Source organism: Xiphophorus maculatus, chromosome 7 (assembly GCF_002775205.1).
Source record: "Xiphophorus maculatus strain JP 163 A chromosome 7, X_maculatus-5.0-male, whole genome shotgun sequence".
NCBI lineage: Eukaryota > Metazoa > Chordata > Actinopteri > Cyprinodontiformes > Poeciliidae > Xiphophorus > Xiphophorus maculatus.
This window is the reverse complement of record NC_036449.1, coordinates 20,019,851-20,164,029: the sequence shown is the minus strand read 5'-3', so window position 1 is coordinate 20,164,029 and position 144,179 is coordinate 20,019,851. Positions and strand designations below refer to the sequence as shown.

Here is a 144,179-nt window from a genome sequence, read left to right as displayed (position 1 = left end):
TTTTTATTTATCGTTAGATGTTATTCACTGTTTCAATATGCTTTACAATGTAAAAATAAATAGGATTTTGTATAATATTTTTTGTAATATTTTGTGTAGCTTAGAGAGATGCTACACAAAATTAGGTCAAACATTTAACTGGGACAGACCTTGCATTGGATGTTTTATGGCATGCATGATCTCTTTCTAAAAAGGCTGCAGGGCAGCACTGCTCTTCCCCTTCTGATTTTAGCACTTCTTTAGGAAGTGCTAAAAATTATGATTTATCAATACATTGCAAACACCAAAACACTTTAGAAATTATATATTTTTTGACGTGGAACTAATTAATCTCAACTAAATTTTAGATGCTCACCACAGTTGTGCATTAACTCTCATCAAGATTAAAAGAGAAAAGTTAATCTCACATGTAACTGAGAAAAAACATCAGCATGACCTTTTCCAATATGCATCACAGTTTTACATCCAAAGATAATGTCCAGTTGAATTTGCTTTGATGCACTGTCCATACTTAATGCATGAAAAGGACTGGGTTTATTGGTCTTTATGCAATGACTCATTGGTGGGAAATATACTATAAAACAGACATTAAACACAAAAGTAAAAATCAGATGTTAACTTCATGGCAGTACGTTATCAGAAACAAACGCTTATCACTTAACACTGAATTAATAACAAGCAAAAAAATGTGTTTATAAAACATAAGCTCTTTTGAAATACTGCTTAGACACAAGAAATTTACAGTTGGTAAATTTTGCAACAGATGTTTACTTCATGGCACTTGGTCACCAGAAAACTCACTCATGTCTTAGCAACAGATTATTGTTCAAAAAACATAAGATTTCTTCTGCTCTTTTGAGAAACTACTTACTACTTAAAAATTGTGCAGTTGGTGAATTTTGCAGAATAGTGAAAATGCTTTGTTTTTGTCATTGGTGGGAAATATATTATAAAACAGACATTAAACACAAAAGTAAAAATCAGCTTTGAATTGTAAACGGTGTTTACTTCGTGGCAATTCGTTACCAGAAAAAAACATTCATCTTAACACCAAATTGATAACAATTAACAATATTGTTTATAAAAAGCTCTTTTGAACTACTGCTTATCTGCTTAGACACAAGAAATTTGCAGTCGATAAATTTTGCAAAAGAAAAATCAAATGTTTACTTCGTGGCAGTTCATTCCAGAAAATATGCTCATCTCTTAGCAGCAGATTGTTATTGTTAAAATAGCATAAGATTTCTTCTGCTCTTTTGAAATACTACTTATCTTATACTACTTTTAACAAGATTTGTGCAGTTGGCGAATTTTGCAGAAAAGTGAAAATGTGTTCTTTGTCATTGGTGGAAAATATAGTATATCTCAAAAATGAATGACACTCCTAATAGCGGTTATTTCACTAGCCTTAGCTTTGATGCTCAATGGAAATGGAAACTCAGTGTGGAAAATGGATAACTTTCACTTAATATGCACAGATACAGTACATGTTAACATAAACATTAAGCACAACATTTAATGTCTTATGATGCAAATGTGTAGCAACATTCATTATTAAATCTAATTCCTTTCACAAAAATGAATTACTTATTTCCAACAAAAATATATTTTCACTGTGCCACTTGGTAAAATTAGAAATATCCTCTAAATTCAGCTTTTTATGACACCATATATGATTTTTTTTTTTGCACAGTATTTTTAACAGTACAAATAAAAAAAATGCAAGCATCTCTCACTACCATCATAGCCTTCTGACATTTTTCACACCTTTTCCACAGTAGCACTGCAAATAATATTTCTAGGCACAGCCGAGTGTTGGTGTTGAAAAATGAAAACAACAGATACCAGGACAATTTAAAAGAAAGCCACGATGATAAAATAAGATGAAATGAGGACAGCAAAACAGACTACTGTCGTTTATATTCACCTCTGTATCCCTATATGCCATTACCCAAACATACACAGAAAAATGTAGAGACATCTATTTATATTAGCTGTGAGAATGGGGTTTCACACCGCAGAGAACCAAATGTAAGTAAAAAAAAAGACAAAATAAAAGCAACATGTGTTTTTTAATATAGATTTTAAACGTTTGAAGGAAATAACATTTTCAATAAAATGTACAGATGCTATAAATTGTGAAAAAAGGGGAAGTTGATTGTTAGAAATTGTGATCAATCATGACACACAGGCCTATAATAACCTTCAAGTTTTACTCTGTTCACAAATGCTGTTTTCTTCATGGATGGAGTCATTCCATTTTCAAACGCTCTTTCTGTGTATAGGGTTCAGCATTTATCTAAATGACTGACTATGAAGTGACCTTTCCAATTGGCATATGTTTATTCATCTGCTTTCTTGTGTCAAGAGTGAGGAACCTCCTATGCCAACCTACGCAGTTTAAAACAAATGTGTTATGTTTCACACTTAATCAGACATATGGACGTAAAGCACTAGTTTTATTGCAGCACTTAAAGTGATAGGAAACACTAAAATGACATTGGCACTCTCATTTGCTTTGTATGTGCAAGCATCACAGCACAGGACAAAATTAGTTCCCTAGAAAGTGAAGCATGTCCGATAAAATTCATCACAATTTTCTAGCATTGCTTGATTAAACATTTTTTACAGGTAGAAATAAGTATGCAGAAACATGAGATGGCAATTAAGTTCAAGGGGGAAAACAATGTTTGAGAATAGTCAGTGGACTAGTAATTTTTATGAAATCAAATATTTTTATTCTATTAAGATAATGTAAATGCCATACTTTAAAAGTTAATTCATGGATCCAGTCAGCAGAGCATCTATTAAGACAGACTTATGAGTGACAAAGAATACCAGAGATGAGGACTTGAGGTTCAGACTCCAGCTTGAGTCAGACTTAGCTGCAAATTAGACTCGTCCAAGAAAACTCGACTTGGAGTCCTGATCGGAAACGTGGTTAATATTTTTTTATCTTGTGTAATGAAGGGTGAAAAGAAACCTGGACTACATACTGCTGCTACAGCACATGTTTTGCTGTGAAAGAATTGTCCTTGATTTTTAGTCAGGGTCATTCGTGGATTTTGGCCTGTATATGTCAGGCCAATCTCATCATGTAAGCTGTAGCTCCACAATGATGATCACATTAATGTCTCTCCATATGAATGCTGTATTAGATCACTGGATGATTTAGGAAACCAAATAAACGGCAAAATATTTTCTATGCTAGCTGCAACATTACAGGATTATAAATATTTAAATAAAAGTACTTCTGGTTTTGTGCTTTTACAAGTTTGACATGCTGTAAATTAATACAATTATAAGGTCATTTTACCTTAAATTTGAACATCTTTACTATTTAGAATTGAGAAAGGAGCTTTTAAAGCAGATTTAGCAGACATTTTCCTTAATAGTCAAAGTCTCCACCCTAAACTGAGGAGAAACCACCCAAACACTAATACGTCCAATTGTGAAAGAGTGGACAATATGAAGACAAGAATAAATATCCATTAACTTTTTTTCAATAAGAAAAAAGTAAAGCATTTTGTTTGATGAATTAAGAAAATCAATAGCATCAAATCCATCTATTATTTTTCTTAAAGCATAAATATATTTTTCCTAAGGGGTAGAAGTTATACTGCGTACATTTAAAAAAATTAAAAGTAGCCTTTGCAAGTATATCAAATGCCAAAAAGAAATGTTAGATGACTCAAAAATTATTGTTAATAAATGTTAAACAATATTTGTTTAATTAGTAAGTAATTACGGCCTAAGGACAAACAGTAAAGGTGTCTTAGTCTATAATCATGCAAGGAACTGAAAAATACTAATGCAAAATAGATGTGTGCTTCAGTAAACTAGTATTTCAATATTCCAGAATTTCAAATATTTTAAATTCATGCCCACAATCATTAATAGATTATGATAAATAATAACCAGTTATGCAGTTTATAGGACATTTACAACACCTTCATTTTGTTCTGAGAGATCACCTAAAACTTATTCTGGTGTAAAATAGAATGAAAAAAGTATAACAAGCAACATACAGTACAAGAGCAGGCCTACAAAATATGGTACTTTCAAAAACCAATTAAAAGGAGGATATCTTCTGTTCATCCCTCATGTGTGCAGCGCTCTTTGGGTGAGAAGCAGGTCATAGTTCCACTCTGGGGACATCACCAGCTGATCAGAGGAAATGCAATGATTTAGGTGTAAGTTCAACCATTATTACCCCATAAACTGTCTCCAAATCGTGAAGGTGTTTTCTTTGAGACCTTTCTAAGACTCTTTATATGCTTCACCATGACTATAAAAGATAAACAAATGTGGAGTTGTCATGCATGTTTAAATTAGACTGGTTTCACAGAGTGTTTGTTTATGCATTAAATGCTTGGTTGCATCAGATAAAATGTTTACTGAAACATGGTGAAAATACTAGTAATTTTGAATACACTTTTATAATACTTAAGATGTGCCTAAATATTTCCGCTAGTGCATGTATTTTTGTCCTCTTGATTTATTTTACTGAACTTGTGAGATGGTGTGTGTAACGGTGTGTGTATACAAATACAGCAGAGAAAGGATAAACCCAGCATGGTTCATATCAAATCAGTGTGAGGGATTGCTATGTTTGGTGTTTAAATTTGTATTTCAGCTTCGCCGAACAAACACTGCTCTCTGATATCTCAGTATCATGCTTTGACACATTCTGCTATTCCAAGCAGAACCAAAAAATTGAGGCGATAAGCTGACCTTGAAGTACAACATGTATCAGTGATACACACAGTGGAGCAAAACTACTATCAACACAACAGTCCACTTACTGTTGTATGGATATTATTATAGTAATACATTTTTTATTCTGAAAGATAAGAAAAGTGTATTTTTTATGTAAAAATACTGCACCTGCTGTTGTGACATGTACAGCACTTTACTAAAAGTTCAACCTGATTATTTCCATGTTACAACCACAAACCTTGTGTATTTTGTGAGATTTTATGTGATAAACCAAAATAAAGTAACACATCTTTCTGAATGAGTAGTAAAATTATGCAGGGCAGTCATATTTGTTGCAAATAAACCTCTGAAAAGGATGATTGAGTATGTATTCAGCCCATTTTGACATACATTGGAGCCAACATTGGCGCAGTTAGGTAGCCTTCAGAAGCTACCTAACTGCTAAGCAGAGACCATCTTTGAGCAGTTTAGATGTTCAGTGGTTCTGTAACGTCCTCTGAGGTCTGTGAAAGACCATCTTTAAAAAATTATTACAAAGTCCAATGTATAAACCAAATTGTGACAAGAAACTAAAATCACAGCACCACATAGTGGCAACTACAGTGAATTTTAAACAGAGACACAATGACGTCTAAATGTGGAACATTTTCCCAATCAACACCAATACCAGTTTTCAGATAGTGGTGTCATGTAAACTAAGCCTTAGGGGTTTAACCTATTTGAGGCAACTTCTCTCCCTCTTTATTCATCTCCCATGGACTTCCGCAATGATTTGACAACCACTCCTCCAGTCAAACAACCACCCAGACTCTTGAGAATTTGTTTCCAACTTTAAAATTGATGTTCACAAAACCTCTCCATCATATCTGAAGAACTCTACAATTTTACAAGAATGAATGGGCAAAATGTTAATTCTCCAAACTACAAGCTGTAATTGTGCTAAAAGGCTGTTCGTTGAAGCATTGACTCAGGGGTCGAATTTGAATACACACCACATTTTTCACATTCTGCATCTAAAAAAGTTCACTAGGCATGTATTCATTTTCTTCCACTTGACAATTGTGTCACAATTGTTAGTCTATAACACACACACATGTCGGGGTGTGTGTGTGTAGATGTAGATAAACTCTGTTCTAATGTTACAAATTGTGGTTAGTTCAAGGGGTATGGATGTTGTTAGAAAATATTGACCTAGTTTATTTTCTTATTGTTCAAATAATTTTTTAAAATTGTTGTATAATTATCATGCTACTGATGTGCTTTTCACATTTATTGCAACATTTTACCCACAGTTTTAACTTTAGTTAAGGACATGTTAAAAATAACTTTCCAAAAAAACAATGTTCTTTAATGGTCTTTCTATTGGTTTGTCAAAGGTCCTCTGCAAACTGTCTCTTTCAGCATGAGAGTTCCCCAGAGACAAGAAAGAAGATTATTTCACATACACTCCTGAACTGCAAGCTGACTCCAAACCAAATAGCATCAGTCGTTTCATCTCCTCTGCTGGCTCATGGTCATAAAGAAGGTAGCTCATCGTCCGTGAAACAATTTCAGCCTGAGGAGGAGATGGCCTGTTCCAATACTTGCTTCTCCCTGCTGCTAAATATAAAACATTCCTGACACACAGTATACAGTATTTTGATAAAGCAGGGGCACCGCAATTTGCATTGGAAATGGATTTTGCATCTTTTGGTATTTCTTGACAGAATGAGTATCAGGTTTTGATACTATTTTCTGACCACCATGCAGAATCACACAAGAGGATGAAGAATGTAAAATCAACCAGAGTTTATTTGAGATAGAATATGGATGGAGAATTGATACGGATTGTTGTCCAGAGGTGACACGTTTTGGGGAGAGGATTACCTAAAAAGCATGTGTAAGCTCAAGATTGCCATTTCCCTGAAGCTGTGTTATTAGAGAAAAAACAACCCAACATTACAAGAAAACTGTTTGTCTGCCATCAAACAGACAAACTAACTAGCCTGTACATTCACAGCAGGTTTTGCAGTGGGTGAAGCGCTACAGTACAGTATATCACAAAGTGGAGGATGTGAGCAGCACATACAGAGCATGATTGACAGTGCTAAGACATTCCTCCTGGCTCTGCTTATTTCCAACTGAGATTGGTGTATTTCTGCAGAGACAGAGTAGCTTGATTGTTCACAGACTATTTATCTCATGCTATAGTGGCACAACATAGTGACAGTATATACATATATATAAATTACATAAAAGTTTACTGCCGCTTTAAAATCTTACAGTTATTGAACTCCAATATCAAAATATAGCAGTATTTGAATGCACCATAGCCAATTATCCATTCCTTTCATAACACTGAGGAGCAGAAAATGGGTAAGAGAGAGACTCATTACATCTGTGAATTGTCAATGCTTAGTCAGTAAAACTCCTTGCTGGATTATTAGACAAATCCCTTTTAATCAGACAACAGTTCTACACAGATACCATGATGACAGAGGCCCAATTCTTTCTGTTCAACTGATAACATATTTGATAAACTGCGTCAGTGCAGCAGGAAAGGCATTTCCCTCAGCCATTATCTAGAAATTAAGCACCATACTGCTCCATCTTACATTTACTGCTAAGTTACACCAAGTGTTATCTGACCATAATACATAATACTGTCAGCCTTACTTGTTTAACATGTACAAGTAACATAAGTGTGGTAAACAATGAGACGGTAACATAAAGCTGCATACTCCATGTGACATAGGAACAGAGTGCAGAATTGCAATAGTGTGATAGGGGTGTAATTATTATTGGTCTAACACTGAAATATATTTAGTGGGTGTTAAATTAATGTCTTGTAAAAAAAAAAAGCATTTTTCTCCACATCAGACATGACCTTCATGTGTGATATTTTTGTAATAACACGACAGGCATTTTAAAGCTCCAGTCCTGCTAGGAAGCGAATGGTATAGTGATATACTGCAAAAACTCAAGATCTCAAACTGATTTAAATGTTTTAAAGGTTATCATTGTTTTATGAGGAAAGCATTTGCTTCTATGTTGGGTGTCTAAGTATTTAATCTTGTTTGAGGGTTTGGGGGGAGGTAGATGTCTATCCCATGAGCCAAGATGCAGGCTTCTCCATTATAGGACCAGCAGAGATACAAAGATATACAACAATGACAATCTTGCACATCCCAAGTCACATTGAGATATTTAGAGTAACACAGAAACCAAGCAGACATTTTGAAACATTACAACAAACCACAGTACCCAGAGAAAACAGAGAAGGTACAACACATAGGAAATATTATATTACGTAACTTTTTCTTCCCAGTCTTACAACAGGAGCCCTTCCAAAAGTACTTGCCTACCCAAGTAAGCAGATGGTGGATATTTCTAGTTTTGCTTTGTGAAGACTAAAAGAGTCAATCCTCTTGGAGTGGAGAAACTGCATGGCTCTCATCTCAAGCACTGAGGGTGAGATTCAGGCAATTCACACTTTTCACACACTCTCATACCATAATATCCATCTTCTCCCATAGAAAAAAAACAGCTTCCCAACGGATGACATTGTGGCATAAATAAAGGAGACCAACAACCTTCATTCAGACCATGCAGCAAAAATATTGTTTTTATATGCCAGGGAGAATTTGATTAAAAAAAACAACAAAAACAAAACAGAAACACTGGCTCCTTCGTTGTTGCGTAACAAAGGTATTATTGTCAAAACTTAAAAAATATATGTAAATCAGACAGATTTTTTACACATCTTTAAACATGCAAATTGTTGTTGAGGTCTCTAAAAATACTACAGCAGTTCAACTTCTACTGTTAAAACTACACTGAAAGAAAAAGGCAGACAGCATAACCAACAGTGAAATAGTTTTTTTCCTCTGGAAAAAACTTTATTTTATTACTTCATTAAACTGTGTTTTTAATGTAGACAGTATCTGTAAATGTAGTCTATCTGGACTGTACGGTCATCACTAACATTCATGTGTGGCCAGACCATCTGCCAGAACAACAAAAAATTAAAACAAGACACAGCATCTGTTTTTTGTAGGGTATATGCCAAAAAACAAACACTTTAAGTGTCTTGTGCCAATAAAATAGAGGGCAGCCACCAAATGTTTACTCCCACACAAATTCATTATCTTGTTGACAATATCATTGTCTGAAAATGCACTACACAGAAGTCATTGGGCCTCTGAAAGCCATTTGACTGTTCAATGAACTGTATAACAAAGCATGCAGAAACAGAAATACAAAGTAACCTCAGTTAACTTCAGTCTGAACCATATAACAATCATTCTTGTTAGGATTATGTTAACATTTTGATTGGGAAATTTTAGTGTTTATGACAGACTTTTTTTGTTTTTACATAAACCGCTGCCCTGATTTTGATGCTCTTGTTTATTTAATATTTCATTCATGTTTTATAGTAAAATTTCCAATTTAGTCAGTGGCTTGTTTTATGTTTTGGCAGATTGTATACATTTTTGTGCTTTGCTCTCAAATTTTTTATACCAAGCATATTTTTGGGGAAATTGCATGGTGTTGAAATCAGGTACTTGTAAAAATACTCACAAAAGAAATCTGTAATTCTTTTTTCTCACTGTGACATTCAATGTAAAACGTATCTTGTTTAAGTCCTTTAAGTCTGGAAAATATTCTACCAACTACCAGTTCTACTAAGGAAAAGTAAGCTAACACTACCCACTTACTATGAATAAGTAAATTGAATTCACTCATTATTCTTTTTTTAGGCAAACAAAAATAATTTTAGACTTTTGGTAAGGGACTAAAGGAGGAAAATCTTGATTTAGTATCAGACAGTAATACCAAAAAGTTGGGTATGTTTATATAGAGGGGATATTCTGTAAATACCAATTTTCAACTGTAATTTGAATACTCAAATACAACAGTCCTACATCTCACTCTAACAATTTAAAAGTAAGATATTTTAATCTTCCCAGTAGAAGAATACCATTTCAATGGGAACTCTCTTTCCCAACCATCAGAGGAAAGGACAATTTTTTCTTGTCAAATGTGACATTCTGTGCACTTCATACCTTGAAGATAGAAAAATGATCACAGACAGCACTGATTTAGTGCTGAAAAACTGTAAGCACTGCACATGGGGTACTAGGGGAGCCCACGGGGAATGACATCACATCAAGTTTTTTTTTCGATTGCAGCTGTCGGTGAGAATGAGCGATGTAAAATCCCAGTGTCAAAAAGCCCTGTGTTTAGCTTGTCCATTCTGACAGGTTAGGAAATGGAGCGTGCTACCTGCCCAGCATAAAATAATGGCTGCCCTCCAGTGCAGCTACAGTCACATCTGCAGCCTCACGATAAACAAGTTTTTACACTGTCAATCACCAACTGTCTTTTTTTTTTTTTCACCTACACTTCACTCTCTCCCTTAGGGCCTCAGGCAGTTAATTCTTAATTAAGCAATACAGTCTTGTTATTTATTCTTTACAGAATGTTCCAGTTTTGTACAGTACAGACAGCATTATGTTGCAAAAGTAGGGTATGCATCCAAATTTTTGTAATTGTATTATATAGCAACTTCACTTACCTTTGATGCAATCAGTAGTGGTGAGGTAATAAAAACCTAATTTTTATTGCCTTACCACTACATAACAATTTTTTTGCTGGTGTGGAACCAAGATGTTGAGTTCTTATTGGTCATTGAATCACCTGTTGCAAGGTTTTCTTTTCTTTTTTGATGCAAGGGAAATTGGCATAATCAAACTAATCCATGATCACTGGTATACAATAGGCTCAAAGTCATTGAATGTGAAACCCTGTTATTTGGGGTCATATGATACACTGCAGCCCCCTAGACCACCCACCAACAATCTTGGACTTGAACTGTGACAAATAAAAGCAGAAAATAACCCAAGCTGAACTTGCCATGGGATTGATAAGTGAGATTTTAAAAAATCTCCAAAACTCACTGTTGCAGAACTGTAGCAAAGAGAGGCATCTTGGATTTAAAAACTTTTCAAGCATCTTTACACACTAAATGGGATATATGCACCTTCCTAGGTGGGATAGGAGGCTGATTTATAGAAGGCCACTGACAATATTAGGAACTAATAAGGTAAAGATGCAAATAAAAACTTTTTAGACAGTTACATTTTAGTAGCTCATTAACAGCTAAAGCTATGATTAACATCATAGCTTTGGAATGCTATGATTATTGTCAAATGAATTCAAAGAATTAAAGTTACTCTACTGTGCCACAACTTGTAGGGAATAACATTTGGATGACATTGTTTCACAGTTTATAAAAATTGATAAAGTAGCCTTGTAAATTTCAGACCTCAGTGCTTGCAAAATGTCCACAAACAAATGAACCCACTGAACATTCATTGGCTATTGCAGAAAAGTGTCTCCAAACAGGCACAAGCAAACGATTGTATTAATATTAGAAGATATGAGTTCATTAAATTCACACGTGGCAATGCTTGAAGGTTTAAATAGGACCATAAGTTTATTATGGTCGAGGTCAAACTTTAAACAACAAAAATGTCCCAGTTTATTTAATGACAGTTGAACTTTATTCAAGTGTTTGCTTGACCAATGTCTATTTTGTGAGAGACTAACTGTCCTTTACATCTTTGCCATCTCTGGTGCACTTCCAGAAAAAAAAGTATTGCTCTTCTGGTAAAATATGATTGCAGTACTATATTCATTTATATCTCTTGACAGTACCTACTGTAATATCTCCCAAATCAAATAAATGTCACCATTCATCACACAGCCAAGTCTCTTCTGATTTGAGAGACACTGGACAATTCAATTCACTTTGACTTGACATCCATATGTCAGGCTCATATACTCTAATTGAACTCTAAGGCTTATTTTTTTTGGTTGCTGTATTATGTTTCTTGCTGCAGCCAATACACATCATGTCATTTTAAGACAGAGTCAATATTGTTCATACCTTCAAAAAGAAGACAAAGACTAATTTCTTCCAACAAACATTGAAGTAGAGGCAAGAAAAAAAAACAATTCTGGTGCCAGTTGAAAAAAAGGCTGCTTTGCATTTGCTCAAATAAAAAAACTGGACAACAGAATATGGATTTCATCTGCAAGTTATTTTTCTAAACATATCAAAGCAGAAGAACACATTTCAGAATAGAAGAACGAACAACTGTACAATGTAAAGCAAGGTAGGGCTGTTGTAAATGATTATTTTAATAATTGAGTAATCTGTTGATTATTCTAATGATTAATTGAGTGATGAAATAAAAAATAAGTAGCCTACATAAATTATTGGTAAATTCTGCCATAACAGCAGTATTAATATCAGATTTCAACAATGGCGCAAATTTTTATACTTGTGCATCCCTAACAATTACTTTTCTGTAATTTAGAAATTTAACTTGTAACAATAATATCTCACCTTTTAACTTAACCTGGACAAAAATTTTAATATTAATATCTGAAATTATTTTCATACTAATAATACAGCAGTAGGCTCACAAAAACACTTCTAAAATAGTCTATGCTCCAGTTTTTAGTTGATGTACTCATAAACTAAAAATGACTCGTATTAGTGAGTTTTGTGTCCACGTACTTGATGGCATTTGGCATGTTTGTCATACACAGAAAAACATGCTTTTGTTAAAATGAAAATGACTCCCGATCGAACTTGAAAATTGGACATTGTGGTGCTAGTAATTGGCATCAGTCAACATCTCAAAAGCGGAAGAAAAGGCATTGCACAAAACAAATAATCACCCGGCTGGAACACAGTGCGCTAAATAGTAAAGCATAGTTTAACAAAGCTTAGAGGCAGATAACTTGCCTCAAGAAATTTTAGTAATCGAGGTACTCAAATCATTAAAGGAATCGTTGCAGCCCTAATGTGAATTTTGACTGTACTACCCTGAGCTTTTTGCCTTTGGTGCACATTTTCTTCTGGAACTCTTTTATAATGCCCTTTCCATTGTTGTGTGCATTTCAATCAATCACTAAATCACTTTTGTCTATTAAGCACCCTTCATACTAAAATCAACTCAAAGTGCTGTACAGATCATTAAAAACAAACCCACAAAACAAAAATAAACAATTACCCACCCCCACATGGAAAAACATACAACTGTATGAAAAATTCATAAACTGAGCAGAAATTATCCAATTCAGAAAATGCAGTTAAAAGATTTCTATTCCCAGCTGGTACTAAGGAATTAAGGTGAATTGCATGTGGTGATGCTGAGGCCACTCTTCCTGAGTACTGTCTGAAGAATGGTTCATAGCGCTGACAGAGAAGTAGGCCTAATAAAACAAAGAGGAAGTGCACTACAGTTACTACAAGTTCTCCATAGATTATGGAAGGTGTAACTGTAATAAATTTTCCATGCTTTTTGGCTTCACAGACTTCCATATTCACTCATATCTGTGGGTGCAACCTGATGGGCGAAATTTCAGCAGGGTGTTCTACAGTCCCAAACATTATTCTATGATTTCTGTTAATTTTCAAGACATACAGTACATGTTGCTACTCATAACTGCAATGAAACATGTCACTCAGATGTTTGATTACAAAATCCAGGCAGGTGTTTCTGAATAGATAAGTGTACATAGAGCCTTAGAGTGCATGAGCTGCCTTGCTTCTTTCATTCATAAAACATGTTAAAACAAAAATCTAGGGTTTGTGATTGTTTATTTGTACTTTACAAAGGAAAATTACAGTATCAAAAACAACAGGATGTACCGTATTTGTCATAAAATCTCATTGTTTTCACAGCAAATTGAAGGCGAAAGTCAGCTATTAATTTAAATGAAGAAATATTTACATCAAGTTAGCATTTAATTTTGCCATTATCTTAAATTTGAATTGCTATTAATCAATGTGATATTCTGCACAAGTCATTGTACTTGATGTATTCCCACAAAATATTAGACACAATTATTTTACAAATTATAATAGTATGGGCAATAAAAATTAATAAAGGGAACATTAAACTAGAGAAAATGCTTAAAGTTTAATTAACTAAAGATTCAGGAGAGCTTAATAATTATTTATTTCCAACAGGGGCCATTTCTGGTGAAAAAACTTTTACCCTGGTAATCTGAGCCAGCCCTGGTTTATTTTGTGAAAATCAAGCAGTTATAGAGAGGCTGCATAAAAACTTTCCTTGTTCCTAAACGTTTCTAAGATAGAAAGAGACATAGCATATTGCTGAAAAAAAATCCTACTCAGAAAATTCCTGCTATTTTCTAAAATCTTTACAATATGTTGAATAAAATCAAAATGAAAAAACTGAACAAAAATGATTACATTTTGATAACACTATTTGTCTTATAACTCAGACACCAGGCTGAGTTGCTTTGTATGCTTTTTAAATCCTCACAACATTAAACATTTTACTATTGACAACTAAAGAAAATTTTGTATTTCAATTTATAAAAACAAAATTGGAGAAAGAGGACATAGAAAAGCTTAACTGACTTCATGACAATGTTGAAGGAGAGGCCAGAAAAATAACTATGTAAATAATAATAAATATTCCTGGATATTTTGCAAATATAATAAATGTTGGCTTAAGTCAGCCTGTTTTTTTCTGTACCAACGATGTGCCTTTTTTATTCAAATCCCTTATATTTGAATGTGATTTGAATAGTTTATAAGTAATGTTTGTTTCTTATCCTTCTAATGGTTCTGATCTTTCAAGCACATACTTTTGTTTTTCAGCTATGACATAACTGATCTTTCTTTTAGCAAAATAAATAACTACAGAGAACAAGATGAGTTGGTCTGTCACAGTCATGCAATAGTGTTAGTTGTTCTCTGGTTCAGTGGGTTTACATAAATTCCATAGTATGTATCCAAGTGAAGGGGTTCATTTTGGGCTGTTCATCTGCTGTGTACAAATCAATGAAGCAGAAAGAGCAGCATAAATAGCTTCTCTCAAAATAAAAAGAGACAGCTTCAACTACTGCAAGTCATATCTAAAGCCTGCAAACAAACAAAACAAACTGTGCTTTTTTTTTTTTTTAATGTGAGAATGTGATAATCAGATAGTCTGAATGAGACGACCAAAAACAATCACTTCTGTTTATTGGTTTATATTTCATATTGTCACAAAATCAGATATTGTCTATTGCTTTAGTTTGATGGTATAGATTTTCTTAAAAAGTGCAGCCAACAATATCTCTATTTTCTGATGATGCTGCAATCAGCGCACTGCAGTTCCCCTCTGTTGTCATAGGCACAGACAGAAGAGCCAATGGTGCAGAAAGGTTCTGGGCTGATGAACAAGCACACAGCCATCTGATTACAGTAGTGCTTTCTCTATTCAAGCCTTTGTGTCACTCAGAGACACAATTAGTCTTGACGAGGAAAGAGCCCCCTTGAGTCTGCCTTTTACCTGCTCCCGTTCCTGTCCCTTAATTCAATTTACAAGTAGCAAATATGATTGCTATGTGGATTCCAGACAAAAGCGATCATATGGGTCCTTTGTTGTCTTCTTGTAATTGAGTCACAGCTGAGTGACTGCCCCCCCACATGTAATTTACAGTAGATACACTTGAGATACTTTGATACTGATGGCCTGATACAACACAGTCATGCATCTAAGAGGTAACCACCACCCCCAAAAAACATGACTTTATTTTCTGTTTATTTAAATGATAGTACATATTGAATTGCTTTAGCATCAGGAGTATATACAGCATTGTTTTAAGATGCTTAAGACCAATGGATCCTTGTTATAATTTGTTTGGTCTTAATGAGGATACGAAAGCAACGAGAAGCAAACAACCAGTGACAAGAAGGCTGAGTACAGCCTTAAATGAGTTTAATAAAGTAACAAAGAACAAAACTTACACAGAGGGAAGAAAATCCAAAAACCAACACGAGTTCACACACAGAGAATTTCCTTATAGCTTTCATCGGTGAAACAAAAACAAAAACAATAGCAAAAACAAAAAGTGTTACAGCCATAGTTACTAAATCAGAATATGCATTTTGGTGAGGCTCATTTGTCAGATTAAAAGTACTTTGTCAGAATGTTCATTTTTAAGTGCATATTAAACGTACTTTTTACTAAGCCTACATTTTTGTATGAAAAATGTCCTGTTTTATTCTAATCTTATTTCTTGCATTTCCATTAGTTGTGAGCAGAAAATCATAATTAATGGAAGAAAAGGTTTTGTTTCACCTAGTAAACTCAGTTACTGAAATGTTTTCTTTTTCTCTGAATGGATCAGAATGTTTCAAGCTGCACACTAAGACAAACACTATAAATGTTAGAGTTTAACGGACCTCAACATCTACATCTAAACCAATACCTACCTTTAGTAATGCTATTTAGAACAAGAAATGTATCTAGATTGTCCAATGCAGAAATAGTTTGTGATTTATTCAGTATGCTTCGATGTCTAAACATAAATGAGACAAGCCGATATTGATATTTCCCTCTTTACTCTTTGTAATCCAAAGATCCTGATTCATAATAGTATTTTGGGGTAATCCTTTTCCAAATAACTCTATAATCTAAAAGAAAACTCTATTTTTGTGAGACAGCATTGTTAAATTTTTTTTGTTAAAATAGATAAGTACTAAAGTCTTAAAAATGTCCTTTAGTTTGAAACCTATCCTGGAACAGTTGAAAGATTTGTTGGGTCAAAGTCAGTCTTCAAAGGCTAATGTCCTGCCACTTTTTCCTGTGTCAACACAGCTGATTTAAATGGTCCAATCATCAATATAATCTTATGATGACATCAGTTTTTTAGTGTATTGCATTTTTGCAGGACACATAAAATAAGCATGAGCACTGTGGCAAAATGCCAAAGTGTTCGTGGCAATGTGCTTCTCATGCAAAAAGATCTTTGCATCTTTGTTTCCTTCGACCAGTTATGTAGAGTTGATAAACCATTACACAAAAGTCTTTGGAAAGAAATCAGTGTTTCAGAATAATTATTCTGCTTTTCAGGAATCAGGTTGCCAGTTCAATGGCTATTTTCCCTTTAAATTAAATATTCCTCTTTACAGATATAGTGTGTTTAATTCTACCATGCATTTTGCAAGCATATTTTTCCAAGAAATGTAGAAGAATCAATTGCCATTTGTATTACCTTCATAATGTGGGGAGACCAACTCAAAAACTCTGACAGATGGTCAAGGTCACTGCTAAAAGAGCAACAGACATTCCTGGATTTGCTGGTATATCGAGCAAGACAGAAGATTGCTAGAGGCAATTACCACAGGGTCAGAGAACTCTGTTCACACCGTAAGCCGACACAACATGATCAGGATTATGATGGCCTCATTTCCATAAATCTAACATCGAGACAACAGGAGGCAGAGGTGACTGATTGTAATCTCAAAGAATCTGGAACTATTAACAAAAATGCCAGGTCAAAATGCCAGCCGAAAACACCAACTGTGGTCTCTCATTTCTTCAAATCACTGTTTTCACCTGCTTCATTAAAATCGCAATAAATGGCAAGTAAGACTTTGTTTGAGCTGAGTGTGATTTTTCAATGGCAGTAAATGCATTTTCCATAACTCTCTAAGGACATATTGTGGAGATTAAGAAATACCCAATCACTCATTAAGAGTCCTGTCTTTGTGATACTACCAGTGAGCATTAACTTTGCTTTGCAAAGAATGCTTGTTATACAACTATGCATGCAACTGGAGTAATGGATCTGTTAACAGCACCCTTAAAAATAAATTTTTTCATCATGTAAAATGATGACAAAATTCCAGATTGACACTTGGTGTTGGCAAAGACAGCTGCCACAGATTACAGCACAGCATGTCTGATCCAACATGGTACACAAAACAAATCATATGTTTACATAAATTCAGTTGCACAAAAATGATTTTCCACAACAAAGCAATTTTGTTACACAATGTTTTTTTTAGATGAAAATGTTTGTTCAAGACATTGTTTTGTCTGTACAGCTGTCATGGAGTGGAAAAAGAAACATATGCTTTATGTACATTAATGTTAAAACCATTTACAGATTTAGACATTTCTTATTTAAATAAAATGTTTTAAGGTCTGAAAAACAACCTAAGCAGATACAAAATGTAGTTTTCAATAAATGAAAAAAAAATCTAAATCAGCATGTGTGTAATGGAGGTCTTCATTACTTTATTCATTACAAGTAATGTTTTAGCTAATAATATTTGAAATGATTTATAAAAGACTGGTGTAGTGATATTTGTTAGGCAGATGACTTACCCTTGTCTCTTCCTTTGCAGTGTGTTCAGGTTAAAATATTCCTCAGGGGCCTGCACACCTTTTAAAGGTTCCACAAGACAAAGAAAAGTTTAGGGTTTAATATTGTAGACTGAAATGTGTTTTTAGATATTTTCCAGTGGCAGGAAACATTTGTTAAATTGCATATTTAGATGTGTTAATCATGTTGTAGATGCTTGTTAGTGCATTAGTATTTTTGATAACCCAGTTTCCTGGTAGGTTTGCTTATTTGCCAGTGTAGTAAATTATAAAAAGTTGCTTGTCAAGATGTCACCAGCTGGAGAGGGTTTTCCCGCCTGCTGTAAACTTGTTCAATGTTGGTGAATAAACAAATATGTGGTTGTTGTATACCTTATCTCTGCCTCAAGTGTTCCTGCTTAATCCAGCCACTAAAGGGTTCTGTATTGTTATAAAAGAAAAACAATAAAACTTGAACCTAATTTGATGGCAGTTGGTACTGCCAAGGTAATAATTGTCGTGTAGTGCTCCTGATTAATTTTAATTCTTAGCAGCTTGTTTTTGAACATAAACTGATTTAGTTCATTTCACGATGTTTAATTCCACTGAATATTTTCCCAAAGGTAGTCATCTTTTTTTTTTTTTGCTTTTGTCAAATATGCTTTCCTTGTGGCCAGTAGTGGGTTTCGCCTTGAACTCCTCTTTCAATACTATTGTGAGCCCAGTCTTTTTCTTGATATTAAACCATGAAGACAGACCATAACTGAAACAGCTTGGGTACACTGTGATTAAAATGTTGCTCTGGGTTTGCTTGTGACCTCTTCACTGATGAAATCTTACAGTAATTCCTTTTCACAAAGAGCCAGGAAAAGAGTAATCTAGGTAATAACCTACAATGAGTATAATTTGCCAATACCCTTAATACTGAAGCATTTATATATGTTCATACAAGGAGTCAATGGTTATTCGTCATGTCTTGCATTTTTCACTCAGCTTGGAGGGAAAAAGATTTGAGTCACAGTTGTGGCACAAAGTGAGATTTATGGAAGTATATCAAATTAAACTGTGGCCAGCAGCAGCAACAAGGAGATGGGTGCATTAAATTAATTCACTCACAGTACATAATGTTTGAGATGCTGCTACTGCCAAAATCTTTGTTAGTCTATTGCTGCTCAGACAGTTGCTCAACAACATAATAAAATGTCTCACTCTACATTTGGATGAAAGTCAATATACTTTTCAGTAAACTGAAATAGGAAATTAGATAAATCATCTTTACTTTACTCTATACTTTATAGAGTAGCCCAATAAAACACCATAAACAAACAGTATATTGATGTATAGACAGACAGACAGACAGATAGACAGATAGATAGACAGATAGATAGGTATAATTTCAGTACATTTTATACATCTGTCCATCAGATTGCAGCATTCAGTCATCGTGGGTGAGTATACAGGAACAGTGGACAGTAGCTTAAAATGGCTTTGAAAAACTATAACAATGATTATTATCTTGATATGACATAGATTTCTGGGCTTTTAATTAACTGGTTCATTCACAATATTTCAGTTATATTTATGCATGCCTGCCCTGCAGATGTATTTTGAGGCACACTTCAAAAGTTCTGCTCCCTTGCATGACACTATGAAAAGATCAAAATAAATTGGCTAAATTGCTCTTTGGTAAAGCTGTCTAAAGAGTTGTGTGGTTCATTCTCTTTTGTTAGGTTACTTTAGTTTCAGTTTAAAGATTCAGATTTCCAGATACTGTCATCCTAATACCAAATGTGGAAATATTTGCAAGTTCACTTGAACCTTTGCAGTTGAAAAAAATCATCCCTTGTTGCATCCTATTAAGTCACTGGAAAATCCAACCATAAGTGCTGATAATCTATAATCTATCATAATATCAAAGACACTGAGCTGTAATGATCCTAACTTTCATGTGCAAGGCTAGCTGTTTATTGACTCACAAATTCTCTTTTCTTTAATTGTTTTTGTGAATGGATTTTCTTGAGGACATCCATCTTCTCCTAGTTCAAGCATATGCCTATTCTGTGCTTTTAAACAGGCTGTACGAGTGAGCACTAAGTCTTTGGTCTCTCAACCTATTTAAAGTGTATCCTACCTTGCATTAAATGTCTGGAAACAGGCTGCAGCTTGCCAGGATTCTCAGGATCCTCTGTTAGATACTGCAGTTTAAGATAATAGGTGAAAAAGAATCATAGAAAAGTATACCCACAAAGGCCTTGAATAGGCTTATTGATTTTTTATTCAAGAGTTTCATTTATTGTGTGCTCTCAGACTAAAACATAAAAAAATAGACCTCAAAGTAACTATGCTCCCAACCACTGCTTTATTTAATTTTCTCTTTAGCGTTTTTTATATTTCTTCTCTTTTTTTGGACTGACCCCATTTGATCCTGCCAGATGGCTCATCTGAGCCAGGTTCTGGTGGAAGTTTGTTCTTGTTAATGCAGTGTTTTTTTTCTGCTGTTGCTAAGCACATGCTCAAGATGAGGGACTGCTGCAAAATCAATGGCACAATGCAAGCGACTGTCCACTGTCATGGCTCGCTCATCCAGGAGGAATGAATGCTGCTAGTCAGCAACTTACTTCGAACTCTGGGTTTTCTTGCATAGAAATCTTTTTTTAACCAATTTGAATTATGGATTAAAGTTGACTGATAACCAAGATAGATTTATAATGTATGTACAAACTTCACTTGAACCTATCTGTAGGATTCGTTTGAACTGACTTTTTTGTGGAGTGCTTTCAGACTATGTGTTGTGAATTGGCATTAAAAGAAAAATCCTCATTAAATTGAATCAGTTCTTTTGCAATTCCAAATGTAAATGATATTTCTGAAACCAGACTTGTAGATTTGGTATCATAAAAAATCGGTTTGAGTTGTACATAAATTTAAATAAATTTGTCGAGTAATATATAAGGTGGAGAAAAACACACAAGTTATCTATCCTATAAAAGACTGTAAAAAAGAGGGGGGGGGGAATTGCTCACTTTTAGTTATAAATGATGCCAGAAATGTATTAATCATTCAAAAGAACTTTTCCATTTTGCAAAGAAAAGTAAAAGTTAATTCTATTTGTGTTTTACCTTTATTTATTTATTTGTCAGAATTATCTTGTAATAGTTCAACTTTCAGAGTGAAGTATCCCTATTTACCACCCACTTATTGATAACTGCTGCTGAGATGCATTTCTAAGTCTGACAGTTCATAGTGCATTGTCTAACCTTTGAAGACAAAGGAATCAAGCACACAGGAAGTTCAGTTGAACAGTAATGATTATCATCTATTTAAATAGCCACTTGAATATCAACAACTGTTGCTCAATTGTTTTGACCAAAAATATATACCAAATTGGATAAAAATGTAATTGTTGTCAAGGAAGTGACTGAAGAAAGAGTTTTTATCATTTGATTTTTAAAAGCTCTTCTTATTATTTGATTAAATATAAAATCATACAGTCACACATAGCGTGCATCACTGGAAATCAAATTTGTCTGTTTGTGTGGAAAGTCTTTGGCTAAGGGGCACTGACATTCCAAGTGGATTCATCCAAGTTTAAGTAATTTCATTTGCTATGCTTGAAGCCTCATAATTTCAAAATCCAGCAACTGGAAGGAGGCATCTGTTCTTGTATCGTTGTGGTTTTCACAACAAAACTTCAGAAATCTGCAAATTGTTAATGGCATAACAGAACTCCCAAACTCAATTCAATTTTACTTCTGGATTGGGAGAAAAAACAGAAATTCTTAAGGTTCTTGAGAAAGTAAGAAAGTAACGTTCAGCGCTGGGTAGGTAGTTCAATCCCTTTGGAATCAATCACGGTATACTTATATATACAGTATATACTGTATATATACAGGGGTAACCCCTGTATATATACTGTGATATACAGTATATACTGTATATCACTGTATATACTGTGATATACAGTATATATACAGGATAGATAGATAGATAGATAGATAGATAGATAGATAGATAGATAGATAGATAGATAGATAGATAGATAGATAGATAGATAGATAGATAGATAGATAGATAGATAGATAGATAGATAGATAGATAGATAGATAGATAGATAGATAGATAGATAGATAGATAGATAGATAGATAGATAGATAGATAGATAGATAGATAGATAGATAGATAGATAGATAGATAGATAGATAGATAGATAGATAGATAGATAGATAGATAGATAGATAGATAGATAGATAGATAGATAGATAGATAGATAGATAGATAGATAGATAGATAGATAGATAGATAGATAGATAGATAGATAGATAGATAGATGTTAAGCCTAGTTGTGATTTGATCCAACTCACTGCTTTTGATAAAACAGGAAGACAGAAGGAAAGCTCTCTCAGAAAAGGCTGATAGCTAAAAACAGAGTAAAATGGATTAAATGATTTATTCATGTGTCTATTTCTGGGAAAATACACTGTTAAAAATACATTCACTTTACACGAAGTATACTAAATGTTTAATGAAGATAGCATCTCGATATTCTATGATGCAACAACAAATTTTCAGTTCTGCATGTTGAAGCAAGAGAAAAACAGGTCTTACAACTGTACAAAGAGAAAAAAATATTTCTTGTGGTACAGTTTTTAGAGTTAAAACTAGCTGACCAAACCAGCATCTAAAAAATCCAAATTGTTCAGATTTACCATAGACAGATTACCATGCCTTGCCAATAGACTTCATTGAAGATTTCTACATTTTGTCAATTAAAATCTATAAATTCCAATGTAGCTTTGGGATTTCATGTGATGGACCAACAATGTTGGACCATCAGATTGAGAGAACACATCTGGCAGCTTTTTTTTTAAACCTCAGTGATGAGATAATTGCCTGCCAGTGTGCCGGCAGCAGCATGTGCCTAGAAACGCCTACTTGCCTGTCATGCCGAAAAAGCAGTGAACCACACTCACACAAACATGCACATAAAGCCAAAGGTGTGACTATCCCAGAACATGGCACAAAAAGCAATTTTCTTTGAAGAGGTCCATTTTTAATTAAGTTATGGGAACAGAAATTAAACTGACCTAATGAGTTGTCAGTGAGTTAAGGACAGTCAGATTCAGATTTCAAAACAACTACAAACAGTTCAGCTGAATTAATTACCATCTGCAGCATTCAAACTAAGAAGAATTAAAATCTGGTGTTAGGTAATAGCAAGAAGGCTTACCGTTCAATTTCCCTTTATGAAGTTGGCAAACTTTTTCAGTGTGTGCGTGCATTTGCTAAGGGTATGTCAGCTTCTCAGTCCAGGTGACCACATGCATGACACATTCATAAACTATCCTAAATGGCTCTTTACTGTGATTTTGTTTGTGGATGCACAGCTATGTATCCTGTGTGCCTCTCTGTTGTTCAGTGATAACCTCACAGTATGACTAGGATGTACCTAGACAGGTTACTTCTCACACATTGGAGGCTGAAGATAGACCAATTAAACCCTGTAAGAAAAATAGAAATGAATGGATAGAATACAATTAAATACAATAAACTGGAGTAATAAATGAGCATATCCTAGAATGACTAAAAAAAAGCATCTTTAAAGAAGACTAAAAAATTAGAAAGGGTGGCATATGCAGAACTAAAAAAGAAAGGTGGTGAGACGGGACTCTTGCTCAGGACTGTACTTACAAAAATAGATGCAAATGATGAAGCTGTGTCTGCACTGTCAAAGGGCTGAACAATTTAATTTTGAATGTCCATTTAGTCCATTCAAGTCCATTCAAAATCATTCTGCCCTCAGAAAGGAAACCTTTGCAAACAATTGTTTTAATGCCAGAAAGCAGTATTGAGACATTTAATATTTAAACTCTGCTCTTTGCCTAAATGTCAACATAAAATACCTTGGTATACTCTAGGCTTAGTCAGCGAAGCAGCGATATTTGAGATGACATCATCCTTCCCTTTATACAACCTTTAACAGCTGAGAGAGCAACAATCGCTCTAAGCTGCTTTCGATAGTGTCTGACTCTGTGGGACAAATGAAAGTCTATAAGGACATCACTTTCTAGGACTTAAGCCTCACAAAGAGATTTTAGTCTCTATTATCTCCCCTACTTGTCCCATATGAGACTTACCAGAGCTAAGCAATTCACTCCCATCGTTGGCTCTGTGGTGACATCAAAATCTTAAACTTAGTACTGTACAATGCATCCTGATGAGTGCAATCAAGTTTCTAACACAAGACACATGCCTAATAATAATTTGTTACATTATGAACTGACCTGCATGGATGAGCGATAGGCGCAATATTGAAAAAGATGTGATGAAGCTTGTAATCAAGAAGTTGGAAAATGTTCTTACACAAAATGATGGCTAATAGTCGGCCAGAACTGCAAGACTGCAGGAATGTCTTGATACTAGTGGTTGTGTTATATTTTCTAAAACCTGAAAAAGCCAGGATGTTTAATGTACTTTATCAACATGATTGATCTGCTTTCACCATTGGATGTCATCCTACTTTATCATTTCCCAGAGCTTAATTTTATTTCATTGTCAGTGTATCTTTAAATTGAGATTTTGCTGTTTTTTCTTAGGAATTTTTGCATCTGTTTAGGATATTTCCTTTTGCATTGTCCAGTCAGAATTAGCTTGGTCATGCTTTATTATACATTTTTATTTGATCCAGTTATAATACCACAGTAGTAAATGGTCTTCCTACACACATCAAATTACACACATCGGAATACTTTTAATTAAATAGCTTCACGCAACACTCCTCTTTCTCTCTGCTGTGCTATCTCTAACTGAAGCCAACATATGTGTGTGTGCAGTCTCACATCTATAGTCACAGAACACCTTATAGTGAAACAGAGCAATCAGGAGGAAGGAAAAGAGGAAAGTCTTGATTTGCATTAGAGATATATGTATGTAAGTCAGAACTATGACGCACCATTAAATAAAAAAGGCTGAAAAAGTACCTATTTGAATTTTGCACAGCATTTAAGGTGAATTTTGCATCTGATCTGCATATAGATTAGAGCATCAATTATTGGATGGTGTAAAAGCACCCATACGTATCCAAGGTCAAAAAGTTTTAATGCACAATAGGATGTATTTGGGGTGAATCATGTTAATAAAAATTATCTTTAAGAAACAAAAGGCCAGAGAGAAAATTGTATAATCATAATTTTTACTTTTGATGCATTTAATGCAGGACACTGCCACAGAACTGGAAATAGCACAAATTTGATTCAAATTATCATTTCATTTCTTCACTTTTCATTTTCATGAAAAAGTCATGTGTTTTTTTTTTCCAACTCTTACCTATGTAATCCCTAACTATTATTCAAATAAAATCACCAATCCAAAAGACAGAATATGTTTGCAACAACATAAGCACAGCCAAGGGTTTAAAAATGTACACTACAGAATTTAACAGCTTGTAGGGCCACTTCTTGCAATAACTTGGAATAATCTGTTTTCTATTTGACCTTTATATAAGAAATATGGCTGACTCTTCTTGTTGTAACTTTCAGTCATTAATTTACATAGCTCCATTAAAATAACCCAACTGCAGTTTATCTTTGACTCCATGACCTAGTGTACAGAGGGGTTCATGGTTGGCGTAATGCCTGAGAGGTTTCAAGTTCCCATAATGGCATTATTCTGTCATACACACGTTGTTTTATGTTCTTTTTTGATTTGTAAAAAATTTTTAAACAAATTTTCAAAACAACAAGCAAGCTTTTTTTCGGACACCCGTTGTTTTACTAGGTGAAGAAGAAATCTACTTCCCTGAAGACCTACGGCTAGTCTTAAAGAGTTACACAGGTGTTTGATCAAGTTTCTGCAATCTTTACTATAATCACAGGGCGGAGTACACATTATCAGCAACAACCTCATGAATTTTCCTAAACTGCATTACTGTAGTCTGCTTTATACGCACCTTCATTTCTCCTCTGTCATTTCACCTGATTAAAGCTCTCTCTGCAGCTTCGGGAGCAGTCATTCATGTCATTGCCGAGGACAATCGTGTGATTTCCCAGTGGTGCCTGCAGCTGTGGACAATGGTCTGCTTAACAATTTCTCAGATAGATCAATTTACCAGCTGAAACCTGAAATGGTTTTACAATGGTGGGCAACTGATTTGGGACCCGAGACAAATAACATACCTGTGAGATAAAATATCATTGCATAATAATAGAACTGATCTAATTTCTGAGACAAACTGTAAGAGTGATTTATGATGTTGACTTAAACCTTTAAAGTTTGTAATTTTGAGATTTGGTTCACTTCCTATAATGGTATTATTTTGTATCTGCAGTGCTTTGTTAAAGTATTTATGCACTTAGAACTTTTCCATGTCATTTTGCAGCCACTAACTTCAATGTATTGTGGAGGAGGGTATACAATACAACAAAAGGAAGTAGTGCTTAATGGTAAGGTGGAATAAAACGGATTTATGGTAAAAAATCCATTCACCCTCTTTACAAATTTAAAAAGGGTGATATGGGATTGTGTTTAGACTTGCTACTTCATACTTTGCATGGCCAATTTATCTTTGAATAACAATTTTAAATTGTGTTGCAATATGAAGACATTATCTACATGGATTCAAAGTATTTCACAGTGCTTTACATTTCATCACAAATACCGCCTTCAGCACTCTTCACTGTGAATTTTATGCCTTCACTAAAACAAAACAGGCTATATTCATTTACAGGCTGCGGTGGCATGTTACCCCAATATTTGCTTCGTCTCACATCTCTAATCACAAGTGTATTCAATACCCACTCATTACAACATCTCCTTTTTAGTGTCCCCAAGACTTTTCCAGTACTTGGTGAAATAAAGGTATATTCTTATGCTCCATTTTGAGGTTGGAAAAATTTATTAAAATGTCAACAATGTATCCCTAAAAAACATTTTAACTCTCCTTAAAAACTATTAAGCTAAAATTGAAAGTTTAATTTTTAAAACCCCTTTAAATTATTTTATAAAGTTTTAATCATACACTCTACTCTTGTAAGTTTTTGATTAGTTTTTATGTAAGTACATTTTATAAGGTTTTATCTAAGTGTACATTTTAGTAATTATTTTTGTGTAATGTACAGTGGCGTGCTTATTGACCAGGTCTCCTTTGAAAAAGAAATGTTATCTTACAGAACTTTCTTTTTAAATACACAAATAATAATAAAATCTCAATTACCGTAGTTTGTATTTGGTTTCCAGTTCCATATTCTCTAAGACATTCTGGGTTTTATTCTTTTTTCCTTTTTGAAGCCATTTTGCATTTTGAGATGTTTGGTGGGCTCTATCTTCTCAGCTTACTCTCCGGCAGGCAGGCAGCCTCCACAAACTAACCTTACTTGTGTGGTTCTTGCTTTAAAGGGCAAGCACTGCTCAAATAGCAACAGTGTCATGATGGATTAACTTCTACTAACAGCCTTGAGAAAATTATTCCTTCCAAACTTATTGTAAATTAGTACCTGAGATGGACTAATGCTCAAGAACCATTCCTTGTTTTCAAGTGTTCACATTTGGCATAATTTTCAGTTTTTTTCTGGCATTTGACTTTGATGTTTTTTGTACTGCATTTTTCCATATCATGTAATACTACATATGTTTTACCATGCTTCTCAAGTGGCATACCCTACATAACATAAATAAATAAATCAGCAAAAACATTGCCTCTTTAGATTTGCCTTGATCAGCCTTTTTATCTATTGGATATTCTGCATGTTTAAAGAAACAAGTCTTTAATCAGGTTTGCAGGTGACTTTTGTCAGCAGTTCAGTGTGACATTAAAAAGTGTCATTAGGTGTAACAGGAGAGCACAATTCCAGTTGAATTAAAGTTATAACTGAGGAATTAGAAATAATTTTTATATGATCAGCTTTCTTCATTTCTTCAAAAGTGTTTCCTTTTACTTGTTAATTCAGTTATCTTTAGTCTACCATCTAGAGATGTTTTTATATATGCTTTCCCCTCTTACCGTTGAATTATTAATAATTCAGACAAGAAAGGCTTCTACACTAAAGGGATGGACCAGTATAGGTGCTATGTTAAAACGTTAAATGGGATGGATTCTAAAATACACTTCTTCCACCCATTTATCAAGTTTGTGTGGACATACGCCGAATTTGACTTTGGTTTCTGCTGCTCACATCAAAATCAAAGTACAGTCACAGACATAATGCTACAATAAATAACAAAAGAACTTAGTAAGAACTAGTGGATAAATAAGGACAGAAGCTCTGTCTACAAGAAAGTGTGAGTGTGGCCTTGGATGCACTGACAGCAACAACCAAAGAAAAAATATTCCGTCTTTATTTTGGATGTTGCAGAACTCTGATAGAAGAAAAACTACCAACATTATGGCAAAAGGGAGGTTGCAAGTGAAGAAGAGTACAGCAATGTTTCTCAATCCTGGATCTCAGACCTCACAGTCCTACATATCTTGCATTATTTTTCTCTCCTTCAACACATCATATTTAAATTGATAGGTAATTAACCACTGTCTGTTGATCTAAATGACGAGGTATTGATGGATGGCTGTTTTGGAGGGCTGACATGTATAAACATGCAGTACGGAGTCACTCAAGGAGCAGGGTTGGAAAACACTGGTATATACAGCACTTGTCACAGGGAAATGACATGAAGTGAAGTGCTTTCTTGTAGTATAATGGGAGTCATAAAATGTGAACGAGTGCTCTGATAGATTTACTGTCTTCTATAAAATAAGACCCCCCAAAGTGGCCACTGTGATTGAGATCAATCAGAACTGACTAGTACACTGCAGTCATATACTACCAGTGAACATGTAGAGGATATATTGTGTGTTCTTTCTGTGTGTTAAGCTTTCACATCATTAGCTGTCTCTGCAAGGACCAACTTACATTTTTGTGTTGTTTAATTTAATACATAATCTGAAACAATATGTTTTAGTAAGTGAATGCGCAAGTACAATTACCAATTGTTTATCATAATTAGAGGTGATGGTCTGAACATCTCTCAAATGATAATGAATTAACTGTGCAAGGGCCAGCATGTTGGTCAGCAACAAGAACATTGAGCTTCCTGGTCTATAATGTCTGCAATTAATCTTAGTCAGCTCTTGACTTAGTCTGTAATGAAGAGGTCACTTACAGGAGAGTACAACAGCAGAGTCATCCAATTCTAATCCTTGCCTTCTTTTTGATTTATGGTTTCCAGTTAGAATGATGTTTCCCTAAATCAAAGTCAAGAAAACAGCTGAAACAAAAGATGAACACTTGTGTAATTTTTGGCTGTAATTCTATAAAACAGATGAATTAGTTCCAGATTAAAAACATTAGATATGTTTCAGACAGTTAGTGATGTGACTTCAACTTTAAGATCCAGGGCATATACTATTTTGAGGCCTATTTTCAGTGTCAAGCAATTCTGATAAGGATATTCCTTTTACAGGAAGTCATTTCATAGGTCCTTATATCGGATCACTTTTTTATTTGTCTTCATTTATACCATCCTCTGACAAAAACATTTGTGGGATAAGTCATGATACAGTTTTACACTGGTTCAGATCAAGTCACAATAATGTTCTCAGTTTGATACTAACCCTGTATGAAATCAAAGTCAGTAGTAATGTTGTTTAAGGGGGCCATAACTGCAGTACTGAATAACTTGTTGTAAAGATCCAGTCAGCAGAAACATTTTAAAAAATGATTTTAACAATTCAGCTGGTGACACTATACCTTATAAAATTTCAGAAGACTTCAGTCAAAATTGAATTTGAATCCTTTCATAATGTATTTCATTATTCAACAGGGGTCTATCAAAAGCAGCCAAGACAATGTCATTTGAAACAGATCTTCTTGACTTATTCTTGAAAAGCCTGAGGACTGCAATGCTATTTACCGATTGATAGCATAAAAACAGTCACAACAAAAGAACTTTCAGTGAATTAATGCATTTGTGCACAAAGAAAAATAATCAATCAAACGTCTCCTTTCTTGTGTTTTCATGACACATGGCAGTATAGTATACATATAAAAAACTTTCAAAACAATAACCTCAGGTTTGAAAATATCTAGCCCTAAGTCTAACTTTCCTTTAGGGCATTTATTTTTTGAGTTTTGCTACTACTAAGACCATTTTCCACACTGCAGTGTCAAAGAGAAGTTTGAGAAGCTGGAGGATGTTAAGGCCATTCGTATTCATTGAAGATAGTGATGTGAAGTGCATTATTAAACATAGAGTTGATTCTGAGATTGGTGATTCAGCACTGTGCTTGTCTCTATCAGATAAGATGACAGACTAATATTGATAGTTTTTGTCCTTGCTCAGGCTCATACTGTACATCACACACAGGTGTAAGGACACAGCAGTCCCATAGGAATTCCCCTTGGCTTTGAAGCATGGGTAGAATGACAGCCAACTTCTCTAGGAAGAAAATGCTTTAAAAACAAAATAGGAATTGGTAATGAGAATTTTAGCAAAAAAATGTGGCCATTCCATTTGAGGTACAAAACAAGAAGCACATTTCTTTAGCTTTTGACAAAATGCCCCATAACATGAGAAGGTTTTGGAACAGTGCCTAAGCCCGTGATCTGATGATGTATGGTTTACTCAATGCCAAAACAATAATTCAACAGTTTACCCATATGCTGAAAACAAAATGAAATAGATTAGAACTTTTTAAAAATGTATACCTTTTCTTTTTCAATAAGGAAAATGCCCTAATCTTAAAAGATTTTTATGCATTAGACTGAAAACACTGAAACTGCAAACAAATGTCAGTGTGTTAACGACTTGCTACTGTTTTGTACAAATACTGTTCAGAAGGCCTGTGGGAGTAAACAGGAACACAAAGGCAAAGGGGAGTTGGGTAATTAATGGGATGCTGAGAATGCAATCTGGAATCACAAAGAACTCTCCAATTAAATTGCTGAATATCTAATTTCAGGGCATCTGATTCTGACCAAAAACATTTTTCTTGAAATGTAATGGCATTTAAAAGTAAAATATTTGCTTCCCATCAACTATCATGGAGCAAGAAACAGTACATAGCAGAGAATCCAATATGTCTTCCAATAAGAGCCACTGAAAAGCCATTAGATCGACTGTGCTCCTTCTATCAAAAACTCTAATGACCTTCTGCTTGGTACAGGTGCTCCACAAATTGCTTCCTCTAAATGATTAATGAGTGAAGATTTATAAGAGCAGTAGTCCTACGGTGTGGGCTCTATGTGAGAAGCATGTTTAGACCTGAACATGGAGGTGTTCAAGTTGTGCTAAAACACAATCAAAGTGAGTCACGTATTACCAATAGCTCATGTCTAACAAGTTGATCTGAAGCTTAGCATCACATTAATCATGTATGAGAACAGAAACTTTTTTAATATATTTAGTTTCTGCAGTGCACAGACATGTTACACCAAAACAATAAGGACAAACAATAGTGCAAGTTTCTAAAAGCACTCTACTACATTCTGAATAAACAAAATGAAGAATACAAAGTAAAGTTGTAAGTCACATAGCAATCTGCAGCCCAACTTTTTAATGTAATAATGTATCTTTGCAGCATAGCATTTAAAATCCAATCAAATTTGCATTTACATGTTTGTAGGTTTTAAATCATACCAGAAAAATAATATATCTCAATCATGCTGCATCATGCTCCAGTACACGATGCTGTTAGAATTATTTTCACATGAACGGTGTATCCAGGGTGATGTGTAGTGTTAGATGTTCGTCACATTAATTTACATGTAGGTCAAAAAGTTTAATTTTTGGTCTCATCTTACTTCTATATGTTTTATGTGTCCCCTCCATAGTTTTGTGCCTTTAGCTGCTAAATCTGGGATTTTACACACACTGACAAAGAAAGAAAAGTTCTCTCTGACACAAGAGTAAGTTGAAAGTTCTTATAGATACCACTCACTTCAGCATATTTCATTGAAACAGGTACAAGCTCTCTGAATCTTTCATCAGTCACATTGGTAGTTGAATACCACACAAAATAAAGGTACAGAAAAGATAGTGTGTGGAAAAAGAAGCTTCACGAGCGACTAAAACATAGATTTATAATTAATAAAAAAGAATAACATCTCTTTTTTGCAGCCTTGGGAGAAAGTTATTTGTTATTACATACTATGTAGGCCTTTATGGAAAATCGTTCAAAGAAATGTGGGTTTCCTTTAACAATGGTTTTCTTTTGGTCATTTATTATAAAGGTCAGATTTGTGGACTGAATAATTAATAGGTCTGGTGTTCTCTTACCGGAGCAGTGAATCTCTTCAGGTCTTCTACAGACATGATTTAGAACATATCACATTATCATGATATTTATATTGTTTGATCTCTCCTTTGCCTGGCAATTCTACACTTCCAGGAAGATATACTCTTCTGAAAGAAGAATATATCTTCTGAAAGAAAATATATGTTTCTTTCAGAAGATATACTCTGAAAGAAACATATCTTCTTTCAGAAAATGGCAGCATTTTTTCAAACACTTTTTTGCACTCAGTGTTTTATTTAGATTGGAAATGTTGAGTTAATTACACATTTCAGTGGTTTTGTTCTCCAACTTGTGATTGTGTTGTAGGAACGCCACACTGTGCTTTGCTTTTTTTGATGTATTTGCTTAAATAACTTAATTTGTTGGGGTTTTTTCTTGATTTATTTATTTTTTTTACTCAATCTTGCTGAGAGGCAAATCAGCTAACTGTGTCTTGGCTGGACTGCTGTTTCTCCTCTTGTGAGGAGTTTTTTATGACCGAGAATTTATTTTCAAGCATCTGTTTGGCAGCAAATCAGGAAATTATTAAACAGCAAGAGCAAAAAACAAATGTGTGAAATAAAGCCAAATTGTCATCTCCTTACCAGGTTGCCAGAGGTCATAAGTCTTGATCGACTCACTACACTGCTTCTCTTCTTTAACTTTGTTAATCCCAAAAGTAATTTAAATGTTTTTCTAATTCATATAATTCAAGGTTCTTCAAGGAATTATTGTAGATGGTTTTGGCTTTGGGCAGAGAGGATCTCCTGTAGTAATCTGTTTTATAGCAGTGCTGAAGAAGCCTCTGACTAAAAATGCCTTTTGTTGTATGACATTCTCATGAAAAGGATGCTCAGGGTTGTCCATAATTTTCTTGATTTTATGAAGATTCCTTCTTTGCACTATCATCTCCAGGAGTTCCAGAGTTGCCCACATAACAAATCCAGCCTTCTTTATTTGGTTATAGAGCCTTTTTATGTCCCTGGTTCTCATGCTGCTACCCTAACAGATGATAGCAAAAGAGATTGCACTTACCACAACAGACTGAAGAACCAATGCTTCCTCAAGAATTACAGTTTGCTTTGTTAAGTACTCATTGATCCAGACGATGGTTGAGTGTTTTGAATTGCGTTAAATACGCTGGAGGAAAAAAAAAAAAGATTCCCAAAGTACTTACTCCTGTACTGTGTCTTCAAATCTGTGATGATAATCAAATTGCAAGGGGTCCTGATATATGCTTGTGTGCTTGCTCAGATGGGCAAACATGAGTCTTTCCAAGATGTAGGATGTCAAGGCAACAGGCCAATAGCTGTGGCAGAATACCACAGAGCTGCTCTGCACAAACCTTCAGGACTCTGGGGTTGACACCATCTGATCCTGGTTCTGGTTCAGTCTATCCAGTTGCCTCTCCACCAATCAAATTTGTGATATTAGCTCAGGGGTGGGCAATCCTGGTCCTCGAGGGCCGGTGTCTTGCTACTCTTAGATGTCTCCCTTGAAACACTCTTGGATCCAACAGCTGACTCACCTCCTAAGTGCAGTCAAGTTCTCCAGAGTCCTGCTAATGACCTCATTATTTGACTCAGGTGTGTTGAAGTAGAGATACATCTAAAAGTTGCAGGAGACCGGCCCTCGAGGCCTGGAGTTGCCCACCCCTGTACTAGCTATTAGAGAGTAAACTGGAGGCTGCTTAAATGGCTGGAAGTACTTTTATTTAGACCAGCTTTTAATAAAAAAAAATATCACTAGTAAACTTTTTGTCAGTAAAGAATATACTAAATTTGGCTGGGATATACATTTTGAATAAAACTTGAATCTGAAGTCAGATTTAATTCAGCCCTTTATGATCTGTATATTATAATTTTTTTCTTGCAATGCGTTTAGGGTTATGATTTATTTTCTTTTTTTTCATTAGATATCATTTGAGGCATTTTGGAAAGTTTTGTGTATAAATGGTGATAGGTAAAGAAACTTGTCTTTCCTTGCTGATATGTAGCACTCCTGCTGAAAATTATGAATATAAAGTTGTATATTGTAACCAAATCTTTACATCTGCAACACCTGCTGCTGAGAAAGATGACAAGATAATAATGAACACATAGAGGAGTGGATTTGAAAAGGTGGGTGCTCTCCATACAAACTTTGACCAATTTCTGGCAGGAAGACAATGAAAAATAACTTCACTGTTCCTCACTGTATGATACTCCAACAAAGAAATCCGTGCTATCACTAGTGGCAGGGTTTCTGACAAGTCTGACAGAAAATGGTTCCAGAGGTTAAAATATTCAGTAAAACAACTTCTCTCTGAAAGTAAACTCTTGGCTGCTGGCACTAGAACCTGTCCAGATTGACCAGATTGAACTGTCTGCAGCCAGAATAAGCACAATATAGGCCAAAAAAGTCTTGAAGCTGTATTTTTTTATGCCTCCCGTTTACAGTAATATAGCAAACACAAGTTTAATAAAACCTGGCAATGTCTGGATCAAGATTGACATAAGAGTTATTGCATTTGCCAATAAATATGACAAGTAAAAACTTGCAAAAACTTTTGTTGACTCATCTATTGCCTTTATTTGACAGACTATTTACATTTATTTACACCTCTATTGTATACACTTCAGTAAATTAGGAAGTGTCTAAGATGCTTGGTTCAGAAGAAATTCCACAAGACATACTGTATACCTTAATCTTTATTGACTCCTGAGAAATGGTTGATCTTGTAATTTCAAATGTATGTAGCTTTTCAATATTTTTGTATGCAGTATTCTTTATACAGTACATTGACACCTGAAAAACAGTTATATATCTATTTGCACTTCAATTTGTTGAGTTTCCACCAAATGCCTTTTTAATTAACTGATAATTGTCGCTGGTGTTCCAATCCAGTTTCTGTTTTTGGTCCTTTACATAGAACTACAGGAATGAAAAAAAATTATTTATCCTTTACAAGTAACAGAACCATACTTAATGACTAGAGAAGACTAACATGTTCAGAGAAAAGTAATGCTGACTAATGGTTGCCTTGAGCAGCACAAAGGTCTGATTGAACTGCTTTGATAGCCCCTATTGATCTTTCTATACTGTGGCTGTTTTATCAGAAGACAAATTGCTTCTGCAGACAAACCAGGAGACTCAGGTGTGGCTGTGGCTTCAGAGGCATCCCTGGACATACAATGAATCCATCTTGTTTCAAACGTAGAGTTGCAGATGTGCAAATGTGTCATCCTAAAATATATTTTACGCATCACTGTTCGTTAAGGTCCACATATATGCTTGCAAGATAGCCAATTCTGAGTTTTGTGACCTTGAAATATTAACATTTCAAAGTCACAAAATTGAAATGTTAACGTTTCCAAGTCACAAAATTGAGAAAAAGAAACCTCTAAATCTACTCAATATAATTAAGGCAACACATTTCAACCATTATTATTAATTAGGTTTTACTATGTTTGTCTTTGAGGTACATTTAGTTAATTAAATTACTTATAGTTACTAATTTAAATCAAGTATAGTCAAATTGTAAGTATAAATTAATTACAATTGAAACAAACAAATTGGACAAAATAGAATCCTTTAAATTTTTAGAAATTAATCATACATATGAATTTAATTAAACTTAATTCACTGTTATAGGACTGATGTATGTTAGTCAATTGATTATAATTTATTAATTGTAATCATCCATCTAGAAACACTGATACCAAATGTGCTCTCTTATATTTCAACACAATAATTACTTGAAAGTTGAATTACATGTGTAGTTATTTGAGTTTCATTATGTCCTCATGATTCTTGCTAATAAGGGTTATTATGTAAATAAGAGCCACGATGAAAAATGTTGACAACAAGCTTTGGGTATTTTCTGTATCTAAGTTGTTCCTTTGACTGTGCTCTTATAGGCAGAGATTGGAGAATTGTTGGTTTAATTTGGTGCAGGTTCTGCTGCCCTCCACCTTGGGGGTCACAATCCCAAATATACCTGTGACCACTGGTACTACCAAAGCTTTGACTTTTCACTTTCAGGTTCTTGCTGTTTATCTTCCTTCTATTCTTTCCTTCAGGACCCGTCCCCTGACCTGTAGGCGCAGGGAGGCTACCTTCTCGTTCACCGGGGTAAACCCCAACGTACAGGCGCCGAGATGGTGAGCAACAAGTATGCCCACTCCAGCCTGACGCCTCTCACCGTGGGCAACTCCAGAGTGGAAGTATGTCCAGCGCCTCTGCAGGAGACTGGTTCCAGAACCAGAGCCATGCGTCGAGGCGAGACCGACTATTTCTAGCCAGAACCTCTCAACTTCACATACTAGCTCCGGCTCCTTCCCCACCAGAGAGGTGACATTCCACGTCAGGAGAGCCAGCTTCTGCAACCGAGGACTGGACCGCGAGGGCCCCCTCCCTCGGCCGCCACCCATCACAAACTGCACCTGGCCCCTTTGGCCCCTATCATAGGTGGTGGGTCCATGGGAGTGGGGACCCATGTTTTCTCTTCGGGATGAGCCCGGCCGGGCTTCGTGGGTAAAAGCCCAACCACCAGGCGCTCGCCATCGTGCCCCCCCTCCAGGCCTGGCTCCAGAGTGGGTCCCCGGTGACCCGCTTTGAGGCGAGGGAACACCAAATCCAATGTTTTTATTCATCATCGGGGTCTTTGGGCTGCGCTTTGTCTGGTCCCTCACCTAGGACCTTGCCCCCGACAGCATAGCTCCTAGGATCATTGGGGCACTCAAACCCCTCCACCACAATAAGGTGGCAGCCCAAGGAGAGGACTAACAATCATATTGTGTATATTAAGTATCACTATGTGAATATTAAATAATAAATATAGAGGTGTCTCTTTAATTTAGGCAGATAGTAATCTGTACGTTCATGTTACGCTTTTATATTAGTCGTTCCATTAAACTACTTCCATGTGTTTGCTTTCCCAATCCCTTAAAATAAAGCTGATTATTTAACAAAAGAAGGACAACAGCTTCATAGAAAACTGAACCTAAATTAGATTTTTAAATGCACATGAATCAAAGCAAAACACTTCAATAATGATACAATATTTGCTAATTCTAATGACATTTTCATATTTCATATTGAACTGCAAATATCTTTTGAAACACTCAGTATCTGTTGCTACCATGCCACTAAAATGGTTTACCTTTGCATGTCTGCCGAAGTGAACAGACGATTTTCCAGGAGCTTTTGTTTTCAGCTGACAAATATGTCTATTCCGGTCTGATGGATGCATCATTGTGCACCAGAGGACAGAATGAACTGGAGGTTGTTGGGGAGAGTGATGACTTTTAAAGGATCATAAAGAACCTCCAGGGAACAGCTGTGTGGGGGATTATTCAAAGGCGCTTTAATTTATTGGGTAATTCCAAAGAAAGAACTGTCCTTATCAATGAAATGACTTGAGTTGGAATGTGAGTCTTCTGACATTTAATTCTGTATCTCTAAAATGGCTCATTTTTAAATAAGAGTAACAAGACACATTCTTCAATGTGATATTGCCAATATAAACACTCTAACATATTCAGTGGGTGTGTGGCTAAATAATATCCCTTGGGAGGTTTCTTTCTTATTAGTAATTAACATAAAAGTCTTTGATAATGTGACAGAGTGGCTAACTTCCCTTAACAAAGTGGAGTGATATTTTCTTGCATATTAAATAGTGAAATTAATGTGGATGTGAGGTGAATTGAAACTAAAAAAAATTAAAAAGCTCAGTTTAACTAGCAAAGTCTCCGTGCTCTCTCTCTCTCTCTCTCTCTCTCTCTCTCTCTCTCTCTCTCTCTCTCTCTCTCTCTCTATCTATCTATCTATCTATCTCTCTCTCTCTCTCTCTCTCTCTCTCTCTCTCTCTCTCTCTCTCTCTCTCTCTCTCTCTCTCTCTCTCTCTCTCTCTCTCTCTCTCTCTCTCTCTCTCTCTCTCTCTCTCTCTCTCTCTCTCTATCTATCTATCTATCTATCTATCTATATATATATATATATATATATATATATATATATATATATATGTGGGGGGGGGGGGTCTTTTTTTGCAGTTTTGCAGTTTCTCTTAGCCATTTCAACACAAATCTGTGTTGGTCCAGAAGAAAGCCTCAAACTGATTTTCTTCCAGGAAATGCTAAAGAAAGCACCCAACAGCATACGTTTTATTTTCAATATAGCTTTTTTTCCCCCCATAATGACTATATTTGTAGAGAGCATTGTTAATAGGATGTCTACAGCTGCTCTAAAGTTATCTGCTTCTCTAACTGATGCTATCCTTACCATGCCTTTCAGTTTAAGCTAGCGAAGGTTCACCTTTTTCTCCCTATTTTATCCAGATGAACTGCTGATCCTTTTTAACCTGTAGCACACATAGAAGCTTCACTTTCTCTGCATAAAATTCTGAACTATCTCAAATAATCCCAGCTACACATTTCACATGCAAAACTCATCATGGAGTCAAACTTGTCAACAGTTCTGTGTTGTTGATGGGGGTTCTTTCATTATTGGACACAAAATCTTTACTCTAACTTTGAAGGTGTAAATGATTGACAAACTTTACAGGGCTCAACAATTAGTTGAACATTTATTTAAATTTAATTTAAAAACAATACATTTGAAATATGGCAGTGAAACTACTGCTGGCTGTGTAGTCTTCATAAATTTTGGTGAAATATTCACATGGATGTCGCCATGTTGATTACGCTTCATTGCATCTTGGGTAGATGACATACACCTGGTGCATATCTTCATCACTTTTAATTTGAACTGCAGCTCACTGAAATGAAATGTAATGCAGAAATGACTGTTGGAAATGAAAATGAGGAGGATCAAATGGATGAAGAGAGTGGCGGCCGAAAAAGCGGATGCTAACATATTTTCTCAAATATATCAGAAGGGTTTGCTACGAAGACAAATAGTTGCCTCGTTGTGACTCCATTCATCATCTTCCAATGTGTTTTGATTTTATGATAACTTCTGCTAATAGTAAACAGTAGACCACAAGCCTATCACATTCATTTGTGGTTTTTTTATAGATTCAGGTCCACTATGACCTACCTGTGTCATCAGCCCGGCATGCATTTGTAGTGCCCTGGAAATATGTTAAGAACATGATAATGTTAAATTAATAGGTATAATTATCTTAAGGGGCAAGCATTTATTTGATTTAGTATTTAGTTAGAACAATTCATTTGGTTTATGACTAAATATGTGCTCAAACTACTTTATTATTTTTTATTCCATAGATTTCTGTCATGATAATACCCCTTTAAGAAGGACACAATGCATGATGGGAGTAAAAAGTTCATGACCTGTGAATATATATGGAAAGAGAAAAAAACTACACACGCTGTATGCTCGAACCGTGGATTTTGTTTAATAAAATTGCACAAAAGCGAAGACCTTTGAGTTTTTTAGTTCTTTTTAAGGGTGCAACACATTGCACAGGTAAAAAAAAAAGGCACCGGCAGAAGAAAAATACGATAAAGATATACCATTTTTGAAGTAATTTGGTCTTACTGGTCATGGATACTCTTCACAAATATTTCCCAGCATTATTTTTGAATCCTGCACACCTTGTTGTCTGCAAACATGGGTGAGAACCACAGTGGAAAGGATAAAAATATATTGAAACTCAAACCACCAAATTCTCAAGAAGGTGGTGACTCCTTTACCCCTAACTCAGTTTTGAAGAACTTTATCTGTTCTATCTCATTAATATTTCACATTCTATCTGTCAATCAGATATTAAATGGAAGAAGTGAGAACATTTCCTGTGATGTGGTACTAACTGTGTCTTTAGTGTCATAAATGCTTTCATATTCAGTGGGTGACTGACAGTGACCTTGCCACAGCAGAGACAAGTGATACACCACTCAGAATGAGAATGTCCATCACTGTCCTAATTAGAGAAGGACAGATGACAACTGTGTAGGAGAGGTCACTTTAGTGGATAACTGCTGTACAGGGCATTGCTAAGTGGTTAGTTCTTCAGCAGAGTTCAGTCCCCTGAAAAAGATCTCTTTGCCTTTTATTAATAAAGGTGAATTCTTTGCCAACCTTTGACCTGTTACGTATATTATACCAATAACCAGTGGATTAATTGTTTGGTGACAACTACATTTACTTGTTGTCTGATCATTTTTTTTGCTTGCTTAGTAAGCAACCAAATCAGTAAACCTGATTAAAATTAGAAAAAAATAAACATTTGAGATGGAATTTCCTCAGGTATGCGTGCTTTCTTTAGCATCTCATTGCTTCTTGTCAAGGATTCAATCCTTGGAGGTGTTAAGACACATGAGTGCAGTATCTCACTCCAAAGAAGCAGCTGCACAGCAGGCAAAGATTGCCAGGGGCACAGGCCTACAAGAGAAACAAGCCCCAGAGCTTGTGGGATGAAAGAAAAGACAAGTTAATGAGCAGCTACCTGGATCTTCCCAGCTCACTAAAGTTGCATGATTTGTTTGTGTACATCAGTCTCACAGCATTTTCAAAAAGAAGCCTGACAGTGATTGAAACGCTTTCACAACTGGCTTGTATTCCGATTCAGAGTTATACCCACATTATGCTAAAATCGAGCTTCTTCAGTTTAGGTATTTTGTATTAATTCTTGAATAAGAAGACCTTCAAAACCATGTGATTATTATATTCCCTTGGGTTTAACAAAGCCTTACTTAGTAATTTCTATAAATTAAATGTTATTGAATTTCCAACCATACTGTTATTCATTCTATCTTGTGGAAAACAAGAAACCTATAAATGACTGGACACAAAGGCATTAAAAATGAAAAGAGCTTTGTAATTATGCCTTGAGATTGCAGTACGCTTGAAGATAATTACGTAATTAATCCTGCATCGGCCTCTAGAGAGCTCCACTTTCGGTCTTGTCTTACACTTCCAAGGCTGCGTTTAGAGATGCATAAGAGCTGTATGCACTGGGAGCCAGGGTTAATCAGTTTCAGCTCAGCAGGGTTGCAGATGAAGAAATTCTTGCTCATAAAAGTATCAGGACATCTTCCAACTTTTGTGGCAACATATTTCCAGAAAACTGCCTTTAAACATACTTACAGGTGCATATTTTTTGGTGAATTTTCTAATGTTGAGGTTTTCCTGCTATATGTAAAACAAGCTTTATTTCAGCTCAAAATGTATGGAGTCTTGTGTATGGATTCAGGTCAACTTTATTAGGTACGCCTGTTCAATTGCTTGTTAAGACAAATAAGAAATTAACCAATCCGTAGCAGAAACTGAGTTCATTTAGGCACGTAGACATGGTAAGGAAGACTCACTGAAGTTGACATTGGCTTTATATCTCTGTATTACTGAGGGGAGTTGTACTGCTGAGCAGTGTTGCACATAATCTATCAGACCATTAATGGCACACACTATTTAGTTTATTCATTTTGTTTGTGGACTGGAATTTAAATGAAAAATACATTATGTGGGGAAGAATTATAGATGTTTCTGTCATGCAGATAGATTTCTGGGGCATACATGACTACTTCTGCATTAATTTATTAATTTATTTAATTATTTATGAATTTGCTGCCATAATTTCCTATGTTTTGCCCTCAACACAAAGTTTTTTTTTCTTTGTTTTAGTTTATTTGCAAGGCAGACTTTACATTGTATTTGCATTGTCTTTAAGGGGAACATTGATGACATTAAGACAATGAGAGTAATGAGAGAAAACTGTTATTTAGTTATTGTCATGTAATACTCTGAATTCTGAATTCTCACTTATTCAAAACACTAAAAAATTATCAGTGCAGTTTTACATTTTTAGTTGAGTTAAAGTAAATATATTTGCTTTCTGAATGATCATTATTGTCTCAAAGTGTCTTTGATGTCAGTGATTGCACTTGCCACAGTAGGAGTACAAATTTAAAACGCATGACAAATTTCAAAACCAAGGGTCACTCCACAAAACTTCTCTTCTGAAATAAAAGCATCCTAAAGGCTCTCTTGTCACTCTGCCTTGAGGGCAAAGCTTTAACAGACCATCTTTTTAAGCACACTGTGGAAGCCCCTAAAGGCAACCATCCAGCTTTCAGGGACCATTTTAGAGCAGAGGGAAGGGCTGATCTTAGCTAAAGGTGCTGACCTAAGCTCTCCCTAACCTTTCCCCCATTAGCAGCTCAGATATCTCTTAGCATTTACTATTCAGGAGTTGCTCTGGGGTTGGTGCATAAATTTAGAGATGGTGGATGTTTGCTCTAATTAGATTTATGCGTCGGAAATGTTTGGAGAAGCAAGACAGCACTGTTTTACTATTAAATTTGGATTCAGGTCAGATGAAATGAGCAGCAGGGAAACGCACTTTGATATTCATGAGCTCTGAAAGCAGCACATGGTACTGAGCTGTAAAAGCCAAGGGTATACAGTCATTTTTCTTCCTTGTTTTGGAATTAATTGAAATAAACTATCGTCTCAGGGGCTTTATTCACCAAACTGGTTCCAGTGCTAACGAAGCACCATTACTCTGTGTTTTTACAGAATCAAAACCCCAGCCCTTGCTATGAAAACCAGAGCTGTCACAGCCCCAATTTCTTTTGAACCAGTGTGATAAAAAATTAAAAAAAACGGTTTTGCAAGGAGATAGAGATGGGTTCGTTGGGAACAGCAGCCAATCAAAACGTTGTGAGCGCCATGTTTAAACTTCCAGATCTGTTTCACTTTTGATCAGTCAATTATAAAAACTGTAAAATAAAGTCAGTGCATCGATAATAATAATAATAAAAAAATCAGGTTAACATTAGAATGACGGAAGAGGGCTGTCTCTAATCATCCTACAGTTTATTTTAAAATACACACATTATGGACTATAAGTAAGTCAGTGCTCTGCTTAGCTTCAGTCAGAGCTAATTGTTTTCCATGGAATTCATAAATGTTATTTCTTACTGAGTTCTTTAATACTGGTTGGTCTTTAAATACTTCCTGGTGGTGTCAATAAATTGTGCTCAAAAAGCTGTGCTGAACTCCAGTTTTCCAGCTGCTGGTGTGAATGAGAGTTCAGCTGATTAGGATTGTGAAGGATTCACTTGCACTGAATTTCACAAGCACCACTGGTTGTTTAAAACAGTGTTAAGGTGGCGCCAATATTGTATCTATTTTAAAGGATACTGTGGTACATAATATTATTACTCTTGTTGTAACGTTTACATGCACTAATATCCTTCACAAAAACATGAAATAAATGGGAAATAATAAATGAATAAGACATTTACAATGATATAATGGGTCTAATTTGGCTCTTGGGTGGTGGGAAAGCAAACCGCCTCTTTTACAGAACTAGTTAAGAACTGACTGTAGAACTAGTGTTGGTAGTATACAGAGGCACAAGAACATACAAGAATACCCAATCAGAGATCAGAGGGACATTATGCTGCTTTGTTCTGACTATGACTAAGCTGTAAATATTTAACTGACTGAAATGAACTAGCAGATATTAATTTCCATTGATAGGGGCAATGAGTGCTTCTGGCATACGGACAGATTTTAACTGGTTTCTTGGCTTCCCATACATTTTCTATCTGCTTTTTGTTCAGTACTCACTGCATTTGTCATTCAGCTTTTTCAAACTATCTTTATAGATACATTTATTTAGATTTTTCTATGGAATACATGGGTTGGTTCTGATACCTGGAGTGAATTTACTGACAATAAGCAACACAGAAAAATATTTACTGAGAAAAACAATATGCTTGATACCTATTTCCTGTGAAGTGTTTTCCTGTCAGTTTTACATCATAATAAAACTTTTTGTTTTCTATTATGACTATTACTTGTCAGAACCAATGCAAAATAATTGTCAATCTTCACATTTCCTACTGTGGCATGCATTGCAAGCCCTTTTACATGATAAACATTGATAAGCATTTCATTAATACAGTTTTATAGCCTCTAATTTGTGATAACATGATGTCAATTTTCTCACCGTATCAACATGCGGCACTGTTTACTGAGTAGATTGAATCAGAATTACAAGAGTCCCACCTGGCCCTTTGCAAAACTCTGAGGAGTTAGCTAATTGAATAAACCAAACTCTCCAATTGAGTCTTTCAATGTGACCTCATACAGTCCACAGCGCATCCATTAAGATTCCATCTGCTCCGAATTAAGGTTGCACACATCCTCATTTCCGTCCCGGCTGCGCCAAGCAAAACAACCACTGTTGATCAGAATCACATGAGTGCTGCCAACTGTATGAATTAGCTAAGAATAGCTGCCAGAGACCTGCAGGTTGAATATGGCCACAAACAGAGCTTTACATGTCATTCAAATGTGTCATTCACATATGTGTTTGACAACCTATACTATGTGAAACAGCAGTGAAAACACGTGTCAAATGTTAGAAAACGTCAAGGCATTTAAAAACTGAAATTAAATAAAGGAAATAAGAAATTCACATTTAACTTGATCAGCTAGAATATTGCTCAGGGTAAAGGCTGATATCTTCTTCCTTATAAAAAAAGCAAAGAAAAAAAAACGTTCCATTGTGTGGACAGCGTGAACCCTACGGTACATCATTTTTGATGGATTATTACTTTGTAGTCCATTTATCTTGTCTATGTTAACCAATTCAGAACTACTCAATAGATTTAAACACATTTACACTGGTTTCTGCTGCATGCGGTGCACCATACAAATGTTTATGTGGAAACAAAATGCCAATTTTTGAGTTGTTTTTTTGCACCACCTACAAATAAAACCATTGCCATCAATAATACAGTACACTATTAAGGTCTGAAAAACAAATTATTGACTGAAACTGCAGTTTTATGTCAGATGCTATTATATATGGCTATGAGTATGTTAGTTCAACGCTGCAATCAATCATTTCTCCCTCTAAGTATCGCAGTTTCGACCTTGGTATTATAGAGTTTAGTTTTTCTCCTCTCGGAGCTCAGTGCACAAAGCCTGATTACCATTATGCTATGAATTATAAATGACCACAGAGCTTTATATAAAGGCAAATGTTTTCCGTGAACTGTATTATTAATCAGAAAACTGTTTTGCATGTCAGGCTGAAACAAGGGAGTGCTGATTGCTTTACCTTTCAGCAATAGCTTAGCTTTCCATACACTTTTATATAGTCTGCAGAATGAGAACCATCCTCTGTGGACTCAACAGAACACCTGCTTGTCCAATGAAATGCTCAGTGCAGCTATTAGATGAATTTGCAGAACAATTCAATTATTCTCAAACCAACCATCACAGATAAGTACTTCCCTGCATTCCTATTATAACAACAACAACAAAAACACTGGAGTGTAATAGGTTTTCAGGCTTTTCACAACTTTTGATTGGAATTCTGTTTCTTTCCCAATGATTTGTTGAATTTGTCAATCATTTACAATCTATGCTATATCATTTTCTGAACCAAGTGCTTCTGAAGTCATCAAAGAATACAGTAGCTACACTGAAGCACAAAAGTGCAGCATGAACGCACCAACAACCCTAAACTTTTTAAAATTTTACTTTACAAATACAAAATGTATTGTTAGTTGTGATAAACAAACACAAGGTACCAGATATCTGTAAAGACTAACATTCCCAGAGTGAAACATTGTGGTGGCAACATCGTGCTTTGTCAAACTCATCTTCAGTATGTTCAAGAATCTTAGTTTATAAGAACATCTAAAGAATTAATACTTTGCAAGCCTGAAAGAAAATATCTCATAGGGTGCAAAACACTTGAAAGAATTGTCCCAAATGCAGCAACAATAAAAACAAATCTAAACAGTTGTTTAGATCAAAGCACACCCATGTCTTACAATGACCTCGTTGTCCAGACCTACAGCCAACGTACAGTTTTAGAAATGGTAAAAATCTAGTCCTTGAACAGATCATTAATTCCTGGTTCCAAACCAAAATTTTTATCCCTAATCAGTTTCCTGAGTTAAATCTTCCAGAACGTTTTTGCAAGATCTCAGCAGAAGAAGTCATACAGCAAAGTATCTGCAAAATGCCAAATTTCTTATTCTAAAGAATAACATAACACAGTGAGCAAAACCTGTAGCATAATACAGATGTGAATACATGGTGCTTTCTTTCAAGAGCAGATAGTTTACATCTGAGGGCAAATAGACATCAAATTTTAATTGTAAAAAACAGTTTTGCAAGAAAAAAAACCTTTTACTCTTCCGGCTAAGACCATAAGCCAAAAACTCGTGCAACCCATGACAAAGACATATTTTACAATAATATTAACGTTAGCGACTCCTGCCCTTTATAATTTAATTTCATAATTTTTCAACCTCAGTGTTCATTTATCTTTCACGGCAGAGGATATTAACAGACCAATTGCCATTGTTACAACCCCTTGGACTGAATCTGTGGGAGGGCACTCAGATAAGAAGATAATTACTGAAAAACAGCTCACATTGGTATTTCAGTAACTTGTTTTTCTACTGGCTCATGACTTTACAAACAGAGTAGAAGAAAAAGCTTCAGGGTTTCTAAAGCCAAAACAAACAAAAACACACCCTTCTGGCTGCAAAAAACAAATCAACTCTTATTTGAAATTGAAAAAAACAAAACATGTAGTACAATTCTTGAACTCCTTGGCTGGCCACAAAACAGATGAAAAATAGCTTAAACAAAATGGTGGACAACCTGATTTTAGAAGCCAAGAAAGCTTCTGAACAAGCTAGTTCAAAGATCAAATCACAGTTGCTAAAAACACTTGGCACAGAGTTAAGTCAATCACATCACAAAATGCCCAGGGGGGAAAGGGTGTGCCATTGGACTACTAAAGCTTTTATACAGTCCTCTGATGAGGAGAAAATGGTTCCAGGTGCATCTTGGTGCAACAGCAGACCTCCAAACAATCTAGAGGGGAGAAAAGGTGGTTCTCCAATAGGAGGGCCCTAGTGGCCAATGGATGTAACAGCTGTCATTAACTGTTCATTTCTTGAACCTGGAAACAACACTCAGACTTCGGTGTTTTCTGTTTCTGCTGTCAGTTATTCCTCATAGTAAGCCATAATGGATGCTTTTTGTTGTTAAAAGGGAATGCTTACTTGAAGTTGGACCAAATTGATTCAATTTAATTAAAGATTAGCTGAAACCTGTTGTTTTACTCAAACGTGCCACAAGATGACTTCTTTTGCAAAGTAGAGTAATTTAAATTAACTGCACTGATTTGGTTTTGATTAAAAAAAAAAAAAAAGATTCATCGATCAACAAAAATGTAAACTAGCACAGTTAAAATGCAAATATCGAGTGACATATTAACATTCAACTTTTGGTTGAATGAGTAGGAGGGATTTTGTAAGTTGACCCAGCTTTCAACAACTGAGTGTAATTTAGTTTGTGAACTAAATTTGACTGTAAATGAAGCCTATTTTTTCTCTTTTAGATGCTGGATATAAACAGTCCCTCATTTTGACTTCTCATATCAGGGAAGATAAAAGGCACTTTATAAACTTTAAGCTGCTTCATGTCAAGATTTTTTAAGTTGTTGATACATCAAGACGCTTTAAAGATATCTGAGGGCTCTTTGAGGAGCCTTAAAGATATGCAAAGCATTTGCACAACAAATAAAAGTAAGAAGAAAAATGACTGTACAGATGGAAATAAAGAACAGACACTAAAGTTTATTAAAGTTATCAAGCACGTCTAGAAGTCCAATGCTCATTGCAAAGTTATAATCCCACTTTAATCTTTCAGAGTCGCACAAATTTACTTTTATTATAATTCTTGTTAACAAAAAAAGGGGTGGGGAGGAGAAGTACACATATCTTTTTTTTTGACTCAGCAATAGAAAATGGCTAGGCATTCTTAAGCAAAATACTCTTCTGAACTGTTTAAAAATGTATAAGGTCTTCAATGACAATTTACTTTTGTCTTTAACATGCTCGACTTGTTTATTTTTATCATGAAGTCTCCAGAAGTTGTAAAATGCAGCTTTGTGAATTGGGGACCTTCTTTCCCAGGCAATTAAAGATTTACAGGAATTCAACTCTGTTAACACATTTGTTCACTCTTTTACCTTCAGCCTCAGTCTTCAGGGTCTTTTTATCTAGTCACTCTTCAGCTTTAAATTCCAAAAGCATGACACTGTACTTTCCAGCTAGATACATTTCATTGTCTGGTGTGAGATTTATAAACTCACCTGCTGTTCATGTATATATCAATGGTATTATGTACAAAGAAGTTTTATCTGAAAACAGAGAGAAACTAGAAAGCATAATTCTGTCTTCCCTCCTATAAAAGAATGATGACTAACAATTAATCTATTGTAATTTGTTTAGAAACAAACCAATGCAAAGTAAAATATAATTTAGCTTGTTTGGAAAATAAATTGTACTACATTCAGCAGTTCTTAAGTGTGTTCAGTCACATTTTCTTACTTTAATTTGGAAGTGCAGAAGGATATGAAACTGTGTAGCTTTATTGAGCCAAAGGGTTTAAAAAATGCTAAGGACAGTGAAAACGGCACCTCTGAATGGCTGAATATGTACTTAATGTTTTATTGACAATGTCTTTTATTTTAATTTTAGTTGCGTTCAACTAAAATACAACTATCAAATGTCAGTGATTTGCAGCTTTTCTTTCACACTAGGCTGTTAACTTGTGTGAGTTGTACTGTTTGTTTTAACTTTCTGCTGTTTATTTAAAACAGGTCTGTCTTGAAAATGAGACTGCATCTCTCCATTACCTGTAAGAATAAAGGTTTAATAAAAACAACAAAAAAAACTGCTCATTTTATCATTGCATCTTTAAAACATCTAAATGGGTTTCCAAGAGAAAATAAATAATTAGAGAAACCAGCAAACTTATGCCCTGATTTTGACTGTAAGTGTACAGATTCTTTTGTCCTTATTTGATTAGCCTGGTCAATTAGATGCCCAAGTCATGCAGCTTTTCTTTCCCACTAGGCTAAACATGTTGCTAGACTGAAAGGCTCTCAACACAAGATGGACACTTACAAACATTTTCATATGTTGTTCAAAACTGACTCTGATGATTCAACGCTTTGTCATATTCTGGAAATGCCACAAGCAGACAGGTGCCCAAAAGCAAGAATGCTATTATATTTTAATCCTTGAGAGGGATGAGTTGAGAGTGGCATGTTCAGATGACAGCACTTTTGAGTAATGACAGAGGCATCCAGCAGCAGTCAGTGCAGTCACGCTTCAGTGATTTGCAGTAAACAAGAAAAAGTGAAATTTGTTTCCCTCGCACTGTGAGGTGACTGGTTTAAAATTAGGTAGAGGTTTTAAGATAATGCGGACCTACAACATGATTAATTATGCATAAATTATGAAATGATGCACACTGGACTTTGCTTTCATCAAAATTCCAAGGAAATTCTGAACCATTATGTGTTTCATTCATGAACTTAGTTGTACTTTAGTGAAATAAAAATAAGTATTATTGGTTTCATATACAACATTAAAAGTGTATTGAGGTAAATAAACTGCACTGAATAGCTTTTGATCCAAACATTTATTCATGTATTGGTATGTTGTACAAATCAACATAGATATTAACTGACACTATAAACTATGGATAAATATTGAGCTGTAATGTGGGTATAATGCTTCACAGAAGTAGGGAAGTTAAAAACAGACATACCGGTAATCTCCTCCTGATCCAGCCTTGTAAGGCAAAGACTCACATGAAGCAACATGCCCATGTGGTCTGCCACAACCAAGTATTGGGCAGTTGAATATATCACACACAGACATACACAAAGTTTGTGTTTATAAGATAAATAAACAGATACATTTATTTTCTTTTTTTTTCTTGAAGATATTGACCATATATAATCTGTGAGACAACAATGACACAGACCATTCAGACAGTAATATAATATGAAGCCAGCATCTGGGATTAGTATTGTATTTTACTGACAAAACTAATTTAAACTTATGAAATAAGACATTCTTCCTGAAAGATACATGGAGATCCAAAGCCATACACACATAAGCACATGCAGGACGTAACACAAAGGTAATTGGATTAGCTAAGCTCTAATAATTTCTATGTAATTAATCTCAAAGAGAAATTAGATGTAGTAACTCTTCTTGTGATAAGTTAAGTTTATTTAAAGGTAATTATAGGTGGTCATGGCTGCTAACAGGAAGGATGTGCTGTAGAGGCTAGTGTTGCAACAAATCTGAAGTTTATAGTATAACAAACAAATAAATAAAAAAATAAATAAATAAGTTATAGTATAACAATACAGTAACACTACAATACAGAGACATTGTATTTTTACAATACAATACAGTCTAGAGTATAACAATGCAAGGGAAGAGGATGCTTAGTATAATTGAAGATACTAAAATACTTGCTGTTGAATTGTAAAGAAGATGCTCTGGGTTTTCTCTTGTGTTTGAAAGCTAAGCTAGAATAGGATTGGACTCATGGAGAAGGACAGTTGGGAGGATTGTGTTTTACTAGAGGCAAGGGAAGAGGATGCTAAGCTAAACCTTAAAATGTGTTTATGCTATTGGCTCTGTCAATGCTTTCATTTATCAGATCCTCCTGCTTAAAGCCTGCGATCGTCTTTATCTCTTATGGAATATCTCTTACTTTATCCCACTGGAGCCTGCTGTCCAGCTTTTTCCTGTAAGCCTCCTTGTTGTTTCTAATCTTGACTTTGAATTCCTTTTGTACTGTTCACTCCTCAATATTTATCAGTCTACCCTGCCAAAGGCATTTTTTGTCAAATAAAGATTGTATTGTTTCATGTGAATGCATGTGGGGGCATGTCTGTGTATGAAAAGGGATTTGGGTACTAATTTAGCAAAGCTACAGTTGCTATGATAAAAAATTTTGCAGATCATAATTACTTTTTCCTAATCTATATTTAATGTTTATATTGTATGTGAGGTTTGCAAGCTCACTTAAACAAAAAAAAAAAAAAGGTGAATAATACGATCGACAACTGGTTTGCAGTTTTTGGATCATATCACTGCAAACCTTTTCCCTGAGGCTGCATGTTTTTACAGACAAGCCACTGTAGACCGAGTAATGTATTACAGTGGAAAAGTTCAGCATAAAATGCTAGACTTGCTGGATTTCACCCACTAAAGAACCTCAGGTGGCAGAACTCATGGAGGCTTTGGGAGGATTTCATCTGTAAACTTGCCTTCTCAGCACTCCGACCCGTATCCATCACATTCTACCACTGCTGGTTTATTCACAGGGCCATCATTTCTGGGCAGACTCAGGCACAAGTATTTGCAGTCCTAGGACAAAATACCTTGAGGACAATATGGAGTTTTGAAAATGTAAATAATTTGAATCTCTTATTACATATCAATAAAGAAATCTTTATGTTGTTTTTATGTTTTCAGCGACACAGCTGCAAACATCCCCATTGCCCTCTTTTTCTCGCTATATATTTATCTGTATTTTTTTTTAATTCTCTCCTCCTCTGTGACAATTCTGTGTGATTTTCCTGCTGCCTGCTGATATATGTGTACAGACCTCAGAAGTTCTGATCATCAGCCTTTAATTCAAACGCTTCTTTGATGTTCCCCAGGCATCTTGGACCCTGCCTCAAAAAGAAGAGAACAAACAGCTGAATCAGACGACTTGTGCCTCTGTGGATCTTAAAGGAGGCTGAGGAAATGTCACTGCAATTTAAATTACGCATGATCTGATAAAGGGAGCTGCTTTGTTGACATTTCTGCCGTCTTTTATTTGGATTTTGCTCTTTTTCCAACAGAATGGCAACCATGTTTCTAAGTAGTGGAAACATGGTACATAGTTTGTCCCTGGCTAAAGCCCTTCCGGCACAATGTTTGACTGACTAATAAAGTAGAAAAGCTGGATTTCATATGATGTCAGTCTTATGTAGAAAGACCAACAGAAGCCAGTCCAAATTATTAATGAATTATGCTGCCTTTTTAAATAAATTGCCAATACCAAGTCTAAACCTGATATCTGTGCATAACATGAGTTTTACAAAGTCATTAAAATGAATTTGGTGTATACAGTAGGGAAAATAGATATTGAGCACATCAATCTTTTATCCACATCAGTGGATATATTTCTTCTGATGCTATTGACATTAGATTTACAATGGATATCAGTAACAATCCAAGAAATCCCTGCATACAAAGATATCAGAACAGATTACGCAATAATCTGTTCTGATTATGGAGAATCAGAACAGATTCTCCATAATGTGTAGTATAACTTATTTAGATTTAGAAAACTTACTGGAATTAGTTTCTCTCAGGAGAAAATCACTTCTTATAGCATAATGATATTTCTGCATGGAGAAACTAGTCACATTCACTGCAGGTATAACGTCACTGTATTTTCCACATCTTCTTTTCATTCTGACCGATGCTCAGTTTTGAATATTTTACAAACTTGAGCAAAGTCTCCAAGACTGATGACTGGGTACTTTCTAGTAACTGTTTTATTTCTCTGAAACCAAGTAGGGGTGTTTATGGCTGTGTGTGAAAGAAAATTGCTTTCCTAAAAAATATATTTATTTCATCTTCAGATTTTCTTCAAGAGCCTATTGATCCTTGCATCAGTTATGAAAGGGGATCCATTTCCTGTCTCCAAAAGCTATTGACCATGAGCTTTCAGAAGCATCCCTGGTTTAACTCACCTTAATCAGAGTTTTCTTGAAATCCTGGTCCTCTGAACCTAAGAGCACAGATTTGAAGTGGGTTGTTGGTAAATATTTGTTTTTTTCCTATAGATGAAATTGGAATTTTGGTTCAGTAATTCATTTATATTCAGATCTTGTGCCCCAGTATGATTTTATGTATAGGAAGACACCCGTGTCAGGCCAACAGCAGGAGCAGAAAAGCAGGACTGACATAGCCAGTCAACAACTATATTGTGATTTCCATCTTAAAAATAAATAAACCATATCAGACACACTAAAATGTACCACGGTACATTAATAGATACACAAGGGACATTTAATTTACTGAAACACATCTATATCTGACAGGAGCATCAACACTTTCTCCCTACCCTTGAGCATTTTCTGCTTCTGAATTTCTCTAGCAGGCTATCCAGGCAACTGAGGAGGGAGTGTTGTTTTGATTATTAACTTGGGATAATTTGGTGCAAGACGATAGCACTGGTAGAAGCCTGTAGAGAACTGTGCAGTTGATCCTGGGATAACAGTCAGCTTAACCACTTACTGTATTTTGATATCCTTCAGAAAACAAAGATGATTAAGATCAATATGATGAGTTTGTTTATTGTTTATTGATTTATTGATTTGTTTTCAATAAATCAAGCCTAAAGCAATTATGCTGAGCACAGAGGGTATCCTGATTTACTGATTTGTGTTTCACTCCATCTAGTACAGGTTCTAACAGTATGTAGAATTTAGCTTATTTATATCCAAAGAAAGCAGTTCTCGTCAAGCAGACATACATTATGTGATTAATAAAATGTATGATAATTGAGACTTTACGTACTCAATGTGCTGTTCACTTAACTATAAAATTAGCTGGCTGAATTTGATCATGCTAAAGTAAAGATTTCATCAAAAGTAGAAAAAAATAATATTTATTTTTTACTTGGGGAATAATAGCAATGCTGTACCAGGTTGACTAGTCATTTGTAAAGTTGTTTTTTTCTTGGCAAGTTTCTTCTACTGTCTTTAACAACCATTAATCACAATATTTCTGAGAATCTCATGTTTTGCTCAAAATAAACGTTTAAAGATATGGGTTAACTCTATTTTTCAACCATGTCCTCCAGGCACACTGCCCTGCATGTTTTAGGCATTTCTCTGCTTCAGCACACACGATTTTAATTGGTGACTGATTAACAAGCTTTTGCTGAATTGCAATCATCTGAATGCGGGGTGTGTTGAAGCAAGGAAAAATCTAAAACATGCAGGTCAGTGTGCCTTGAGGACCAGGGCTGGGAAACACTGGGTTAACTAATACAGAAATACCTTTAGAATCTCTCATATTATGCATGATATGCTTTCAAGAAAAATAAAAAAAGGTTTTCCAGGAAAATGCTGGCATAAAAATGTCAATACACAAGCAATTTGAAAAAAAAATAAACACAGCTGGCTGTCGCTGTGCAGTGAAGAACAGTGATGTGACCATTAAAGACTGTAGAGGCAGCTTGTGTCTGTAAGATAAAACCCCTGCCAAAGAGGAATGACAGCATTTACAAAACCCCCACGTTTGAGAACAGACACATACATAAAAAGGGGTAATGGTCAGAGTACGCCCTCCTGTTACTGCAGAAATTGAGGTGTTGAGGACAGCAGGGGATGACAGCCATTAGCTGAAGAAAACACATCAGCTCTTGGAGTAAGAGAATTGAATTGAAATATATTTATGGATTTCAAGAACTCATAGACGAATTTAAAAGAAGCAACATTTTATGAAGCTTTTTTATTATTATTTAAAAAGAGCTGTTAGGAATATCTCAGTTTGAAGGGTTGGGGCGTTCATCTGATATGTACTTTCCACAATGGTACCTGTGCATTATGAAAAAAATTCATCTTCTAATGATAGCTGGTATCCATGGACAGTGAGTTACGCTGCAGAACATGACCAGGGTGACATTTTGTTTTGCTTTGAATTTGTATTGATTTGTGTGTTTTTGCAGATGAACATAAATTATTGCAGCTTTTTTGGAAGCAAGTTAGAGTGATGCCTAAAACAGACATACAAGAATAATATTGGAATCTTCCAGAACTGTCCATCAACTTCTAATGCAGGGTGCCGGGGAAGCTGACACAGGGTGGAACAATTGTTTCACCCTCTGCAGTTGATTAGAGAACTAACACACAAGTATGATGTTCAAGTTAGAATTACCAATTAGCCCAACATCAATTTCTTTCAGAAGTGTTGCATAAAAAGCATTCTTGCTTTGAGCAGACAAAGATAACTGCTGCACTTCTGTGCCTTCCACCTTTTTAAGACAAATTATGTATTAAAGCTTAATTTGTGTTGAAATGCATTTAAATTATTATTCAAAGCAATATTTTGCCTTTTGAGTGAAAATGTACAATGGAACGATTAGAGACCTAGGAGAAAGAATAGGGAAAACAATTATGGTATTTTAAAGAGGGAAAGTATATTAATTATGATGTTCCAGCTCTCATTTAAATACCTTTCCGGTTCTGGCACCATCCAGCATTTTACTGTTCTCCCAGCATAACAAATCTTAATTTTTATGCTGTTTGATTCATGCTGTTGAAATTCCAGTCTTTGCAGTGTCCTTAGTTCTGTTTTAAGTAAGAACTCTCGTTCCCTCTGCAACTTTGTTTGACTTTGGATCCTCTAGGACAGTGTTTCCCAACCCTGATCCTCAAGGCACACTGTCCTAAATGTTTTAGAGGTTTCCCTGCTTTAATGTGCCTGATTTAACTGATTGAAGTTCAACAAACGCCTGTTAATCAGTCATCAGCTGAAATCTGCTGGACTGAAGCAAGGAAATACCTAAAACATGTAGGTTAGTAGTGGTTATTAAATAGCAGCAGCTGCCCAAACAGACAACAAATACACATACAATTCATATAAACAGCTAGAAATGTAGACTACATGCACAACAGTAAAAAAGCAACAACAGAACTCAAAGTTATTGCACACCTTCCAGGCCTCAGTATAATGTGCATTTAGAATTTTTATTCACAATTTTGATGGCTGTGGTACAAAAAAGCATTTAAAATGGCTCAATTTAGTGTTTGGGGACTATGTACCTTCTACTAGAAGATTAATGTGTGGTCCAGCTTCAATCAGATTTATTACTAAATTACAAAATTCCATGACTGTTTTTAACAGGTGAAAATTGGAGCAGAGTGACATGTCAGTTATGAAATCTGATCAGGATGATCTGGGAGCTTTCCTGGATTTTCTAGACACGCCCCACAGGGATGAGACCCAGGACTTGCTGGCAGGACTAGCCCCTGTGACCTGAAAACACCTTGGGATTTGCCAGAATAACGGAGCAACTCTAGCCAAAGAAGATGACATGTTAACCTTGTAGTTCAATCTCAGAAAAGCAGAAGACGATGGATAAATGGATTGATTATTGATTTTGAGATTTTCCCATGTCTAATAGCAGGGATTGAATCATCACTAAGAAGATGTTTTAAAGATAAACCAGGAGAAGTCCTTCAATATTCTTATCTCCATTAAATAATTTTCTCTGTATACAGACTCTTATGTACAGACTCTGCTGCATGCTCTAGTCTGAATGCCTAATCATTTTCTGCTCTAAATATTTAAAATTTCTCAATGTTTCCAACATTAAAAGTCCATCTTTTTTTTCTTTTTCATTTTTTTCTTTTTTTTTTACCTTAAATGACTTGTCATCTCTGCTTAGGATTACAGCTCTGCCAAACGAACCATAACATTGCACTTTTTATGACATTGCACATCAGACAAGTCTTTAAATTTTGCCTGCTATTTATGTTTAGCATGACTGGCAGTATTAAGAGAGATGGAATAAGAAAGGTTAGAGAAAAAGAAGCAAAAAAGAGAGGAGAAAGCGACCCAGCTGAGAAAATCAACAGAATTGCCATATTGGAACTTTAGAAATGCTAAATTAACACAATCCCATGTTCATTACTTAGTTTATCTGGCTCCATATTGTTTGAAATGTTAGGAACATTTATTGTTTTGTTCAGAGGTAATTGGTCTCAATTGTTCAAATAAATATTACATTTTTTTCACTGTACTACCGGTACTAAATGCAAACCTCTAATATATAACAGCCAAGAATGAGTACCTGACAAAATCTGAAAGGCCAGAGTCTCAACTCACCAGTCCAATGCGATAAACTTTCCAAACACCCATTTAATATTGGATGTTGCATCTGCAGAATTATGAAATCTTAAAACAACACAATAAGCTGAGCGTGCAGGAGCCAATTTGCAACAGAAGTTTGGTTTCTGATAACAAAAGAAACAGTCTTAAGAGTGCTGCAATGGGTTTATTGATAACCGGACAATAGATCTACAACAGAGTAAAATCTGGACTTAATGGCTAATCGCTGAAAGAATTTCACTGATTTAAGGTGTACCACAATGCTTTATGGAGTAGTAAGGAATATGCAGTATTGTTCAGAAAGGCAATGTAACATATGAGCTTGATTTATCAGAATGGCAATGCTCAATATATGCACTTGTCTTAAAAATGAAACTATTTAAAATTCAAGTCACAAAAAGGAACCTAATGACAAGGCCATCTTAGAGCAGTTTGGCTGTTATTTAACAATAATGTCACTAATGAATCCACACAGTAATGGCAGACCTTTTTGCTCTTGAGTGCACTGCTGACAGTAATACACAATGCAAACATAAGTCCAAAGTGAGCCTTAGGAATTAACAGCTATGCAGATATGTCAGTGTCACATTTTCGGCGATGTCCCTTTTTGTTTAACCAGACCTATCATCCCTCTGGCAGCAATGGAGGAGCTTTACAGATTCCTGGGGAAAAGGGATATTAATTCAACAGCCTCTGCACTCCCAGCCTGTCATTAATCTCCTTGCAGCGCCAACATTGTGGTATCAAACTTTTATCGCTTTTGCATCAAATTTGGAATCCCAAAGAAATTCGATGCTAGTGCCAAGGCTCAAGTAAAAAAAAACAAAAAAACTCTTTTTTCAGACTTATTTAGAGAGGTGCTGGAGCTGAGCATAAATAGCTCAGCATATTTAATAGGTAGGAATTAGATTTATGCTTTTTGTTATTCTTTTGAGCACCAATGGTTAGACTTGGTTATTTGTCTATTTAGAAATAATTTAATAAGATTTTAAACATTAATTCTGACCAAAATATATATATGTGTGTGTGTAATTTGGATTGAAAGTTACAACTCAAAATAGTCTTAATGGGAGATCTAACTTACTTATTTTTCTTTTAATATTTTTTAAACATAATTGACAAATTCCTAAAAAAAAAAAATCTTCGGAAGTGTACTTAGCTCAAGTACGTTTAGATTATACACTACATGAATCTTAGTGAATGAAAATTCAAATAAGGTATAAAAGCAAAGGAGGGATTTGGGTTTCCGTGTCTGGAACATAAATTTAACAATTTACCTCCAGCATAAATAATGCTGTGATGTCTGGACCACATTTTTAACCTTTTATCGTAGAATTCCATCCAATCCTTGTGCTGCTGTTTTCCAATTCACAAACTGCTGTAATGTTTTTCAAGAAACTTTAGATCTGAGGAAAATGAAGTTCCACTGCGTCTTCACAGATGCTGCCTGTATCATCAGCTTTCTTAGCATGCCTTGATAGTGGAGGTGGAGAGGCCTGCAGAGGGCTGAAATGTGCACACCAAGGAGCAATAAGCGAGAAATAATTACGGAACTTCATCTGAAATACCTTCACAAATCTGAAACAGCTATAACTTTGAGCACGTATCTCTTTGGCATGACAAGTAATTCAGTACTTTGATTTTTTTTTTAAAAACCTTTATATACATATATTAAAGAGCATAAACTTTCTTAACATCCTCAGGCTGAAAATAAACATTTTAGGTAGACAGAGTCTTACAGAACTAAAGGTTCTGTAAGACTCCGCTGACTTTCCTGCTCTTGTGTCCACACCTACAGACATGCATGTTATAGCAGATTCATTCATCTGAATGACATCATTTTAATCATTTGGCCCAGAATGTATGAATTATTACAAAAGGAATATGTAAAAATGCCAATGAACTAAGAATTCAGTTACAGATCATTTGGCAACATGTTATTGTCATTATCTTCTCAATGTCTGATCCAGCACAATATCACTTTGTTGCTTGTCTTTTCCTTTGAGTGAATCGGGATTAAGTTGACTTGACAAAATGAATACACCCATTGTAGGTTTAAATAACTTTAGTGTGAATTAGGCAATATTCTTTCACATTTTGGCCAGTAAAATAATGTGATCATGGCCCTGTATTGCAGAAGTAAACATAAGTAATGTTCTTTCTCCTGGTAGGATATGTCTGTTCTGATTACTGTTCAGGTCCATAGATGAAAACTATCAAAACTCAAAGGGGCAGATTGTTTTTATGTATTTAAATAATATCAGGATATACTTTTACTCGTAAAACTATCTCATATAATATAAATTTCTCCCATTAATTTTTTTGCGCAATTTATTTTTACAATTGCCCTACTTTTGCTATTAAACATAAAATCATTTTACATTAGAACAATGAATTCTATGTTTTCTGTTATTGCTTTGCAATAATAAGGCACAATTTCAGTATTTTGTATCCTAATATGTGTTAGATTGGGATTACACTACCCATATGTCATTTCTGTAAAGCTATGAAATTTCCCCAGCACTGAGTTCCTATAGTATCATTCCAATTATTATACAGGGCATGTATAGAAGCAATTTCATCCTTTGCTCCACTCATTAGTCTTTTCATCAGAACTTGATAATGAATGTAGTAAGGGGAAGGCAAGGTTGCTGCAAGTCAAAAAGATAATTTAGTGAACCTCCTCACTGCTCTAACCGGAGTTGTTTGGAGAACATTTTTTAAATCAAAATGAACAAAGTTGATGCAAACTGGCAGGCAATCATGTAACTGGTTTCTACATATTTGACTGGCAGACAGCTTTTTTGTTTTTTTCTAGATATATCTTTATAGTTATATGGTATGACTATGTATACGTTTAAACTGTTTACCGTTTGAAGATGCCTTGGTCAAGAGATATCAAGAGGGAAGTAGGAAGTGATTTGATGATGTCTTTATCATTTATCAACATGGATCATTTCAATTTAAATTTCGATATTTTATAAATCTCCTTGGAAGCTCAGAAATTATGCTATCATATTTTTCCTTAAGCGATCCATCTGGACTTCCCTGTTTCCTTAAGTATTGCACCACCAAGCATATAATAAAAATTCATGAACCTAGTAGATGTGATTTATTAAATTATCAGTTAATAATTCCAAATAAGAACGTAAGACATAGAATTTCACTCATCCTACCACTGTATGGTGTAATATATGCATGGATTTTCTTTGCAGGATCAAAATACAAAATGTTGCAACACAAAGGTCTTAAGGATAATCACAGCAGGGTGGAGGAGCTCCAGACACACAATGATGGGGTTTTCTAATAAGGGCTGTATGAGGTCAGCCCCGTACTTAGTGCAGAGATGTTGCATGATAAGATGTAGTGGTTTGACACAATATAAACAAGGCAATTTTCTTTGACAGAGCTTTCATCTCTACATGACTCAAATCAGGCCTGATGGCACTGAAGCACAAGGATGTTAATATATTTGAAGGCATTCAATTGAAAAGGTGGTGATGCAAGATTGGCACAATGAAAGTCATTGTAAATATGTCAGACACCAACCACTCCAGCTGCGAAACGAATTTAGACTCAGAATCCAACACCTGAGGTGATATGCTGCAAAGCTGTTATGTTTTCTTTAAGCATGTATGGGTACAGCCTTTTTCCTGTTTCTTTTAGGTTGATGTAATGATAATCATTTATTCATCTGTAATATCTTGACTGGCCTTGGCTTGTTTCCTCATTTTGATGTTCCGCACAATTTTTCTAATTTTGTCACATTTTTGAGGTGATTTACTATGATCAACCCACACAGAACAGTGTGTAATTGGGTAGAAGGAAAGCAGCAATCTGCAAAGGGTTTTCCAATTTGATAGGGGCATGCTAACTCACACATGGTTTCATCTATATCATTCCATAGTAGCTCTGGCTGCATGTTTAGGATAGCTGTCCTGCTGGAAGCTGAACTGCCAGCCAAGTCTCAGGTCTTCTGCAGTCATTGTTAGGTTTTATTCCAAGATGTTTCCATATTATAATCCATCCTGGACATTGTCCTTGTGCGTGCTGAAGAAAAGCATCCCTGCAACATGATGCTGCCATGATCATTTTTCACTTTGCAAATGGCACCCATAATATTTCGCATGACTGAAAAATTTCTTTAAAGTATGCCAAGAGGTGAGAACGCTTTTGCAAGACACTAACTAGTTGCAGTTTTCAATAGGCAACTCAGTGACAATGTGTTTGACAAGCATGATGAGCAAGTTATGTTTCAAGGTGCAAACCAAAGCATTTCCCGGCTATTTCACTAACTGAAAAAAGAACAGTTTAAACTGGAAATAATAATGTTTATAATGTTTTAAAAATATTCACTTAGTAAAATGTCATACTGTGCTTAGGTTTTCTTGTGTCTCAGGAAATATACACCCAGCCAAGAACACGTCCCTCAGCAATGATTTCAGCCTCATCAAAGTGGAATAAATGGGTTTTGGGAACATTCAGGAAAATGCTGCTTCTGCACTAAGATGCAGGGTGAGGTATGGAGTTGTTTACTGAATGTATCCATATCATGGCACCAAATGGCTGCTGTCAGACTGAGAACAGCCATTATTTCTTTCGACAGACCTGAAAGCACACAACCTGATGATGGTACCACACAGGCAGCTTTCAGTGTTGCATTTGGGTCTGCCTCCTTAAAGAAGCTTTCTCTGGATTCCTAATAGCCTTGAAATCCCAGTGTATTTTGATGAAGGTGTGATCATTATTACAACAGAATCCTACCATACTAGCAAAAGTAAAAATATAAATCAACAGCTTGTCAGGTGAAATCCTTTATCTATGGCTTTGCCTGGTAATGAAGTATGTCCTACCTTCAATTAGCCCTTCTCAGGGCTAACAGAGAGAGATAGAAACTCACACTTCTGCTGCAGTGAGCTCTGGAATCAGTAATTGATCTAGTCACCTATTACTTTGACATGCATGCATTTTGGATTTTGAGAGGAAGCCTTATTACCAGAAGGGGACTCAAAAAAACACAAGAACAAACAGCTAACTCACAAAGGTACAGTTAATGAGCAATTTTTTATTTGGTAGTTTCGAAGTGCTACCTGTCCTCCCTTTAATGCTTTGAATTTAAATAAATGAAAAGATTTTGAAAAACAAAACTTTGGAAGGAATAAAAAAACTATTTCTTGATAAACAATCCCCATAAAGAATCTTTTTAAATAGTGTAGTTCAAACAGCCACCAGAAAGTCAAAGTCAAAAACTTAACTTGGCAAATACAAAGTGATTGTCAGTAAGTAGAAAATTAATATACAGTAATGTAGAAAAAATGGATCTCTCTATAAAAAGTAGGAGAGCAAGGAATATATAGTACAGATAGAAAGGTGATTCCAAAATTGACTGCATAAAAACAATTTAAAACAGAATAGTGGCCAAATAAGTTACAAAGGGATCTAAAAAATTAATAATAAATGTGGCAAAAAAGTCAAATTCACAATAGCTTAAAACAGAACTAAAATAAACGGACCATAGTCATGAGTTATGAGTCAAAAACTGAGTTTTAATTTGCTTTGTAGGTTGCAGTGTTGCCACATCACAACATACTGATAAAATTTTATGTCAAGTATCTGAAATGCTTTCTTTTTTTCACATTTCAAAATAAAAGAATAATTTTAATTGTTTAATGAAATATAGATTTTCAGCTTTCCATGTTAATTGTATATGTTACATTACAGGAGACATATATTGCACCTATTTATCTGGTAACATAATTAGAAATTGGGAACTGGAATAAAGGAGGCATTGTGCACCATGTATTCATAGCTGGGCAGTCCTGCTGACAGAATTGCAGGGCTGTGATTGTCATCTATTCATTTCCTGGGACAGATTCAGAGTCAATCACTGACCCTTTCAAACAGAAACTCAGAACTGAATGAGGCAGGATTAGCATTGCCTTGTTTATTGCATATAACTGAGAACCAAAAAAAGCATTAAGCCATTAATAGGAGCATACAATTTTCTCCACTACTGTAGCCCCTAGTGGAGCAATGACTTTCATTTCCTGTTCTGTCTCTTGACAAAAATCCAATCAACCACAGATTGTAATTTATTCACACATTGTAAGACAAACCACTCTCAGTATATGAAGATGTCTCATTATTTCAGCACATACACACAATCAAAGCTTACCTCATTGTCTTAACAAAGGGTAGAACAAAGGGTCTGTTTTTTGTTTTCTTTAACTTGACTGACAGGGGGAGCCTGCCAACAAGCAAAGCGTTATTAATTTTGTACAATTAGAAAAATAATGGTTGTCCTTTTGTTTGTCATTCATCTGAAACACAATCAACCTTTTACTACCTAGTGGCTAGTAAGTGAAGAGGATGCTCATGTTGAGCACAACAATTTGGGAAATAATGAGAATGTTTAGAAACTTGTCACATATTCTCCACACTGGAGTTTACTTCAATGACTAAGTTTCATGAGGATTGATATTTGTAGTCATGAATACACATCAATTACCCTCTTGTTTGTTTTGCTTCTATCTTGATACATTCTAAACTAATCTTAAATGTTGACTAGCATTGCTTTTCCTTGTCAATAAGAAATAACAACATTACAAAAAATTTAATCCATGCTGAGCATGAGTTTTCTATGTTTTTCTTTTTTGCTTTTAAATAGTTCTGTAGTGACCCAATCTTAAGTGATCAGGGAAACTCAACTAAAAATGTAAGTAGTTGAGTGCAAGCCTAAACAATTTTTGTTTTAATGCCAAAAGAAAACAATTTTGGAAAGATGTAACTCTCCATATGAAATTTGTGCCTATTGGGATTGACTGTATATCACTTTGTAACATAATCCAGTATCCAGTCCAGTAAGACTCTGGTCCCATCTGAGGAAATTCACACCATAATCACACTGAAGTCCAGCCAAAACATAATTTGTATTATATGATTTGATGAGGCTCATTTGTCAAATTAAAAGTATCTATTAAGAATAGTACCTTTTAAACAGATTTTAAGCATACTTTCATCAAGCCCACATGTCCATATTAAAAATGTTTTATTATCATTATTAAGAAATTAATTGCTTAAATCAGTAAGCTTCTCAATAATATACTAATTTATTGAACATGACCAGGTAGTACATCAGCGTTCAATTGCAATCAAGCCAAAAATTATGTGCTCAGGCCAACCAGAGTTTAGTTGGTTCTAGAGTTCAGATGAGCTTAATTACCTGCTGAAACAAAGCAGTCTATCTAAAGATAAGATCATTTAAACAGTGCTAAAATTGAAAGCATCCAAAGAGTTGAATGAAATAACATTTAGACGCCTTAAAAAGCAAGAGTTTGTCAAAACGTAAAGGTTGTGACGGTGAACATGCTTTGCTGAAAGTGGAAATAAAATGCATGTCATCAAGTTAGGAAATGTAGCATTTTTTTGTCCTGTTTGCTAAACTACATCCTTAACAAAACCTGCAAAATAAATGTAAAAAAACATTTATCACTGTGAATAATTTCAATATAGGCTAAGAAAGTTATTTGCTTCTTTTCCTTTCATCTCTCTCCCTCTCCTTCTAGAAACCGAGTTGCTCATCAGAATGAGTAATGCCGTGTATGTGTTTGATAAGTGCGCCCACCGCACCTCTGGAATTAAAAAATCAACTGAAGCATGAAATAAACAAAAGAGAGACTGTGATATTGCTTCTCTTTTCCAGCAATTACCAGGCGATGAAATGTTACATTTAAAATCACATAGATGCTAACACACATCACCAACCGTCCGTGTCTTAAACTCCCCAACAACTTGTCAGGAATAAAAAGTTCAGCAGAGAAATGTAATGCCCTGGGACATGTTAGCACACAGATGAAGTATCTCAGATTAGTGCTTGTGTTTTTCATTTTGGCTGAAAGAAAATGAAAAACAGTTCTATTAACTGGTCAGACACAAGCAAACTTCATATCTTTTTTTTTTTTACTTATTTTTACATGTTTTGAATTGATCCCCTATAGAAAATTACAATAAAACACAGCGGGAAAAATATCCTTTGAATATGTCAATATTTTTCTAATATGGAATTCCCATCAGATCTCATTTGCAACCTAAGTTGCCACACATGTGCAGCTTAATCCATCCATTAAGTTATTAAGTGTGTGTCAAAAAATGGAATGATAGCGAATAAGTATCAATTACACTTTCTGAATTGTATTCAAAACTTAGCAGCTAGACATTTTTGGTAATGACAATTGCAAGATAGCGTCTTTATAAAGACACTAGTCCTTGCATTGCCCACTTGTGACTTTGAGCCATTCTTCCACACAAACTGTCATGAAGGTTGTGAGGGTTTGGCTGTGGACTTTAATCTTCAGAGGGTACTCACTTGTTAAATGTAACATTTAAAATCACTGATGATTCACAAGGCTAGAAATACAAAACACTAAGGTTACAAAAGAGCTCTTTTCTCTTGCCTGCCATGATTTAGTTTTTTTTTTTTTTTTTTGTACAATACCTTCATAATGAGAAAACTTTTTATAGGCTATTATTTAGAACTAAATGGTTTGGCATGAATTTGCACTGATAAGAGCAGGAGTGCTTTCAGAATAATGATACCTTTCAGTTGGTTTCCTGCCTTTTATTCCTTCTTGCACATCATTTTATTCTCGTGCTTAACACTTATTTTGTGTCATTCAACTTTTATTATACCTGACTTGATTTATGTATCATTGTCATTTGTGTGCATGGATTTTGTGGGTGGTTATTGACATCTGGTTTGAAATGAATCATTTGACTTTCTAAGAGCTGTGGTTTAAGTAGGCCAGTATCAACCGGTTCACAGTGCCACCATTTCTAAATTTTACCCCTTTTTTTCAGCGTGCAGTGCGTGCTGGGACTTTTTCTAGTGTTGCAACAGGTGTTGATTTGTGCTTCTCTGTCAATATGCTCCCCTTAAACTTCAGTACTAAACAAGCGATTAAATCACGTTTGCTCGCTCTCAGTCCATCACCAGAGCACTCTGTTTTCACACAGTGGGACTCCAGCAACCTGTCAAGCTTCGTGGTGAAGAGACAAAGCCAATGAGCTGACAGCCACTAATGAGAGGCATTAGTGAGAATTTTAATTAGCAAAACTTACATTTAGGTACAGAATGTACAGAAAAGGGGACTAGCTGTGAATCAGGGAAATGGAGAATTCAGTGCAGAACAGTAAAAAATCAAGAGCTCATGTGAGGCAGCACAGGAGAATGTCATGAGTGAAAACTAACATATACTAACACAAATCTAAGAAAACTAAACAAAATGCAAGAATAAACTAAGAAACTAAATTCAAAAGAATAAACTTATATACCTTGAGCATTTGAGCAATAACTAACAATGAGAGATGAATAGAATATGGCAAGAACTGAACTGAGGTAGAAACATAGTAGACCACAACTTAAAAAAAAACAAATGAAATAAATATTCAGGAAGGGGAATGCAACAAGATCAGTCAAACGAAAAGCCATCAGATCAGCTGATCTATAGAGAGAAAGGCCGACAGAATAGTGTTGATTTGACTAGTTAATCTACTGATCTGTAGACTGGTAGACAGATCTATATAAAAAATATTACCTAAGTTTCTGTCCCATAGTTGTGTAACCTAAGGAAGCCCTGACTTAGAATAATGTTGAAATTAACATGTCTCGAATTGCATTCACAGATTCAAAAATGTCTTTGCTGTCAAACAGAATATTGTAGGTCTCGTTGCGCTATCAACAAGTACATAGTGAAATATGTGGCAATACCTCTCCAATCAAATTATGTCGTTCCTTTGAGCTATAACACGGATGGAAAGGAAACTGAAAACAGCTTAGGCTCACACCTCTATTGATTTATCCTTTATTGCTTGAGATTTATGAATTATTGTGAATCTGATGTTGTCTCTCATAATGCTGCCATGGGCTTTTTAAATCAAGATGACAGGCTTATTATTGAGCTTTGGCAGACTAGCCAGTGTAGCATGGAGGAATGTACCATCCCTGATTGTGGAGGAGAAAATATTACCCAACATTTTTCATGAGTTGCTGCATCAATACTGCTGCAGGTTTTCATGAAGTTGGAGTTGGTCTTGATTAGTTATATCAATAAAGTAGGTATTGATCATATAGTAAAAACAATTTATCATGAATTAGTTTTACTAATTTGACAAATATACACTAATAAATGGTATAAGAGCTACTACATTTTTCACTAAAATAAATATTTTTAGAAATGGCTCAAAAGGATTATAGTAATGAACCCCTTTTTGTCTTCTGAACTACCTTAGTTATTCATAGTACTAATTCAGCAAGGTACCCAAAACGTCCCAAGACAAGTTGACCTTTGTAACATTTCATGCCTGAAGTAGCCATCAGAATGTTTAAACATTGTGGCGATAAAAGGCTGAACATATTTGGCAATGATATGTTGCAATGGTGTTATACAGATACTGAGTTTTTACTAAGGAGCCTAAAGTGTGCCAAAAAATATCCCCCACATAGTTGCAGTGCCTCTAAAAGTCTGAAACATTTATCCAATGGAGGATGAATTCATGATTTCAAGGTCTGACCATACCATTAAATTACTGCTGCTGCACAGACCAGGAACCTTTTTCCTGGTTTGTTATTGTCCAATTATTGTATACCTTTGTCAATAGTTGCTCAGGTTTCCTACTGTTAGCTGACAGAAGTGGAACCTGGTTTGGTCTCCTTTGACTGTAGTCCATTTGCTTTCAAGTTTGTGTTGTGCGTTGAGAGACTGCTGTCTGTCCTTTCTCATTTGACCTCTGACATCAGCAAGTTGTTTTTCTACAACACAAATGCTGTTTATTATATATTGTATCTTTCTGATCATGTTCTGTAAACTTGAGTAGCTATTTGAAAACCCCAGTAGATGAGTAAATGTGGAACCAACAACTGCAGTAAAGCAAGCTCAGTGCAACTTAAATCTTCCTTCATCTCCATTTTGGTACTATGAATGAAATAGTCTTGACCACATAAAGATGTCCAATGGATCCAGTTCCTGCTATGATATTGGTTAAGTCATTACATTAACAAGTAACAAAACAGGTGTATAGAATAAAGTGGATTGTGAGTGGACAGACAGACAATTTCACCTTTTCACTCTATTTCAAAAAGCATCAATCAACAAATGGAGTCTGCTATCAATCAAATCATTTCTGCACAATACACGGCTTGACGTGGCTTGTACTTCTCCTGAAGTGAGTAAGAAAAATGGAGAAGAGTCACACAGAGCCGCACAGGATCTGCTATGGAGATGAATTTGGCCATGGCGCTTTGGGGCAGAACCTGTTAAAGTGGCTTTAGTTAACATAACTGGAATTAAGTGTCAAAGATTATAACACAAGATGCGATGTGTTGTTTGCTGTATTTCTCAGTGGTACTGATCAAAGCATAAACCCATTTACTGAAAGGCCACCTTTTTCCACCAATAAACTTTTTTTTCTGTGGGTCAATAATTTTTTCTTCTGTCAGCCACAGTGCTGGGGATAGAACCGCTAAATGCTGATGGTACGAAGCAGTGGCTGCAATCCCATTTGAGCAGTCAACGGTACTTTGCCTTAAATGCTTTTCAATCTGCTGGAGATCGCATTAGTTGTCTGCTTCTTATCGACTCATCTAAAGAGTTTATGTCTTCATCTAATTAAGGGCAGTGCTTCCTTAATAGCTCTATGCTTAGGCTGAGTTATTTCATAAGTGGATATCTTGGCTCCTGGTCTACTATCTTTCACTTCACTGTCAGTTTCAGATCTTATTCCAATACTTATTCTGGTTTGTCTTGTATTATAATGATAACCATGGTTACCGTTGCAGCAAACTGTTAAATTATCAGCATTATTAAACCATAACTCCTTATTGAACACAAATAATTTTTATTCAATGTAGAGTAATGCAGAAAACAGGTTTAACGTATATTCTTTATTTAATGCACTGTATGTTTAAATTATTGAACGTCAGCCTCTTGATATATTTCATCCCCTACCTGGGAGGCTTAGCAAAGTTGACAGGAGCAGAGTTCAGGCATATATTAGATGGATCCAAGGTGTCCACTGCCAAGGCCTGCCAACTCAGCCTGTTCCCATGCTGCTCTGTGTGTCATGAGGCCAAGCTTCCTATTTAGACAAGGGAATGAAAGATGGGCCATGGATGTATTATGCATGTAAATGCAGCAGAGAGGTAGGCAGCTGCTCTAACAAGCTAAGTCACTTTCCCAGTCCTGTCTTCCCTTCACAAATATAGACTGAACCTTTGAAGCTAATGGAGTTAACTCAAAGCACTGCAGAGAACCTTTCCTAATTCATGTGGAATGGAATAAATTTCTAGATTTTGAACATGACCATAAACCTCTATTAACCAACAATAAATGTGACAACAAATCTCACTTTATCAGTGCAGCACTTCACAGTGGGTCATACTATGTTTTTTGTTTTTTTTTTCCCAAGCAGGATTTGTCTTTATAGGCTTAATATATTTAACACTGGAATGTGCATGTGGCATTTAGCTGCAACTGTGTCTTTTTTGAGCATCACCCACAAATAAATATTCAACTGATAACAAAACATGTTTGCCATGTCTCAGCTTGCTCATTGGATGACTGCCTTCAGTGAACAATTTAAGTAATTCTTCTACATTATCGCTTCATCCAATGAAATCAATGACTGAATTTTCTGTCCATCAGGACTTGCCTGGTCGTGACAGGTGTGTAACTCATAGACCTGAGTTCAAATTAGGAAAAGACATGTCCTAACAAAGACTGTTAAGATTATAAAGAAACAATAAACAAATCAGCTCCTCATGAGGAAATTATGCAAAAGGGGGAAAAAGGAGTAAATCTTGGCACATTTCTTGTTGCTTTGACAGGTTTAGGGCTTTTATTTTGCTGTGGGCTCAATTAGTCCAGTGTAGATTAACCTCAGGCAAACCACATTTGTTTGGGTTTGATCTTATTTTAACCTATAACAAAAGAATTATGGGAAAGTTTTACCGCTTAAAAATAAGATGGCTCACTTGGGGATTGGCCTTCTATTCATTTTGTGATTATTCACATCAAGTGACTGAATAAGAAAAATATAAATTATTATACAGTGCCCAATGAATGTTTCAACCTTTTTTATTGCTTTTAAAAATCAAGCATGATCAACAAAATTGGGCTTTTTTGACAAAAAGTTTAGGACGAGGTGCTATTTTTTTCCAGTCTATGTTTATTTAGGATATGTAAAATAATCAAAAATTATAGCACATATTAAAAGTGCACAGACCAGTACTGATAGCTAAAAATGGTTTTCAATGAAGTACCTGACCAAAAACAGGACATGTAAAATAATACCACAGGAGATAATACAAAAATATCCATTAAAAGTTTTTGGTATTTAATTTTGGTATACTATCATCTGACATCAACACCTTGTTTTAGTCCAAAGAATAAAAATGGTAACAAATAGCTATATAAATCCAAAAGCTGCAGCAGAAATCACAAAAGGCTGTGTAAACATCTTTGACAAAGATCCTAGCAAGGCAGCTTAAAAGCAGAAATCTTACTTTAAAAGTTGTAATTATGGGTTTATAAGTTGGAAATTAGCATGCAGCAAAAAGTTCTAAACTAAGCTGTGGTAATAAATTAGCTTAATTTAATTACCATGGTGTGCCACCACATCACCATTCCAAATTTTGGGGCATTCAGTGTTTGCACAAAGTATAAATGCTATTTTACAACTTTTCCCTTTAAAACAAAGATATTTTTATTAGCTTTGTTTCAATATTTTATAACAGTATGAAAGTGCTTGATGGAAGGACAGCTTATAATGTTTTTTTTTAAAACAATACATTTCTTTTAATTATGCATAATTCATTTTTTTCATTGCTCTCGTGATGAAGGGGCATTGAAAACATTTTTTACTTTTGGGTAAAAAACACTGTTAATACTTAAACAGCCTGCCTCTTGTTTTTGAACACTGATAATCATTTCAACCATCTTCAAAACATTTGACCGGCCCTGTTCACAAGCAGACCTCATGTTAGCAGCTTTTTAACGATTCCACATTAATTTATTAAGAACAAACACAAGACCACTGGAATGCAAAGTAGGCATGAAGAATTAATTTGGAAAATAATGGTGATGTAAATTAGGGCAGATGTCTACTCCAAAATTAAATGGAATTGTGTTACTCTTGTGACCTTGCAGCATAAAAAGTAAACAAAACAAAAAAAAATTCATCATGATTAGACAAATACAATTTGACATTTGTTTAGGCACAGACAGACAGACAGACAGACAGACAGACAGACAGACAGATAGACAGATAGACAGATAGATAGATAGATAGATAGATAGATAGATAGATAGATAGATAGATAGATAGATAGATATTTTTTAACTTGATATTTGACAAGCACATCCATGTCAGATAATGCCCAAGCAATCATGTACTTTTGGAAATATATAGACAGTACATATATACAGTATATACAATATATATATAAATATATATATATTAAAACAATAAAAACAATTTAAAAACAATGACACTGTTTCATAGAATCTTGTTGCCTATCTTTAAGAACTGCCCGAAATAAGTCCAGTGAAATCATTTCCGACATCTTAAGTTCAGACTGTAACTGATTCCACGCTGTGGGGGCCAACACACTGAATGCCTGCTTCCCTTTTTCATACCAATATCACTACCTTTAAGACGGTGTCTTATTTGTATGAAGACCACACACTCAACTTGTGCCTTCTGACTCATGCACGGGTAAATGCATGTTGAAGGATTATGTACTGCTCTTCATTTTAGTAACAAATGTCAAGAGGTTAGTGACTCATATAGTCACTGAATAAATCATCATGATACACTGTAACTCTCCCCTGAGGTCTTTGCGGAAGCATTAACTGTTAATCACAGTCGACTTAAAAACCCCAATAGGAAAATCAAACTGTCAGATTGGTAGTATTAGAACACAATCTGTATTGAAGTTTTCCCCAAGTACCAAACCATTTTGCAGCCATAAAGGTCACAATGTGCTTCAGTGGACATTGTTAAATCTTGCAATATAACTTCCATTAAGACCTTTTTCTTTGATCTGACAGTAAAGAACTTATTCAGAATACTACCCACTGCACTTCTCTGGAAGTTCTACTGAATAGTAAAAATGTTCATTTCCAATACATTCAGTCAGAAAAGCAAGATAGTCTGAAATACAAACCAACAACAAAAAGATTTTAGAATCCTTCTAATGGCTATTTGACATATCAGTTTTAAAACCTTGCTTCCATTTGCCCTATTCTGCCATTTACTGTGGGTCATATTGACAAAAAACTTTAAACAGGAAATACCTTTTCTGCAGATTCACCTTCCTAGATACTTCCTAGCATCTGTTTTATTTGCTGTACACCAAAAAAGCACACACACACACACACACACATCCACACAGTGTAATTATAATGAGTGAAATAACAGAATTAATGAGAAATTGTGGATAAAAGGGACAAACTATTTGGCAAATATTCTACGAAAAGGATCTACATTAAGTATTACATGATTGTGCAAACATGTAGCAATTACTGAGAATTTATTTTAAAACAATTACCCTCATTGTTCTGAACACAGAGTTTGACTTTCAGGGAAATTATTTATTTGTCACTGCTTTTGGGTATTTTTTCTTACCAACCAATTAGTCAACAACTAAAACACTGTATGTTTATCTTCATAAAGTACTATACAAAATCTAGAAGGGCATGAATATTAAAAGCATGCCAGATGTTAGGCCTGCTGCACCTTTCACATACTTAGTTAAATGGGTTTGCATTTCTTCCACAATTCTTTTATAAATGCATGTTTCTGTCAGTGAAACACCTGGTCCTATTAGTGTAGCACACCAATCAACATTCTGCCATCTGCATCACTGATGGCAGCCCCTCAGTGGGTTACTATTCCCACTACGACATCTCTTGGAATCAGTGATAGATGGAAGAAAGAAAGCTGATGACGAAGGATATAATGAAAATGAGAGAGGCGGGGAAAAAAAATCCCCTGTGGTGAGATCCCTTGAGAATAAGTCTCTGAGTACCAGAAAGCAGGAGGATTCAGGGGGACCATGTACAGTAAATCTTTTCTTTTGGTAATTTCCTTAAACCACCTGTCTGCAACTGTAACTTTGTGCAGAACTTTAGTGGATATTAATTCTGCTGCAAGAAAATAAAATCTACCTTAGGGTACAAAGAAATCTTTAAACTTTAAACCTTAAAATGTTTATTACTGGGTAAACTGAGCGATACTGAATAAAAGTGATACAGAGAGAGGGGTTTTAAGGAACCTCCACATGTGATCTTTGTGTACCTTTTTGTGTGGTTGGAAATCCAAATGCAGATGAAGAACGCAGACGAAAAAGGAGGACTACATTTAATGATAAGTAGAACTCCAGGGATTAGGCTTTGAGAGGTGACAGCAACAGATGATCTGACAAAGAAGTGATTAAACCATGGAGTATAATTGCAGAATGCTATACTGCGGAGAAAAGGAATAGATAAGCAACAGCTATGGGAGAATACAGAACTAAGGCACTAACAGTACTGAGTAACCACAGGGGAACACAACAAAACAAAACACTAGAATATGTAGAAAAACAAACGTGGGAAAAACACTAAAAATACAAACCTCAATAGACTAAGATTACTTAACTCCAACAGAGAGGGGAGCACTGCGGACATTATTTAAAATTACCTTTTTAACCTTTCTATAATGTTATAAATGTCATTCCCTCATCAAATACATATACAGAGTGTTGCTTTGACTAATTTCTGCCTGTTTTAATAATCCTTGAATATCCTGTGGCAGTCACTTGGGGGTGCCTGCAATTTATCGTCTATTTCCCCCCATACAGACTAGCGGCAGCAGCAATTAGCAGATACGTGGTGCAACTGTGCATCTGCTGAGCTTATCATACAAACTAAAATGCTCCAAAGAGCTGTTATAAATGCATTAATGGATGGCATGGAGAAGCATTGTTATGATGACATGCTGAAGGGGGAATGTCAGAAAGGGTAGTAGGTCTTACAGAGACAAAGGCTAATTGAATGGCATTAGATGAAGCTATGATGCAAAGTCACATTTCTTTTAAGTTGTTTTGATTGATACACCATTTTCATAACAACTGTAGGTAACTTAGTTACTTGATTATTCTATAAAATGGCACTGTGTGCCTAGAAAATACAACTACTTTGTTGCTCAATTTCAACAAAGTAGTTCAAGTCTTCCAAGTAAGGTATGCTTAGTGTGAAAATATTGTTACTGTGATGTCAGTTCAGTAGAGGATTAGGTTAGATGTCAATCATCAATGATTTATTTTATATTTATATTTAATATGTAGTGCATACATATTATCTCACACTCGTTTCCCCACAATGCATGAGAGCTATCAGGGGCCAAACAGTATACAGTTAAAAACAGTGCAACATCATCTAAGTTCATAAAAAGATGAAGGACCAAGAATAGAACCCCCAAAAATAATACAATAAGAATTCAGTTCAGGTCACAGTGTGAAAACTCCCTGTAGCAATGGAGCGGTCTTAGTCTTTGATCACTGCAAAGGTTAGAAAAATCCCTGTGCTATTAGTGGAAACATGGGTCCAGCAGGAACTAGAAGACATGCACCAACTCATAAAATAGTACTAATTAGAGCCTCACGACCTTTCCCTTTAAATGATGCAATAGACAGCAGTTACACAAAGGCTCTACGTTACAGAGATCTAAAAAACAGGTGGGTAGCTATTTCAGGGTGTGCACAATGAATATCACCAGGAAGTTTCTATGACACTTGAAAAGTCAAAGGACCCAGCATACTGTCAGGCTCTACAGAAACTTTGCCGCAATCTTTAACTGCTGTATTAGTTTCAGCCCTGGACAACCAAAAATGTTTATGGCTCTACTAATGGAGATGTGGAGATATGACATCCCTGCAACTACTGCAGAGTAGCAATGTTGGATTGTGGGTAATAAATGTCAGTAGCCCATTGCCAAAACCAGCACAGTAATTTCCAATTGCAGAAAATTATTATCTACAAACTATAATTTATTACAAGAAATGTAGGGAGAAATATGATAAATGCATAGGAACTAGGATTTACAGTATTTCCATGTCAATTGTATGACAGAATAGGAATTTATTTTAGTAAATAGTGAATAAAACAGCAAACATGTTTAAACAACAAACATTTATCAAACATGTTTAACAGTGAATTAACATCTAAACTTTTAAAATATGACTATAAGCATTGCACATTAGGTCTGTGTGGTGCAGTTGTTATTGTTTGTTTCATTTCAAAGAGGAAGACTGAAATATTATCTGTAGTATTTGAAAAACTTACCTTTAGCAATAATTTATTAAATAAAAGCACAGTCCCAACTTTAACGTATCATTCCTTTTGGGAACCCAAAAAACAGAGTAACAAAAAAAGGTATGAGGATTGGCAAAAGAAACTGAAGAAAAATTCAAGCAAGGGGCAAATCACAAGAGAGGAGAATGAACCAGTAGAAGAAAAAACTGGGACACAGAGAAACAAGCAAAAATATTACAGGAATCACAGGTGAAGGTACAAGACAAACAAGAAAGAAACCAAAACATGGTCCAAAAATAAGAATGAACAGAAAGTATAGAAGAAAGCAGATAATGTACATAAGTACAAGATGTTAAAAGAGAACTTTTACAAATGACATTTTCAATAAATGTTAATACACCAAATAGTTGAATGCAAACATATAATTTATCAACTGAAAGTTACAATACTTTACCTAGTTTTGAATTACTTGACATTGATTTTGAGTTCCCTCATACGCATACACGTTCTGAATCTTATAGAAAATTGCTATTAATACTTTGCCCTTAATTAGAATCTCTTTTTTCATTTCAGACCTTCTTGTGCATTTGTTTGTGAAAACAAGAAATATAGTGGTTACACAAAGCTTATCATTCAGTGGTTTGCTTTCTTTGTCTGTGGTAAATGATGATGATCAGATGTGACTAAATTGCCCTCATGACCGACACCCCTCGAATGAACTGGCAATCAGGGTAACTGAGGAAGACAGGAATCACCATACATTGACTTGTGCCTCCTCAGAAAAGCAGAGATAAGAGGAAGCTGGTATTGTCTCAAACCATGTTGTCAATGTAAGACTGACTTAGAGCACAATTATGTGGCACCTGCAGAAAGCAATTAGTATAACACCAGCAAGGTGAACACCAGAACCAAATCTAAACCCAATTAGCTGGCTTCTAGTGTGAATATAATAGATAAAAGTGTGCACAGTTTTTAGTGTGTGATACAGTTTTAGCATACTGTTTCAATCTAACATTTACATTTGACCTTTTCTAGGATAAATATGCCATCAATCACAAGCCATACAGGGATATTTAGATATTTACTGTTCAAGCCCTGTCTTTGTCCTCCTTCCTGTGAAAAACGACATTCTCCAAGGTCTGCAACAGAGTGTTCCAGATGGGTTTTTTTCAGTCTGTTGTTTAAAAGTCCTATCAAAAACAGAAAATAGTGTTCTTGTGAAATGTTATTTTGGCAAACTATCATTTTTAAAATAACTTTTTTTGTGATAGGTTCTAAAAATGTCCAAAAAAAAAATTTCTTTTGCTTTCTTAATGTGTTATTGGCAATTTCTTTTCATTTTCTCTTAGTGGAAAATGAAAAAAAAAAAACAATATTTTCCAGCGAACCATTCTCAACCTCCTGCATAGTTAAACTGATCAGAGAAAATTTTAAACATGTTTTTCTTTTTTCGTGCAGTGGTTTTACCGGCATGCCTTTGTGCTATTTTCTGCCAGTACAAAGCATGTCTCACATGCTTGCAGGGTATGAATGAGTTTGGCCTCTGAAGACCTCTTGCACACAGCTGTTAGTTCTCCTAAAGTGCAAAACTAAAGTCTTTGGTGAGGCAGTTCTTAGTTTTTGTGCCCTGGGCTGCTGAAGAAATCCAACAGACCCGAGAGCAGCTGGAAACACTGAAAAGCCTACAGAGTTAGACTCTACAATAGCATCTTCAGCAGAGCTTTTATTTATGATTTACAGATTGTTTTCAGCCTGTCTTAACTTACGTCATTGTTTTGGTGTTGTAGAATAATAGCTTTTTATCTTAGTATTATTACTCAAATGTGTTAAATAGATTAATTATACTGTAGTTTGAAAAACAGAGGTACAATATGAAGTACATGTACTTACTGTATATTCTAATGCAGTCAGCTACAAAATTGTTTTTTGGCAGGTAATAGAATCTATTTAGCATGAATCCATCTGTAGAAAGTTTAGAACTTGCAAATGCTCTTTAAACATAAATGTAAAATGATTTTAAGTATTGAATTTTTAATTTGTTTTTAACTTGGGTAGCTCAGTCATGATTCAACAATACTTCTACAAATGTCAGTGAAATTCAGATAGATAGTTTTCTGTTTCCTGTACATTTCTTGGCATTTTCATTTCCTATATTTCAGATTGGCTGAAACTGTGATCTAAAAACAATTAATTATCTAAAAGGACACAAATGACTATTTATATGAAAAATAAAAGTAGGAGCCAGTGTGTCAACAATAATTTTGACAGGTCAAATACATACTAAGAACATGTGAAATATTTCCAGTCAGTCAGTGTTTGAAATGCCAGTGAAGCAGTGTATTCGGTGAGTTTCTTTTGATAGATATGCTGGATATTATGTTCTCAGTGCATGTTTCACACAGACAGATCCATAATGGTGAAGACCTTCAACAATAACTCCCTATGTAATTAATCAGCAGCATACCTGTAGGTAACCACCAAAGACAAACACGGCAACTATTTTCAGGTTCATAAAATAGCATTTGAATAAATGATGACATTTTTGAAAAAAGAAGTTATTTTAATATTTTAATAATCTTGGACCCTTTTCAGCTAAACGTTTTCTTAGGTATGACTAATATGAATGTAAACTAAATGAAGAGTTATTCACTGCAAGTTTGATATTAACTGGCATGATATTTTATTTCACATTTCTGGACTATCCCTTTAAGAGCATGAAAATATTGCATGAGACGAAGGTGATGACTACCCCTCGTAGGTTGATGGAATAATTATGGTACGATACCATTCATGATGAGCACTACTTTTGTTGGCATTCAATAAAGATATTCCATTTATCCACCCTCATGAATCAGTCCTTTATTAAAGCCTTAAAACTTGGAATATTGCATTTTATTCACATACCACAGTGTCCCTTCAGGCCCTCTCTCCACTTCAGTGCTATTTGCATGTCTAAACCAGCAGAGTCATTAAAAGGCAACCAACCACAGCGGCAGAGTCTCCATGCTGAGTGCCTTCCTGAAGCTGCTGAAGCATCGTCAGCCTTGGGAGAAAGAGAATCAGAGAGCCTCTACAGGTCCCCTCTGGGAAGAGAAAAGAGCTCTTATTCTAACTCGGTGGAAAATGCCAGCACCCACAGGGGCACTGTTACACACAGCTGGGATAATAAGCATCACAGGGAGACCCACAATCCACCAGCAAACTGAAACCAGCACATGCATTTTCTCCCTAATCCACCATTGCCACAGAGCTATCTCATCCCCAAAAGCCAATGAATCTCCTCAACCTTGCCATAGTGGGACTATTTTAGTGTCTCAGTGTGGTGTGTAATATAGGATGTGGTTTATAGGACTACAGAGGTAAAAGGGATGCAGTGAAACAATGAGGGACGAGATGCACTCAGACTCAACCTGAAAGCCTGCATGCTAGCATGCAATTCACACAGCACATAATATTCAAGTAACTGTGATCTTGAATCTAATTAGTTTTAAACATTCATGGATCACAACATAATTCAGCTGCAGCTTCTTATTCAAATCTTACTACCAGTTATTTAATAATATCATTATTATGCATACTAATAATCTTTAGGTATGTGAGAGAGGTGGGGAAGCTGATATGTGAGCTAATATTTTCATGATGATAAGGTGACTACATTGATTTACAACTCAAGCTCTGGAGGACACTTTTTGAGCTAATGCGTGGATCAGAGAAAGATGTGGATTTGTATTGTTATTCAGTTTAATCATCTGGGGATTGCAGGAGCTCTATCCATGGATTACATTTTTAAAAGTCCAATTTTACTACCATCACTAGTTTTGAGCCATTAAACACAAAACCCACTGAATTGTTACATGTCAAATTCATTACATTTTTAAGGATTACATTTCCAACTGAGACCTCAAAAAAGCCTCAACATTCTCATGCACAGCTCTTATGTCTTCGCAAAGGGGAAAATATAGATGCTATGCGCAACAGCCTTGATTTCTCTTAGGTTTTCTCCCCTGCTGTTAGTTCCTACTTGTGTGTTTTCCGCGCTCACACTTTCTCGCTCAGCTTCCTCCCTCCCAAGTATTCAGCTTAATAAGTTAGCATGAATGGCCACATCCAAATATAATGCCTGGGACCTGCTGGCGGGCTTTAAATGTGGCCCTAATGGCTAAACCATTATACTGCTCGGTACATACTCAGAGTGTACTGAATGTGTTGCTTTGGGAGAACTGAGCTGGTGGCAGGCAGGAGGTGGCAGTGGGGGGGAGGGGTAGCGGGGAGAGTAAAGAGCTGCCTTTCCATTAGCTGATTGAATTGGAACCTATTCTTGTTTGCTGGCACTTGTTTGCTTCACATTAAATAAGCCCAAGATGTAAACAACTCTGTTATGCCGCTCAAGAAAATCTCACAGGAAAGCCATGTCACACCAGCAGGACTTTCGCCTTCTTAGCCAGCAGTAAAACACAGGTTGTGTGGTGGTAGAAGTGGCTGCCTTAGTACATTTCTCGGTTCTGCTGATGCTTTGTATTAGCCACTCCATGTTTTGCGTGAGCCAGAGTGAAGGCCTAATGGACCATGGCGTGCTGAAGTGGCTGGGCGGCTGTCTCAGACAACACATCACACATTAGGATCCAACATTTACCCAAGTGCAATGTCAGATTTAATAAATGATATATATACACTTGTGGTGGCTCTATTGCAAAAGGGCGGTGAGAGGAAAGAAGATGACAGGCTTCACAAGCCATAAGTGTTCCTTTTTTTTTTCTTTAAAACCAGGTCAACACACAAGATGTCTCTGTACAGAGAACACAGGAGGGAAGAGGTGTTGCTCTGCATAGTTAAGGACATGGTGTATTACATACTGCATAGTACATTGTTACATTCTGGATAATAGTGGATGCCTTTGACATTGATAAAGAACAAAAATTTATTATTTGGTGTTGCTTGCATTTTTTTACTTATGTTCAGACCCAGCATGACTCCAAGTTCCAACTTCTACTCCAAGAAAAATGTCTGACTTAGAAAAAAGCTAAATATAGTCAGGGACATACTGCCCTAACACACATTTAGTGAAGTCAATTGTAAATTGATTTTTTTTTTTTAAATGTATCAGAAGATAGAATCAAAAAGTCATATTAAACATTGCCTTCCCCATTCCTGCTTTTGGAATAAGGGAAACGTTAATTGTGCCCCTCAATTGGTCTTTGCACATTTGCCTGTTAAATGGTTCTGCTGTCACAGTTCTTATCCACTTTGCTCTTGTTACCTTGAGTTTGACAAGTTCCCACCTGCCACAGGTTTTTTTGTGATCGCAGCTTTGCTGTTATCTGCATTTCAAAGACCTGCCAACATTTTAGAGATAACTAACCTCGCAGAATCCCTGTCAATGGATCTACACGCGCCGTCTCACAGCCTGAGTGACTGAGTGCAGCGCCCAGAAGCTGTTACTTGATCTAATCATTGCAATCATAGACAGTATATATTATGAATCATTTTCAAGCCTTTTGCTTCCCTATCATTAGGAAATATTATGGAGAGCTGCACTGACAGAAGTTGGCTATTTCAACACTCTTTAGAAAGAGTTTTATTTGGATGTTGTGTATTGCCAAGCCTGAAGCTAATGGGGCATATACTTAAGTAATATTAACAGGGGGTACACTCGCTTTCTGCAGCTCAGACTCAAATACAGATGAGAAGAAAGTTACTTAAACACAAGAAGTACTACATATTTAAGACATCCAACTGATGTACCTTTATCCAAACTAGAATTGAACATTTCCTGTCATTTGCATATGCTCTTTCTGATTATTTACTCTGTGACAATTGAACGTAAAAATGCAGACCACAATAAGAGACGTATTCAAAGCTTAACTTCATCAGAGAAACATACAGTAGATTGCTCCAGTTCATAGTTTAATGCAAAAGAGCATCTGCTGACATGTTTTGTTTTCTTTCAACCACAATTTATCCAAATGACTAAGTTAAGTACCAGGTAAAAACATGTTACAGCAGTTTTATTTTTCTTAACTCAACAAGTTATATAATATCAAGCAAATCGGTATAAAAATATACTGATGCTTGTGATTATATTTAATACATTAAAATCTATAAAACTGTTATTAGGAGTTTAATACTGAATGATTATTGGCATCGAACTTGATACCCTGCTAGTTTTTTCATCATTGTTGTGTATTGTTTCAACGAGATGTGGAATATTTGCTTTCATGGATTTTAATGAAGTGACAACTGATTTGTTTGTAGTTTGAATAAGGGGAATATTTGTTGTCTGTATGGACATTAATGTTTCGACTTAACATGAGGGAAGTTTCAGAACATGCAGTTCAATCATTTTACCAACTTTATCCAGTTCATCAATTTACCTGTACAAATCTGTGCCTTTATCATTATTAATTAAACACAGTCTTGCAGCAGTATTCATGCTCATAGATCTCTGTTCACATTTAGTCATGTTGCAAACGCACAGTTCAATGTATTTAATTGGAAAGAAAAGTAGGGAGCACAAATCAAGATCGGATAATCACAATCTGCATTTGGACTGAACATATATGCACCATGACTGCCAATTAGGTCTTTTAGGTTACAGCTCTACCAGCTTTGCACATCAACAGATGCAATTCTTTGCCCAGTCTTCTTCGCAAAATAGGTCAGGCTCATTTACTTTATATTATTTTATTTTTTGTGGACATCAGTTTTTAAATCATGCTGTTCTTCTTGGTCTTTCATAAAGGTCAGGTTCTTGGGATGGTCTAATAGTTGTTCTTAACAGATTTTCCCATTTTAGCTGTTAATCTGTGAAAATGTTTCAGAGCTCCATTGGGCTTCTTGTCTTCTTCTCTGATTAATAGACATAAACTTTTAAACAAACAATAACGTTACACACAAATATATACTATTTATTTTTAAGTAAGTGACTTCTTTAGACAATTTGGTCTACAGAATATTCTTTTTGTTTGTTTGTTTAGCAGTATGGAAGTAAAAGTGTTAACCCATATGTCCCCTGCTGTTTTCATTTTTGTCTTTTTTTGTAACTGTCTTTCCTCTTTATAATTTTTATACCCAGTAATCCCAGTAAAATTTATACAATATTAAAGTTTGAGGTTGTAAAGTGGCTGAAAGTGAAACGTTCAGAAGGTGTAAAAACTTTTGCCAGGCGCAGTATGGAGTCAGAATACTTTTTGCTGTGTAGGTTCCCCCTCCTGTGAGGCATTTTCAGCCACATTTTTGGAGTAGTTAAATATTCATGATTTCTCATAGGAATATTTAATTAACTGATGGTGCTCTGGGCTTTCTCTCTCTCAGTCATGTGCTTGGGCTGAAGCAGTTAGGCAGTGGCCCCTATGGGTTAGCTTCTGTAAAACAAAGCCCGCATTGCCACAGAATCTTACTGTATTTTTTCTTCTTTTGCTGTGGGGGCAGAGAAAGTCTGACTCCCCTCTGTGTGATGCACGGCAGAATACAAATAGGTCGCCGTGAAAATGTGCTGCAAATTATGGGTGACTCAGGGGAACATGCTGCAGGTCATGTGTAAAGACAGGAGCAGAGATGCACACAAGTGCGTGTACAAAGACATATGCATAGTTAGTACCTCATTATGAGACAAGCATGCACCGAGGCGCACCAGTTCACAGACGCAATAGTAAACTAACACCCATCCGTAAACTGTAGCCTATACCTGCTCAATCTACCGGTTGAAATCTGACTTTTTTATTATTATTATTATTATCTGATTTTTTTTTTAGCCCTTTAGGCGCTCCCCCAGAAATGTAGTGGTAGTTTTTCTGTGGTTGTGAGATGTGAGTGTTGTGACTGTGGGTGACACAGGAGGTGGACTGAGCGGAGCTGGGGGGCGCTCTGTTCTGCTCAGAGCAGGACGCAGGAGACGGTCGCTCTCCAAGGTTCTGAAAGTCGGGAGCGCTCCTTCCTCAGTCTCGCCTGCTGGCGATTAGTGCAAACCTCAACTGTAAAATCCTCTAATGACTGCCTTCATTCAGAAGTGCTTTGCTTTTTTCCCCCTTTTTTGCACAATCTTTCGTCTTAGTCATAGTGGATTTTTGTTTTACAATGCAACCGCTGGATGTACGCTCGCATATATGCGCAACAAGACCGACAGCCGCTGACCAACCTGCATCATTTGGATATACTGACTATACTCTGGATTCCCAAGGAACGCTATACGGCGGATTTTAAGCAGTTTTCTCTTTCCTTTTATGTAGCTCTGTGCGTCCGTGCCGCATGCTGTTGGACGTGAACTGCGATATTGTCTCAGAAAGGTGAGTCGTATGAGGGTAATGATGGCACAGACCTACTTTTTCGTGAATGTCACCGTCTTTGCATTTGCAAAGAGCGAAGAAAAAAAGGCTGATCACTACTTGCTTTTGAACCCATAATCCACGAGGAAGGAGGGGAACAATAGTGTTACGGGGAACCTTGTGAATCTAATGTGTGGATGAGAGTGAAGTTTCCAATGGGCAAGGCGACTATCTGAGATCTGTTCCAGCAATCCGTGCTCTGGATTTTCTTGGCTTCACACAAAGAGGATATCAAGATAAAAAAAAAAAAACACGGTGAGTTTGCCTTATCGCTTTTAAGTGCGCCACTGCTGTCCCTGAAATCCATCTGGCATTGTAAAACACGAAGCTCTAAATGCACAGAGATAGATTTTCAGCCTATTTTCAGCTGTTTTACTGCTTCTTTATAAAAACTATAAGAAGGGTGGTGGGTTTTAAAATGTATGGCTGCATAGCCGTGCTGATTTAGTTTACTATTAAAGCTAACACGAGCAAATGCATTTTAAATGTGACAAATGAAACTACCTGTTGTTTATGGTCCTTTATCTAAAGTTTCTCAATTTTTTTAAACCTCAAATTCACCTTTTCAGAATTTGGAAAATAAAACACTCCACCCACTACAGTAATGAATATCACAAGCCCTTTCCTCTGTTGTTCTGTTGCTGCGCTTGGACCTACATCTGCTGCACTATATAACAAACCTGTTGAACAGTATACGCTGCCAGACAACCGAAACGAAACTGCTTTTCATCGTGTAAAATAATCTCCATGATAAAACTTCTTGCAAGAAAAACAAAAAAGTACATCGCAAGGTGAGACGGGGTTGTGAGAATGCGCAAAACAGCAGCAGCGAAATCACCACCCCATGCCATGATTATTATCTGTGTATTTATTTATTTAATTTCTTTGTTATTCCACTGCAGAACATCCCTTTCGGATACACGATGACAGCAGTGATAACGATGATAGCAATGATAAAGACCTGGTCGGACCCGGAGAGAATACCCGGAGCTTAGAGATGACATCCACGCAGTCGTGTTGAATGTGGATGTTACCGCCGCGGGGAAGGATGGGCCCTCTCCTCTCGGCCGCCTCCGTCCTCCTCCTGTTTCTCCTCCTGGCCCTGAGCGTCGCGTCTCCGGCCACGGTTGGCAACCCCGAGGATTACGTCGCCGACGAGGCAGAGCGGACCGCCGCGGATAACATCGTCTTTGACGACTACAGGGGAAAAGGGTGCGTGGATGACAGCGGGTTCGTGTACAAGCTGGGGGAGCGTTTCTATCCGGGACACTCAAACTGCCCGTGCGTTTGCACGGAGGACGGGCCCGTGTGCGACCAGCCCGAGTGCCCGAAACTGCACCCGAAGTGCACGAAAGTAGAGCACAATGGATGCTGCCCCGAGTGCAAGGAGGTTAAAAACTTTTGCGAGTACCGAGGGAAAACGTACAAAATCCTGGAAGAATTCAAGGTAGGCCAATATTGTTTGAGTTTGTCGGTCCTTGCATACACCCATAAGGTAAACTGTTGCAATTTCGAGCACAGAACTTGGATGCATTTTGTTTGCGTAGATTTAAATAACTTATGCAAAGCAGATACATGGATCTGGCATAACATTATGGCCATCTGTTTCCAACTCTGACTCATGGAGGCATGAACTCTAATGACTCCTTGAAAGTTTATTAGGATACATGACACCGAGATATTAACAGCAGATGTTTTAAGTCTTGTAAGCTGAGAGGCAGAGCCTTCATGGGTTGATCTTGTTTGACCAGGACATCCTTCAGATGGTCAATGGGATTGTGGTCTCTGGAATTCAGAGAACTTATTGCCTTTGAGGCACATTATCCCGACCATCACATAAAACTGTTTCTATTCAAGGGTGTAGGCCTCCAACAAAGCTCATCATGCAATAATGTTTCCTAGGGATTTTCAATCTTTCCCGTCCAAAGAGCAATTTCCACCCATGATCCAGCTAAATGAAATTTGCTTAGAGCTGCAAAAGTTGGATGACTCTTTAGAAAAAGAATAACTTCTCCATTTTTATAAAAATCCACAATAGAACATTTTGTTTACATTTTTAGGTTTTAAAATAAAAAATAAAAATTAAAAAGAGGATGAAAACATTTTCTTCTATGGTATATTTTTTGGAGAAAAACGTGAAAAAATTCCTCGCAGTATTAGGCTTATTCTGTTGTGGGAATTCTTTACAAATGTGTCATGAAAGCACAAGGAAAATCTGCCAAAACCAGCCTTGTTTAAACCACTATGTTTAAAGATATTGCTTCGTTTTTGCCATTTTGGGCGCTCTTGCACCAACAAAGACGTTGCCCGCTTTGTCTAAGCTGAATATTTATTAAAATAACTTACATAGATCTATCACCCTTATTATTCTCCACTGGACACGACACAAGAAGAATGATGACCAACAGTGGACCCAACATCTTCAATTAAATTTTAATAAAATGTTTAGGTAGAATTTAATACGAAAATAATTGGTTACAATTTCTTATTCAATATTATATTTGCAAGCTATATGTGCTGAGTATAATGGCTAATACTCAATAACCACCAAAATTAAATTTCTTTTAATTCTGTATTTCATATTAAAAGTAGAGAGTGATTATGTCTTCAAACACCCAAAGACATAATTATAGTATTTAGAAGAAGAGTCAAATTCCTTTCTGAATATGTGCTACAGTGTTTTAGATCTGATTTACGGATTTACACAGTATCATCTGATAGATTTACTCATTGATAGAGCTAAACTTAAATATAAATATCTGTAATGATGGCTATAGTTATTCAGATTGTATCAATTTTACTGGAAACAATAATAGCCCTTGCTGATCTAGAATATTCCTAGTAAACTGATGAGCTATTTCTAACATGTACAGGTAATATTTGTCATATTAATTTTATAACAGCCACCGTGTATTCATTTTTAATGTTTTCATTTTACAATTTGTTCACAGAAGCCACCCAGGTGAATATGCAGACCTATAGTTCCATTCAATAAATGACACCAGAGAAGGTTAGCCATTTCAACTAGATGCATTTGTTATGAATTATCTTAGAAATGTGTATTGTTTAGATTAGCTTTTATATACTGTAACCCTATCATCAAACTTTATTTTTGGCCAAGACCACCAACAACGCTGCCACCCAGTGTGATTCCACCCTTTGTTGGACCATCGTTGCCACACCGACAGATCCTAAAACAGTATTTTCATGCGCTGTTGTGTGGACACTGAGTAAGCGCTCTTGCAGCAGGTCTCTACCCATCACACCAGTGTCTCTGCAGTGGTTATGGTGTATGACAGCACTGTCTGATTAAAAATGACACCAGGGGTATGACAACTACAGTCTGTGTTTAAACTGTTGCTGCCCATGAGAAGACCTCCTAGTTTAAGCTCCCCGCAAGTGAATCCAGGCTGGGTGTGACTGAAATAAGATATGACACAACATGGCCCAAACAACAAGCTCCATAGCTAATCTCAGATTTTAGTCATGTCTGAGCAAACAAATCAGTGCTCAGAGATAAGATTAGTGCATAAATTCCAGTTCACTCAATACAGCAAGCAGACAATGGGAATAAAACTTTTTTTCCCCCAACATTGTTGTAATTTGAACTTATATCATGTAATTAAGATAATTGATGACTGTTTTTCTCAAAATTGTCTTGTTAATTTTCCACACACTTTAACTTTCAGATCGCACAGTTATGACAAGTATAACATCATGTACAACTTTAAATTATTGTTTTAGTGGATAGATATGAATAGACATCATTTCCACAGATAATTGAATCTGGTGTAAAGTTTTTATACTATAAGTCAGATTAGAAGAAAGCTTTCCAACATCATGTTGTTGGTTGTCAACTCAAACAATATGTACCCTTTGTCTATGTCTCTAAAGAGCTCAGTAAGTAAAGTGGGGAAGCAGCTATTATTATCCTCTGAATGTAACTAAAGCTAAGTGAGTGCTCGTAGCTTGGATATATTATTGAAGAGCATCTAACAGCTAGTGCTATTTGGGAAATGTGTTCTCTTGCTTACGTAAAATAGGGACGCAAATCGTATTTGTGAATTTTTTTATAAATGTTTTAAACTCTATACAATGTTAAAAAAACTGGAAGAAATAGGGGAAAGAGATTAAAATTGTGTACATGCACGTTTCTTTATTTGATCAATAATCTTGAATAATTATTCATTTTCTTACTTGTGTGAATGAACACACATTGTTGATCTTTAGTCATATACTGTCTGATATTTTAATGGTAAAAGTAGCTGCAAATAAATAGGAAAGTTTTCATCCATTTTCCACATCAGCCTGAAGAATCATATTCTAGTCCTCAACACAAACTGAAGTTTGACGGCTAGCTACAAGAAATTGCTCTCTATGATCTATTTTTGTTGTATCTTGACCTTTCCAAAACAATTTTGTTATTGCCTTTGTCTGTGGTGGAACAAAGTGCATGTATTTATTTATTTATTTTTATGGAACATGATGTTTTTTATTGGAAATATAACACTTTATTACATTGTTTTCTGGTTGTAATTCATAATGGATTAGCTTTAATTTTTAGTTGGTTGGGGTTCTCATTCCTGTGAGCATCACAAATCACCCAGTTGCTGTTTAGTGCCACACATAACATTTTGTCTGGCTTTAGGGATAAGTAATTGCCACTCAATTACTGCTTAATGTTTGCTAAGCAGTTAATAAAAGACAATGTTCGTGAAGCTCATATAAGAAGTACAGCTGAATGTCATCAGCAAAAATAAGAAGCATTGCTAAACTGCTGAGTTATCTGGCTTAAAGAGGAATACATTTTAAAAACCAAATATGTCCTAGTGCAGAGCAATGAAGAACTCCAAAAGCACTTCTTGCAGCCACACCAAAATGCCTGACAGAAAGATGAACCACTTTTGATCAAACCCAGACTTCCCAACCACATCCCTCAATCTGTTTCTCATAATAGAATTATTCTGACAGACTTGTGCCAAAAGATGAGGAAGGGTCTAATAAGACCAGAACTTTGTATTTGTCAAAACTTGTCAAAATATTACTGGTAGCTTTAAGTAGTGTTTTTGGAGTGGAATGCATTTAGCACAAAAACAAATTGTAAATGATCATAGAAATTTTACTCCAAGTAGGCACTAAGAAGGTAAGCAACATCCTTCTCAAAAAGCTTTAGGATAAAAAGAAATTTGGAAATATGCCTAAAATTTTGAGCTTTTTCAGGATTGGTTTCATGTTTTAAATAGCTTGGGAACACCCTGGTCAAAAGGGAAACATTAAAAGAGATTATAAGCCAATGGCCAACAGTATCAAAGAATCTGAAAAAAACAACAGGTAAAACACCTGAAAAGCATTAGGCTTAACTTTATCTACAACAGCAATCATGTCAGCATATCTCACAGGTGTAAAAGTCTACCAGGAGTAAGTAGTCAGTTCTTTACTAGAAGAACAAGAAAGCTTTGGGAAAAATTTGGCATTCATTTCTCTAATCTTAGCAACAAAAAAAAATCAAGTTTATTGTCATCTGATTCAAACTACACAGAAATGAATACAGCAACATGAGACACAATAGCAGTGATTTTGTCAAACAACACTTCAGGATTTCTTTTGTTTTTTGATATGGATCTAGAACATATTTCAATCTGCCTTTTACCTTTTTCAGTAATTTATCTTTGTTGATCAACTTTGCACTATATCTGTCACACAAACCACATGCAAAACATTTCATAAGAGTTTGACTTCATTTCAGTCAAAGATGAAATCAGGGCAAAGCTAGAAACCCTCTGGAAGATGCTCAAACATTTTTCATTAATGAAATTTTCTGTGCATTACATGGCAGTGAAACAAACTGAAACAGGCATGTGTGTGCACTCAAACTTCAGCTAAATAGGTCAGTAGAAAAGCATCATTTTTCACAATGTTCCGACTTTTTATTAGCAGTCGTGCAATTTTTTAAAAGTAGGCCAGAGTTTACTTTCTGCTTTATTAACTTGTTTTTGATATTTTTCTTAGAAAGTATTTTGTTTCTTCTCCTAGACTATCATTGACAGTTTTACTAACAATTGTTGCACATGCCCTTCAATTGTTGACTTTTTCTGCTTCAATTTGAGCTCACTTTGCTAAGCAATTACTAGGTATTTCCAAAACATGTAAAATGTGTTTAATAAACAAGCATTTGTGCTTGTTTATTCAAGCACAAATGCACAACATTGTCAGTTCCAGCCAGTTCAATTGTTACTTTGCATAATTTATATTTGATTACTTTTTACCTGTGGAAACTGAACAAAAATTCAGTTTTAGGACAGTATGTGCTTGTCTTGTTCATCACAGTGTTAGATTTGAATGATACATAATTTAATTATTCATTCAAAAAATGACTAATATCTTTTGGGTAAAATAAGTAACGGACCGAGCTCTCATTAGCATGTTAGATTTGGTAAATGGTGTGTGGCATCAACCTCTTTAAAATCAATGTGCCTAATCTGTACTGACTGGTGTGTTAGTGTGTCAAACCAAATCCAGCTTAGCCGTGCATTGAGATGCAAGGTTTCAGATTTTATAAGTACATAAGCCCCCCATTTTCATGTGAGATCAAGTCCATCAATAGTGCATTTCACCTCCATGTTAACCTTGACCAAGGGCCCACAGAATGAGAGAATCCTTCAACACATTAAGGGTTAAAACCGTTTTTCATTGATTTCAGTTCAGATGGCATGAGGTAAATGAAGAGCAATTATGTACAATTTTTATGGTATCATACCAAAAACTGCAGCATCTTTACCCACTTTAATAAGACAGTCTCTTTAGTTTGAGAATGAAAGTCTCAGAACCCCACAGTGTTAAAGGAAAGAGTAGTATCTACTTAGGAGACTCATGTCTAAGGAGTGCGAAAGGTTATGGGTTGTCGGTCTTATTAGCCTTTCTTTATTGTAAGTAGTTTGTGTTTTGCATATCATATTCAGTTTATGACACAGGGGTTTAAACGGGTAACAAAAGAGTTTTTGAAAATCTTAAGTCAGATCTATGGTATTTGTTGATGGCCTCATGTTCACCATCTCACTGCAAAAATAATGCAATCAGTGTGCTGTTGGACTATTTTTTTTCACATCCTCATTTTGTAAGATTATGTGGTGAAAAGGCCGCTATGGTTCTAACACAAATGGTGCTGTGGGTGAGTCTCTCCTTCGGTACTCTGAAAAGATTATAAACTATGGGACAGAATAAATCTGCCATTAGCATTAATTTGGATCTTAGGGAATGCATGTTTAGTTTTGTTTGAGTATAGAGCAAAACAAAATTTAAGAGAGTATTACACATACTTTTCATTATTACAAACATCTAATGTCTGCAGTTGAATACTTGGAATTTGTAATAGATTTATCAGTATGTATTATTCATAAATACTATTAGGTCTAGCTCTTCAGGAAATCATTTATCGTTTATTTAACCAGTGGAGAGCATAGTTTCGCTGGCTCTAGCCAGGTTTGTATGTAGTTTCTCTGATTAAATGTTCACTATACAAAAAAAAGCTTAGTTTCATGGTTGAGAATGTATAAAGTATAAAACGACTAAAAAGAAATTGCAGTTTGCAGTCATGTTCAACAGATTAGAGCATTATGTTTTTTTACACTGACTTTATCTTGGGTTCCTCGTTTGACCTACAGCCTCAAAATCCACTGTACTGGGGTTAAAGATAAATATGTAGTGTAGTTATATATAAAATAAGCATCTTTTAGAAGCTTATTTGTGTACAAAGATGAAACACTTGATGCTGTATGTCTTTTGAAGTTTTGCTTAAACTAGCGAAACTGGTCAAATTTAGCACAACCTACATCAGCCTTGCTCTTTCACAAGATGTTTTACTTTTACCTGACTGAATTTGATCATTAGAAATGCAAGAAAATACTCATCTTTTTGTGATATCTTTTTTCTTCATAGTTGTTCTAAGGACAACAAAGCTTTACTGCACTTATGTAGTACTTAAAATTCAACACATACAGTTATCAGTTGTTAAAAAGAGAAGCCATACACCCATGGCATGTGTGATCTTTTTTTATCACACATGCCAGTCGTTAGTAACTCTTGTTTATCAAAAACATTTGCGAGAGTACATCCATAAAGGATGTAGAAATGATTGCTGAAATTGATTTTCCTCTCCAATTTGCCAGAGGCAACAATAGTGCCAATAAGTGCGAAACAATTTTGTCACAAAGAACGGTTTATTTGTTTGAAATTCTGGCACCTGTAGTCAGTGTTCAGTGTTTTGGGGAGAAAATTTGTCATGTTTCAAGTCATTCTACCTCTTTCTATGCATCCATAGACACTGTAAAATATATTTTTAAATACACACAATGAAAAGAAGCTGTTTGACTCCTATTAACTGCATGAGTAAGCTTCCTGTGACTTTGCTGTCCAGCTTAAAAGTTTGACCATTGCCATTAATATTTGCCCCCGCTGAAAGTTATTAGACCTTTTATTGCCTCGCAGCCCTGTTTCCATTTGTCTACGTGTGGAATGGAAAGCATGGCAGCCAATTCACTCTAATACCCAGCCAATAATAGTGGGAACAAGCGAAGTGTTTTTTTCACCTCAACATCTGGCAGCATGTCTAAATTTGGTGCAACTGCTCCATTTTCCTTTGTGTGTCTGGGCTTAGGCATGACTGATCCTCTTCACGGTAGACCTCATACAATAGGACTTGCTGAAAGCATCAGACGCCAGAGACTACTGACAGGAATTTTCTCCAATGTTTTATAGGCGCATAAAGTAGTGCTGATGTCGAATTCCATCTTTCATGTTCCATTCCCTATTTAGCATCTGTAGGCTTCTACCTGAGCTGTTTGACACACCAGTTTGCCAGATTAACCTACAAAGAAAATGTCACTGATTTAAGGATGTTTGATGCATGACTTTGAAGACCACTCATGATGTGAAAGAAATAATGTTTTTCTTCAAAGGGAGTTGAATCGTTTTTTTCTTTTATAAAACACGATTAAACCTGTGGATTACTGCGGACATATCAGGATGAAAAAAAACAAAACACTAATCAAGCTTTTAAAAATGTCCCTGGTGACCTTAATTAGTCCAGCTAACTTATTTCATGCCACACTCATTCTTGCTCTAAGGAAACTCTTTGAGCATTTGAAATTATTTAATTCTCCTTGTAGCTGATGTAATTCAGCTAATTTTAACTTCGGTTGTCAACAATGCTAAAATATGACAAGAGGAATTCACTGAATCAAACTGTTTTGCAAGATTTTCGCGCACATTAGCATATTGTTGAGATTCATCTCCCTTCTCGTTTGTTTGTTTGTTTGTTTGTCTGTTTGACCGACCTCCCACATCTCAAGCACAGCAGTTTTCTGCCTACACAAGAGTGTGTTCAGACACCATGAAAAATGTTTGTGCTTAGAGGTTTGAAATATCTCTTAAAATTGAAATAAACCAGACTGCACCAGAAAAAAAGCAGTCCTTACAATCTTAATACATGCTATGCAAAATATAAAACAGTGTTCATCTTAGATTACAGATGTAACAGCAAAGCAGCTATTAGGTATTTGTCTTAAGTTTTGGGTTAATTGATGGTTTCTCCAGAAGCTTGAGTGTACTCTTGTTTTGATAATGTTATGATTCTAAGTCAGATCTGGCTTAGAAATGGTTGTGCAGATATTGGTATTATAAGTTGTACTTGAACACTCAAATATGCAGTGGAGATCTTTTTTTATTTTTCTTTGTCCAATTCAGCTGGCAGCTTATGGTTTTTCTTACATTTCAATTATGCAAATAAAGGATGTTTTTAAGGTCTTTTTTTATCCTGTCTTATAAGTGGCTGACTAAAAAAAACAAACATGCTGTGCATTCAATTCAATTCAAAAATACGATATCTATACCAAAGGGAAAATAAATGTTGTCGTGTCTCATATGATCCAGTTATCTTTCAAGAGTCGTTGTGGATTGTGATTTTGTGGGCAGAAATGATCCCCAGTAACAGTCAGTCTTGAAAAAATCTGAAGAAGCCTCACTGACTATTATACAGACTGCTGCTGTATAATAGTCACATGAGTGTTATGACATGCTATAGCTCAATTCCCGGGTAGCAGAGACAATATTATTTTACAGTAACATGTCCAGGATGACACAATCAGTTACTGGCAAACAGTCATTTTATCTAATTTGCTTTTGCCACTCCTTTTTAAATCTCTCTGGCTGTATGCTTAGAAAGCCTGGCAGAGACACTCTGGCCGTTATGATCGATGGAGGAGATAGTCATAGTTCAGGAATTATTTGTGCTTCAGAGATGTTAATCAGCTGCTCCCAGTTGTAAAAACCATGTCTTGTCACCAAAGTTGTGCATCACAAGTTTTAAAGAAATAAATGTAAGAGCAAATTTTTTTCCAGTGGCACACCATCTAAAGACAGAGGGAATAATTGTCTAAAAGACCAATGCATCAACCAAGAAAATAAATTATGAGCCAAAGTCAACAAAAAGAACAAATCCAAACAAACAGAGATACTTCTAGTCAACACCAGGAGTAGCACAATTCTAGAAAAAACATTGGTCCAAATGCATAAAAATAAAGTGTATTTTAGCATGCCAGCTGTACCTGGATGCAGCAAGCACAGCTGTTGGAAAAATCCTCTCTCATCTAAGAGGATTCCTCCTCTTCTCAGCGAATTGGATGCTGCAGGTTGCCATGTGGACAGCAGCTGATTTTTCCCCAAGTACCAGAGATACATTCACCTCAAAGTACTGTAGTTCCAGGTGAGTTATTCAGTTAAGTGCAGAGTAAGCAATATACTATGGATGTTTACGGATGCATACGGCCACATAACGTTTTGATTCAGCCACCTTACGGCCCATGAAAATCCCAATGTTCCCAAAAAGCAGAGTTAATTGATATCTGGGAGTCCTTCCAATTTTATTTTAATGTCATTTTTTAAAGTAGCACATAAACATTCAGAATGTGTTCAGGTATTAAACAACTTTGTATTTGTTCAGGACCCGTGCGTACTGAACAATCAGGGCCGTAACATTTATTTTTGATTGACAGCCAATAACCAACTTGCCGTTAATCCATTGTAACGTTGGTAAAATAACGCCATTTCTCTACTTTGTCAATAGTCACTGTCTTTCCTGGTTAGATATCAATGTTTTTTTATGTCACTAAGCACAAACTTCATTCAGTGAGTAAACTTTCAGGTGGTCTTAGAAAATTACTTTTCTAAGTCTCACCTGGGCAAACAATGGAAAATAAGTCACACTTAAACTGCAGGTATCTTATACTCGCTCTGTACTAAGTATGCTTTCAGTCTTTACAATTGATTTTGTACTATGAAGGACAAGTAACATGTAATGGCAACCAAAGGAAGCAGAAGTGAAATGCAGTTAAGAGCTAAGGTGTCGTCATGGATTATACATAATAACTGAAATTCGATCAGACTTTTCAGTGATATGGAAAACTAATATAAAGGTACCCTAGAGTGCGCAACTTATTGGCGTTTAAAAGCACAAATTGAAGGAAATCATCTGAGAAGCTAAAATAAGGAGGTGTATGGACTGGAAAATTAAAGAGAGGAGGTGTGGGACAAGAAAGACCAAAGCAAAGGATAGTAATTTCAGAAGCAATATCATCTGTGACTGACAATGATAGTGTATTTTCATTACAGTATGAGAGAGAGGACAACCGCTGCAGTCTTTAGCACTTATAATAATTTGTTTCAAAAAGCTGTTTTCTTACAGTTGTCATTTTGATATCTGCTTTACATTTATTTTAATATGTCTCTTGTCCTTGTTTATTTTACTTTTATATTGTCTTTTACTAAGATTAAAAATGTTTATACAGCTGCAATAGTCCTAAAGATAATGTCAAAACTTCAAACAAAGGGAGCATATTTCAATACAACAGTGACTAAACGTCTTAACTTCTTTTTGCTTTATGTGTCACATCAAGGTTGTGGTAGGAAATACAAACTCAATGTGCAGATTAAAATGTTAAATAATTTAATTTCAACCACGATGTTTATTTCTGAGGGAAAATGAGACTGGCATACCTCAAAAGAAAAATGAACAATGTAAAAGGATTATTTCAAGGGATTATTAACAAAGTGATATATCTGTTTCAATTTACATTGTATTAAACATGACATGAAGTAAATAGGAGCACTTTGTTGGCATTTCAGCAATCACACCCTTCTGGCATGTTGCTAACCAGCTTTTTGCTTTTTTCACTGGCATTTTTGAAAATTAATATTGGCTGATAAGCTCCAGCTCTGCGATCGGAAGGCCTCACTTGCTATCAACAAATTCTTTAGCTTCATCCACAGATTCTTTAATCAGAAAGTCAAGATTTTGGCTCTGCCTCTCCAAAATGTTAACATATTTTTATTCAAAAAAACACAATGAAATGAAATTAAATGAAAAGTTCATATTCCTCAATTCACGCCCAGGCATGATGACTCCACGACGACATGTTGAATCAAGAAATCATTAATAGAACCTGAAAAAAATGAAGTAGGCGACATAACTCACAAAGCAAGACATCATGTCCCAATGGTAAGAAATCCAAGAACAGATGAGAAAAAAAAGTTACCAATATCTATTGGTCTGAGAAGGGTGATTTATAAGGCTTTATGTCTCCAACAAACCATTATCTATAAGTAGAGAAAACAACAAGGACTCATCACAAAACTCATCACAGGAAGAGATCACAAAAGTACCAAGAAAAATATATCTAAGGCACTGCATACTCAACTTTCCTGATTTAAGGTCAGTGCTCATGACTGGACTGGGAAACAGTACCACCCATTAGAGTAGCAAGGCAAAAATGCTCTGACCAAAAAGAACACAAAAGTCCAGCTCAGATTTTCCAACATATTCATCTTGATAATCCTGAAGATTTTTGGAAAAATATTCTGCAGACTGACTAATTTAAACACAGTATTTCAGAGAAAAAGAACATCATTCCTAAGTAAAACATGATGATGGTAGTGCGATGATCTGGGGCTGCTTTGGTGCTTCAGAACACACAACACTTATGAATAACTAAAGAAAAACAAAATTAAAATAATATGATATACATTAAGCATAATAAATAAAATGAAAACTGTTTTGTATTTTCCAGGTAATCTACAGTACTATAAGTTACACTACTTTGGAGCCATATAACAGCCAACACCTTCTTATATCTCCCAGTGGGCTTCTGGATGTCTTCTTTAGAAATGAGCTGAGCTTAAGAGTAGAAACCATGAACCATGCTTACACTGTGCTTTGGGACATCAATTTTCACCATATGGTTGGACAACAACCACTGGTTTAGAAATGTCTGTCTTTCACAGTTTATTTCTTCTTGAAACAAAATATAGGGCTTTCTAAGTTCATATCAGTTAAAGGTCCGTGACTGACAGTTCTATAAAATAGAAAATCTCTTACCAGCCATGAAATTGGCTTGTAGTGACATAGGAGTACATTTCTGTTTAGGCTGGTTTCAACACACTGCAGACAGTATAGCATCTCTCTGCGACAGAGATAATATCCCTTTAGTGGAGACATTTTTTGCACACTTTAAATTATAGTTCTATTATTTATGTATTTTTTCTTTGTCTGTTCATATATTCCTTTGATTTTTCTTATTTAGCCATTGAGTTCTAGTTTGTATTCTTTCCAGAAATCATGTCTATAATGGTGACCTAAACCAAAAATGGAAAAACTGTTCAAGCACTACTATCATTAAGAAATAAAATAATGGATGATTTTAAATACTTTTTCAAAGATAAAACTAAGAATATTGTTGTTGTATGCATTTGTATTCAATCTTCCTAAATCATGACTTTTATGCCCGTCTCTACAAGCTTTTATATCTAAAGTTGTTATTTTGCTGTAAGGTCGACTACAGCAGTTCAAGTTGTACTTCTCAAGCCTTTTACAGGATCTTTTTTTTTTCTCCAGCATTGGTTTTTATTTATTTACATCCACTTTCCCAGTAATTCTGTCCAGTTTCCTTGTTTCTGCCAAAGAAAAGTCTCCCCAGAGTAAGATATTGACACCACTGTGCCTTATGGTGGAGATGGTGTTTGGTCAATGTGTTATGAAGTGTTCATTTTCTGTCACACATAGCACATTTGGTCTTATTTGACCAGAGTGCCTTCTTCTGCATGTTGCTGTGTCCCCTACATGGCTTGAAGTACTCTGCAAACAGGATGTCTAACACATTTGTTTTTACAACTGCTTTCTTCCAGCCAAACTTCTATAAAGGCAAATTTGTGGACAGATTCCCCCACCTGAGCTGTGGCTGTCTGCACATCCTGGAGAGTCATCTTGCTTCTTTGATTAATGCTCTCCGTATCATTTCTGTCATTTCACTGTCATATTCTTACAATATTGTTTAAAGGTTCATTCATTTCTGTAATTAAATTTATGAAGGAAATATTTGGTAGATTAATTACACATGGACTGAGGTTTTCTGGCCCTTAAATGTTACTTATGATTTTTGTTCTTACAGCTAATGGAAACACAATATTTTAGATAAGACTTTTATATTTGGGGAAATGTATAATTTTTAATACAGAAAGGTGGGCCTAATAAAAAGTAAGTTTAATACTTGCTTAAAGGTTGTCATTTTTAAACATTTCAGACTGAAAAATGAGACATGACAAGATGTGACAAGACATGATAAAAATAAAACAGCTCAGAGAAGACCTGTAGCTTCCCTGGTCTTCACTGCATTGAGGCTCCTTAAAACTTTGAAACAGGCTACAAGACCAGATCTAAATGTCTTCAGCTTTGAGTGGCCACAGTACAAAGTGTTAGCAAGAAAAAGTGAGTTGCTTGACACTGTAGAAAATCTTAGGATGCAGTAGGAAGCTAAGAGTGTCGCCTGCGTTGGCAAGGGTCATCATGGGGTCAAGTATGGTGGTGAGAGCCTAATGCTTGGGGGCAGGGGGGTGTTGACCAACGTACATCAAGATTCTTACCCTATAAAATCCATTTATTTTCCAAATTCCAATTTATTTTTCCCCAAATTCCACTTTTATTTTTGTGAATTTCATTTTTTCATCTTTACCATATTTATTAACCCAAAAAGTATGTAATCATTGCATGAAAGAATTTTGAAAGTAGCTAGAGGTCAACATTAACTATTATTGTGTTTTATAAATATAACATACTGAAATAGAAAGATTTTTTTTTCCAACAAAAAGATGACTTTAGATTTATAACTACAACCCCAGTCATAATGCACAAGGACATAAAGAGCTAATAACGTCTCATTGAAACATTAAATCACTTATTTACATAAACCTGTGCTGTGCAGCTGTTGTTGCAGTTGCTTGCAGATTTAGTAATTTTGTGGGAGTTACAGCATCTGACATAGCTGATGACATAAACAAAATGAATAACCCATCAATCCCCAAGCACAGTGTCAGTGCTGCAACATGGTCATTTTCTTGCCAAAGGACTTCTTGTTGCCAAAGCTAGCAGCTGTTTACCCTATGATGACAGTAAATAGGAGTAAGAACAGGCCTATAATTGCAATAATTCAAACCTACACATTTAAGATTCGTTTATTTATTGTATTTAGCCAGGCCAGCTAGAGAATTTGCTGAACATTGAAGTTTATTTGGCCTCGAGTGTATTTTCATACACTAGGCTTTTTTCCTTCTTTTAAGCTTATGTACACATGTTATCTTAATTTAATATACTTCCTCTGCAGTGCGTCCTAATGGCAATCAGAACTTTTTTTTTTGTTTCTTTTTAAAACAGGTTTCCAACCTGCACTCTGGTTTTCATTTGGTGTCGAAGTGAAATACTAATAATAATGAAAAAAAAGCTATTTTGCAGCCTGGATGCTGAGCTTGTAAGCAGACATCAAATTCAGGCTGTTTCCAGAGTCCATAAAGAACAAGCGGGATAACCTGCTGGGATCTCGGTTCAGTGAATGGCAAGCCATGTTTGTATCTATGATGTAGATCATAGATACATCATAGATGTATGATGTATCTATGACATGATACATCATGTCATAGTATGATGTATCATGTCAATTTTCTCATTAAACCATTTGTTTTCTCATTAAACCATTTGTTACTGTACTAAGTATTAATTTGGAAGAGCAGCAGTTTGCTGTCATGTACATCATTTACAGTTTATTGCAAAAAGTATCCCCTCTTGACCTTTTCCACATTTTTCCAGATTCAAACAAAACACTTAAAATGTATTTAACTGGATTTTAAGAAGTAGATTGAGACAAACATAATGGTGAAGTGGAAGAATACAGTATTTTTTTCACTTGCTTAAGTCTACTTTTGAAAACAGGGCCTGGTTTTTCATAACACTTCACACAATTAGCACAACACTGCAGATTACTAGCAAAATGGAAGACTTCAGTCAATACTACAATTTCTTACAAAAACCTTATTTTCGTATCAAAACATCAAACACATCCATCATATGATTTGATCCTGTTTGATTCAGTTGAACACTTCCATGTTTATCTTAAAGCACCTTTAACATTTATACACAGAAAGTGTAAAAATAATTTCACCAACACCACATGACACCGGCTGTACAGACCAGTGGATTTATTTACCTCACAGTTTACTGTAATGGCCCAAGCCCAGAAAAATATATGACAATAAGATCCGCATCTATCCACCTATTTGGCCACAATGCCTTGACAACTTTCCAGGCAATGTTTTTCATTAACAAGGCAAAGTCCCTTTGGTTTGCAGCAGTCATAATGTTTATAGTCTGTTCAAAAATGTAAGAATGAGGTCAATGTTGTAAGGACCAAAGTTGGCATGACAATGGAGGACTCCTTTCTGTGTTATGTCTGTACAAAGGGGTAATGTTACACAGGCTTCTTTGCCCTGACAGTGACAGTAGCCCTGTGGCCAATGATATTTCTTCATTAACGGCTATGTTTATTTTATTTCATTAGGATATGTGACTTGTTGTCTTTTTATACTGTCTATTGACCTGATTTGTGTGTCCCTAGCTATTTAAATGTATGTGTGCACACCTGGTGGCAGAGTTTTAACAATTGGATCATATTGTATTGGAAGTAACATTATGATTGATTTCAGTGTCAAAGCTATATAAGCGTGTTTACTCATTTGCAGGATTTTTTATCCTTGACTGTTGGACTGTTTTAATTTTAGTGCCTCAGCAATCATACAAAACTGCAATTATTCAGTTTATTTAAAACTTTGTACAAATAATACTCTTAAAAGCATACCATTAGCATTTAACTCTGCTAGAGAATATTCAATAAATCAGTTTTTGCCATAGATTCTCAACTGGAGTTGACTGAGTCATTGTAGCACACGATTATGTCTTGATCTAAATTATTCAATTGTAGCTTTGAATGTATGTTTTGGGTTGTTCACCTGTTGGAAGCCAACATCAGCCTCAGTCTTAAGTCTGTTGCAGTTCCTGGTTTTCACACTATTTGTCACCATCTCTTTTCCTAGATCCCCTATTCGTTTTGAACAAAGACATTCTCACACTCGTTTTGAACAAAGACATTCTCACACTGTTAAGGCTCCCACAAACATTAATTTATACACTAAACAAACAGTATCAGACACTTGTGATGTACAAGGGAAATTATATTTTTTTGTCGTGCAAACATAAAAAAGGGGGATGCCCATATCTATTTAGATACTATTTAGATACTGACACTAAAATGAAAAATTAGTGCAACCAGTTGTTTTCATATGTCACCTAATTTCTTCTACTTCCTAGTTATGCTCTAATATGTATTTGTTTAATTAGTAATGTGTAATTTATTCTTAGTTTAAATTCTGCTGTTCTCTGAAGGCCTCAGGGCAACCTGTCAACAGGAAATCTCTTTACTATGTCTGCAGCACTCCAAAATTCTGGTCTTGATGAAAACGTTGCCATTGTTAAAACAACGTTGTCAGTTCCTTTTTGTACTCTTCCACAAATGCAGGAAAAACAGATGTTGAAGAAGGTTATGTGGTCAGATGAGAACAGAACTACCTAGAAAATCCAAAGTCTGGTGAAAAACTAATAAACATTGCCCTGAAAACATAATCCCTAAAATGAAATGTGGTGGTGGCACTATCATGCAATTAAAATGCTCTAAGTATACACCCAATATAAGTGTATGTGCATTTCCTAAAGGTTGTTTCACCTCATGTACAATAAAAAGTTAGAATTTCTAAAATGCAAAAATGCGATGGGGTGACCCATTGAACATTTTTAAACAGAGCAGAAACTCTCTTGATCCAAAATGACATTTTTAAATTATACTGAGTTTGTTACAAATAGATAATTGACTATCAATTGTGTTATGCCAGACAACCAAATGTCATTTCAAGGCATTGCTTCACTCTGATTTCTACTGTTGCAGTAAGGAGTAACACAAAAACTGAGACACAAAAAAGTAGACCTGTTTTTCCAGGGCTGAACAAAAGAATTAGAAATTTGATTCGAGTATTCTTTTCTTAATTTATCATTAGCCTTTCAGAGTTCAGCAACTTTTGTTTTAATTGTAACAGAAACTCATGCATGCAAAAACACATTCATTAAGGTAAAACCAAATGAATCATCTGACCCAGATTTCTTCTCTCTTCCTCTACCCACAGCCGTCACCCTGTGAATGGTGCCGCTGTGAACCAAATAACGAGGTACACTGTGTGGTGTCCGACTGCGCTGTCCCAGAGTGTGTCAACCCTGTTTATGAGCCGGAGCAGTGCTGTCCCATCTGTAAACACGGTAAACATTCATTTTGACATTCTCAGGAAATCGGCGTGCATTAGATTTCTTTAGAGTTATTAGGTTTTCATTAAACCAGTGTGAGCAAGTTTATCTACAGTGTCACCAGATGATTTTATTCCCTTAGAAGATGAAGACGTAATTGATGTTTTATGTATTAAAATTATTACCTTTGGCCCACAAGACACTAATGAGCAGTACTAGTTTTAATTATAAATGACACACTAAGCAGAGTAAACATTAGCCCATTGATTAAAGGCGATGGTACGAAGGACTAATGGGTCCTTGGAGGGCTTTTTATCTGCAAGCGCCCAGGCACCCTTGTCACATACAACCAATCTCTAAATTAGAATTATAGGATTCCAATGGTTCATTGACTATTTGCAAGGCGAGGTGGGTGGCTTCCCTTAGCAAGTTCCAATTCCTGAGGGACAGATGGAGTTTTATGACTAAAGTCAAGCTGTTGGAAACATCGCACGCAAAGGGCACTTTGGGTAATATCAAATTCATAGCCTGAACACAATGCTGCATTCATAAAGAGAATGCATTTGGAACTAAAATATATGCAGGTGCATTTGAAAACCGATTCTTCCGTAGTAGTTGACCTGCATTTCATCAAGACAGCGCACATTTCCTTTTACACCAAGTCTTTTGTTTATGTCCATTGTATGTAGTAATAATCCAACACATCTTTTCTCACACAAAAACACCTACAGTAACAAGGCTGCCGAAGCTGCTTGAGGAGATCTAATTCAGCCTGACAGGACACAATGACACCCTTGGCATTTCAGGGAGGGCCTGCTGTTTGCAGGTGCCCCAAGGGTGTTTGGTCAGACTCTGGGATACACATAAATCGCAATACAAGTGGAAGGCTTGGGGATGTGAAGAGAGGACAAAGAGGGAGTGATGTTTAGCTCTCACTTCTGGGCAGAGAACAAACAAGTGGGATGAAGACATGCTTGAGTCAAACCACCTGTCAGGGTGAGGCATGCATTTTTCTAAATAATTACACTGCTGTGCAAAAGAGCTCAGTAAGCATTTTTTTTAATTGATTAATTTATTTATTTGGCAGAGTGGAGCAATTGTATTATTCCTTTTTTGTTGTTCTGAGCAATATTTATGCATCATTTACTATGGAAGAGTTTTACCTTCTAGTTTGAGACCAGAGTCTGAAATTTTCAAAGTATTTTTCAATTAAATGTTTGCTTGTCAAAATGTTAGTCTTGGCTTTGTGGCTTTTGAAGAGGCAAGAGCAGCATAGGATTATCATAATACAACAACATGTAACTATACATGGAAAAGAAATGAAAGTAAAAATCTATAACATTATTAATAGCTTTTGTATAACAGAAAGCAATTAACACTTGTTGAGATTGATGTGTAATGCTCCTTTAGTTTCCGCACCATAACTGCCCACATTTTTATTTTTTTTTATTTTGGTAAGGTTTATATTTCAAAACATGTAACTTTGTCCTTTATGTAAGTTATGGAAAAGTCTTGGACCTTTTTTTAGCCAGTTGACTAGAATTGGACAAGTGGAAATGCGAGAAGTGCAGCCCAGGTTTGTGCTTCAAATAACCATAGAAAAGACAGGTCTCATTTGCGCTATTTTCTGGTACTCTGCATTGTACAATTTACACTGTTAATTGTATTTTTTATTACCTTTTTAGAAGCCTGTAGATATCATAAACATTCAGACTTGGGTCTTTTAAAGAAAAGAAACAAAAACTGTGTCAATAATTTAACCCATTGATTTGACGATAAGACACAGCAGTGGGTCCAAGAATCATCCTTGTGGGACTCCTCTGATAGTAATGATGCCGAATGAATAGAAACAACTAGTTTCAGAAAAAAATGCTTCCCGTCATATTTTCAGTGAGACAAAAATAATAAATAATGTCATAAAGTAACAGCGTATGTTTTAAAACATCTATTCAATCAATTACATCAGTATAATGCTGTGAAGATAATGCTGAAATCAGCCCAAAGCAGAAATGTCAAACCATGGGTTGTTTTAGAAATGAATGTTACTATATATCAAAATCATTATGACAAAATTTTTAATGGATATGTTGGTTAATGTGGCAGTACTTGGCAGCCTCACAGAACTCACTTGCATATTTTTATATTGTAGTTAGGTGAATAAACTCTGCTTTTACTGATTAAAATTTATATTGGGTTGTTGGAATAGACCCAATTGCTCCATCGGTTGTGGGGGAGAGGGGCAGCCATTACAGAAAAGCTCTTAGTGTTGTGAGGCAATGGAGAAGAGAGACTGTATTCAAGCTAGACTCCAGAGGTGATATCGGTCAAAGATAACAATCCGTAAAACAATGAAAACAGAATTTGCTAACAGAACAAACTACACAATGCAAAACATATAAAAAATAACCTGTAAAAACCAGGAACTTTATTTACCCTGTGCGAGTAAAGGACAGATCCAGGGCAGGTGTGACAGTGAGCAAATTGGAACAAATTAGGTGTGAAGGGGGAGCAAAAAGCAAGAGCAACATGAAAGAAAAGCAGCGAACATGCAATAAAAATGAAGAGCGATGACAAAAAAAAGTTTAAAAAAAAAGAAAGGATTTCACCAAAACAGAGCTGGACAAAACACAATTAATCTAACAAATTTACAAGAATTAATAAAACATGGGGGGCGGTAACCACAACATGCAAAACAAATACAGTTCCTCTACTTTTCACTCAAAATAAAGAAGAAAAGATGTTGGTATTAATAAATATTAGAACAAGAGGTGGGGTATTACCCTATTTGGATTGCTTCAATCCTACTTTATCTTTAATTTATAAAACAACAGACCCATGCCTGTAGGTCTCACTGTATTGACAAGGCTTTGATTATTAAGATGGAGAGTTTGAGCACATCTTTTATGGTTTTCAATGATATAACTTATCACTGTATAAAAGGTAATATGTATTCAATAGTAGTATGAGTGTGGACATTCAGCAAACAGGTCAGGTAAATATGCAATTATTCTGTCCTCACAAATTGGCAACAACTGATGAGCACTTAAGACCAGCGATCAAACATCCTTTGTGGAGGAAAACAGGAAGCTGAAACTGTGCTCCTGTGTCCCTAAGCCTGTCTGGCTGTAAAATGTTAACACTTGGCAGCAGCACTGGTCACACTCATCCCACATCAACCTCAACTGAGTTTGTCCTGTAACCTGTGCCAGCTGTCTAGAGGTAAATCAATGGGAGTTAAGACTTGGCGAGCACTTTCAGTGTCTCCTCTAAGCTCAGATCAAAGGGACCTTTACCAGGTCAACATCCTCCACCCAACCACCGAATAAGATTGAAATTATCTATGCTAAGGCATATGAGGAAGATGAGAACTCCTGGTAGACATGGTGTTCTTAGGCTTACTGTTCAGGGATATTTACTTCATTTCCACCTACTTTTTCCAAATACTACTTTAGTTGGAGGGAAACTATTGGACTCTTAGACTGCAAAAGTCAAATATTTATTAAACTAACTATTTAAAAACATTTAGAAAAAAGTACAAACACAACATTTTTGTCTAACATGTACTAGGACTAAAAGCCTTGAAGTTTATTTGTGGCTAACATTATGTAGTGGATCTTGTGTGTTCAGGGCACCAAAACTGACTCGAACCTATGGGTCAAAATTATTTTAAAGTGGTAGTGTCATGTATTACCCAGGCACATAATGCCACTTTATAGCACTATCAAGTAGCTATGTTACCTTCAGTTGCTGTGTATAACAAACCTGACAAAAGAAATTTGACATCTTAAAATTCCCTCTGTATCTTTAAGAAACTCTGACACTCTCCGACACATCCTTAAGCACGTCATCACAACACTTCTCATGCCGTTTACAACTTCTTAGGAGCGTTGGACTGAGAAACAGTTTGTATGATAAGTTCAGCAGACTCTTAGTTCTACCAGGTGTTTGCTAATTGCTGCTGCTACTAGTTTGGTGGAGTTGTGTGGGGGAGTCATGGGGTGGGATGGGGTTCTCTGTGAGACCCTCTGTAAGTTAATTAGTATCATATAGTTTTTATACCACAGCTACAAATAGACTGACCACTTTGTTAGGTATACCTTTTTAACGGCTTGTCAACATAATTAGTGAGTCAGCCAATCATGGCACTTCAACTCAATGCATTTTGCTGGTGCCACATGACTGGTCAGAGTTTTTAGAAAATGCCAATCTACAGGGATTTATACACAGGGATCTCTAAGTTTACAGAAAATGACCCACAAAATAGAAACAAAATAGCATCAAGTGAGCTGCAGTTTTATGTACCAATGATGTCAGAGGAGAATAAACAGATTCCAGGTTCCAGATGATAGAAAGGTAAAAACTGCTTAAAGAACCACTCCTTAGAGCTAAGGTCTAAGGTCTGAATACATCTCTGAATACATGATGTGTTAGACCTTAAAGCAAATGGGCTGCAGTAGCAGCAAAACATAACACCAGGTGCCTTCCTGTTTGCTAACCTGAGGAAACTGAGGGCCCAATTCACTCAAGCTCATCAGAATTGAACAACAGATTGGAAAATAACTTTTTAAAAAGTTCAACTAGTCTTGATTTTGTTAGGGTCAGAGTTTGGCCAAAAACATGAAAGCACTGATCCATCCTGCCTTGTCAACACTGTGATGGTGGGGAATATTTTCTTGGCACACTTAGTATTAACTGAGCATTGTTTAAGTACCAGAGACTCCCTGTGTACTGCTGCTGACCATGTTTATGTTCAAAGCTTGCCCATATTCCAAAGGCTTCAGGAGTATCATACACATCTCAGAGCTAAAAAAAAACAAAAAAACTAATTTCACGACTATATAGTAAAGTGTTCTCTTTTAACCTCCACAGTCACCACATCTTAACCCCAAAAAACACTTTCTTCAGAAGAATATTTCTGACACCTGGTTTAATGTAAACCAGAACTAATTAAGGCACTTCTCAAGTTAAAGTAAGGCCCAACATGGTATTAGCAAGATGTAGCTAATAAAGTCACTGGTGAGTGAAAATCTTTTTGTTTTTCTAAAATGGTTGAAATTTTTTCCAGACATGTGGCAGGTATACGGACAGGAACCATGTAACTTTTCTAGCTGACAGCCATTTAAACCTCTCACATTAGATTATCTCACACTAAATCAGTTTTATAGGGGCACTGAAATGACTACTGGCCCTGAAAGAGACTCTGTCTTCAAGAGTTATGACACATTTTGGTTTTTTTATAGCAAGTTGTAGAGGAGTTTTCAGTCATGCAGGTTGTACAGAGCTGAATGCCGAGAGCAATCTCAAGTGATTGTCACACCAATTGAGCTGTTGATTACTTTGTTTAAATGAGTATAACTAGGTAAATTCTGCACACCTTCTACTTATTTTGTCTCATGAGGAATGGGGAGAGATACCTTCAGTTCTCCTTTAGGAATGGAAAAAAATAAAACAAATAAGAAAACTGTTCGGTTTTTACCTGTAACATCATGCAGGTCGCAGCAGATTTAGCCTACAAGAAAACATTGCAATCTTTAAACAGTATCTGCCTCTGTACCACCTCAGATTACCAAATACATGGGAATGATGTGTGTTCCAGTGGCACAAAGGCTCATTTTAAAAAGGAATCCTATCAACAAGATGGAATCCACAAAGGTAAATCCTACTGAGCTTTAAGGATAAATCAGATGTCAAAATTAATCTGAGTACTTTATTGCCTTGCAAGTCTGTTCTTGCATTTGTAGGAGAAAAAAAAGAGAAAACTATAAGGAGTTCTGTGGCTCTTTCATACAGAAGTGAAGTGATTAACACCAACCCTCCCTCTGCCCTCTCAAAGCAGCTTTCTCTCTCTTCCTCTGCCTCTTTTTGTGCACTCCAGCCTCTCAGTGCTGCCAAGCCAGCGCCTGGCAGGCTCCTCTGCTCGTGGCGCATTAGGATGCAAAGCGCTCCATGTCGAGGGAGAAGGGGAGACTAACAAAAGCGCTTTAGTGTTGCAAAAACAAGCCCATCGGTGCGTGCCTGTGAAAAGATCTGTGCGTCTGCTCTGACTCCCCCAAATCCCCCCAGTTCTCTGCATCACTCCACCACCCCTTCTGCAAAGAGAAAGCTCTCGGGGGAGATGCATCCATTTCTTGTCGTTCTCAATCCTCGTTTCCTGTGTTTCTACCTCCTTCCCCCCTCCCCGATTCATTCTCATGCGGCAGGTCCAAATTGCTTTGCCGGAACGACGATCATCCCAGCCGGAAAGGAAGTAAAGGTGGACGACTGCACCATCTGCCGCTGCCACAACGGAGACTGGTGGAAGCCGGCGCAGTGCTTGCGGCGGGAATGTCTCAACGGCCAGTCTTCATAAAGAGAGACTCCACTGCGGATGGTGAATAAACTCAGGCGAAGCTCTGCCTACTGCGCCATTTTATATGATTGACAGGGCATGAGCACAATTCCTACAAAAAAAACAAAAAGAGTAAAAAGAAAACGAGAGAGTGTAGAATTAAAGAGATGCTCTCACGAACTTCACACAAATACAAAATTTTTGCCAGTGAGAAGATAATGGAACTTGTCTCACGGCTGTTCCCGCCCTGCAGTTTTACTCGGCCTATATATTTTCAAAAGTTGACTCTGCTGCTTTCTCTCAGAAACTTTCTAAGCTTCTTGAACTCTTTCCTATCCACCGGCAATGTTGAACTGCTCATGTCAAGTTTCTGTATGTATGTCATCAGCTTGTTGTTACTATATGTTCTTCACGGCCACGCTGGTGTTGTAAAGTTCGAACAGCAAGAAAAAGAAAAAAAGAAGAAAAAAATTTAAAGCACACTTTACTGAGCTTTTTTATGTTCTCCTGGTTATACTAGGATTACCACTGCAGATAAACTTGAGCTCCCCAACTTCCCTCCGAGAGCTTGTTTACAAAAGGCACATTAACGTTTGTCTTCATAAGACTTTTTAAAATCAATGTGGCTGTTGCTTATCTCTACCCTGCCATTGTCATATTTCATAAACCATAAAAATCCTAAAAAACAGTTATCTTTCTTTATAAGTATCCCATTACTTTGTGCCATGTCTCTGTGTAAGAGCAGCACAAACTGAGGAGGTCAGCATTACCACGTGTAGCTGAGGCGCAAGCAAGATGGCAGCCACTGCAGCCCTTTTGATGAGCAGAAACTACAGCCCTTCCTGACCAACTGGTTTCTTTGTTTGTTTTTTGTTCTCCGAGATCCAGATCTGCCAACTAACTAGCTGCTTGAACTTGTTATCAAAGCACGTAGTGAGCCAAGAGCAGCCTGCTTTAATTTTCCTTAATCAGGAGTATTCTGTAATAAATCATCCAGCTGGGTGCTTGGCAAAGCCTGCTTGCTGGGCACATTTAGCACGAACCGGCACACAAAGGGGGGAATCTGCACATGGTGAAGCGCTTTTAGGCAGCATTCACAAGTGTGATGTCCATGTGACGATACAGCCGTGTCATTCTTCCACTGTCTCAAGACAGTTTGTCGCTCTGCACTCACTGAGGCGCATAAACCACATGCATAAGGCGAGCTAAGATACAGAGCTCTAAAATGTAACACTGATTATGTCACAGATTTTCACTCCGCTCTCTCTTTTATGCACCAGAATGTCTAAGGCAGTGTAGAGCAGCTGTGTGCCCATCGCAATAATAAACATCAAGGCAAATATATTGAAGCACCTTACCAAGCACCATAAACATAAAATCTTTCACTTGATAAATACTACTCATTAATCCAAAGGTGATTTTCCATATGCTCCCGCCATTTATCACAAGGATTTTTTTCCCCGCGTTTCAAGAAAATCTGTTTCCGTTAACCTTTTAAACCCCATTCCTGTGCAGTGATGGATGAGTTGCTTAATAGCAGCTTCTAGCCCTCTGTAATGAGACAGCAATGAACAGAGGATTAAAGACCTGTGACTAAAGAGGTATGTCACCTTAAAAGGCATTAAAACTAATTTTAGAAGGATCCCAAAGTATGGATATCTGCTGCATGTCTTGAAAAGTAAATTGGGTAAAGTTCAGTTTTAAAGAGGCTGTTTGAAAATTATGTTAAAAGGTTTTAAGCAGTTAATGTCTTACCAATAGCAAATAAATATCTTTGTATCGTCATTTAGTGTAAACCCATATTATTCGGTCACAGAGACTGAAGTTAACAAGAGACCCAAGATCAAATTATATCACCTTCTTATAACAATTCTCAAAAAACTCATTGAAGTTTATGTAAATGTTATTTTATGAAGCTTTAAATTGTTATCATCATCATTCTTGCATTATATGGTTATTTTCACAAAGGCCAATGAGTATTGATGCAGGAAATAAAGGAAGGAGATTTTGTACCACCAATAATGTTCCTACATGAAATGTAATGAAACAAAATTATTTCTGGTCTGAGTAATTACTTAATAGTAAAGTAAGTCCTGTAAAGATTTATGTAAAAATGTTCACTTAAATTTATGTCTTTGATTTTTACCGTAGTTTTTAATGTTTTACAAAATAGCACTTACAGAAATTACTATAATGGTGAAGTTGCTTTAGTGTTGGCCTGTCGTGTACTAGCCATTACCTTGAGCCTTTCTGACCAACCAATCTGGGTTTACACTAAGTGAAGTTAAGAAGCGTTATCTACGGTAGGTAAGATTTCTGCTCATAACCCAGTAAAATAACCCTATTTCAAAAATCCAGGGTTATCAACTTAAACAGATAAGAGATTTTAGGTAAGATTCTTTGAAGAGATCATCAGACTTCCACTGTAATAGCCCAAAAAAATATTGCAGTGATTTTGCTGCAAAATTATAATTCCTCGGTCATGGCAAGCCAACAGCTCTTCAAACAACCTATAGTGTCTTCACCTACTGCAAAACAATAAAATTTAATTAGGTGGAGTCAATAATATTACCTTCAAAAAAAGGAAAAGGAAAATGGCAAGTTTTATATATATATATATATATATATATATATATATATATATATACACTGCTCAAAAAAATAAAGGGAACACTTAAACAACACAATATAACTCCAAGTACATCAAACTTCTGTGAAATCAAACTGTCCACTTAGGAAGCAACACTGATTGACAATCAATTTCACCTGCTGTTGTGCAAATGGAACTTTGTACAGAACAAAGTATTCAATGAGAATATTTCTTTCATTCAGATCTAGGATGTGTTATTTGAGTGTTCCCTTTATTTTTTTGAGCAGTGTATATATATATAACCCTAGAGTTACTTATTCCATTCCCACAGCATGAGAACCAACCTAGCTTTAAAAATACAGCACAAACAACCTACAATATGCCATATGCCATTATTTGCACCTCTTAATACTTTTTTCTTGAGGTAATTAAGTCCTCTGTGATATAAAATTCCTCACAGCTGTACCACAGGGGATTAATATAGTTATCTAATCCCATCATCTCAAGTTGCACTTAATTTTTTATTTTGAGGCATCGGTTCAGTTGGTCTATGCAGCATTTTCCAATTATCGTTCTAGCTACACTGTCTCCTTTGTTCACAGATGCAGACATCCCAGGGAAATTAACTAGCCGGTGAATATGCCGTTTCTCTAAATTTCCAAGTCTATTGGAGCTTAAGGCGTTGATTTGTTACATGTTAACTTCCATTTGAATCAAAATGCAGTACATCATCTCAATTTGAAAAACGAGGGAAAAGGCTAAAATGTTGTCATTTTATACAACTGCATCAAAATGGCTAAGAAAACTTAAAAAACTCTCTTGTAAAACAGTATATAGTAAATATCTACTAACATACTAGTGTTGCTAGTGTTGCATCCTAAGCACATTACCAAAGTATTTAAACTGTTCCATTTCAGGAATCAGCTAAAATGGCAGACTGACTTTTTCTACAAGCTCTCACAACAATCTGTATGACTTCAGATAACAAAACTAACAGATAACTTCACGCACCTTTACTTTTTAAAAAATACCATGCTATCTAAGAGCAACAACAGAGTTTGCATCATTTTCATCTTTTAGCTGCTTTGATTTATCATCTTTCGTTGTGCACAGACAGAGCACATCTATCTGGCGAGAGGTCTGCAGGCTCATAAAGCAACACTGACACGAATGGTTTATCAGCTGCAGCCTCTGTGCTCCAGACATTTCAGAATTATGAAACGAAATTCATTCATCATTATTACTTTAAATGCCATCTAATTATTCAGCTTTTAGATGTATCCAAAACAGGGAGAAAAAAAATGCTAGAATTACAGGTCAAAGCCGAGACTGACTGGACAGAAAAAAAGGGAGTTCAAACTGACAGCACCACATACTATATGGACAGGACTCAAAGGCTACGCTGCCACCACAGATGCCTTATTGCTACTGTTCCAGATAAGATTCACAAAGTATGGCCTTTGGCAATCACACAGACTGCGCAGCTCTGGACTTTTCTAAGTGCTGGCTTGTATCATTCCTCCTTTCTGTGATTTACTGTTAGAGTTTACCCCCAAAACTATTCATTGTTTTATCCTCCAACGTTCTAGAAACAGCCAGTGGGTTCAACACGAGTACAAGGACAAGAGCAGTTCATTCACAGCCGAAACTCAAGAGGCTGGATCTAAAAATACACAGGCATTTGATAAAGGTAAAAAAAGAGAGAGAGGAAAAGAAAAAGAGAGAAGATGCAAAAGTGGTGGATTTGATTTGCACACGAAAGCTACTTGATCCTTATTGCAATGTGACATTGTAGCTCACTGTAGTGCTTGCTCTCACAAATGCATTTCCAACGCCTCTGAAGCACACAGCTTTTAGCAAACTAAATTGGATGAACAATGGGTTCTCATTTTCTTGATTTGGTGAGCTGCTCTCATTGTCTGAGCTGGAAAGAAGAACGACAGAAGGTGAAGTGGTTGTCAACAGAAAGTAAAACAGCCTAGACTTTAGATCAAGTGTTGCTGCAAATGTTGGAGCGGAGTTGTTATTCAGGTTGCTCTCAGAGAGCAAATCTGTAAATTTATAGCTGGATTTATGCTTCATTGTAGTAGATTGGATGCAGCCATGCAACAGCGCTGCTCTGCTGCATTGTTTTTTTTTTTGTGGGAGGGGGGGGGGGGGGGGGGGGGGGTTGATTTGCATTATAAGAAAAATCACTTGTTAATCAGTAGATTATCCCAGTGGCTTTCTTTAAGAAGCTACATGGTTAAGCATACAACTGTAGGCTTTAGTGAAACAAATCACACTACCTTTCAAAAAGCAGCACATATTTGCTGTTCTCCTAGCCTCCCATTACTATTCTCCTTGAAAATATGTGGAAGGACGGATCGGCTGCTCTGTCTGTCTTTGTGTACTTTCTTGCAAGGAAGTTGAGTCTTTTTGTACGTTTGCAAATGTTTTGTTCAAACAATTCCATCTGTCCTGTCTTCACACTGCAGGCTTGTACATGGCCTTTTGTACAGGTTCCCCCTTTCTGCTTTTTCCACGAGACACCGACTTACTGTAGCTGGAAACTATCAACGATTGTGTTTTTTCCCCTTATTATTTTATTCTGCAACAAAACTGTTAAATGAAGTGTGCCTGAAAACCAACACAGATGTGGTAAAGAAAGATTAAAACACTGTTACTATACAATCAATTGTATTATTGTTTGGGTGGGGGGGCAAGCACTAAGGATTTGTTGATAGTAGACTCAAATCATAGGAACATTTTAACTCATGAGCATATTTGATTGTATTTGAATACATGTTCACACAAGTTCAATTGAAACCGAAAAACAGAGTCCAAATTTCAAAGCAATCCTTGGTGCTCCACTAGTTGTTTATATGTAAATATCTTCAAAAGTAAAATGTGTATTCTGAAATCTCAGCTGGAGTAAAAAAAATGTCATCAGAAATTACAAAATATGTATTATTCATTTAGACAACAAAATATTTTGTTAAATAGACATAAAAAGAAGTGTTATTCAAAGGATGTGTGTCAGTTCTTTTTTTGGTTGTGTTCAGCCATTTTCTTTTTTTAAATCAGGAGGAAGTTTTGTAATTTGCTGCCCCAGATCACCTTGAGAGACACGAAAGCATCTCCAAAAAACTAAAAAAAATAAGAAAAGACATGACTTGGAGGATGCTTTCTGGACAAATCCTACTGAATTCTTTTTATTTTTGCTAAACACAACAACTAGTGCAGTGAACCAGAAAGCAGCAACCCTAAGGGGACCCTAAGGTATTACGTTTCCAAGGCAGTGGAAATCCGAATAAAAAAAAAAAAAAGCACAGTCCTGCTGGCTCATGGTTGCAGGAGAAGAAGAATAGGGAGATACCAGTGCTTAATGGTTTTGTAATGCTCTCTGAGTTCAAGGGCATTACTCACTGGTTCGTTCTTCCATTCCATTTCATTACAAGCCAGTCCGGGCTTCTATCTCGTTCTCCCTACTAATTGCCCTCCTCAACCTCCCACCATGAACAGAAAAGGGGGAGGCAATTGTATGCAGCACATTGCAATCAATAGCAATTAGGCGTGTCCCTTACTAATCCCGCTGAAAATGGTATCTTGGGAAATGGCCAGCAGAAGGTATTTAAAGTGCACATACCTGAACGTCTTGTTGGGTGTCAGGGCTTTATTTTCCTGTTGTACACATAACATTGACTTTCTGTCAGGTTTTTGGGGACCTATTGTCTGTTATATACTAAGCAGACATTCTCAATTAGATAATTATCTCTTTCTCCTATATTCATTTGCAATAAAAAAAAATAATCACACTCAAAAAAATCCACGCACACACACACAACATTGAGTTCACATGGCAACAAACAAAACAGCCTGCAGAGTAGAATTTTGAGCAACAGATGAAAGTGCTCGAATTGAACTGCAGATCGACAGGCGCTGATGCCAAGCCTGTGCCGGAGTGTTGTTGTCAAGAGGTGGCAAATTATGATCTAATTCAATCCAATTTCAGCTGATCTAACTGCAGACCTCAACCCAAATCCACGAACTTTCTCTGCAGGGTGGTTTAGCTCACCCGTACAAGGCTGGTTGGTTCACCAGATAGCAACTTTACATCAGACACTATTTTATTATCTTTTCACCACCTCCTTCGGATGAGATCTGAATGTCTAACCTAGTTTACAAGTGAGAAAAAAAATACCAGAGAGGGCCTATGTTAGAGGGATTAATATATTTACTGTAGCCTGGATATATTGTACTTTGTCTTTGGGAGAAACTATTTATCCTTCAGCTGCTGTGAGGCCTGCCTGGAAAGTTTTTTTGGGAACAGGGGGTTTACAGCATTTCAGGCATACTATATGGAGAAGCTGGTTGCCTTCATTTGATGACGCAAATTTTCTAAGGGAAAGGGATATTTTCAAGATAGTACCCTAATTGTGTGATTAACTTTATTAACTCAAGACTGCATACAACATCAAAGTGCATGTTGGTGTAAAGTTCAAGTACATAAATGTACTTGATGGTTGAAGATCAAATTTGGATTATTTGTGGTTGTGTCTTGGGGTGGTGTTTCAGCAAGTATCAATAAGTGTGTATGGTTAGTGGGTGTACGTACAGTATGTGAGTGGGTTTGTCACATTGGGGTGAATGTTTGTTACATTGGTGAAAATGGTAGAAGCCCTGCAACACACAGCTCCCAAGAGCAACGAAGGACAGGTGGACAACAGCCTCAGGCACAGAGACACAAGGCACCACCACAGGGTAGCCATGCACCCTGCACAGAGGCAGGACATCAGTGCAGCACAGGAGCAGCTGACCCCAGGCCAAAGGAGCACAGAATACCGGGCTCTGGGACCCAGCACCAATCCCCACCGGCCTAGGACCCACAACAAACCCCAGCAGTAAGACTTCACAGCACATACCTTGTAGGCGGCTCAGCAAAATCAGATGAAAGTTCATAGATCTGAGTCAGCTAACAGCTTTCATTTCTACCTAGTACAACACCACAACAAAATGGCCATCTGTTCTACAACCATTAAGATATCAAGCAAAACATCAACATTATAGCTGCAGCGGAAGCTCAAAAAATTCAATAGGAGCATCATACTCAGCAATCTTTAAAAGAGAAATCCTAGAAATACAGCATTAGCATTATGCTAACCGGAGCAAACGCTCATCATATAAATCAAAGCAAAGTTCGATGAACGGCAAAGGACAATTGGAATCAGCTGGTGAACAGAAAAGGTAAAGAGCAGAGCAAAATGGTAGCTAATAACAAAGCAAAAACAAAAAAAACATGCTGAACAACAGAAATAGTTTACCTGCCATCCGGAAAATCCTCCATAATCAAGATGGAGAATTTGATTCGTTCTAAACTTCCGATTGGCTGTTGTTCTTTTCACCAAAATCAACTTCATCGCCATGCATAGACCCAAAACTTTCACACATTTTCAGCGCACCGTAGACATTAATTTCAGTGATCTTCAGTGATGCCAAATATTGTTTTAATTTTCCCAAGCAACCTTAATACAACTGATTTTTTAAGTTCCATTTCAGAGGAGCTGTAGTCTTGCGCCACGGAAGAGTTATGAAAGATGTCTGTGTGGGCGAAAATTCACTGTCTAGAGTCAACTGATGGAAATGTGTAAAAAAAATTCAAATTGTTTTGGGTTAGCACACACTATAAAGGAAAACTGTCATTTATTCATTCATAATCTTCCTTTGACATATGAGGTTAGCGCCTCCTATGGACCAGCCGCCACTAGGACTGCCACGTCCCTTAAGTCCAGCGTAAAAGGGGGACCAACTAACCAACAGGCCTCTTTTCCTGCTTTCACTAACACAAACATAGTGCCAAAAAATGCCAGTTGATGATAAATCAACAAATCTGTCAGGGGTGAGTAACCCTAGTGTGTCATTAATGGTCTTTCAGCCAAACATTCATTTTAGATTGATCAAAAATTTAGTTCCTTCTCCGTATCTCCTTGAGTATAACGGTGAACTGACTTAAAAGATGGTTTTGGTGTAATGACTTCTTTATCTGTGAGGGGTCTCTCAGCCTATGCCAGTACTAGACTTGTTTTATGATGGATAATTATACTTTTTTCACTAGCTGGGAGGCACCTTTAGATCTCTGGCACACAGAGCCATTTTCCTTCCTGAAGGTTGGACATTCCCAGTGTGTACACTTGCAAATAATTGAAGAGATAAATGTGGCACCTGTAGGCATATATAAGTGGCCTTAAACAATAAACATTGACTGACTTAAGAAAAAGTATATTTATTTTAAGTAAATATAGTTTCAATCCAATAAATGTAAATATTGAAATTTTATTTCAATAACTCATTTCACTAAGTTACACAGACTGCATACATTAGACTGGTGTTTTAAAGCCTTCATTTCTGGTCATTTTGAAAATGTTCTAACAGCTATTGAAATGAAACTTTTAAGATCAGAATATTACATCAGACAAATAATGTGTAAATATTTTAATACAGAAATATGTGCTTTATGAGAGAAATTTGATAAGAACGCTACAATAGCTACTTTGAATCTGATAAGCCCCATCAGATCTAATTTACTGAGTAGGATGTACAGTGTAGAAGTATTTGCCATGCTACTCACATATTTCTTCTGTTTCCAGGTACCCAAGCACATGTGTATCACAGATAAACAGAGAATTGTTTCCACATTTTGTCTTATGACAACCGCAAACTAAGAACAATCCCTTTTTATTGACATAGTAAATTCAAATCATTATAGTAAATTCCTGAATTTTACCTTTTTAGATCTCTTTTCTTTAATTATTAATTTAAGAGTCCAAAAATGATTCCATTTCTACTAGGAGTCTCTACATAATAAAAAACAAAGATAATATACTGAAGAATATTTTTAATTCAGAGAAACATACAATTACACAACTACTCCACAAAAACTATACAGACTAATTTTCTGAAAACACAAATGTATTGGCTGGATTGATTTTTTTTTCAATTTCCATTTTAGTTATTTCAGTCTTATGAGGCACTGAAAGCAAACATTGGTTAATAATACAAGTCTAAAAAGAAGAACTTTATTAGAATTTGTGCCGTATTTTAAACACATATGGGATCATAAAATGAAACATAATTGTTTTAATTTGCAAAGGAATTAGTTATTTGTGATAGCAAACAACCAATGTACCACAAGTTAAAAACCATTCAGAGTGAGTAAAATCTAGAAGAAATGTTAATCATAGTGAATAAAAAAAGAAAAAAAACCAGTAATTTAATGCTGAGGCACAGGGAGGAGGCTGAAGGCTGCAATGCAGTCGATGATCCAGGTTGAGGGAGCGGACCACACTTTCCCTCGTCTGACAACCGCCGGCTTGTAGGTTCCCTGTGGGTTGTAGATGATGTACTGGGTGCAGAGTGCCTGGTCAGAGCCTGGCTCTGCATGGTAGGCTGCTGCATTCAGAGTCTGTGTAACGTCGCTGTCAGGCTTTGGCTGCCGCCTCAGAAGTTGGCCGCCTCCTTCTTGCAACAGCTTGGCGAGCTCGTCTTTGGTTGTCCCCTTAAAGGAGCCGAGGAGGAAGAAGAAACAGCCATCGAAAAGTGGTGGAAGCTGTAAAAACAAAACTCTAGTTAATGTGTTATTTAGGTATTTGTCATGCTTGCATGGCTCCTAATTCCAGATGAATAATTATTATTCCATCAAAAGAGTAGCTCAGAAAACATGAAACACAAACTGATAAAACAGATCTGAGGCTCTTGTGTTTTCAAGGCAAAATAATTCTCCAAAAGATTTAATTAAATCTCTATGAAATTCATAAATGCTATCAAATTTACTGTACAAGTGCTTAACTTAGATACTTTGCCAATAAGAGATTTTCAAAAACCTCACCCTCAAAAGGAACTTAGTAGTGCTGCTGTTTAAAGCAGCACTGAATTAGAGAACTGTTCAAAGTAACTCAAGCATCATAGAGTATAACATTTCAAGTAATGATGTTCTTTAATTATACTTTAAATTAAGTTCCCTTTTTATCTTAAGTGTTATCTTTATTACTATTTATGATATCACATTAAAAGTTTGAATTTTTTTGTCCTTTCAGCAAAAAAATAATATAAAAAAGAGAAAAGCACTGTCCTGTCATTTGTAAAGCAAATAGCTACTTATATTTACATTGTCTAATGACAATACTAATTTGTATAAATTGTAGTTTTTCATGCTAAAACATCTCCTTTTTTTTCCAACATCAATCACTATCAATAATCTAAAGCTACACTAAAATGTAATTCTGGTGGCAAATGCAGCCTCAAGACGGAAAGTTCAGCTTTATTTTCTATCAAGCTCTCTTAATCCATCTGCTGTCTGGTGAGCAAGTAGAAATTTTCAAGCCTTGCAACAAATTCTTGTTTGGTCTGAGGTCATGACTCCAACTTGGCCAGTGCAAAGTGTTTGTCTCGCCATTTGAGGATAGTTTGAGCTGCTGTTTCAGCTCTTTTCTTTTTGACCTCTCAAAAAAAAAAAGAAAAACCCAAAAGCTGCTTAGGAGGCATAAATACGTGTATACTGAATTCAAATATATTAAACCTAAACGAGACTCTAAACTAAACATGCCTCTTTTGATTTTTTTTTTTTTTTTTGCTTTGTATTTGTGTGTTTAAACTTTACCAAACTACATCTGTTGATGCGGCTGCGCTGAGGGCCTTCTCCCGCTTCATGCTCAGCTTCAGGTAGCCACTTTCCCGCCTGCAGACATGCTTTCACCCCTGCCGACAAACAGATAAAGCAAACAAAATTAAGCTTGCAGCTGATTATGCTGACATGAAAGATTGCGACAAGTTTTGAGAGGATGACAATGCTCGTGACTACTCTGTTACAAGCTAGAAGATTTCAAGGATTGCCAAAGCTGAAGTTGTTGACAGAGAGATGCTCCCAGAGTTATGGAGTTAACGAAGCAACTATCATTGTAAATATTAGACAAAACTTGAAACTTGAACACAGTCCAACTGAAACTGTGACAGCCAGTATAAGAAAATGTAAATTTCTTTAAGGAGTAGAATGCAAATGTCCCACAGTGGCTGGAGAAATGTACAGCATTTACAGCAGCAAATTATGGTAAAAATGGGATTATGCATTTTGTATGCATATCAAGAGATAATGCATGAAAAAAAAAAAATCAAACAACCCATGAATCAAAGTTCTCTGTTAATGGCTATCATATTGTGGGAATTGTGAGATGGATGTAATGTTTTTCATAACTTCTTTTAAAAACGCATCACACAAGCATTACATGGTATGGATACACTTTCTTACCACACCTCCAAGCGAATTGCAAGATGTAAATAACTCAATCCAGATACGAATTTCAGACAAATCTAAATGTAGAATGTCCTAAAAATACTTACATACACAAATATAGAAACATTATACCTTCATCACAGGCAATTAGACATATTTTAAATTCATCTTTCCTCCACTCACAGTCAGGAGGAAAGTGGGAGAGAGAAAAACCTCTAGACATCATAGAGAACTTCAGCAAGTCACAATAACAACCATTACTGGTTATCTACCAGGCAAACAATTGTTTAGAAAGCAAAAAAGGGAAAGCCTGTTCTCTTAATGCCCTCAAACGTAAACAAAGTTTGCCGTTTATTTACATGTTAAATCATGTAAATAACATGGTTTAACAGGAACCATGTAATTTACACTATGATTATCAAGGGATGATGAATGACTGATGGTTCCTTCTCTTAGTATTAATATTTTACAGATGGAAAGTTTTGGAACAAAAAAAAATGCCATGAGCATTTAAACACAAAGGTTCTTCATCCAAACATTACAAGGTGTTGATGGTAACTACGCTAGGGGAGGTTGTGTGTTTAATATATCTGTTGCTCTATGACTCACTGCTTTTTAATAAATCGCTAACAAAACAGAACCATTCTCCAACCATCCACGTTTACGTCTATTCCTGAAAATTAATTCATAGTTTACGACTCAGTGACGGAAACAATTTTAATCAGCATTGTATCCATGGAAACACTTGCCCGACATATATGTTTCACCTCACAACCACCTCCGCAATCATTCAACAGCATCTTTATTTTCTGGAACGTTTCTCCCAGCTGTTCGGCAAGATGAGAAAATTAGTGTAAATGTGTGCAAGTGAAAAACCCTGCCACAATAACGCAAATTACATACATGCATATCTGTAGGAAGCAGTAAATAGAGTGGCACCATTCAACCCACTTAATTATAGTTTTGTTTCCTGTAGGGGAGCTAGGCCAAAGAAAAGGAGCAGATACTGAGGTTAATCGCTGCGGACGATTGTGCTTAGTGCTGAGGACTTATTAGCATATTTATTTATGTTCAGTTCAACTTCTAACCTCCAACCTTTGTGAGTCACTGAATGAGTGAGTGGCAAGATAAATGCTCCCCCACTGATTAAACATTAAACCAACTGCAGCTCATTATGACATGTGGATCAGGTCAGGAGGAGCTTAATCCTCAAACAAAATGACCTTGAAGAGATGCCCTGAGGTGCAATATGGGCAATTAGGAGTAACAAGAAGACACAGAACTTCAGTAATAAAAGAAACTCAAGTAGGCATGAGTACATGGTTAAATACACATGTCCAAACCAAACTTGAAAAAAATATTCAAAAACATGAATTTGGTCCACAAATTAGAATTTTAGGTAAACTTTCTATATTCCAAACAAGCTTAAACTTACACACCCCAGAAGAAATCTACTCATGCATCTTCACTAATCATTCAACATAATTATTAGTATTTTGAGTAGCCTTGTGAAGAAATCAATGCAATCACAAAGATTGAAAAAAACAAACAAGTATGACATCATTTGACAGATTTTACATAAATTAGCTTGCCAAATATCTTAGAGCTTGCTTAGTGGAATTTTAAAAAAGGTAACCTTATTAAGAAATATAGGGCTTCTTTAGTTTCGACAACTCGACTATTTGGGATAACAAAAAGTAAAATTTCCAAACAGCTGTACTGGCTTTTTCTGCATGTAGAAGGAGTCTTCCTTTCAACCTGCTGACTGGCAGTGCACTGTAACAAGTGGAGGAGGGCCAGTTCTGTCTATCTTGTTAAAAAGGGATCTAAACTAGAAACAGTATGATATAAAACTGCAATGTGCTTGTAAATGCAATTTTTTTTAAAGCTTTGGTATCATCAAATTAACCAGTCCAATGCTAATCGCCTTAAATTTTAAATGAATACCTCCAAATAATTTGCAGAGAAACCGGTTTTTATTTGACTGTTTTGTGGCCAATAAGTTTCTCACATAATTGTAATTCTCTCATCAGAATCTGTGGAGATTATTCAAATTGATTAGTTTCCTGGCATGGCCCCAACTGTTAGAGATGAGGTAATAAAAGGCAGAAGAAAAGGCAGCATACCCAAATTCTATAAACAGATGGACAATAAAATTTTGACACCATCACGTTTAACCCCAAGACAACAATCCTAAACCCAAATTTAAACCATTAAGTAATAGAAAAAGCTGACTAAAATCAAACTAACATAAATTCAGAGGTGGTTACTCCTAGATTTTCTACACTACAGCCTGCAGCATCTAAACAACACAAATAGACCATATCCAATCTCATTCCCTAAACATGACTGAATGGGCTCAAGTTCACATACAAAGACACGTTTGAGTCATCTGCATTCTGAACACAGTCCCAGAGAGAGGAGACCCGAGTCCAGTTCCTGGCAGTCATGCCTCTGGCAGGGTCATATGTTTCACAGAGGCTTGACCCTTGTTCAGATTCTCACTGCAGGCTAAAAAAGGGAAAGGTGGAACTTGTGAACTGAAAGGAATGCCCTTTCTCTTTCAACATGACAGCAACAGCAACAAAACATTCAAGTTAATGATCGTTACTTACTTCATTTTAAGTAACGGTTCGATCTTTCAGTTCTGAGATTGGTAACTAATGCTCTCTGGACACGCAAAGGAAAATCTGCTGGTGAATAAAATTGAGCGACTCGACCGTCAGAACAGTGATCGGTTGGTCACAAACAAATAATATGATCTTAGATCTGCCCACAGCCTGGATCATTTTAAATCGCTTCTCAAAACTAATTTCTATTCTTTGGCATGTATTTGAGGTCTAATAATGTAGTTCTTCTGTTTTGATACTCCTGTTTTTATCAACTTATGCTATTGCCGGTCTTGTACAGCACTTTGATGCAGTTTTATACCTGTTTTTTAAGTGCTATATAAATAAATTTGACATTGACATATTTTTCTTCCCTAAACAGTGAATAGATAATTGCTACAAACTATAAGGGCAATATAATGACATAGATTGTTGGGGGGGAAAAAGGAATTGGCGCATTTCAAAATTTACAACTCAAATGAGATGTAAAAGAAAACTAGGAATCACTATCAGCAAGGAAAAGCCTGACCTATTTATAGTTTTGAACAGATCTTGTACTAAAAGTTGAATTTGTGTTATTCCATTTCTATTATATTTTACTGCATGCAAAGAAGAAGAGTTAATGAGCTTTAATCTGTCATAAATAAATGAGTAAGTTTATATATATATATACTCACACACCTACTGTATATCTATTTAAATTTCAGTGACCACAAAACCTTTATGTTGTAAACCTCTAATCCTAAGTCAATATACTGCATGTAAATGAAAAGCTGTACCTATATTGATGCAAAGTGAATCATCTCCACACAACATGTAACACCTCATATCCTAAATTTATGGTGCAGTTTCCATTTCCTTTAAAGGTGCAACTGTAACTGATAACCGCAGTAGAAGTTTTGTGACTCACCACAGAGTGATGAGTCAGACACTTTGGGAAAGTGCAGTAATTGAAGCATGACAAGTAAAGAATTAGTTCAGAGCAGAAACTACAGATAGATAATGTGTTCCGGTTGGTAAATCCATGTTTTGATCCTTACAAGGGTCAGCAATAAAATACATTTTAAATTGATGTTAATATACATGTTAATTAGCATTTTGTTTCCTATGTTACTTATGTCAAATTTGTTTATTTCTATCTTACATTTTAAGAAATAAACTTAAGTTAAATTAAAAGGCATGGTTTAATTTTTATACTGAAGCATAAAAGAATAAAATTTTCAACTTGTGAAAAATCTATTTAATAGTTTACCCCCCACCACTCAACCAAAAGGAGAATCTTCTTAGACAGGATAAAATGTTAATCCTGCTTCCCTAAAATAACAGCAGCAGCCCTACAAAACATAATTCTGACAAAAGAGGTAATCCAGGACTTGGCCTAGATGACAGCGATGGCACACAAAGCCAGGTGACAATGAGAAGTCACACATACACCCGGACAGAAACAGAGTAGATGCCACAGTGACTGTCATGAGGGAGTGAAGATGTGTCAAGTGTTCAGCCAGCGTGGAGGAAAAAAGAAAACAAAAGGAAAGGGCTGAATGTGGTCCAAATGCACAAAATATTACAGAAACACACATCTGGAGCCGAACTGGCAGGCAGCAGCACTCCTAGCATTGTGCTCAACACACACACACACACCGACAGTGAAGTGATGCTACTGACAAATACAGCAGCAAAGGGCACGCCAAGGTGCCAGAACACTCTTTGACAGCTAGTCTCTTTTTCCTTTGCTGGAAGCCGGCTTACTCAGAATTTCTGCTTGTTAACTCGGTACTGGGATGGCAGGGGGGAGGGAGGGGACTAGCTGAGAATAGCAAAACTGGTTTTCGGATTACCAAAACAAGAGGAGGCAAAGTGACTAGGAAATCATTTAATTGCAATCGATATCGAAAACTTCTGGGGTAATCATTAACCAAATTCTATCCCCCAGTCATCCACCAGCCTCATCTGGCTGTCAGACATGCAAACAGGTGAGTGCACACACCACAGGAGCCACAAACTATTGATCTGAAAATTGCCTGTTGCAACATTTTTCTTTGAATGTTTCCCAGAGCAGTGCGTGTTCTGCATTTAGAAATCCTAACTCCACACAAGGAGTCTGATTTCAACGGCTTGCGGAGAGTACAAAGTTTGAAGACATGCTCTAGATTTCTTCGGCACTGAGGAGAATTAACCTCTTGCCTTTATTGCATAGGCAACCTCAAAAGTAAACTCAGTGTTGCTTAAAGTAGCAATTCGGATGTTGCCTGGGACATAGCGGGAAATTATAAATATATAAATCAATTGGTCATTGTAAAATGCTACAAAGTGATTTGCTATTGCAAAAAGGGAGCTTTGTCAGAAAAAAAACCAATCAATGTTGTGCTAGCCTTGCTCAGAAGAATTTTTTATTTTATTTTTAATTTACAGGTGCTAAAAAGTATGAAAAAACTGCAATGGCACTGCCTTAGGAAGACTGCGGTGAGAGGTTAGTATACTTCCAGCAGTAGCTTTAACATCAAATTCAAAAAAAGGTGCCCGCAGAGAATTGTTCCAGTCAGCAGCTCACTTCATACTTACAGCTGTATTTGACAACCCAGCAGCCAGCAAGAAGACCCAGGAGGGTGGAGTAGGTGGTGGGCATTTGTCCTTCTGGCACGACGACATGGCTCACTGGGAGAAGAAAACAAACATGTACAAACCCAAACTGAAAAGAGACACTTAAGGGAGTTGTGCTACAAACTTAAAATAACAGCAGTCTGTGCTTGACTAGATAGTTCCAGATTATGTGATCAATAATAAGGTATAAAGAACAAAGAAATATAAGAGGCCATTAAGGAGCAGCTTATTGTACATCAGACATGGAGACGTAGTACCTCACTACTGTATTTGTACTGGAACTTTTAACATGTTGTCACGTTATAACACACCAACATATTTTATAGGGATTTTATGTGGCACATTAACAAGAAAGCAGGGCAATGAGACATGGCTTTCACATTTTTGAGGAGGGGAAAAAAAAAAAAAAAAAAATCAGAAAAGTAAATAAAATCCAGTTAAACAAGCTGCATTCAGATGTCCTCTAATTAGTAAAAATAAAATAAATAAATTGAACTGCTTAATTTATCTAAGAATTAATGCCGGTATTTTGTAATGACCTTAGAAATTGCTATATTAGTAAACAAACAACATAATGAAGACCAAGTAGGTTTAGGTTACAAGACAAAATCCCCAATCTTTGACCAGCCCATGGGATACTGGTCAGATCAATCAAACAAAAATGAAAAGGGTAACACATAACTGTAAACCTGTAAATAAACAGCTGTCCACCCAAACTGTGCAGAGATCCACAAGTCATGTGGGAGAATCGGTCACAGCACACATATTAGGCATGCATAAATCACTTTTTTAAACGGAAGAATGGCCAGAAGAAAGCACTTGTTAAGGTAAGCCATTTTAAGTTCTTTTGCCGTTTGCTACAGACCATGAAGGGGAAACGGCAAGTGTGTTGAAGAAGTTGCTCAGGTCAGACGAAACCAAAATTAAACTTTTTCATCTGCATGCAAAGTGCTTGTGGAGAAAAACTGTCACCTTGAACACAATATCCTCATGGTGACACATGGAAGCAGTGTCATTCTGTTCTTTATCAGGAACTAGGCCTGCACGATAGTCAAAAATATTGCGTTCTGATATGATTGCTAAATATTGCATATGACCACATGATTGGTTAACACTGTGACAACCATTTCAATTAACCCGCATTTCCCAAACTACAACCTATATAGTCTATCTTCACAATGTTTCCATCATCCCTTAAAAATCTTCGTCATGTCTAAATAAGGACACTTGAAGGTCGCTCAAGTGGCCAAATTAAGTATTGGCAAGCAGAGTTTTCATGCATAAAACCTGAGCTATTATAGTCCACAAAACAGTGTATCCAACCAGCTCTTTGTGAATGCAACAAAATAGGTCAGAACTAAATCTAAATGAGCCTTTGGGAAACTGATGTTGAAAGGTAAAAAAAAGTCAAAAGTAAAGATCTCTAAACGTGCAAAGATGGAGGAATGCAAAAGTGTTGGAGCTGCATTTACAGCAAAAGGTGACCCACAAAGACATGGTTCAGAAGAGCCAAATAATAATGTTTGCCACTTTTATTTGAAGGTACTCTACTTTGTCCAACACTGCGAATGCTTTTAAAGTATAATATGCAGGGCATAACATTAGCAATCATCAGATATACACATAGCAAAACAACATACTCTCATATCTCAGTTTTTCAATTATACATTTAGAGAGAATGTAGATCTCTGGCTGTTGAGGTGATTTCATTCACTCCATAATTAGTCACTTTTTGGGTTAATAAACAAGTTTTGAATGAAAAAAAAAAGTGGAAATTAGAAAACTAATTTTTTTTTAAAAATTAAAAAGTGGAATTTGGGAAATAATACAACAGATTTCATAGGACCTACCTTAACCTAGCTACAATGAAGGTATACTTCTCACAGTGATAATTCGCCAGCGTTTCTCACTTTGAGTGAGTGACCAGGTAACCTGCTGTACACCTGTCAAACTGCTGCTGACAATGAAACAAAAACCAGAGCAGGGTTTTTTGCTATAAAAAGCAGGGTCACATAATAATAGGTTAATTAAAATTTAAATACAAGCTTATTGCCTCTTCATTCAATGAGTGAGCCGAGTTGACAAGTGCAGAACGAACATAATTATATCCCAGGGGTAAAATCCTTTTACATATTGCATTGAAACTATAGCATTCAGCTCGAAATGATAAAAACTAAAAAAAAAAAAAAACGTCTGGAAGTACAAACAGTCACCCCTGCAGCCAGAGGGGGGGAAACAACAAGAAGCTCCTCTGCTTTTCATTAGTGTGAATTCATCACTCTGACAGCACCTCCAAACATTTTATGAGGAACGATTTCAATTACTTCTGCTCTCCAGTGTTCTTCCAGCCATTACTATGCAACAGTGAAGGAGCTGCTGCATCACAATGATGTATACACCACTAAAAGCAGCCGTTTGCTACTGTTGAACCTTCATGAGTGATAATGCTCAGGTACTGACTCACAGCTTTTACAGTACAAATGGATCTATGTTTCTTAGTAAGGCATATGGAGCATAACTGTGTGTGGGGAAAAATATCATTTGAGTTTAAAAAAAAAACAAAAAACTCTAAGATTGCAGAAACAATTTCACCAAACATTAGAACTGCAGTGTGTGACTGTCTCTTCATGATAGATTTCTCATTCTTCCTAAATGGGAAGCTGGGACAAAACTGCCCATTTATATAACAATTTCTGTGTACTTCTAAGAATATTGGGCAAGAAAAGGTGTTTATGCAACAACAGCTGCATGAAGGGGCTGCAGTGAAAAACTGGCTGTTGACCAATTTTCACCTTGATCGACCTTCTTTTTACCTTTAGCGAATTTGCCACGTGAGAGTTTAACTGGTGTCCAAACGCCAGTGTCCTGCCAGTTTTAGATGAGTCTCTGCTCCAACACAGCTGATTCAAATGGTCCAATTAACTCCTCTGCATGTGACGCCTGCTAACGACCCATCAGGTAGGAAAACTGTTGCTCTGTGTTATCATTTGGGTCCTAATATAAAGAATATGTAATTTATGACTACTCATGGCAGGAAGACGAGAAAAAAGATATTTTGAATGCTGTTTCTTTCGTCCTATGCAATAGGTCCAAAAGAGAGCTCAGAAAAAACAAAAACAGGAATCGGTATCACGGAAAAATAAGTTTTACAATAAATGGAAATCGGCCAAAAATTCTGAAGGTGCATCTCCAATTTTTACATTTATTGTTTACTCCTGAAAATCTCAGTTGCTGAAAAGTTGTTAGAAAATAATGGCTGTCAAGCAATGACAATTTGCAACATAGAGGCAGAATTTCAGGTTTATTCCTGAAATAATTGATATCCATAAGCAAGAGTTAGTAAGTAAGATAAAAGAATACTACCTGAGTCAGAAAAGGTATCAACGATCCTTCCTCTCAGTAACACTCCCAGTTTGACTAGCTGACGCTGCTCTCGTGATGATAGCTTGCTGGCCAATAACATTAAAGTCTGATCCCTTCTCGCACTCTCGCTCGACTAAAATGAGACATAAGAACATGGTTATACAGTCTCCGGGCACTTAATGCAAGAATATCACCACTTGAGGGTTGCCAAATGCAAGATGGAAAAAAAGGATTATTCACTGATTTATGAAGACATACCGCAGAGATAGTGGCTGAGGGGCTATGAGATGTATGAGAATTAGCATATTGGATTCCTTCTGCAGCTTCCTGGAAAATCGCCAGCATCTCCTGGCTCACTGCATAATCTGCAGGACGCTTTCCATGTAGATTACTGCAAAGAGGACATACAATTTACAGATAAAGCATATCAGCGTTTCAAAGAATGTACCTCTTTGTGTATAGTTTGTAAAGATGAGGATGAAAAAAAAACATAAAATAAAACACAACTAAAGCAAAAGGACACACAAAAACTCAGGTGGTTTAGTGCAACAGGATGCTCCATTCTATACTCCGATATCTCATAAAGAATAACTTCTGATGTTAAACATAATAGTAACCACCAACAGAATTTTGTCAAGATTTGTATGTGTAAAAATGTAAAATTTCAGAGTACTATAGATGTTTTCTATATTTTACCAGTCTAATTTCAAGCCAATTTGTCAAGTATTTCCCACCCCCCACTTTGGCCCTCCTCACATTAGAATCTTTAGTCCAAAGAACATCTTCTCAATAAGAAATTAATATTCTTCCAACATGTTATCACAATACTTGCAAATCTAAGTCACAATCTCTTGCCAAGCAAAACTGTAGAGTTCAATAATCCCGTGTTGAGGGAAAATAATCTGGCAAAGAAATCACATACCAGCTGTTCGGTGAAGCTGTGCAACAATATATGATTTTCCCTTGATGAACAATAATCTTTGTCTCTCTTAAGTTTGATATGAAACTAAAGAAAACCGAAATATAAATTCCAGTTTTATCAAAGATCAAAATCATTTTCTTTCCATTAATACAGCACTCTTCACATTCATTGTCAACCCTGGTAAGATTGTAATAAATCATCATGGACACCTAGTGACTCTTAGATGTCTGTTCCTGCTCGAATTCCCCAACAGTGAGCCTCACTCCCCTCCTCAAAGTGCATGATAGAAACATCCTTGTCAAACTTCGTTTTATTTTTACTTTTTATTTGTTGATTTGTGTGTTGTTTCAGTTATTAAAACGGTTTCCTTACACCAAAATGAATTTGAATCCTGACTGGAGCCCTTCTTTACAGGGCGTACCTGTTCTCCCCATGCAGGCATCATTTCCCTCTGACTTCTTCGCACAGTTACAAAACATCTGATATTTTGAGAAATGCATCTGAAGAAGAAGATCCCCGTTTCTGTGGGGATTCAGCATATATTTTAAATCTGGTACATAGTACCCTTTTCAATACCGTGTGAGTAATGGAGGCTTAAAATCAAATCAAAAGCACCGCTATGAACAGACACTCAAAGATGATAAAAGTGCAACCATCTCCTGGTTACAAAGAGGATGTTGAAATGAAGTGCGAGTTTGAGAAAGCTGCCTGAAAGGTCACCTTGAGGAAGTGCAAAAGAGGAAAAAAAAGGGATGAAGAGAGAGGATGGCAGGAAGAGAGGATACAAATAGAAGAACCGAGCCCAGCAGGTCGTCTCTAAAAGATTAGGCGTCAGCAAAGATAACACCTGGGGGACAATTAATAGGTCCACTGGTCCATAAAATATTTCATTTGGATTCATTCTCCCAGTCGAATACACACACAAATATAAACAAACAAAGAATGTCCCTGACACTTCAACATATGCAAGCACACACGCTGGTGTGTGCATGCGAGAAGAATATGTTAAAATTTCAAGGGAAAGGGGGAAAAAAATCATGGCGGAGGTAAGGTAATAAACACTACAGGGCTTTGCTTCTGCTTAACCACAAGTTTGATTCTAGTGAGCATGAGCTGCAACATGCATCAAAACTAATCACTGCCACTATTTTGGGACTATAGAAGCATTATAACAATACAATAACAATTATAGCAATCTAAACAGTCTCTATAATAGTCTCTATAACAGTCTCTATAATAGTTTCTTATGTGTTATAAGATTATAAGGATGTTTTCAGTTTCTCAGTTCTTATGTTTTCATGCAAACATTTGCATTTTTATTCCACACAATAAAATAAAACTAATGGCAAAAGATTTTCATTTTTCGTTTAGACCTTCCATGTAAGTCGGCTTCAAACAGTATGCTGTGTATTTTTCTACTCTTCAACTGCATTTTCTCTCACAGTAAACATTATTTTTTTGCTCTAAAACTCAAAAAGAGAAATAAAGCTGTATGTAAACAAGTTTGTATAAGCTATCTTTTCTTCTTAGTGCCAAAGGTTTTATGGTTCGTGTTAAAATTAATCTTTCGGTGTAAGGCAAAAATGACTATTTGAATTATAAAGAGTGATGAGCCATGTTAGGTCAGCAGTTTGCATCCTCCACAAAATGTCCTTTCCTCCATGCCTATGAATTTGTGCATAGGTTAGACAAAAGACCGCTGACTTTTACTGCATATATGATTTTTAGATTTTGTTCAAAATTAACAGTAAAATTAACAGAGGATGTCTAGTCATTTCCAACAGTCTCCTTGCAGCACCTTTGCTTAAACCATTAGCAATATTTCAAATTTCAACAGAAAACAATTAGAGTTCAGCACATAGGAGCCAAAACTCTTCAGTCTGCACTGTGGCTTGGCAAGCAACTGCAGCAGACAGTATAGTTTATGGAGTATATACTCCAAAGATTGGGAACCTAATGACACCCACTCTCTAAAAGTTGTCAGACCCACATCATCTTAAAGGTGGCCTCTAAGGCTTTCCTGTAAACAAGCAAAGTTTTTGCTTACACTCAGTCTTTCTCACCAAAAGACATTCTGTGAACCATTGAGGTTGAACAAAGCTGGAGAATTATTTTGCCAGCTATAAAAACATAAGCACAGAATTTTAATTCATTTTGTTTCTTATTTTGTAATGACATGTTGACTCCGTCCGTCTGTGAGAACTGAATGCAGACAATTAAATAGCCAACAAAGGCTCCAGTTAGCACACATGCATCCAAATCTAAATGTTCAATAATAACATTATGGTAGAAAAGCATAACATGTCACTATGAGGTAATCAATATGGTATTTTTGCAAATGTCAAAACAAACAGCTAGAAAGTAATAAAGTTCCCAAAATAAATTCACAATTACCTTCTACTATTTAATGGCATTGCTTATTTGTTGTATGAGCATACATTTTGTAACTACACAGATCCAGTTTATATGCAGTACATTTTAATGATATGCGAGAACTGCATAAGGCCCTGAGTTGACATTAATTAACAACCAAATATAGGTTTTGAATTAGTGTATGGATTCAGCATTATTCCTCTGCCAGCTGTCAATTCAAACATACTGAGTAACTTCTTATCTATTTACCGTCATTTTTTGTACTTTAATGGTAATAACCAGTGGTAGCAAACTGCCTTTTGCATGTTCAGTGTGTAATTTTCAGGCCACTACTTTAACGTCCTAAAAGTTCAGCTGTGGTAATATTTACACCTCCCGCACATATGCAGAGCATTATTTTGCATATCATGTGGCTGTTCAGGTGTATAAAATACATTCAGATTTAAAACTAAGACTCATGTCTAATGCATGGTTGATTATGCAAATAAAGTTTGTGCTGCTATAGCAAGCACAAACACACAAATCTGACTTTTCACCCACAAGAACTGTTTTCCCTCAAAATCCTTATAGAATATTCTAGACAGACCTTTTATATTAGTCTTGATCTCTTATTATGTGCAGTTCTCAAAATGTCAATGTTTGCTTGACCCTGAGCGTGATGCTCACACTCTTGTCAAAATATATGACAATATGTTGAAGTATTTATTGTACATCTTAAAAATGTTCATAACTAAAACTTGAATATGAAAAAAGCTGAAAGAAAAAAGTTAAAGAAATATATTCAGTTTGACAGCCCCACCCAGCCTCTAATTCAAAGTCTGTTTCTTAATAGTTCATCAAGTCATTGTGACAACTCTTTCCCCCAGACACTAACGGCTGGGTTCTAAAGCTCAAAGAAATAGAGAATGGGGAAAAATAAAAAACACACACACAACCATGAGAAGTCCTGCCTGTTTGAGAAAACAGACCCACATCGAACAGGACTGGTAAAAACCAAATATGATGAATATTTGATTTTTATTTTATGCTTTGAGATGTCCATCCAGTTTAGCTTAAAAATCTTGCAAGATTGTAGTTTTGCTTTTTTTTTTCCCCACACCAGATAATAAGGTACTAAAGGTGTCATTTTAGTGATGCATTTTTTAAAGTCAGAAATACAGAATATTTTGCCTATTTTAAGTTGTAATAAAGATAATTTATTGGGAAATAAATAACTGATCCCTCAGACTGAATTTTGATAGTGATGGCTATATGACACTGATCTTTTACAATCAATACGCTTTCAAGTGCAACACAGCAGTGGAACGGGAGAGCAATGAAAGAATAGAATACAGTTAAAAGACAGAAACCTGTCATGCACACAGGCAACAAAAGAAGCCATCAAAAACTACTTCCAAACCCAGAGCTTCGTGCCAGTCATTCCATTAGGAATTGAACTGGCAGATGTCTTTGCTTGGCTTGTGTGAATGTGGCAAGCACGGAAGAAGTTTGGATGATGATTACATTCACCAGGCAGTGACCTGAAAAGCTCTCTGCATCAGTACTGAGAGGTTACAGAAGCGAAAAGTGTATGGCCATGCATTAAAGGAGTCACCCAAGCAATAAGACAAACAGTCAAGCAAGCAATGTAGAAAAAAGACGATTGGTAATTACCAAAGAAGGAAAGCGACCCTGATCAACTAGACTAATCATCATAACGATGACCTAATGTCTCCTACCTCATTACAAACAATGTTCTGCCCATCTACACTGCTTCCATAAGTGTTAGTACAGCATCAGGAAAGTGATAATAAGCATTAGCCTTGCATCTGTCCACCTATGCACAATTTTTTTTCTCACACCCTGTTCCTGTACACACACGGCTCATGAGTGATTGGGAAAAGAGCATTTCACCATTTCTGTATCCATCCAGTCATTGTCTGTATCCGGACAAGTGGATACAGACAATTACTTTCTAGCAGTCATTGGGTGAGATTTGGGGTACATGGTGGATAGGTCGCCAGTCCACCACAGGGCAATACAGAGACACACAGTACAAACACACATGCATGCACACACTCACATCTAGGGACATTTTTAGAGTAACTTATTAACCTAACAGTTGTGTTTTTAGACAATGAGAGAATCCACACATGCATAGAAAACATGCAAAATTCCATGCAGAAAGACTTGGAATTTGAACCCAAGCAACAGTGTGGGTTTACTACATTTAGGCAGGAAACTGAGGAAAACCTGCTTATTTATAAAAGGTAACATTTGAATTTAGTGAAAACGTTTTCCTTCCTGTATCAAAGCTTCCTTGCCCGATCTGTCAGTCTCATTTTGTCCAAGTAATCTACATCCAAAATTAAAATACTTTGTTTGATTAGAATGGGCTTGAGAGGTACATGTAATACAATTTGCCATATTTAGCAGGGAGCAGCTGTTGGCAACCATATCCTTTACCCTTAATGTAAAAAGTAAATATTCTGCATTGACAGAGAAACTTTTGTTGCCAAGCTTCAAAGTATTCATTACCAAGATGGATGAAAGTGGGCATGGGCCAGTATGAGGTTCTCAAGATAATAATGACTTGACTAAAACTACTACTTTTTCATTGTATCATGGCAATTTACAAACAAAAGTTTAAAGAAAGAAAATGCATTACATGATTAAAATTATTTTGTGTAAAACAAAAATCCTTCCTACTTCACCAACATGTTAAATTTCATATTTCTGACTTCATATTTATTGATGTTTGAGATATAGCTTTTAGCAAAAATATAGCAAAAGTCTTCAACAAACTTGGTCAGACCTCTGTCTCTTTAAAAAGCTCCTACTCTTTCCAACAATGCGCCTTCAGCACAACTTCATAACAATGCTTATGATGTCAATAGTTACAACTATTACTAGGAGAGTTGAACAGAAAAGTAGTCAACAAGACTACTTCAACAAGAAAAGACATATATGCAACTTACAGAACGTTCTGTGAGGCACCGAGCTGCAGCAGCAGCTTAACAATGGCTGCATGTCCATTCCTCACAGCATCATGGAGTGGAGAATCATTTTCATAGCCAGGTGTGTTCAACAGGGCTCCCCTTGCGACCAAAACCTTCACAGCTGCCAGGTGGCCCAGATTACATGCCTCATGCTGAAACAACAGGCAAAAAGGCTAGCAGTCATTCTGTGCAACTCATGCTCATTATTGTAAACTGTTATTTTCAAAAGAAGTCTATTACCATAAATTCTGCAATGAAATGTGTTTGGGTTTTTTTGTTTCCCACTTTGCTGTTTGAGACAAAAATATATCCAAAAACACATCATGTAATTGTGAAAGCAATGTTTACCTCTGAAAAATACCTCTACACCTTCAATACACTTCTGCATATTTTTTGATACCTAATCAAATTAATAAAAACTAAAACAAACTCAATCACCTTCACTTTTTGTAATTATTCACTATTTAAAACAATATTTTTCTGAAACAAATACAAATGAGGCTTAGAACTAATAACATTTAATTTGACAAAGTTTTTAGCCTGTGTTAATGATTTATTTTTTCTAAACAAAAGTAGAACTGCACAAAATCTGCACAATACGCTATTTTGCAGCATATGAAAGTTATATTTTAAACAATAGGAATTATATCTGGTGTAAGCATAAAGGACAATGAAGTAAATCCAAGTTTCCAAATATATCAAAATTGATGAATATAAAAGCATGACATCTAAAATATTATAGTGTACAGAATATTATGTCCAACCAGTCATTCTCGACTGTGATATTGCAATAACATTTGTGATCGTTTCATTGTGTACCTCTAATAAAATTATATGTTTTGGTTGTTTTCAGATTTTACAATTCAGCTAAAATGTTAACTATTTGTTTTAAATAAAAAGTCACAATAGGAAACACATAGCACAGTGAATACTGAGAATGAATTGCATTACAATATTTTATCTAGTAAATTAAACTTGCCTTTTATTATTTCTTACCGCTCAACTGTTTCATGCAAACACAGGCTATTTCCAGCCTTTTTTTTCTCTTTTTTTTTTAGTGCTGGCCATCTGTACCGAACAAATGTTTGTTTTACTCGCAGGAATTAAAATCCATGGATTTGTAAAGTGCACAAACAAAATCTGTTTCATTTTATTTGCTCAAGGCTCAACAATCCCAGAAAAGCAGACACTTGTATTATCTTAGAAGACTAATAAAACAGAGTTATGAAAGTGCTGCTGAAACTAGAGAAGTGAAAAAGACACATCGGGGAGCAGAGGCTCACATAAGTTCCAAGAAATATACAAGCAGTCAAATAATATTTCAAACTCAAAGCTGTATTGTAAGCATTTCAAAACATCAGCTGCAAACTGTCAGAGCTCAAATTGAACAAGTCTGAGGGGAGCTAGCAGTCACATTAAGGGATGTAATAAAGTCAGAGGCAAACACTGACATTTGTTCTCAAAGACAAAAAAAGCATGATAACCAAGGGAACAAGTGACAGCACTTCCAACATTTCCTGTTGAAGCAGAACTGTGTAAAAGCACAAAGCAACACACCTTTTAGGTTAGCCTTAAAGTTAAACAATTCCAGCGATTACAGTAATTATCTTACCAAGGATACAACACTCTGATAAAGTCACAGCAAAATCCTTTTTAGCTGTGTTTCACATAAAGAAAAGACAGTTAAAATTGTACTCAGGCTTCCTTTTGTTTGGCACTTAATATTCTCTTAACATGAATAGTGTAAAGGATTAGATGAAACCTAGTGCTGAATAAAAATGACAAAATTCCCCTGTGCTACATCTATTAAACATAAAAAAACTGACTTCTTGTCATAAGAAAAGCTAAAGCTTTGGTTGTTCCAGGCTGTTGTCAGAAATGTGTGTGGCCAACTTTTCTCGGGAGAACTGTGTGTATGGTTGAGCGGTATGAACTTAGAATTTTTTGCAGTATTCTGTGCTACTATTATGATAAGATTAAAGATGGTAAAAAAAAGAGTTCTTGTTTTATTTTTGGTAACTGTATGGTTGTGACTGCATGACAAAGCATTCATAGCACCAGAAACAATAATTTTTATAAAAAACATTTCCATTTGAAAACAGCTTCTTCAAGACGCCATTTACCAAAATGCACACAGTAACCGTATTTAATAATACTTATGAATTTATTGCCATTTATTGATAATCCTGTGGAACAGTGGAGAAAACAGCAAAAATAACATTTTCAATTGCATTGTAAGTTTTTTTTTTACTTATTTACCATAAATAATTGAAACTTACAATGATAAAGATACATTTAAAATCTTATGATAAGAGTGACATTTTTCATTCAGTACAAATGTTTCACTTATGCAAATACAGTCATGTAAAATATAATAATTAGGACACCTAATTGAAAACCTGATTGCTTTCCAAACACAGGGATATTTCAGATCAAATTTAACAACACTTAAAAACAACATAAACAAAAGAAATTTATTTTGTGATGAGAACTAAATCTTGACACCACCTCATTATCATAGATTCTACCAAATCTCCAAATAATTTAATTTCACTCATCAACCCAAAGAATGTTATTCCTGATTGCTGGTTTTTGTCCATGTTTTCTGTGGCCAAACATAGTCAGGCCTTCGTGTTTATTTTTATATCTTTTTGCTTCCATCTGTACAGTTGCTTAGATTGATGTATGTAGACTTACCAGTGGTGTCCAGCCGGCGTTATCTTTCAGGTTGGGGTCAGCTCCCTGATCCAGAAGTTCTTTGACAGAATCTACATCTCCCTGCAGGATACGTATAGTAAACAACAAACCTGAGGTGAGAATCACAAAAATGTAACGTCAACCCATATGAAAAAATAACACCCGATGCCTGAGGACAACACTCTGATAAAGTCACAGCAAAATGTGACTTTATCACACATTTTGTGTGATAAAAAAATCACACAAGTGACTTTCAATCTCCACAGGCTGATTGATAAACCTGTGGAGGTTTATCAATCAGCCTCCACAGAGAGCCATTGATTCCCGTGTCAGTGATACTGGGAGGGATTACAGCCATGTCCATGAGGATTACTGAACAGCAGAACATGCCTGTCCGATTACCTGAGTACTGATTTGAAAAGGATTGGGGTTTTTATTATGAAAGAATCAGTAAACCATAAAAAGGCCACAAAGTCATGGCCTTTCAGCACCTTTGTCTGTCAAAGGTGCTAACCTTTGACAGACAATTAATTTTTATCTTTGTAGGAGACAATAGATGCAGCATTAACTTGAAATCTAGTTCCTTGGGTAAAGTTGCGTGCATTTTAGCTTTAGCAATGTGATCGGTACTAAACATCTTCACCTTTATTGCAGCAAGATGTAGAGGGGTCTCTCCTCTGTGGTTCCTCTTCCTTATTGCAGGGCTTCCAGGGCTTGAACGGCCGAAAGACGACCGAGGACTGCACATGGATTTATTGTGGCTTTCTGAAGAAATGAGGGCTACTACAGTCGGACTATGCTGTTTACCTTCTCTCGGGTGTTTCTTTTTCTTTTCACTTGTGGGGCTTGCTAAAGTTAAACGCTCAGTGAAAGGTGAAGCTTTTCCACCAGGTGATTTTCTCCTTTGGCCTGAAGAAGCCCTCTGTCTTTTTGGCGTGGTTTCCAAGGAGCAGTTTCTCGCCACTGTTTTGCTTCTTTTGGAGAGACTCTCCTGGGGAGACGTGTTTGTCTCTTTTTTGGAATTGTCATCCAGATTTGGGTTATTTGTTGACGACATCTGACTGGATGTGCTCTGACCATGCTGGCTTTGGTGACTCAGCACATTGATCTCCCCTCCCAAGAGACTTACGTTTATTGTGCGGTTGGTCAAACTGAGTTCACAGACCTGCGAGGCGTCAGCCTGGGCCTCATCAGTCGAAACAGAAGAGCTTAAGAAAGAAACCCTTTTGCGGGACCCTCTTGCTCCAACAGCACAGGATGGCTCTGGTCCAGATGAGGGATTTTGGTTGCCTGTAATTCCCCACTGCTGGTTTATGGCCTCCAGCTTCTTCTTTTTCAAATTCTCTTTAGTCTGTCTACGTGTGGCACTGGTGTGCCCTTGAACCTTCCTTGTAGTAGCAGTTTTCTTAGATCTTTTCTTTCCTTTACTGTTTACATTACTTTCATTTTGTGAAGATGAAGAGTCTTGGGAGGACGAAGTGAAATTAAACACTGAAAGGTCCTGGCACTGAGCTGTGGGGACTTTGGACTGAGCAGCAGGCTGTTCTTCAAACGACTTCCTGTCTGGAGCAGTGATCTCTAAAGGCTTCTCCACCTTGCAGCGCACCTTTCGACTGCGAGGACTGAACCAGATCTTAAAGTTCTTCTTGCATTTTAGAACTGCAGCCTCCGCCTGCGAACTGACCTCAGCAACAGAGGAGTCTGAAATAAAATATATGAAAAAAAAATAAATAAATAAATAAAAAAAGCAGAAGTGATATATTTTAAGAACAAAACAGTAATCCCATCCTTGTACTGTGCTCGCTACAAATTTTGAAAGTGAATTGTTTTCAGAAAGCCTTTTTCTCTGTGTGATAACATTCTACTATGCACTAAAAATTTAAAACAATTACAAGAACAATTCATTTCAATGCAATCAACTTTTGCACACATTTGACAACACATTTACATTGCCTTGCAATATATAATAGTATAAAACAACCACAAGTATTCCAGAATTGTATTATTGGTTCAGTGGCAACAGAAAAGCTGGTCAGATCTGATGGGAACATGGATGGAGAGAAATACATAGAATACCCAGAAGAAAACCTGTTAGACAGGTAGATGGTTCCCTTTGCACAGAACAGAAATCCTAAATACAGAAATCCTAAATCCTAACTAGAGCTGCAGTGGAATGGTTTAGATCCAAGTATCATGTGTTAAAAGTCAAGACAATAAATGTTTTGCTAAGAGGAATTAGCATAAAGCCAGGAGGTAAACTACCCAAGAAAGTTGAAACTGCAGTGAAAAGTCACTATGGATGACACAATACCAGGAAAATATGTAATTGCAATACAATTACATGTTGCATTACTGCATTATAATTACATAATTTTAATGCTGTAATTATTATGATTTATCCACTTTATCCTGATTATATGATTATATACAGTTTTCTCACTGTGAATTGTGGTTTAGCATCTCAGGTATACGAAGAATGACACATAATGTGACTTAAGGGCAACTAAAAACCGAGCAATAGGCTGAATATATACAGCTCTGTAAAAGAAATGAGACGACTGTACTGAATCCCCATTGAAAACCTTATGGTTATTCCACCAAATTATGATTCCTGAACTTTTCCTGAGTTAAAACAGGAGTATCGTTGTTTTTAAATGAATATGAACTTGTTTCCTTTGCATTATTTAAGGCCTGAAAGCACTGCATCTTTTTTGTTATTTTGACCATTTCTCATTTCCTGAAAAATAAATACTACATTTTTGCTTGGAATTTCAGAAACATGTTGTCAGCAGTTCATTGAATAAAAGAACAATGTTCATTTTACTCAGAGTAAAATCAGAGAACTGACAATTTTGCAGTGGTCTCAATTTTTTCCCAGAGTTTTATATTACTGGTCTGCAGAATGATGGTGCATGTCCCTTTAAATATGATATCCAACCAAATACTGCATCCAAACAGTCATTTGCAACCACGACACCCTATTTCAAAGGTGATTGTGATTTGATATATTGTGCAGTTCACCTCAAAACCAGGCACTCTGCATTCACACTTTTCTAATATTTTTGGAAAACATGAATGCTTTTCCTTCCACTTGAATCACGCACCACTTCATATTTGCTCATAACACAAAATCCCATTAAGAAACAATGAAGCTTGTGGCTGCAATGTGAAAAACATATTTGGACCGACTGAAAGCAACATGTTGCTGCGCATGCATTTACCTGGTTGTTCTGTGGGATTAAGCAGGGACTCCAAGTCACTGAAGAGCTGTATGATGCTGCTAAGCTGCCTGTTGATTTGAATGTCCTTCACCCACGCAGGGCTGAGACACACCGCGCAGCCGTCTCCTGCCCAAGGGCCAGCACAAGACCTGAGCAATAAGCCTTTCTTAGAATGGAGTCCTACTTACATTTCAGTACAAAGAAATACAGTGCATCTATTGATTCCCCCTCTTAGTAGTTTCAAAAAAGAAAGGTTTGTAGTTCATACCAACTTTGGATCTAAGCACATTAGATTTCTTCATCCATGTGAACCTTATACTTTCAGTATTAGCATCATTTAATCTCTGCAGAGATTAGTCCAAATAAATTAAGTAATTTTCCACGCCTGAGGCAGAACGAAGACGACTCCCACTGTGGCTATTTTCATGTGTCATAGCAGGAAAACCAGACTGTTTTTTAAATACCTTTCAGGCATGCCAGTATGCCCTGCCAGTAAGCCAGCATCCACGCATTCATAATCTTGGCAGTCGCGCACTTAAATGCAACGAAGCAATCATTATCATTATTAGCTACACCTGTGTTCGGCAAATAAAAATTCCTGCCACGGTGAACGCCTGCCCGTAATAAGCATATCACAGCAGAACACCGTGAGGTTACATTACCTGCACAGCATATGCTCGCACATCCCCAGACACACTGGCTCCTCCATCAAATTTGAGCTGGGAAACAGGGAAAGGATTTATTAGTCTGTGCCGGCTTAACTCATTGCCACACAAAGAAAGCAATTGCAATGCAAGATGCTGTGGAGCGGTAATTAGGTTTTTGATCTTTACCATTTTGAGAGTATTAAAACCTAAATCCCTTTATCACAGAAAATAACTAGATTTGATACAACTCACCCTTCACTAAAATCACACGAGGAAAACTAAAAACACAAATGATCATTTGCAGGGACTTCGCATGGTGTTGCTTTTTGCCTGTATGCATTTCCAACATCTCACGCCATTTCTCTGAAGCTTATTTTTGCCTGGGGATTGTTTATTGAAATTCATCAGCTTCCTCATCCCTGGACTGCAGTGTGTACCATCAACTGTGAATTATTGTTCTCACAACATAAGGCTTTGTTTATTTTTCCTGCATGGTGGATGTGAAAAGTCTACACAGCCCTGTTAAAAAGACAGGAGAAATTAATGCAGAGTGCTTTTTACTTTAGCAGGGACTCCAACACGTACAAGTATGTAGATGAACAAGGTGAAATTCTTTAAGGGACAATTTTAAAGTATGTAGTTGCCTAAGTACACTGCTGTTGACTTATGACCAGAGTTGTTGTTAAGGCATAGGAAGATGTTCCTCTTCATCTTTCTTTTAGGAGGCTGAAACTTTCGCACCAACACTGACTGTTCATACCTTCCTAAAACTGAACAAAAACAGCCCCAAAGTATGATGCTGCCATCACCATACTCTAATGAGGGTTTGAGATTATAAGAGCTTGTGAACAATTACACAGCCACAATAGTTAATTTATATTTTTTAATAAAAAAAAAACAAAAAAAAACCTGTTTGATAAATCAAATTAAAGATGAGAACATTTCTGAAATACTTTTCCTTGGTTTAATTTTTTTACATCATAAAAAGCTGGCATTTTAGCAGAGGCAAATAGACTTCAATATCTTGAATACTGATATGAAAATATTCTCAATAAATGTAATTGCAAATGCACAATGGCGTCAGACACTCATATACTGTATTACCATTCTACAGTATATTACGGTGGGAGAAATCACTTCAACGCATCTAGTTATACTCGCTCTTTTGTCTTTTTCTGTTGCGTGTAAACATTCAGGTTAAAATGACGTGGTTATGCATGTTTAGACTCGTCGTGTATTAAAGCTAGAAGTGATTAATCCTGTTATATTTATTCCCCTCACAGGAATGCACCTCGTGAAACAGCTGTTTACGTTGCATTTTGCGTAGCTACGCAGAAAAACGGTTCGGATTCGCACCAACGTACCATTTGGAGCAAAGCAACAGTCGACGAAAGTTTGCAACCGCCTCTTTTGTGTTCTTCCAGCCATCTGTTTGTAGCGGTGTGGTGTTATCCATTTTTACAAAAGGAAATACTTCTATTACCGACTTGTTGTCGAACTAGCTTCTCCGATCCTGCCTCTAAAAAAATAAACCACAAAACAACAAACTACTTCCTGGTTCTTTACATCTCCCGCCAATTATTTACGGAAGTGACCTAAGGGTTGTGACGTCAACTGAGACGCGCATATTGTCTTAGTTGACGCTCCCTGCTATTTGAAGATTTTACAGACATGTAGGAGAAATATACTGTATAACGGTTCCGTACTATTTTGGCTAAAGGAACTAGCAAGATATTGTGTTAAATTTACAAAACTTGCTGTGGATATTTCTTCACTTACAAAATAACATAAATGTGTCCAAAACAAGCTTTGACACGCGTGACTGATTAACATCACAGACTGGAATTGATTAATTTAAAAATAATTGCTAGAAATCATTATGACCTTTGATGTAATAAAACTAAATGCTCCGATTAGGTTCAGATAATGTTTCCTGCAGAACTGCAGCATCATTTGCTGCTTCATCAAGCAGATATAATTATATTGAGTTCAATACTACCAGTTAGCCTCCCATGCATGCAAAGGCCTCTTCAACTGGTGGAGCTCACACTGTATGGACCAGAGCATAGTTTTGCCATAAGAAACATTTCTGATAACGTTCAGAAATTCCTTTTAAAAAATTCTACAATAGTAACAATTCTCAGTGGTGTAAACTCACAATGGAGTGCTTTGTTTTGACTATAGTGATTCTGCATAGCTTAATTCACGGAGCATGTCATTTTGAACACTGAAATGTAAAACTATCACTGAAAATTGTACATTTCAAACATTTGGATTGACAAATTCAAAACCAGCAGTCAATGACAGTTTTAACTGAAATAAACTTCACTAT

At 36.1% G+C, this 144,179-nt stretch overlaps 2 protein-coding genes across 3 annotated transcripts; one reads left to right on the top strand and one right to left on the bottom strand.

Moving 5' to 3' along the window:
* Positions 1-83,041: 83,041 nt before the first annotated feature.
* On the top strand, positions 83,042-111,177 carry vwc2l (von Willebrand factor C domain containing protein 2 like). Of its 2 annotated transcripts, none has more exons than XM_023336419.1 (4): positions 83,042-83,496; positions 84,438-84,982; positions 102,139-102,268; positions 108,454-111,177. In XM_023336419.1, exons 2-4 carry the CDS (start codon positions 84,557-84,559, stop codon positions 108,600-108,602), a joined length of 705 nt encoding a protein of 234 aa, XP_023192187.1. In that variant the 5' UTR covers positions 83,042-83,496; positions 84,438-84,556; the 3' UTR covers positions 108,603-111,177. The 2 variants fall into 2 exon arrangements, with proteins under 2 accessions (XP_023192187.1, XP_005800769.2); XM_005800712.3 differs by having other exon boundaries at positions 83,042-83,790.
* Positions 111,178-118,028: 6,851 nt separating this feature from the next.
* Positions 118,029-143,414, bottom strand: bard1 (BRCA1 associated RING domain 1). The gene is made up of 11 exons (XM_005800737.2): positions 143,212-143,414; positions 141,863-141,919; positions 141,201-141,349; positions 138,623-139,680; positions 137,980-138,060; positions 135,262-135,434; positions 129,268-129,400; positions 129,010-129,142; positions 125,608-125,700; positions 119,807-119,904; positions 118,029-118,756 (listed from the first exon to the last, which is right to left on the bottom strand). The coding sequence occupies exons 1-11, from the start codon at positions 143,301-143,303 to the stop codon at positions 118,421-118,423; spliced, it is 2,403 nt and encodes an 800-aa protein (XP_005800794.1). The 5' UTR covers positions 143,304-143,414; the 3' UTR covers positions 118,029-118,420.
* Between the last annotated feature and the right edge of the window lie 765 nt (positions 143,415-144,179).

Excerpts from the sequence above, each read along its gene's own strand:
- vwc2l (XM_023336419.1), top strand. The coding sequence starts at position 84,557 with ATGTGGATGTTACCGCCGCGGGGAAGGATGGGCCCTCTCCTCTCGGCC. Across the intron at positions 84,983-102,138 it reads AAATCCTGGAAGAATTCAAG|CCGTCACCCTGTGAATGGTG; the intron begins GTAGGCCAATAT and ends CTCTACCCACAG. Across the intron at positions 102,269-108,453 it reads CTGTCCCATCTGTAAACACG|GTCCAAATTGCTTTGCCGGA; the intron begins GTAAACATTCAT and ends CTCATGCGGCAG.
- bard1 (XM_005800737.2), bottom strand. The coding sequence starts at position 143,303 with ATGGATAACACCACACCGCTACAAACAGATGGCTGGAAGAACACAAAA. Across the intron at positions 135,435-137,979 it reads ACGCCGGCTGGACACCACTG|CATGAGGCATGTAATCTGGG; the intron begins GTAAGTCTACAT and ends CTGTTGTTTCAG. Across the intron at positions 129,401-135,261 it reads GGTGCCTCACAGAACGTTCT|TAATCTACATGGAAAGCGTC; the intron begins GTAAGTTGCATA and ends TCCTCTTTGCAG.